The following is a 143,365-nucleotide window of genomic DNA, read 5'->3' as shown; positions in this document are numbered from 1 at the left end:
ACCAGAGTAGTCAAATTTAAATTGTTCCCTGCTTTAGGCCCTACCTCGCTGAGCTCTCCATCACACTCCTGCACACCCCAGCCTGCCCTCCCCGGGGGGATGTGGCTCGCCCACCGCAGGGACAGCGAGTCCCTGCTGCCTGATTCTCCTTTGCCGTCCCTGGGGAAGTCTCCTGCCTTGATCCCTACAAGCCTCTGCTTGGTGCTTTACTGGCCAAAATTCACTGGTCCTTCTTTTCACCCTCCCAGTGGCAGAGGGGCTGGTTCCCCACTGGCTCAGGGGTGAGCTCGCCTTGGAAATCAGCCGTTCTGGGAACTCCTCCTCTCCTGCCCCCAGAACATGCTCTCTCCCCTGTTGTCCGCTGCTGCCTGCCCCTGCCCAGCTCCAGCATTTGCCTCCTGAGCCAAGCCCTGCCCTCAGCACAGCCACAGCAGGTCACTGGCCAGGAGCTCCTGCTCACTAGCCCACCTTGCTCTCTATCTTATGCTCCTATAGAAGACAGCAAACGCTCCATTGCATCTGGCTTGACTACCAGGAGTGGCCACTATGGGCATGAAAACATACATCTCAAATGATTTAAATGACTTAAATAAACACGCTGCTGATAATGAGTACGTATCTTAACGAACCAGAGTCTTCAGGATGTGTATCAAAACCTTCTCAGTTTTGTCAGGCAGGGCGTGTGTTGGGCTGGCCCTCAGGAGGAGACCATGGATGTGGTGCCAACGCGCTGCCCAGTCCCTCACCAACACTCAGCAACCTCCATAACACCCTGGGACAGAGGGGATCGGGGATCGGCGTCACCCTCAGTCTGCACACAGGGTGGGTAAGTCAAGCAGCTTCTGGGATGGACTGAACACAAACCACTGCATTTGTGCCAGAGCTGGTAACGCTACCAGGTGTCCCCAGCCCCTCGCTGGAACCACGAGGCACCTTTCCTACCTAACCACTGTGCTCTGTGTGTGGGTGAAGGTGGAAGAATAACAGAAGACATTACATACCGGTCTCTCAGGTGACATAATTGATGAAATCCCCATGGGAATTTTGGCTCCAAAATTTCCTAAGGGGTGAAGCAGCACAATGAGTTTGGAGACTAGGGAGTAGAAATATTCATGCTTTACCAAGAACTTTTTGTCCCCTAAGTATCTCCCACTGGAGCAAAGGGACCAAACAGGTTACCTGAATAATTGCACCCACAAACTGTCTGGAGCACACAACACCTTTCTTTCTAGTTGCTAAAAACCCTATTTCCTACTGCCACCTTTGCCCCTCCTTCCCCAGAAAATTCATTTTAAGACACAGACATGGATTCTTGTGTCAAGAGAATGCAATGCTGCGTAACATCGTGATGAGATCCCCCCATGCCCACACCCAGCCAGCCCGCAGGCACAAACCTGGTCCCTTTGAGATCCACATCATGGTCCCTGCCTTCCCCGGGAATCCTTCATCCCGTCCTGCATTTGCAGCACCAGACCCCGAGTGCTCACAGAGGCACAGCGTGCAAATGAGTAATTTTACCACATTTTACTGTGGTCTCATCACACAGCCTGGGCCAACAGCAATGGCAACCCTCTTTACCTTTGTTGGTGATGTTCTTCACTGGAGGGTCTTTCTGCACAGGGCTCGACAAGGCACTCTCAGCTGCAGAAGGACTTAGTTTCCCTGTCTCCCAGGAGGTCGTGTTTCTCGGACTTGATAAGTAGTTGATGGGATGAGAGCAGTTCTGTAATGACAGGGAAGAGGTACAGGACAGTGAAAATTGCAACATAAGTCTTTGCTAGACCCAGGTCCAACTTTAAAGATCGATTTCATCTGCCCTGCAGCCCCTGGGACTTTGACTCCCATCCCACCCAGGTACAGCAGGCTGCTGCCTCATCAGGATAGATTATCTTTGGGTCTGTGCTGTCCAACAGGACTGCACAGAAGGGAGACAGCCTCTGCCATCTCTACATAAGACAAGAAAAATAAGACTTCTTTACAACATCATCTCCTCAAAGGAGTCCAAACGGACATGAATGGCCCTCCTCTGGTGGGTGCACAATGAACAAAGGGGACAGCAGGGTCTCCTTGCAACTTACTGTGAACGAGAGTGCTTTCTTCTTGTCCTTCATCCTCTGGATGGCATTCCTCACCTGGAGCAGAGCAAGGACATTAGAGGGGGCCACAGCAGCTCTAGCAGAGCAAGAGATCCTCCAGCAAGTCATGGAGAAAACGCAACCGCTGTCCCAGAAGCACAGTCGGGGCTATGCTGCCTGTTGCACCCACTACAACCCCAGCTACCCCCCAACTGCTAATAAACAGCCGCTGTGATGAGTGGCTGAGCCCCAGCCAGGGGCATCTCTTACCTCGCTGTTATAGATTGCATAGACCAGGAATATGTACAGGCCCTGAAAAGGAGAGAGCACAGGCAGGGTTAGGGATGTACGGCTGGTTTGTGCCACTTGGCATGGGAGGAAATGGGTTTGATGAGTCCTAGAATGGGTGAGGACCCGGGCTGAGGGGCAGGGGCACAGACGGTGGGCCAGGGACAGCTGGGCAGGAAGCACCTTCCTTAAAATGACACTTGAGACCAGGCTCCTCACAGAGAGTACAAAGGAGAGACAGTCCATGCCCCATTCCTCCTCCTTCTCCTCTTCCTGCATTTCATTTGGGGGGAGCAGGCGTCTCTCACTGGGTGCTCAGCTTACCAAAGCTCTCCTGTGCTCCTGTTCATTTGTGCGTGCAAAATCCCCCAGGAAACACCTCCTTCAGGCCTCAGAAACAGAAACCACCAGGAATTAATTTCCAGGGGAGCTGAGATCTGGGAAGCAGACCTCCCTTTCCACTGAGCATCGATCCCGGGGGGACTTTCAGCTGCCTCCCGCAGACCAAGTGCCACACATGATGCCAGGGACAGTCCCTCTGTCCCACGCAGTGACAGACCACAGCGTTAACAGGACCCTCTGACCCAAATCCAGTGGGGTACGGACCCAGGGGCTCTGCTCAGCCCCAACCCGGACAACCCTTCCTATGGGCCTGGAGGCCACAGCCTGGGGCTAATTACAGCTCCAGACCAACGATTTTGGCCTTAAGGCAGCCCTATCTGGTCCACCAGATTTATGTTATATCTGTGGGGTGTTTGTTATCGCAGCTAGATAAATCAGCCGCAGCAAGAAGAGTAATCCATCTTGTCTTCAATGAGCCTCGCTCTTCATCTGCGAGCTCTTGGCAGGCGTAATGGTAGCAGTACCCTGGCGCCGTGCCATGACCTGTCCTTCAGCCAGCAATGCTGGTCACTCCCCCAGACCAGATTTCTGGTCGGGCTGCCAAGGCAGGTCTTCCTTGAAGTAATCATTCTGGATGAGCGTGGGGAGAGGGGGGGGAGCCGCCTGGTCGGCTGGGAGGAGACCGAGGAAGGAGAGGAGGCCCAGCTGCAGCGGCGGGCGGAAGCGGAGATGCTGCTCTGGAGGAGCCCGTTCCTGCCTACCCTCCTGCCTGCGTGCCATCTTCTCCTGGCAGGGCCCCCAATGTCCTGGTCCCAGCCTCTCCCCACCCACGGCAGGGCAGGCGCTAGGTGGCCACAGGCGAGATTTCAGGAAGAATTTCTTTGCTGTGAGGGTGGTGAGAGCCTGGCCCAGGTTGCCCAGAGAAGCTGTGGCTGCCCCATCCCTGGAGGGGTTCAAGGCCAGGTTGGAGGGGGCTTGGAGCAACCTGGTGTGGTGGGAGGTGTCCCTGCCCAGGGCAGGGGGTGGCACTGGATGATCTTTAAGGTCCCTTCCAACCCAAACCATTCTATGATTCTATGATTGAGAGCACAGCATGTTCTGGGGCCCGCAGAGCAGGAAGGATGCTCCTGCCTGGTGTCCGTCTGTCCAGAAACCCCCCAGCCAGGAGCAGCACCATCTCCTGCTCCCCTCTCACCAGAGACAGCAAGTGGCTCTGTAAGTCCCTGCCCTGAGCCTCAGGACCATCCTTCCAGCTCTACAACTTCAAATGAAGCTGGTGGGTTCTACCTACACTGTTTCTTAACACCTCCACTCAGCACTGGGTGCTTGGCAGGGTGTCGGTGCTGCTCCCTCCGAAATCCTGAGCTGGAGGGAAGGTTCCTGCTCGCCAGCCTGTGGGGTGGCCACCGCAGCCACCGCCGCCACAGCACAGTCCATCACTCGGCTGAATTCCCGTGCTGCCTGGCTGGAGAAGGAGTTGTCATGTTTGGTGTCGACGCACAGAGTAACCTTGAAGACAGGCTTTGGTTTCCGCAGATAAACAGAAAGCAGTCAAACAAACAAACAAGCACTGCAGCAAAGCTTCCCTGCACAAGACTCGCGCATGAAGCAGCACGCTGGCCTCAAAGGAAATTCCAAGGTGATCCCTAAGACAGTCAGCAAAGGGGCTGAAATGGGACGGCTTTGTCCCTGCTTTCTCCCAACTCCACAGCTTCCCACCAGCATTCCTCCTCCGGGGTAACCTGCGAATTGACCTGAAGGTGGTAATGAAGGGACAGAGCCAAACAAGCACAGCATATTCATGGGCAAACCCTCGACTGTCCACACAACATCCACAGCTCCTCCTGAGCTTTAGGAGAAAGAAGAAAACCAAAAGCAGCAACAACTTAGAAAGCAAGGGAAGAAAATAAATCCTGATCCAGCAAACACCTCAGCTCCTGTCTCACCCAAGGTGGATGTTGTTGTGGTTTGTGAGAGGGAGTCTCAGGAGATGTATCATCCAGAGGACATATTTATTCATTTCAGGAGTTATTCCTTGTCTCTCAAAAAACCTATGTGCCCAGCATCCATGTTGCCACAGCCAGCATCCCACAGCCCCTCTGCTGGCACCAGCGATGAACGGAAGCCAAGTGGCCCACGGAGGACGTAGGCTGGGCTGGACATAGGCTCACCTCATGACAGCACCTGGAGTTCTCTTCTGTGCAATAACTTAAGCATAGCATGAGGAGGCAAGGAGAACTGATGCTATATTTAATTACAGTTAGGACAGGCCTCCTGCCACCCTTTGATATCCTTAATAGAGGAGATGTGGAGAGGCGTCCCTTGTCTGGCCTTGGAACATCCCCATCTGAGAGCCGACGGATGTGCGTGAGCAGCACCCGGCCGCTGGACCCACGCCAGCCACAGCCAGAACATCCCTGGAGCAACCACCCATCTCGTGCACGTGGTGATAACGCCCGCATTTCACCCTTGGAGAGCCAGGCCAATGCTACACTGAAACCCGCCAAGTGTGCCAGAGGGAAGCACTGTGAGCTCTGCTGCTCCTTAAGGGAAAGCTACAGCAGGAGACAATTTCTACTGAATCCAGAGGAAAAAAAAAGGGAGATGGGGGTGGAGAACTCTTTGGATCCCAGTGGTCTGGAGGGTAGTACTCAGTTGCTCTCTTGACTTGGATCCCCTGGAGTAGGATTTTTCCCCAGGCACTGGGCAAGGGACTCTGAAAACTCTGTGAATGCCCAGTGCAAAGGGACAGGAATGAGTGTGTGGGTACCCCCAGATGGCATCCTGGGGGTGTGGGCACCCCAGGCACTATTCTGGGGGTGTGGGTACCCCCAGGCACTATTCTGGGGGTGTGGGTATCCCCAGGTACTATCCTGGCACAGTCTGAGTCCCAGGGGCTGGGCTGAGCCCTTGCCTGTTCCCCCTGGCTGGGTCCCTGCCCCCAGGAGGTGCCTGCAGGGACCCCCACCACCCACCTTGGACTCTCCCCTCCTGCCATGGCAGCAGCAGTGCCGTTTGGTGCTTCTCTAGCTCCATCTACAGCTGCTTTCTCTCCAGGTCTGGAAAGCTTCTGCCAATAAGGGGGCTGACGCTTTGAATCGCAGGTGGCGAGCACATGTTCTGGGACTTTTTGTCACCATGTGTCCCTGAGTTTCAGATATCCCGAGGTCCTGGGAACAGTCCTACCTCACTGCAGAACTGAGTGCTCCTGGCTGCTGTGACAAATACAGTTTGCTTTGCTGTCTTAACCACATACAGGCTTGTTAAACTCTTTTGATGAAATCAGTAAACATAGAAGCAAATGTGAAGTATTGCTTTACACACCAGGGTCACTTTCTGCCCTATAGAGATCCCTATTAATACTAACAAATTAATAACATCACTGAAGTATGGTAGTCAACAGCCATGGCCCTGGAAGACACCAAGACAAGCAAATAATCTTAAAAATGTAGCCAACTAATGCTACCTGAAGAGGAACGAAGAGGCTGAAGGAGATGACAGGACTCACCCAAGGTCTTGGAAGTCAGAGCTAGAAACAGCACACACACTTCCAGCCTCCCTGTGCGAGGTTCTGATCATCAGCCCACAATCTGTCCCACCTAATGCTCCTGCACCCCACCAGATTCCAGTGCAGCTCTTAGCAGGCACTGGGAGCTGTGGCACCAGTAAGACACTCAAGACTGGTGCATCTAAAAGCCATTGGATGAACAAGGTCTCCAGGGCTGTATTTCATATCTGGGGAGCATGAACTCAGTTTCCTCAGACAAAACAGCACAGTGGCTTGGGAAGGCTTGGCTGGGCTTCAGAGCTGACAAATGTCCCCAGCTACTAGGACATGTAGAGTACATTGAAGCACAAGATACCACAGGTACTTGCTCGGCTGTGATGTGAGCATCCACCTGGCAGAGGACTCACCTGGAGAGAGTTCAGCACGATGAAGACATAGGCCCAAATGATGCTGAGGTGGACAAGGACCCCGCACACCCAGGTCAGCCCCAGCACAGGCAGCAGCACCAGGACGGGCTTGGCTGTGGCCCTGCCAGGAAGAAGAGCTCAGAGTCACCTGGGCACACTTCAAAGCCAAAACACTGTGCGCTGGCACCCACCTCCCAGCCACCAGTTCTCCACGGGGGTCCCTGTTGTGCCCCTCATCCCTGAACCCAGGGTGTCCTAGCAAACACCCTTCCTGGCTCTGCAAACCCTGCCCCAGGTCTCCCCGTGATCTGCCTGGGGCATCTGTGTTAGGTTATGGAGCACTGAGTGGATCTGCCCTGGAAAAACTCCAGGGGTTTAGGAACACCCCGGCCTCTATCTTGCAGAAGATGCTGGAGACAGCTCTCCTCCCCCAGCAAGTGCCTTTCAGACGATGTGTCCACCAAGAGGCACCCAAGATGGTAGCTACGGAACAAATTCCTTTGCAAACAAAATTAGTTAAGAGGGGGAAAACCAAACACTTCACCTCTCAGCCCGCCGTGTGCCAGCCCAGCTCTTCATTTATCGCTGAGAGTTAGCAAAAAGGGAGCTCTTTGACGTCATTAGCCATGAGAAAACAGCTATTTTCCCCCCAGTTGCTGCTACAAGGAGGGCTTTCAGTATTTGTTTTATTAGCATATAGATGTCACCCTGCCCTCCAGCAATACCCTATCTTCGTGCTTCTGTAAATTCGGGAAAATTTATTTATGATAGAGGGGAACAATGCGTGTCTAGCACAGGGGTATCCGGCGCCAGCTAACAACAATAAAGATTCACAGAGGATGATAAAGTAATGACTCAAGCAGCAGTTTTTTAGAGGTCTCTCTATATCGACTGATTACAGAAGTCTACACCACCTCTCCTTCCCATGTATGAAATCCCCACCAGCGATACTTTCCATCCACCAGTTCCCAAACTCATATAGAAAATCCTTTTTACTGCAGACAGCCCAAACCCCAGCACCCTCTACCGCTGGCATCCCGCTGAGAGGCACACACAAGTGCTGAGGATGGGACGGGTGGGGGAGAAATTCAGTTATGACCCCTTCAAACTGTGAAGAAAAGAGAAGCTGATTCTGCTTTGATTTCAGCAGACGCTGCCAAGGGTCTCCCATCCCAAAGTGGTGAGAATTAGGAGTGTGAGTGCAAACGTTGGAGTCCAGCAGCGGATTCCTCAGGCTGAAAGTGCTGGCTGGGCTTCTCAGCGGCACAGACATTACAGCAGACAGACTACCTTTGGGTGATACAGTTACTCTGGAGGAGAAAATCCTCTCTGCCCTGACTCCTCCAACTCATGGTCTTTCACTTTGCCAACACAAAGACTCTCAATTTAACAATAATTCCACCATCTCATACCCAGAGCAGCCAAGGCTGGGAAACCCCTTCCCTGCTCACCATATCTGAACTCCAATCTGGTTCCCCAGGCTGCTGTTGGGTGTCAGCATCTTTGATCTCCTGCGAGCACTGGACACAGTCACCATCACCACCCGGAACAGCACGAAGGTGTTCACCTGACAGAGGAGAGCCATCGGACCCAGTCACCTTCTGTTATCTCAGCTCCACCGGGGTGAGATTTTTCTGCCAGGAACTCAATAATTGAGTGTCAGAACTTGGGGAGAAACGTGTCACTCCTGAGAAAGCAGTGAGTAAAATACTCCATAGAGTTATCCACACAAGTGTGAAATCTATAAAACTTATCTCAAAACTTCTCCCACAGGATGTCTTCCCTGTTAAGTATAGACGCTTAACAGACCCCTTAAATATTGCATCTTTTTCTGCTACCATGTTGTCTAATGATACTGATACTACTTCAAGGACGTAGATGTTCCCATATTAAAACCAGGCCTTTAGCTAAGGCAACGTCACAGTCAACCTACACATTTATCTACATTCCTAACTTACCAGCCAATACAAGAACCGGTCAGCAAAATTTTCCTAAAGCACTCTTTTTCTCTAAAAAAAGCTGCTGTGGTTAAAGAGATTTATTTGTGTTGTGAAAGTCTATCTAAAGCATAACAAAGTGAGCGCCTCAGCTAGAGAGGTACTGACCCCCCGGACTCTGCAACGCTTTCCTAAAACCAGGCACGGAGGAATCCCACCTTCCCAGCAGGTTTTGGCACTTACTGCCAGGATGAAGAGAACGGGCCCAACAAAGGCCCAGATGACGTTGGTCTGAACGTTCAGCCAGCAATGGTTGTCTGCCACATACTTGTTAAAGGAAGTTGCGAGGGTCACACCCACGATAACGATGGGAAGGCCTGCGGAAAAAAAAAAAAAAGCACAAATTAAACCCCAGGAAAAGCAGAGATGACCCGTGCGGGTCAGCCACGCTCCAGACAATTGCTTCAAACCCCCCGTGACCAGACACGCTGCAGCGTGAGGCGGCTTAGCCTCTGAAACCCCACGAGCAACATCAATTTACTGTGGCTGAAATCTCTCCCAGCTCTACAAGACCAGATTTATACGCTGTCAACATCACCCTCTGAGGTATAAAGCATTCCAAGTCCTGAGTCCTGATCAAAGCAATTTACTCCTCGGATTGCTTCTTTAACGAAATGGACAATCATAGACATAAAACAATCCAAAATATTTGAACCAGTTGTCCGATGTCCAACTAGGCGTGTGTTTTGCAAGGAGCACTGACCTGAAGAGGCTCCTCTTTGATATGAAACTCGTGTTATTCAAATGAATTCTACGTCCCTAACAGGTGCACTCAGAATAAAGGGTGCTTAGTCTGGACCATATTTATATTTTGATCACTATCAGACTGTAGTAATGCTCTCCCAGAACAAGAACTTACCATAAACTTTCTTCTGCAGTTGTTTTTTTTTTGTATTGAACTCTTGGTTTTAGAAAAATAGCAGAAATGCTTTTTAGCTTACATTCTAGGACCAGCAATTTGACACATAAAGGTAAGAAAGCCTCTGCAGAGCAGTGGTACCCAACTCGCATACGGAAACAAACCAAGCATTCTGGAATCTCTTCTATTGAAACTTTTGCTAGAGAAAGAAATGGACACGTTTTTCTGAGTGCCCAGCGCAGAGGAGTCTGTAGATACCCCAGCCTGTCAGATAGTAGAACTTCATTCTCCTGTCTTCACTCATGTTGACGGCTACCACTTTGCTCCACAGCAGAAGCCCCTCTACCAGCATCCACGAAAAGGCTGCCATGAAGAAGAGATGAAGGAAGGCAGTGACTGTGAAACACAGCACCTGGAGAGATGAGAAATCACACCGTTTCAGGAGGAGGAGTCCTCTGGGAGCATGTCTGTGGTCAGGAGGAAGAGTGCAACCTCCAAATTATGCTGCAGAATGTGAAAAAACGTATTTAAACATCCACAAGCCCCAGGAAGAGTTCTTAAAATTGCAACACATGACTAGCCCAACTGTTGCAGCTCATTTCACCTGTGTGACCATCGCAAACCACAGAAGAGGGAACTGACAGCATCTTTTCCTGCAGTTCTTGGACTTCCCTTGCAGCTCTCTCATCTCAGAGCTGCCTGATCCAGCCCCGGGATGTGGAAGAGGACACAGAAGGGGACAGAACTGTATGTTGCTGTTTTATAACTACTTACATTTCCTGAATGATTTTTTTTGTCAGAAACAAACTGTCAGGAAAAAGAAGTGAATTTTCCTGACAGATTGCATGATGCATACGTGCATATCTCCAGAGACACAATTCTTTCCTAGATGCAAGTTACAAGTAATTAACAAAACATTAATAAAGGGGATTACACTGTTCTGTTTGCTGTGAAAATGATGCTGGAGCAGGCCTGGTCCAGCTGGCTGCATAGGACACTTTGTGGTGAGCTTACCTGGTTGTTCTTGGCCAATTCACTGAACATGAGCAGAGCTTCTGCGGCAGCTAATGCAAAGATGAGGTTCTTGTGCACGGTTGTTCGTTCACTCTTGGGGACACTGAGGATGGAGAGAGAAAGCCCTCAACTGCAGTCAAATCATAGAATCATAGAATGGTTTGGGTTGGAAGGGACCTTAAAGATCATCAAGTTCCACCCCCCTGCCATGGGCAGGGACACCTCCCACCAGAGCATGCTGCTCATGGGTGAAATGAAAGGGTGCGCGTGTCCTCCAGAGTCCTTGCTGGGCTGTGCAGACCTGCCTGGGTGACCTGCCATCTCTCTGCTACTCGCTGCAGAGACGAGTCCAAAGAGGCAAAGGGCTGCCCTGCTGGGCAAGCACCTGGTGCTGGGGACATGCTTAGGCATGGCTTCGCAGACCCTGGCTAGTGCTCAAGGAACAGGCAACGAGGAAGAGAAGGTGGAGGAGGCACTGACGTGCTCACCAGGCAGACCTCTGTGCTTGCCAAGTGACACAGAAGGGTTGGCAACTGAAGAAATAGTCTTTGCTCCGTTTATTTTATAAAAATTAACTCCAGCAGAGCAGCTTTTGTGGTAAACATTATTGGTCATTGATAAAAGTCTTCCCAGGGACACTCAGGTGTGTGCACAGCTCATACAAGCACCTCCACAGAAACAGCCAGCACGGGCCCCCCTCCCAAGCCAACGGCAACCGCTCCCCTCCCTCCCCCTGCTACCGACCACCAGTGCAGCCCCCACCCCTCCCCACACACCTGCATCACCCCACACTGGCAAAGGATACCTCATCTGGATACTTGTTCTAAAGCAAAATATCAAACAAAAAATACAGAGAAGGCTATGAGTGTCTGGACTTTTCTTACCCAACTGCCAAGAATAAAATGAAGGTAACTATCAAGGCACAGAAGGAAACTCCGCATCCAATAAAAGTCAGGGTCTGCAGTGTGAGCTCCTCCTTGGCGGTCCTCTGCAACCATGAAACAACAGAAGACGCAAGCCCCCCGCAGATTAACCACAGACTGCTGGCAGTTTTTGGCCCCCACCCCCCAGAGTGGAAGAGAAAGGCTCCTCGCTGACCTGCATCTCGTACACCTGCAGCAGGACAGCAAAATTCGTGGTGTGGTTGCAAAAACAGGCAGTGGAGTCCAGAAGAGATGTCACCACAGAGCAGCCGGCTGTGGACCACATCCCACCAGCATCTGGGCTAAGATGCAGCAAAAAAACCCAGAGAAAACACATGGAAATTACCATCCACTTCAACAGAAAGCCAAGGCGTTAAGGGAATTCCATTCTCCCAGAAGAAGCAAAGTTGAAAGGAGGTAGAAGAGGATATCAGAGACAGGTCTTCACCTGGACTTCCCTTTGGCTCACCCTGTGTCTCAGCAGATTTGCTGAGATCAAGGGAAGATCAAACTCGGAGCAGGGCTAATGGAACTGTCTGTGCAGTAACCAGCTGCTTCCGAAAACACCCTCTTCCTACCTTCCCCAAACCAATCCATGCCTGTTACAAGACTGGGACTCTAAGGAGTTTTTTTGCACTTGAATGACTTAATTACTGATCCATAATATATCACAATCTCATGGTCTCACTGCAGTGACATTCAGCAAAAACACATCTCAATGCCAAGCAGTATTTATGAGGCTGGGAGTCCTGCATGTCTGTTGGGCTATATATCTCAGACCAACCCTTCTTTGTTGCAGGCAACAATCATAATTAACTAGGGCTTTCCATTTCAGTTGTACATACGTCATTAAAGGTCACTTGCTTGTGAGTGACTTTTCCAAAGGAAATCTTCCCAGGAGAGTGCTCTATTCCAGCAGATAGAGGATGCCAGCGTGCAAAGCAGGCAAAGAATTACAGATCCCTGCCCTTACCATTACATTTATATTGTTGTGTTTGGTTTTCCAGTGGAAATAAAAGCTCATAAATCTAGGAGGGACCCAAATTGAAACAAGGCACCTGAGGCTGAAGTTCCAGAAGGCACAGATGGGCCCCAGCAGCTTATTGGGCAGGTCCTGCAGGCAGAGAGGGAGAAGAAGAGATTACACAGCCATGCAGGTACTGGACGTGGACTGATGCAGTTCACTCACTCGGCTGCAACAAGGTCTGTCAGCACAGGACAAACACCTCCCCGTGGAAACAGGAGTCGAGGTGAGAGACCTGGGCATGGGACTCCCCTAAGTCCAGGAGCTCTGGGGGTCCTTGGGCCAAGGCCGGGCACACCCTCGGGGTCAGGCTGCACGATGCTGCTGGGGAGCACAGCCCCGGCTGGGGGTACCTGGACGCGGTGCTGCAGGCGGTAGCGCACGGACGTGCTGATCTCCTGGTAGTCACTGAGCAGAGCAGAGGAGATGATAGCAGTGCCCACCGTGGTGCTCAGGTACCTGCCAGGGAAAGCACGCTGCTCGCAGGCATGGGAACCACAAGAAAACAGGATCTCACGTTATACAAGACTGCTGGAGAGATCCAGAGCCGCTTCTGGAGTGCTTCAGTGCCACCAGCAAAGGCACAGGGCAGAAAGCACCCCAGATTAGCTGGCAAATAGAAAACACCACCACTCCCTGCCATGACCACAGCGGGTGACGGTACAGAGGAGGCACTGGAGCATCCTAAGTGGCTGGCAGCTGAGCAGCGGCAATGGCCGAGCCAAAGGCCCAGAGAAGGAGCGGTGTGTGCCGGGATGTGTGAGCTGCCATCCCCACCTAGTGTTCAGAGCTCCCCGGGAGCAGGACTCTGCCTTCCACCCCACTCTGACAGCCCCCATCCATGGAGGCACCCTGGCTCCTGCAGCTTCTGCCCCAGCCAGAGGGGACCCTGCAGCAGCCCCCAGGCTCTGTCCCCATCCTGTCCTAGGTACCCTCAGGAGAAGGAGAGGCAGGCAAAAGAGTCACCACGGTGCACCAAGGCACAGGGGCACACACCACACAGGGCCTCTGCCTCCACAAAGCACTGCCCCCGGAGCCCCCTCCCGTGGTCCGGTCTCCACATGCATGTTGGAGAAAGCAGGGACAAGGACAAATGGGGTGGGATGAAGCAGGGTGGAGGTGACCCCAAAACAGAGGCACCGAGATACTCAACACAGACTTGGAAATGAATTCTCCTGTGGTGCTAAGAGGGCAACCCAAGGGTGCAGGGGGGGGTCTGTTTCACTTACTTCTGTCCTCCGTCGGAGGCAGCCACGTCCTGGAAGACAGTGCTGCTGCCGGCACCGGAGAGGCAGCGCTGCAGGGAGCTGTAGCCGAACCACATGTTTTTCACCATGACTCTGCGGAGACCTGGGCAGAGAGAGCGTTGTGGGATGGGATGCGAGCACCCAGGGCAGCTCTGAGCAGCCCCTGCTCCAGCACTGCGGCCCTCATCTGGGGCTGTGACACTTGGGGTCCAGGGCACCCCCAGCTCCAAGCTGGGCCTGTAGAGAGGCTGTAGATAATCTCTCCCCCACAGCCCATCTCCCTTTCACCACGGGCATCTCCTCCCCACACTTCTTCAAATCGCATGTGTGCAGGGTAATGAGTTCCTGCCGTTAAGGAAGGTGCCACAGAAATGCCCTGGGGGGACCCAGGGAAGCACAGGCGTCATAACCCACCTCTGGCTTTCAGTCTTTGCATTTCTTCTGCAGGAACTTCAATGAGGTCATGCCTGCCTTTCTCAGGGCTCCGGACCAGGTACGCCTCGCTACTCAGCTCCTGCCCGCTCATGTCCAGCTTCCTGACCTCCATCCCTGTGGAAGAGGTAAAATCAGGTACTGAACCAGGGTTCAGCCTTCCTCCAGAGCTTCTGCTACCAGAAGGTAGCAGCAGAGTACCACAAGGACATCAGAACCCCAGCCAAGACCCACAGCAGCAGCAGCAGACAGATCCCTTTCAGCGCAAACCATGTCCGTCTGGGCTCAGTCTGTCTCCTGCGCCCAAAGGTTTCTTACAATCCTCTTACAACCCACAGTGTGAGAGATGTCTGCCACACTGTGACACTTCTGCACAAAGGGAACGGGGAGAAGGCCATAGGGTTAGCAAGAGATGAGCCCGAGGAGGAGAGGTGCCAGGAGTGGACTTGGACTGGGACGTAGATAGGATGGCTGAGCTGGGTCCCAGTTAGATGCCCTCCCCAAGCTCTGCTAGTGCCACTCACCAACATTCCCATGCTGGATCGTGATCTTTGTCCTCCCTGCGGTCAGCAGTGGAGCTAAGTGTGACACCATCCTGTCACAGAGCTCAACAAGAGCCATGGGCCCTCTGATAACCTGCAAAAACAGAGAGAGCAAAGGAAATCAGCACCTGCACCACCGGCTCATGCTGCCCACAGCTCACAAGTTTTCTTAAATGCTTGGTCCTTGGCAGAAAAAAAGGGAAGTTGGGACTCAAGGCTTTTGCTTTGCTTTTCTTTGATTTCTTCAATAAAGGATGTTCCCAGTTCCTTCAGCAACAAAGACAAGACTGGCAATGAGGGACACTTGCTGGTCTTTATACAAAGTCATCAAAACAGCACGAAAATAAATAACTAAATAAGCTTCTGGAGAAAAGGTAGATTTTTTAGACCTGATTCCTGACCTTTGGAAAGCTGTAGAACAACCACGCTCTCTTCCTGGAAGAGGTTTCACCCAGAAATAGACTCTGCTGCTGGAAGGGCAGTGGGTGACTGGTCCTATTACTCAAGGTCCTGCACGTGTTGGGCAGCACAAGTGCCACCCAAAATCAAAGCCTTTCTCCTTCAGCAGATACATCTGCTGCACCAGCTACACTGGGCCAGAGCTGGTTCTATGCCACTATCGAGAAGCTGTGAGTAATTGTGGCCACGGAGACCCAAGCAACTCCAAGCGATGAGGTAAACCGAACTATTCAGCATCCTTTCATCTCTGGAGGTCCCTGGCTTGGTTCCTGGAGCACTGGCCAGGCCAGACACTGTCACACATCTCCCAGAGACAAGTGGAGAGTGCAGACCATACAACAGACACAAAAGACCCACGTGAGAAGGGAAGATGCTAATGGAGAAACGGGGGCGGGATGATGGAAATCCCTCACACAAAGCCTGGCGGTGTTTTGAACAGCGTGGGGGCTAATGACAGATAGCTCCTTGGCAGCCCACCCACGGAAAATACAACAAACCATAAAGTGAAGGGCATTGCCCTGCCAGAGACAGCAGGACGTGGGAGCAAAGAATCCACAAAGCACCGCAAATCTGCAAACTGTGTGTAGCCCTGTAAATCCAGGCTGACAGAGAGGAGAAGCTTGAAGAGAGCTGAGACAACCACTGGAGGGGCTTGCAAGGAAGGCACCATTCGCCTGCACTTGTTTGCAGAAGAACTTGTTTGCACCTCCAACAACTGAGGCGACAGTAAGGTAGCTGGCCCTTATTTGTGCTGGCAAAGAGGCTCCATGCCCATGCTTGCAGCAGTTTCACAACCTCCAGAAAACGGCCAGAAAGGCTAGATGTGACCATGCAAGCCCAGGTCCCCAGCCTGTGGTCATACAGCAGGCCAAGGAGCTGCACACACAAGATGAACAGATGTGGCACACAGCAGCCAGACAGCTGGTGACACCGTTACCTGGCTGACTGAGGACCATGTTTCAATATTCTGCTCTTCCAAGATTAACTCGGTCACTTCCATGTAATACTGGCCCAACTGCTCCAACATCTCCAGATCCTCTCCCTCCTGGACTTCCACATCAGAAACTTGCTTTAGTAACTGAAGCACCGCAAGGAGGTCAGATGACTCCAGCACAGGTGTCTCTGCTTTCCTCAGAACAGTTGTCAAGACATCAAGAGCACCAAGCGCAACAGAGAGGTTCATGTCTTGGACATCACTTGTGAAGACGTTCTCAGGAATCTGCCACGGAAAAGATGTTTTAGTTCAGTGCAGAGCCCTGATTCTGCCTGATCATCAGCTATGCCTTGGCAATAGCCTGCATGTCCTCACTGGTGTGAGGACACTTCCTTGGCCAACCAGTGATATCTTAGGGAAAAGAGATCTGCCTTGACATTTTGAACTCTCTTGTCCAGCCTCGACCTCAGTGAGATGAGTCAACCCGAAGCAACACTTTGCTTGTTTGATCACAGCACAAGTTATAGCTGTATTGGTCACACTCTCCAACAGCAGCCCAGAAAAGGCCACAGGCATAACTGCTGGCAAAGTGACCTCAAACACCAGTAGGTGCCAGCAAGTCCACCCCAGCAGCTCCTGCTGCTTCTGCTGGGGCTGCAGGACTCACCACAGTCCTCTCTGCAAGCGTGTTCACACGGCCAACAAGTGAATGGCTGGATTCCAGCTGAGCTTTCTTCAGTTGCCAGTATGCATCTGAGAATAAAACACAAGCATAACTATTGCGTGGTGTATAGCAGCGTGGTAAACACATGCCGTGTTCAAAGCCTGGGGAGCAGTCCTCAGATGGTGGGTAAGTTTGTAGGACAGCCAGGGCAAGGAGGTGTAACAGCTGTATTTTATTCCTAGTACAAGATCCCATCTGGAGAGACAGTCTGACACTTCTTTTCTGTCTCCTCCCCATGCCACCCTGCCCAACGAGTCTGGAGATGCCTGGACTGGAGGCATTCTACAGCATTGCATCCAGAAGCCATGTAACATGTACAACCACTGCTCAACCAGAGAATAGCAAAATAACCTGTCAGAGTGCATGCAACTGAAGCAAAGTCACAGTTACAGCAGGTTTTGCAAGCAATCTCTTCAGAGCAGACATGAGGCTTCCCCAACACTGGCCATCATCCTAGCTAGGACCTCCAGGAGTGAATGCCGTGGAAGTAATGAATAAATAAAGAACAGATGCTGTACCCTTTCTGTAGCGACAGATAAAAGGCAAAGACTGCAAACAAGATGCGTAACTGAATCCACTGCTGCCAACTTCAAAAACTCGGCATTCCTCGACAGGCCCTGTGGAAACACACACAAACAGAAGGCCCAGGTCCCCCAGAGACACGCCATCCCCCTCAGGCATCACGTTCCCTGCGAGCAATCCACAAACCGCCATGAAGACAAAAACTGTGGACTGCTCCTTCCGCAGCCTCAGGGACAGAGCAGAGCAGGGACGGGCTCAGAAACTGGTCCCGACCCACCCGGTAAATCCTCTCCAGAAGGGACTCGGCAAAGGCGGCAGTGCCAGGTCCCGAGTTCGTGATTTATCAGTAATAAATTATCCCAGGGCATCCGAAAAGCTGTCTGTGCCAGGGTCACTGCAGAGGTCTTCCATGGCCAAGGGGTTAGTGATGTGCCTTTAAGTACCACTTGTAAACTGCCCAGCCTGGCTCTGAATGTGCTTCTGCTTTCCTTCCCAAAGCAGAAGCATCATTCTACAAACTGCATCAAATTCCCTCTCTAAGGATGGGACTGGTTTCTTGTCCACGTTCCCCACGTTCTGACCCCCTCGCTCCAAGGGAAGAGCCGAAGCACCGAATGAGACCTACCTGGGCAAAGGAACTGCGCGGTCACCTCCTGAACGGTGCTTTCAACCTCCAGAGCGTTTGAGCTCCACCCAAACACAAGGTCTTGCTCCACCACCCAGCACGACCGAACCTTCTCAATCTGCTCTGCGCCCAGGACTTTCTGCCAGATGTGCAAGTCGGTGATGTTCCCGCTGAAGGACTCTTTCTCCCTGAAGGTGCCCCCCAGGGAATCTTGATCCTGCCCGATTATGAAAGTCCCCTGGCTGTAGATGGCCTGGGGGGCGGACGGCCCCACGGCACACAAGCCACTGGCAGATGCCCTCCTTTTGCCATCGGCGTAGATGGCCCAGGTCCCGTTTTCCTGCTGCCAGGTCACGCAGAAGTGATGCCACTGCCCATCAGCACGGAACACGGGCAGGTATGGGGAATGGTGCCCGTGGACTATGAGGGCAAATCGAACAAAGCCTTCCTCGTCAACAAAGCCTCGGAGCTGGAACTCATTAATAAAAGCTGGCACAGCATAGGAGAAGATGGTAGCAATCTCCTGGGTCCTGGTGTCCCACTGGAGGTGGGCACAAGCTGTAACAGCAGGCAGTGCTGGGAAGTCAGAGAGCACCTTTACGTATTTTGTGTCTGTTTTGTCTCCAAATACCAGGACTGGTACAATGTGGTCCCCTAGAAGGAGAAATTTCAGACAGAATAAATGAAGAAGCAAGGGCCAAAGCCTGTTCATCTTCCACTGGGAAGAAACCATCATTTCCATTTGCCTCCCGCTCAAGCTAAGAACTCATGGACCCTGCAGGCAAGGACATCCTGTAAGGATGCAGCAAGGCTTCTGCTTCCTCCCTCCCTGGAGGGAATCAGGGAGGCAGGCAAGCTGAGACTGCGCCATTTCAGCAAGTGTAATTTCCAGAAACTGTTTTCGAGCAAATAGGATTGCAAACAATGAATATGGGAGGAACAGCATGTTCCCAGGTATCCCATGCTATAGCAACCAAGAACATAGCCAAATAAAACCTGAGGCATCTGCCATGCGGTGCCTTGCTGCTGGGGAACACCTGCTCTCCTGGTCCTGTCTCCAATGCCATGGCTCTGCAGGACTCACAGGTCACAAAGGGCCGGGCTGACCAGAGCCAGACCTGCTCTGCAGGAGATGGTACAGGAGGACAGAGCAGAGGAGCCCCTCTGCAACTCCCATCTGTTGCAATGCATTAAAAAACCTTACCAGTGCCCAGCTGATGTGCTGGGATCACTGTTGGTCATGCTGCCAGTCTCCGCTTGTGACTAGAGGTCCAACTTTTTCAGTCAGATTAATTTTTCAGGATGAAAAAGCTCCAGCAGTGAACACATCTCCAACAGTCCAAGTCCACTTATACTCACGTCTCCACTTTGGTTTGCGCAGGACACCGTCCCTTTCGTTTAGCCAGACAGAACCTCTGATGTGGTGGGTCTGCAGCAGTTTGCTAAAGGAACCTCGCTCACTGTCTCGGGGCTCGAAGAGCAGCTGAGCAAAGCGCTGTTCACAGGATCTGTCTGCGTGCCACCAGTCCAAAGCAGTGGCCACATATTCATACATGTGCCTCGAGGTCTCAATGGTGACAGGAGCAAAACCTGGAGAAAGACAGACACTGTGTGGAGAAACAGAAAGCCTCTCCAACCCACCTCCGTGCCACGGACACCCAGGGTCAGTCTCCTGCCGCATCCCCCAGCAGTTACAAATACTGCCTGGTGCAATTTGCAAGCACAAAATCATCTGTTTTGTTCGCAGATACAGCAGCACAAAGACCAGCAGTACTTACCTGACTTCAGACAACAATTTCACACTTAGCCAAGCAAATACTTAGCTATGCAAATATAATTTCAAGCACAAAACAGGGTATCAGAAAAAGTTTCTTTACCTTTCTTTTTGCCACCGGACAGAAATTTTCTTTGTGTGTTGTTTCTCTGTGCTGAATACTGCTTGTAAAAACATACAGACGTACTGATAAAAATACTAACCTTTAGAAGTCTGATTCTTGGCAAGGGCTGCAAAGGCAAAGAGACTCCTGGACAGGCTACCGACCTGTTGGGGAGGATGTTTTGTAACATTCATATAAAGCATTACCATTATCTCAAATACTCAAATTATAAAAATTACTGTAAAAACTCACCAGAAAGCTGAAGAACCAAGAATCACGTCTCAAGTCTCTCCTAAACATGCTGACCAGCTGGAAAGCTTTCACCCTTTGCTAGAATAAACAGAACATTACTAGAGATGCATTGCAGAGACAGAAGCGCTCTGCAGAAAGCCAGTTCTCAGACAGAAAGCCAGTTCTCTGCTTTCCTCAGAAAGTCTTGAATCAAAAAAAGAGAAAAGGACTCTATCTGAAATACCTGTCCTGGGTACTATCCTGTCAAAATAATTCTCAGTTCTTCTTAAAGAACTCAAGGTCTCAGTTTAACATTTGTTTCCAGGATACAGAATAATTTATCATAAAACATATACAGATGTGCAATATTAATAGGCAGGTTGGCAGAGCCTCTTTATCTGCATTAACTAAACAAAAAAGCCATTATAAATTGCACTGTTAAACAGTTAAGTGGCTTTTCCCATTTCTTTCAAAGCCCACAGGAACACAGTACCAGAGCAGATCCTGCAGACCAGTAAATCCAGCCCCATGAGCAGTGTCCAAACACACAGCTCAGCACCACGGGGCCGTGACAGAGAGTGCCCAACGTCAGGACGCTGCAGTGAGCGCCCGTCGCAGCACCTCTGCTCCGCCGGAGGGGAAGCCTGGGTGCGCCACCCTATAAAATCCAGTAAAGTCGGAGAAAAGGGTATGTAAAGATAGAAACACGGAAACTGGCAGTGCGATCTCCAGTGCAAACAAGACCAGAAGCTGTCTCTCGGCACTGACACCGCCAGCCGTGAGTAATCTCTCTGCTCTCGATGGGGCTCTCCTGTGTGCACAGCAAAAGCACACACTCGAGCACTTTGCTGCTAAGTGACTAAGGAGATGGGTTCTGAAGCCCAGCCTCTCAACGTGTTCTCAAATAGTCTTCCAAAGTTCAGCAGCGACTTTATAACCACGGAACATCGCTCCAAGCCCTGGGGAGCTGCATGTTTGGCCCTGCGCTCATCTGATGGGCGAGCAATGGGAGCCAGGGACGGCTGCCCGCAGAGCCTGGCACCGTGCTGGCAGATGGGCACCCCCAACCTTCCGCTCCCCCCCAGAGCTGCAGCCCCCGGTCGTCACTTCTCCATGGAAGCCCCCGAAGATGCTGCCACAGGACACCCGGAGACGGTCCTGGCAGAACAAACAGGGCGGCGGGGGAGTTGTGCCGGGAGGAAGGGTCTCGCAGCACTTGGGGAGCCCGGGGAAGGAGGGTACCTCCAGCGCAGCCGCCGGGGGGACAAGTCTGAGAGCCGGGCGGGCAACGGGAGCCGGCTGGGCGACCCCGACGGCCCCGACGGACAGCGGGCTACCGCGCCGCTCCGGGGGGCTACCGCGCTTCGCTCCGCGCCCCGCACCGCTCCGCACCCCGCAGCCGCCCGGCAGCACCCGCAGCCGCCTCGCCTCCTCCGTGCCGGGCTCCTCGCCCCTCGCAGCCCCGCTCCGCTCGGCTCCGCAGGGCTCCGCGGCTCCCCCGGCCCGTACAGGGGCGCTGCCGTCCCCCGCCCCGGGCCCGCCTGGCCGCCCCCGCGGGCGCGGAGGGGCCGAACTGGGCGGTGCGAAGGGGCGGCGGGACCGGGGCCGAGCGGGCGGTGCCTGGACCGGCGACACCGAGTCCCCGGGGCAGTGCTGGGCTCGGGCACCCCCATTCCGCACCCCCCTCCCGCATCCCCATCCCGGCCTGCATCCCCCTCCCGCACTCCCCTCCCGCACCCCCATCCCACACTCCCGTCCCGCACCCCCATCCCCATCCCAGCCCGGCTCCACCCGTGCACTCCGTTCCTGACACCCTCGCCCCCGCTAACAGCAAAGCACTCACGATCTTCCCTGCTCCACAACCTCACAGCTCACAGCGCGGGGAATATTCTTCCCAATCACTTCTCCATGGAAGTCCCCGATAAAGCTTCCCAGGAAATCTGGCACATGGTCTTGGCAGAGAAATCAGGCGGTGGGGGAGTTGCTGGGGCTCCTCACAGTAGCAAGAGTCTAAAGTCTGCGTGCTCAGGAGCGCAGGTGAAGGTCAGCTCTGGAGGAGATGTCCAGGAGGACAAAAAAAAGCCCCAGGTGATACAGCGAGCAGGGACGGGGCTGAAAGGCAGAGTCAAACTGGACGGAGCTCTGCAGGGCACCTCCAGCGTGTCCCTTGCGGGATTTCCTCACCAGTGGCTTCAGCGTTCTGGCATTTCCTCATGCCCAGGCCCACGGCAGCCCCAGGGAGGACGTGAAGGCTGGAGGGCCCAGGCCACCTCCATGGGCCGGCAGCGCTCCCCACCTCACAGGGCAGAGCAGCTCTTCTGGTTAATGCCCACTGAATTTTGCTACAGCAACAGGCACACAGTTCCCACTCCTCCCCTCCAAGTGAATGCTTGACTCACACCATGGATTCACGGGCAACTGGCTTTTGTTCTTCAGGGTCTTCGTCCGGGAATGAAGGCAATTATCACATCCCAGTGCCTCTGCTCGCTGCAATAAATCTCTCACAGAAGAATGGACCTTGGAGGCAGCTGCCCCCGGCTGCTTAGTCACCGCTGCCCGTTGGGAAACAGCCTGGCACTCACCGACAGCGTGGCACAGAGCGCCAAAGGCTCTGGCAGCACCGGGAGAGGGCTCTGCAACTCGCTATGGTTTGGCCAAAACTGGGTCCTGCTTCCCTTGGTGATGGAGGGAGCAAAGACTATGAGGCAAAACCCAAATTTACACCAAAGGCCTTCAGAGGAAAAGTTCAAAGTGTTTTTCAAACTTACAGCTGGATTAAGTTTAATAAAAGTTACGTGTTCCCTAGCAGATAGTAAACTATTTTCTTTATGCCTGTGTCTTGGACAGAATTAACCACCTTTTGCAACAGCACTAAGTGCAGTTTTCTGATAGCATTAGAAACAGAATCCAGCCCACAGCCTACGGCATCACTCCTCTTTTCTATAGCCAAACAAATAAACCATCCTCTGTGCACATGCAGAGAGGTGAAGGAAAGTTTCCCGTGCTCATTGAATGCTGCCTGAGTTTCTAACCTCACCTACACCAGTTCTTTGAATGTAAATGTGAGCTAACTTCCATAATCGCACACTGGACTTTCAAATAAGACTTGATGCTTTGCCTGGCACCAGGGATGGCTCTGGACTCTCTGACAAGAACACATCACCAGTGTTTCAAAGGAAAGGTCACAGCCAGCAAGCGGAAACTAAAAATTGGCACTTCATTTTCCTTTTGCCTAAAATCACACCTAAAAGCCCCCAGAGTGCAGGCTGCAGGGCTGCTGAGCAAGTCCAGAAAGCTGGATGCAGCACTGGGCCTGCTGGATGCTTCCTTTGGACCTCCCAGCTCTCCGGAAGGCTTCCTGCGGCCACACACGGGCACTGCCATCTGCTCCTCGCCATGGCAGCAGAGTCATCGCCACCAGTGTGGGTAATTCATGGTTGTATCGGCACTAACTCCCACAAAGCAAATATTCCAGCCAGTCAGCTGTCTCCTTAAGGCAACTGCAGCTCCTGAGGTCAGCCTCTGTTCATATATCTCAAAATAAATTAGAAATAGCAGAGTTCTTAGAGTTAAGAGGTGTCCATCAAGTGCAAGAAGACCTTGGCAAGCAGACATATGACCTTGGGATGGTTAGATGGTAAAATCCCAACGCACTTTTAATGCCTGTAAATCTCTCTAATAAGCAGCTGAGCAAAGGGCAAATTGTGTTGCACAGTTTGGGTGATGCTGTCACTCTGGGTTAGCTTTTTTTTTAAATAGGTTGCTATTTTGTTTACATGCAGTCAATTTAAAAAATCAGCTCAGGTGCATTTTAAGAAGTGTTATCCTTACCAGTTCGTAAACCCCGATCTGCCACCCTCGAGGCACATCTTTCACACAACCCTTGGAAGAGCTTCCCAGCACATGGGCTAGCAACATGTTAATCTTTATAAATCAAATATTTGCCAAGTGGAGTAGAAAGCCATGTGTCTAAGGAAGATGCATCGAAACATGGAACAAAGCGCTGTGTGTGTCAGAGATCACTAGGTCGTGTTGCAAGCCTGTCCCTTGCAGAGTTATCTTTCAAAATAACATTTCCCTAGCCCAGCTGTAGATGTTGTTCTACTCCAGCATTTGTTTTTTTCCCACTTTTTACAGCACAAAACTGACCCTCTCTCTAACCCAGCTCCTCCTCATGGAGTTTAATGTCACCCAGACTTCGTTTGAATTAGATTTGGTTCTGAGCAGAGACAGGGCTTGCCAAGTGTTGACTTAGGAGACAGTGGGAGACGAGAACAGACATTTCTCTGCTAAAGCTCCTCTCCTTTTTCCTTCCCACCCCCCTGAGATTCCTGTGTGTGAAGAGAAATGGGAGCCTGCTGTCCCACAAACTCCCTCTGGCTGAAAGGCTGCTGGCTCCTGCTCCTGCAGGACCTCCAGGTCAGCTATCCCAAAAGAAGATTCATCAGTGTTCAGGAAGCAATTAACACCGCATTGCAGTGATTCGGTCATGGCACAACATCCCGCTGTCCCAGCCGACAGGGAGGTGTCAGTCCAGGACATCCCATGTCTGTCACCCCAGGCAAGCTGTTAACTCAGGCTGTCACTCTCACATGGACCGAGCTATCGGAAGGAGCAGTGCCTGGAAAAGTCTGGACGACGCTTCCACTTCCCCTGGACAAAGCCCCAGCATCACCACCGAACCTCCGTGCACACACTGCCCAGAAGACTGAGCTGTAGCAACCGCTGACCGGCCAAGCCAGCCACAGCAGTCACGGAGGGCAGGATTCGCTCTTTGGACTTTGGATCGTGGATGCAGTTTCACATCCACAGCTCTGCAGGAGAGGGACAGGAGGACACGTGTTCAACCTAATTCTTCAGGCTTCCAAACAAGCGTCCTTATTCCGCACGCTAAAGGTCTGCGCGGATTTGCTTTTATGGCCAGACACCTGCATGTTTGGCAATCCCATTATTTGTCTAGTTCTCTCAATTTCCTCTCCCCTCTCCTTTCAAGCCTGTCACATCAGGCTTGACCAAACTTCCCGATGCTACGAGCTTCTCATCAAGAGCCTGGTAGGTGAGGGATATGTCCCCCAGGAAGCTGAGGGGAGAGGGCACAAGTTCACAGGCAGGAAGAGCAATACTTGCCCAAGGGGACAGAGTGACCCGAGCACGTAGGTCTCAGGAGCTTGTCTGTACCAGCCCACCTCCTCCACAGCAAAATGCACAATTCACCCTGCAGCCCTCACCCCCCCGTGCCCCCGTCAGCAGCATCGTGGCCTGTCTTCAGCTCACCCATCACACCTCACTGCCCACAAAGAGGAACCTGTGCCAGTCAGTGCCCCTGTCTCCTCTCCTTTGGGCACCCCCGAAAATACAGCACGGGATCCATCGCTGAAGACCCACAGCAGACACTGCTTCGTGGCATGTGGCAATCAGAAGTCATACACCTGATAGCAAGGAAAAGATTTTCCTAAATAACCTCGGTGGCTTCCCTGATGACTGCGAGTTGGGAGAACTCCTGCATCAGCAGAAAAAAAAGTTGGAGACTTGCTGACCAAATTGGTTTTTGAATAGCGGGCTCCACAAGGGCTGAGGGGGTCAGCTGCTTCCCCTCCAGTCCGGTACTGGTCAGACGGACCGGCTGAGGTACTGGTGCTGCTGCGTTGCGTTCAGGGCCTTTGTAGGGTTGGTAATTCAGGAGACTTTTAAACATTCAGAGTGCCAAGTGTGGAGTATTGCCCAGGGCTTAGGGTTTGCATTAATTGGGTAAAAAATCTATTCCACAGATGCTGGTACTTAGCCCTAGCCCTGGTGACAAGATGGGGAACCCCACTTGGTGCTTATTTCCTATGATACACCACTGACAGCTACAGGACATCTCCGCTGAGAGTCTTTCCTCCACAACCCCAGGCTTATATTTCCAAGGCCAATGATCCTATTCCAGTGCTATTTTGCTTTCTAGACCTGTTTGTAGAGTTAGATTTAACCAGAGTTTTATTTTGTTGTTTTTGTTTCTTAAACGCCCCGAAGTCTCAGTGAGGTTTGTTCCAACAATCTCTTGCCGACATGCCAGGCTTAATCTCTCTCTTCCAGGCCCTTCTTATTGTCTGGGATGAAAGGACAAGACAGAGCCTCCTCTGCTAATTGCCAGCTTTATGTTTCCCAATGACAGGTGTATTGTCTGGAGGAACAGACCCAATTGTGTCCCTGCGCAGTAGGGCATCAGCTGCTGGTATTAGAGAGCCTTTCAGGGGAGCTTGGGCATGGCTGGTTATTTAGTGCCATCATTTAGAACAAATCTGTGTAGCCTAGAAACTTTTAATAGAAAAAATAGGACCTGCCTTTATTATTCATCATTGTTGTGTTGGTTTTTTTTTCTCAAGCTACTAACTACTCCTAAATCTCCCATCCTCCTACCAGCAAGACAGGGCTTTTGGTTCTTATCCTCTTTGAAACACTAAATCTCTCTGATATCCTTTCTTCCATAGGTTTCTAATAAAGGGGTTTTGCTGGTTTAACCAGATGCCCACTGTGGACCTACTTTAACCTGTAATCACACCAAAAAGTTTGCGAACTGTTATTCCTGTGCAGTGCGTGGTGAAGCGATGGGGCTAGTCGACATGCTCGGATTCACAAACATCAAGGAGAGATGGTTTATATCCTCCGGAGATCCTGAGTAACAGCTCCGAGGCAGGGAGCTCGCTTCGGGGGACTGTGGCTCTGCGCCTGCTTTGTCAGGTAAAAAGAGGGGCTCTGGTGCTCAGGCGGAGTGAGGAAAGGCAGCAGCAGCAAAAGAGCTCCTGAGAGATGGGAAGATTACGTACAAGAGCAGTATTAGACCCAGATTGCATCTGTCTCTCCCATTTTTCACATTAAAGGGTAAAGCTTTCCATACGCGGCTGTTGCACAACAGCAGAGCCCCAGCCCGTGCTGCGGCACCGGGCGACCAGGAACGCAACAGACCATTAAGCAGATGGCCCACGTTCTCGCTGCAGGAGCCTGGCAATGCAGAAACCATCTCTGCACGGGATTTATTCACGTCAGCCACAAGACAGAAGGGAGGGTCTACAAACAACCGGCATAAGCAGTTCCACATCGACTTACAGGAATGCAGATGTGGAGGAGGGAGTGTGCTGTGTCTGGCTGAGCCCCGCGTGTCTCCGTAGTGTCGGAGCCGTGTTTTGGTCAGACCAGCACAGGCAGCTGCAAGAGGTTTTCCCCTTCTTTCTGCTCTCTCCCACGCTGTGCAACATCAATACACGCATCCAACAACCAGGGCTGGCAGACGCGAGCCTACACACAGGAGCACACCAGGTTACCAACACCTATTTTGGGAAGATTAACCTGTCTTAATAACGGCTGTACCTCTGCAGTCGTGTTCAGTCAACTCAAAGGCATATTCACAGTCCAGATGGAGACTCCCCACTTCACACCCCTTGTAATGACATGCAGCAGCATCTCAGAGAGTGGCACAGAGACCTCTTCATACCTGAAACTCTCTTCCTCCTCTTCCAACTCATGTAGTTTTGCCAGCTTGTTCTGCCAGAACCTAAATAAAGCTGAAAACTTATTCCAATGCTACTAACAGAAGGACTTTTGCAATTGTCAACAGAACACCAGAAATTCAGGCACTTCTCCTAAACAGTATTGACAAGTGATAGACAGTAGCATAATGATTTGAGTATCATAATGCTAGAAAATAGTGTAAGACCAGCACCGGACTTTCTCGAGTTTCTAGCATCCTATAGCATTTAGCTGAAAGCAAGCAAAGGGCTCCCTGGGTTCTTCATTTGTCCCCCTCTATTTCTGATGTCTACTCCTCTGCCAGCTCCTTTTTACCATTCAGAAAATGGCTCTTTCAGAAACTCTTGGGAACTTGCTTCACATTTCAGTGCATCATCCCCTTGAGTGCAACACTTGCCTGCTCCCGGCTTCAACCTCTTCTTTCAGTTTTCAAAGTACTGAAGACACCCTCTTGGACTCAGGCCAACTCTCTTTTTCCTGTAATGAGTTTAAACACCTCAAATACATCTCCTGCTTTTGGAAGCTACAGTTGCACAACAGAGAAGATCCCTGAGAGATCACCTTCTGTCCTGACCCGGGCAAGCACTCCCTCAATTAGCTTTGTTTTAGCCACAGGTTAGTAAAGTTTTAGTCTATCTAGTTCTGATCTTGTCAGAATTGTATTTAAATTCTTCTGACAGATTCTTGGCCTGCAGTGTGTTAACAGATCGTTGTTGAGGCAAGATGTTTGAAATTAGAGTGGTTTTGAACAGGAGAGACACATGGTGCATTTATTCTCCAGATCAGTGATTATCTCTCTGCCTGGCTCCTCTCCTAACACAAGTTCACCTTGGGACGTTACAGGAGTTGCTGGTTAGTTTGGGAAACGGTGGCTCTGTTTGTTGGAACATGCAGAGGACACAGCCGTGACCAGGGTTCAGACACTGCTGCAAGGTGTGCTTTCAGCTTCTGCACAATGTGCATTGCCTGTGGCCACCATGAAAACCAGTCCCACAGAGGTTGGATGGTCAGGATCCCAGTATGTTCTCCTGGGAGCTCTGCAGGCAAAGGGTGAGCACAGGGCCATCAGCCATGCAGCTCCCTGGGCTTGGGGCCGCAGAGATACCCATGTGGCTACTCAGCATGAGAAAGCATTTCTTACATTTCTCTAATTTACTGTCATTTCACACACACGTGTGCAGGGTGATTTGTCACTTTTCATTTCGAAGGGTTGTAGGCACTGGTCCCACAGCCACAAGCTACTGGGCACCACACTCCCACCAGCGCTACACTGGGATCCTTGCTGACTTTACCCCACAGTGCTGCAGGCTTCAGACTGTCTCAGGGTGTGCAGCTGTTGGGTGGGCTGTCGCTTGGGGGGCTGTCCGGCTGTCCTTTGGAAACCTTCACCAACCAGGTGCCACGTTACTCCACCAGAGAGTGATGGAATAATGGAAACCCTCTGTCCATCACTCCAACCCACTGCATAAACCCAGTCCTGTCTCTACAGGATCCAAAGCCTCATCTGCCAAGACTTTATTTTTTGCTTTTTACTTTCCCTTATTCTAGAGAGCAAAAAATTGACTGATGATTTACACTTGTTACCCTGAAGAATCAGCACGTTTGTCTTTCATGCTGCAAGAGCAGGTGCAAGCTTCATAGAGTAAAATTGTACTGAAGATGATTTTGTTAAACGTTCCAAGTTATCCAATGTCTCCTTAAACAAGGTCCAAGAATTTAAGATGTCATTTGGCACTCGCGCACAAAGAAAGTGCAGAACACAAAACTGGGAAAGCAGGCAGGGTATGAACGCAGACACGAAAATACCTGGGAGTTGATGCCTTACGTACACACACATACTGTACAGACCCAGGCTTCAGCCTGAATGCCCACCTGTTGAGAAAAAACACTAGCATTCCTTGTATCCCAAGTAAGTTTAAAAAAAACCATGCCTGGAGTGCTATTTAACTTCCCTGTCAGATGTCTTGTAGGATGATAAACCTGGGTTGCAGCTTTGTTAAGGCTAGAAACAGACTTCAGGACTTCTTTAAAAAACAGAGAGGAAAGTTTGCATTCTTCAGGCTTCAGCACCGTTCATCACACCAGGAGAAGGTGAGCCCTGGCAGTAGGTACCCCCAGACTCTCAAAGAAGCTATTTCAGACACTGCAGATAAAATTCCTCATGCAAAACAGAAACTGCAGAACAGACTGTGTCTGCCAGGAGACCATGCAAGCACTCCTTTGTATATTGCCCCCGAACCTTAAAAATTCATTTAACTTGACACTCTTTTCCCCACTGTGTTTTCTTCTAATACTTTTACACTTACCGAGCTCTTCAGAACTGGACCATCACGTTATGTCTTGTCCAACCTAGTAGAGTGGCTACCCAACGACAGCGGTTATGCCTCGTGACGCCACCCATTACCCCGTCCTCTGCTCAGAGCAGCAGGGCAGCGTCAGGGCTCAGCGCTCCTGCTAACACCCACACTTGAGGACTCTGAAGGACTGCAGAAAACATAAAGACGACATCTGTGTATCCAGTGGATACGCCCAGACGCAAAGGTGTGAAAAGGCCATGTAAGATGTTCAGAAAACATCTTACCCTTAAGACCATCAGTTATATCTACAGAAGTGGGACTGGAAATAAACAGCCTATGAAGTTGAGAGAGAGAAATTGTGTGAAAGAGGGAGCATTTGTGTGAATCTCAGCTGGCCATTACCCAGCAATAGATGGAGCTAGTGGTGCACTAAGGTGGCTTTGAACTAAGGCAGAGATGTACCTGCACATCTGCAAAAGGGCCAGCCGCGTACCTGGGAGGATAGGAAAAGACACTATATTACTAGAAGGTAAAACAATAATTGTAGGACATCTGCTTAGTTGTCAAGGACCAAGAGGGAAATAAAGCTGTTGTCCCCTCCAGCTAAAACCTGCTGTTCCTTTTTCCCCAGACTCCCAACCACCAACTGCTCTACAGTTTGTATGCCAATCCAATTTTGACACCGATAATTCACCCCAGAGACTGTTTATTTTAACTTTATCAAGTGAAGAGAAAAACAACTGTGTTAGAATGAAAAAAAAAAAAAAAAAAAGAGCATCTGGCAGCAGGATATTCTTTTTCCTAGACAGCTTCCCAGCCTAACTGGTGTACAAGAAAAATGGGATTTTAGTTACTCAGGGGTCGAAAGAAGGGGGAGAAGAGAGTGCAGAGTGCAGGTTCCCTGTGCACTCATCTTAAAGATGGTCTTTCGTGGTCTGTTGGAACCAACGCTCTCAGAACATTGTGCTCCAGCTCAAACCAGGCAGCCAAAGTTCATCTGGGCCCCACAGGACACAGCCGCGATGAATCTGCACCCAGGACATTGTCCTGTGCCAAAGAGATGACCTCTGGAGCTCCACCAGCCCAGTAACGTATCCCCAGGAGCCCCCAGGCTGGGATGGAGCAACAAGGCTTCCTGGTGGCTAACAGAAACCAAAGGGCACTGAGGAAACCAGTCACCTCCGCTCCTCGCCTGAACCCGCTGCTGGTGGGTTTTGCTGCAAGACTGGCACAGGCAAGAAAAAGGCTGGGTTTTGGTTTCCTTCCCTGTGGCTGTTTTTGTTCCCTCCCATTGGCAAGCGTTTTTGAGCACTGGAGGGAAAAGCAAACGTCGCACAATAGCTTTGCCCAACCACCCCACTTCTGTTTGCACACTTTCATCTGAGCAGCACAGTGGTGGAGAACGTGTTTCTAACTAATTAGGAGGGACACCGCAGACATGTAGATTCATCGCAGACACATGGGACCCTGGTTTCATTTGTCGGCCATCTGCTAATCAGGTTCTGTTCAGAGGGAGCCTGCACGGCACCCGACTCACTCCTGATGCAAGAGCCATCACTGCTCCTGGAGGGAAACACCAGCTCCTCTCGGCAACGTGGCCGTGGCGAGGGGCGAGCACGAGCTGCCTCCAGGAGGAAGACACTTGCACTTGGTAAAATACTTGGAGAAAGTTTCCTTTAGGCAAGAAGCCAAAGCACTACTTGCATTCTTGTGTTTTTCTTGAAGAGAGAGGGCCTCATAATTAGCATTCGCTGTTTGGAACAAGTAACAATTTATTATTATTTTTTTTTTTAATCAACAAGATTTTTCATTTCAGGTGTTTATACATCTAGAAAGCAGATTAAATGTGTGATAGACTTTGGAAAAATCTAACTACACATCCGCATTGCTTTAAAATGCGCCCTTTCTTGAGAAGTTGCCGCAAGTTCTTTTCTCGACAGAAATATTAGGCCATTCCATTTAACATGTCAGTAAGTTGAAGGAAAAGTTAAAATGGTTACCCAGAAAATACTAAATTAATTTTACTGACCTCCTTGACTCACAGCAGGACTTCCCCGACAAATTTTGAAAAGGGGCATTTATCTTTTTTCTTTCACAATATAACAATTGCATTAACAGCACACCAATTGCAGGTTTGCATTTTCTCACACAAAGGTCTTTTTAAGATCTAAACATAAACGTTTGTGACTTTTTTCCCCTTTTTCATCCTTCATCCATCCTTTCATTTTCTTTGAAAGTCTCAAAGCTCTTCACAAAACTCGTTAGAGATGCCCTGCAGCCCAGTAAAAGCAGTATTACTGTCATTTTAAATATGGTAAAGCAAAGGCAAAGGAAGGAATAACAGAGAGCCCCAGTTTACAGACAAAAGTAGGGTCAGAGCCTGGACAAGCACCTCGGCCGTTCCCACCCTGCCCTGCTCCGGCCAGTCCCGTCCCCAGGGACTAACGGCACCCTCCGGCCTGCGATCCCTGGAGCCCAACCCGCAGCGGCAGGAGCAGAGGGTAGAACGGGGCAAGGCGGCTCGTTCACTGCTACAGGACAGACATACACCGACAACAGGCAAGCGGAGCTCTATCTGTGCAGGCCCCGCTCCTTTGGGCAGCACCGGCCGCCCGGGGCTCGGCCACCTCCGTCCCCGCACCGGGACCCACCTCCCCCGGCGAACGTGCCACCGGCCGTGGCTTCTCCTCTAAACTCTGTGCGTTCCACACCCCAGTGACACCCGCGCCCCGCACACGGTGCCTGCTGCCCCCCGCATCTCCTGGAAAGGAGAAGATTTTGTCCAAAGCTGCCCGTGACCACACGCCAACAGGCCCCAGGCACAAAGGGCTGATGCAGGCACAACCCAGTGCAGAACCGAAGCCAGGCGCATCCTCCGCTGGGATGCCCGAGCCCCCAGTACCCCGGGCCGGTAATCCCAGAGCCTTCCTGCCCTTCCCCGACGCCGCCCTGGGCCCGACGCCGCCGCCATTTCACGGCCCGCGGGCAGGCAGAGGTGGGCCCGGCCCAGGCCCCGCCCCGGGGCGCGCACCGGCGGCTGACCCGGAAGCACTCGTCAGGCGTCGTCCGTCCCCGCAGGAGCGGTAAGATGGCGGCGGTCTCCGTGCTGCAGGCGCCGAGCGGCGGCTTCAGCTTCGACAACTGTGCTCGGTGAGGCGCGGGCGGGACGCCGGGGCTAGGCCCGGGAGACAGCGGGCGGCGGGGGCCGCGGCCGGGGGGAGATCCCCGCCCTCGGGGGGCGGCCCCCGCCTGGCTTCACTTCTCGCCCTGTGTTGCAGGAACTCCCTCCTGGAGGCCGAACTCGTCCAGAAGGGCCAGCGGCTGCCCGCCCCCCGCAAGACCGGCACTACTATCGCCGGCATCATCTACAAGGTGAGGTGGGCGCCGGGCGCGTCCCCCGGGTGTTGGGTGGCGGGGAGGAGGCCGGGCCGGGCCGAGCGGGCCGCCCCTCCGCCGCCGGGCAGGCCTGGGCCATGGCCGCCCCTCGCCCCTCAATGGGGGCCGGGAAAGGCCGCTCGGCCCCGCGGGCACCGCTTCGGGAAGCGGCGGCCCAGCGCCCGTCGCGGCGGAGGTTCCGCGGTGCTGAGTCACGGTCGGCGGCCCCGGCCTGTGCGGAGCCGGGCTGCTGCGGGCCCACTCCCCGAGCTGCCCCGGGGCTGTGCTGCCGGTGTCGCCGTCGGTGCCAAGAAGGGCCCCTTTGGACATCGAGGCTCTGGGAATAATTCTCTCTTTCTGTAGGATGGCGTAGTCCTCGGAGCAGATACAAGAGCAACTGAGGGAATGGTTGTTGCTGACAAGAACTGTTCAAAAATACACTTCATTTCCCCTAATATCTAGTAAGTATTTTAAATGTTTATGGTGTAATATTATTGGTTATAGTATTGGGGATTTTAGCCGTGTCATTTCGTAACAGCAAATATTAAGGTGTATCTTAAAATAATAATTTATTAGCAAGGCCTGAGGATTTTGGGTATCTGAAAATATTGACTGTATGAGAACCTTGGTTCTCCACCTTTACAATGAGAAAATTTCTGCTTGTTGGATAAAGCATAGAGTTATGCCTCTTCCCTATTTTCCTCTCCTTTGCCTAACTTGCTCGTAATATTTTTTAGTTGTTGTGGTGCGGGAACAGCTGCAGATACTGAAATGACAACTCAGCTGATTTCTTCCAATCTGGAGCTCCATTCACTGTCTACTGGACGACTTCCAAGAGTCGTCACAGCTAATCAAATGCTAAAGCAAATGCTTTTCAGGTAACTGAACGGATTTCTTATTTATTAACAATGCTGTTAAAACCCCCAGAGAAGTCTCAAGCTCCCTGTGGTGGGGTGTCGTTCCTCAGCCTGCTTAACTTTCATAGCAAGGCTTAAGGAGAGATTTAATAATTGTTCTATTGCTTCATAGACTTTTGAGTTGAGATGGAAGAGAAGTGAGGCCTGTGGTGTTTTACAGAATCGATACTATAGTTGTACTGTGTTGCCAGTGTTAAAGTGGCAAAAATAGGACAATAGTTAAAGAAACTGTTGATCGCACACATGAAAACTGTTGTGTATCTCTGTGGCGAGATGGCTGGACCAGTAATAATCTTGTAATGTGCAAGCTTGTAAAATAGAGAATTTCGTGTGACTTGTAATAGAATCACTACCTCAAAATACATTTTATTTTCAAAGAATAAAACGTTTAACTATTTGAAGCCCACAGCTGTTAATACAGAACGGTTGTCCAGTGCTTGTTTGTTCCGCTTGATGCTGAAATATACCATATTTTAGTAAATTTCTTAATTTAAACTGTTGCTCACAGATAGTAAGATTGGTCTTTCCATTACAGAGATGTACCTGGTGTAAACATGGACAAATTCTCAAATGTCTCATTGTGTTAAGAACCGCAGCTTTGTTGTGGACTGTCAGATTCAGGTATAACCCTTGCTCCTAGGTATCAAGGCTATATTGGTGCTGCCCTGGTTTTGGGGGGAGTGGATGTCACAGGACCTCACCTTTACTGCATTTATCCCCATGGATCGACTGACAAACTGCCCTACGTTACCATGGGTGAGTGACACGAGTGACACTCCCTTAGTATTGGAACAAACTGGTGAAAAGGGTGAACGTTTCAAATTATTATTTAAAGTGTTGGTACTTAAATTCCATTGTTTGCTGGGATCTGTATGGACCTCAGACTTCAAAGATCAAGTTGTACCCGTATTTGTAAGGCAGGTGCCCTGTTTTGTTTTGTAATAGCAGTAATTGGGACTGTATGTACATGCGGTTCTGCGTACATCTCGTTCAGTTTCAAATTAGCGAGTGTGGTAATATTGATAGCTGAAACCACAGATTTTACAAAAGCAATGTTCAGGATATATTATAAAATACGATCTTGGTAAACATATTTGCTGGGTTTTTTTTGAACTATAAAGAACATGGGATAATGTGGAAATAAGTATTTTGTGGTAGCAGAATGCAAATCATAGGCAGCTTCTGGGGGGTCTCTTTAAAAAGCAGAAACACTGCTCCATTACTTCCCGGTTCTACAGAAGGAGATGAAGAATACCTACAGGAGAGAATTAAACTTTTGAACTCCTCAGTGCTGCTTTGCAGCAGTAATTTCAAGTTGTGAAATGGCTCTTGAGCATAAACCCATTTACCTGTGATCTTACTAAACAACCCAATTAGAGGCCTCTTATGGGCTCTTGTGAGTATATTCAGGAAGACACTGTTACAGAATACAAAATCTTCATTCATCTCTAATCTTCATTTGTGAATTTAACGCATCATTTCTTCTATGTATTCTAACTATTCTTTGTCCGCATCCTCTCACTAAAATTGTTTCTTTAGAGATCTTGTTCTGTTTCTTAATTATTGAGGGATTCTTGGAGAGTCCCCATGGTAACAATCCTGAAGAAATAAGCTGTAATAAGCTTTGCGACTTGCAGGAGAGCCTCAGTGATCACCATCATTCTTGTAGTTTTTTTTGAGAAGGGAAATAACACATACATTGTTGAAAGGAAGGACACACACATCTTGAAACATTACAGAACTTGTCCAGTCTTTGGCAAAACTACTCTTCTCAATAGTAGTCTAGAGCTTGTTTGATTAGTTCTGAGTTCTTGTGTAATCTATAGCCAGTAGTCTGGGAGTAAAGGGTAAAAAATGGTAGGAGATTAAACTAGTGCCTTCTGAACTGCTAATAATCCTGCGCAGTTTCATCTGTGGCTTGTGGCTTTTAAGGTTAATGCCCTACTGAGATTATCATATATCTGGAAAAAGTAAAATTCCAGACGTAACCAGGGTTGCAAATATTTTTGCTCTCTGATCACTCAAGAAGACACTGTATCATTTCAGGGTTGTGTTTCATTTTGAAGACTTGGATGATTTTAAATGAAAGCTTGGTTTTGGTAGAGCTATGGAAGTGTAACGTAGAGCCCAAATAAATATATTGGGAAAGAAAATTAATCTGAAAATGAAATGTGTCAGATTAGTAAATCGGATTCAGCCTATGTCTGGTGCAGCTTTTATGCTGACTGTGATGGGGAAAATATAACTTTAATTTTAGTTAATCTGTTTCTGTGCATGGTTGGCATCTCTAGATAAAACACCTACTTACTATATTCTTGGAAATGTTAAAGGTTTTTCTTTTGCTCCTGGATTTTTGCACTACTGAAACTGCAGCAGTTATACTGTAATGGTCTGGTTAACTGTAAGGAGAAGGCGATTAACTTGCAGAAATTCTGCAGAGGTGGTATTGGACCAATAGATGGTGCCATTGCCTCAGGAACTGGCAAATTACTTGCTTGGCAAGTAAAATCCGTGTAACAGTCATGTGATGTCATTGTTTAGCCTTTGATATATGACGAAAGTAAATGCCTGATTCTTATAATTGCCTTATACCCAATGTTGTAGTTAACTGTAAAACTCTGACTCCGTGCTGACAGCTGTTAGTAGTTGATTGCCCGAGTAAAGTCACAGTTTCCCTTACGTACAGGGTTACTTTCCTGCCTGTGTTTTAAAAGCTTTAAAATACGGAATTTCTGAAAATCCTGGCCACTCCCCTTTCCCTCGACAAAAATAACACAGTAGCAGAGTAAGTTGGAACAAGTAGGAAGTAGAATATCAATGCATTAAGTTCATTGTAGTTTAAACTTGGATTTGCTGTGGGCTGTACCAGGTCTGGGACTGGTGATGACATGTGACATGTCTGTGCTGTAAGACAAAGCCCTTCTCAGCATCACTGTCCTTTACCTTTCTGCACCTGGTCCGCTCACACTTCCTCCAGTGACTAGGATGTATTTTAGTAAGATTTGCTTATGCATACAAATGAAAGATAGAACCTAAGACAGCAGAAAAGGTACCAAAGGTCAATTCAGAGATAGTAGTTGGAATTTTATTTTGATCTTATTTAGACTAAGATATTGTTTGGTTTTTGTTGTCTGGTTTTGTGTTTGGTTGGTTGGGTTTTTTTCCCCACGTGTTCTAAAGGCAGTTCATTAAATCAGGGTATATATTTTTGGGCAGTTAATTTATGGAAATTCAGTATTAAATAGGAAAGGTGGTTGAGGTGCTGGGGTTTTGTTTGCTTTAATGTGCTGGAGTGTGTTTTTCATTTAGCTGGAGTGTGTTTGTGGATGGACAGAGTGGTATCCTCCCTTGTAAGGGAGATTTAAAAGATCCTCAGTGCTTACTCAGGAGTGAAAACATCAAATTAAACTGTTTATGCTGACAAAGGACAAAATTGGATTTCAGCAAACGATGCAAGATTGTCTGATTGCTTGGCTTGTCTAGGAAAGCTTCTGGCCAAGACTTATAATGAAATGCATGCATAAAATTAAAGCACTTGAAGTCTGTAGTTCAGCTTTCAGAAGCAGTAAGTGTGTTCCAGTAGTCCCCGGTGGCTGAGGCGAGTCCCCTGGTACCGGTGTTGCTTCATATTCATAAATCAGCTCTTCGTGCACTGGCAGCGCCGTCCTGCAGAGCCAGCAGTACCACTGCTGAGGCTCAGCCCCTCCGCCAGCAACCGGGCTGAAAAATGATCCCAATCGATGGGGCTGCGGAGATCTCCCGAATTCTTACCTAGAGTGAACAGCAAATTGAATAACAATGAGAGCGTGTGAATAACGGCCCTGTCAGAGAGCCCTGACACTGATGGATGGGCAAGTGCTAAATGTTGCTCTCTCAAGGCTCTGCGCATCCTCTCCCGTGGCAGGCGGAGGTAGCAAACAGGTCCTTGGGTGATGAAAATAGACTGTGCTTAGCAGTAAGAAGTTGTCTTCAGTGAATGTTCCGCTAAAAAGATCCAGTTTATTTGTTTTAGAAAAGTTATCGCAGTTGCAAAACATGGTGGAAATCATTGTTGGTTGGATTTTTTGCCGTGTATCGATAATTATCTTTTACTTTAAATCAATACTGAAGTGGTACAAATGCTTAAGTAAAGACTAAATGGGATTTTTAAAGTGAGTTTATTACAGTTGAGTCCAGAAAATTTTTGAATAACTTAGTTGTGAAAACTTATGAAATGACCAATGTTTCTTAAAGAAGAAAAAAAAAAAAATTTTCTTGTGGTCCCATAGCTGCCTTGGTTCATGCTAATTATCAGACTGAAAGCATTTGCCTCGGAATACAGGTTTGCATCTCAGTTTCTGTAGTTCTTTACAATTATTTGGCAATCAATATTTTTATATATTTAGATGTGAGGTTAATACTTCCTGGATATTTGTTTCTAAAGCATAGCTTACTGAAAATGTATGCAAACTAAATCCTTTGGATTTTATATGGCATTTTTTTTCTCAATGATTGTTCCCAAGGTTGTTGAAGTGTAACCATTCACAGCAGTTAGTGGTTTTTAAAAATCTAGCTGAAAAGGTTTTTTTCTGAATGTTATAGAGTACAACTACATGATGACTTTACCAGTTATACTTTGTTTTAATTACCCTGGTTGCCCTCATGCAGAACAGTTGTGAACTTCCAACATCTAAAAACAAAAATCTAACAAAGAAAATTTCCTATTTCTGCATTGATTGTGTGTTGTTAAGGTTTCAAAGAAAAGTTATCTGAGATAAGTATCTCATTTGGTGTGACTTTGAATCTGAGCTCAGTTCAAGACACTAGTTAATGACACATCTTAATAATCACAGCTTTCCTGAATGTTTTAATAGATTAGAGGTTGAACTGCTGCATCTTAGCAATATTGAATCCTAACTGCTAGTGACTTAAATCAGTTATTGTCCGTATGAGGTGGGAACATCTATCCCTAATTAATGGATGGTGTTTTGCAATGTTTTGGATTTTATCTTTCTCCAGACATTATATCTGGGAGTTGTTAGGTTTGTTTCTACATAAAGGCAAAGTGTGCTTGTTAAAAATGAGTTATTGGTGGGCATTGAATACAGGGACAAGAGAACAGCTGTTTCCCCACACACAACCAAGTTCTCCCTAGACCCTTAATATCTAAGTTTTCTGTGCTTTTATAGGTACTGCAATAAGAAAACCATACTTCCATTGTTTACTTAAGTTCCCAGGCTTTATTGCCGGCTTTCCTGTTCCAATGCATCGCTTTCACAACTCAGTTGAACTGCTTGGAACATTGTGGGGTTTGTGGATCCTCTGTGGAATTTAACAAGTAGAGGGAAGTGGGTGTAACTGGGTTGTGAAGTTCGCAACGGGGCTCAGGAGCAACTGCCCACTCCTGGTTTTCTGCATTTCTGCATGGCCAAGTGACGGCTGTCAGTCCCCCAGCGGTGCAAACAGGGGATTGGTGGGTTTTCTTAGTCAATGTGCTACAGGTGAATATATGTACATCATTAGTTTATTTCAAAATAGTTCATGTTGCTGTTGTCAAACAGCAGATGATTTGTTTTGATGCAGGAACTCAGAAATATACATCTATTTATGTTTCTAAAAACACAGTGTTTACATCTGGTGCTATTAAGAGTAAGGAATTTTCATTGTGCTATTTAAGGTTCAGGAATCTGTTCTTTCAGAGAATGCTAAGCTTATAAAACTTACCTTTAGGATTTATAAGCAGTAGAGAAAAAAACCTCTGAGTTTAGTAAGCTTTTCCAGCTTTACTTCCTCTTCTGTTAGAACCTCCTTGGGATTGTGGTTTTTAGATGTAAATGTCTACGTGTGAATCTTAATTTATTTAAACCTACAACAACTCTCTGAAAACATATATTACAGGACTGTCTGCATTTATTTATTTATTTGAAGTTGATACTAAATTTCACATTTATTTGCACCTTGGTAATATAGCGAGATAAATAATTAACAGTACCATTCTTTATGCAAAAAGGATTTCATGTAATGTAAGGTTCCCTCCCTTTTTCCTTTTTCTTCTTCTACGTATGACGAGTTCTTGCCCATAGCTTCTCTTGGGAGCTTCCTTCAGAAAGGAGCTGGAGGAATGAATCCAGTCGAAGCCACGTATGAGCTTTTCGCAATATTTGTGTCATTGATAACTTTTATTTGTCAGTAGAAGTTTTAAGAAATTAAGACTACTTTTTATTAGTTAGTAGCTTTATTACCTTGCATACTTTCATTCTTGCACATTTTTTAGTCTTTATACTCTAACTTTTTTCAAAGAACCCTTATCCAAGGTTAGGATTGTTTCCTAGTTTTGAGGCTTCCCGTTCTGCTTATGGTAGGCCTTTATTTGCGTGTGGTAAGAACATGGTCTTTGTTTGAGACCATATCTCAGATTTTTTTTACCCTCTCATTAGAAATGTTCCTTTGTCATTCCACAAGAAGAATTATTTTATGGTTCAAGTCCTGTATTTGTTTTGGAACACACCTTATTTTGACCTTGTTTGAAGGATCAGTAAAATTCCTTTTATTTGTGATTTCTTCTGTGATATCAGTGGTTCATTTCTGCTATTAGTTGCTTAAAAATCTTCTTTATTCCCAGTTTCAGCATTTAAAAAATGGAGTCATGTATTGCTCCAAGGTGTAAATGAATAGTCATTGCCTGTAATACAAGTACACACTTAGAGTGTCTTACTGCTTTTAGATGTGATGTATTTGGTACTGTAAAGGTAATGATCCTCAACCATAGCAATATTCTCTAACAGGAATATCTGTCATATTCATTGGGATTACCATGTTCATTGATTTGTGTCTGTAAATCTGCTGTTTCTACCCTTTAAATTTGATCTATAATTGGACCTCCTTAAATGGTTCAGATAAGGTAGTCTGTATTTTCTCAACAGTGTCACTGTCAGCTTCTCTTTTTTCATTATACATTCAGCAGACTTGATAAAATCAGCAGGACACCTCATTTGAAACTGTTTAATCGCTGCCTTTTTCTTCCACTAAACCATTGAGGTGGTCAAGCGATATACACAAATCATTTTAAATAGAAAATATGGCTTTCTCTGTGACCCAGCTAAACAGATAGCAGTATGCAAAACAAGTTAAAAAGTAATAAATGCCAAAAAATCTTCTAATTGGAATAAAAAATTGCAGGTAACTTTATTCACTCCCCAAAAGTAGCACGCTCTGAAATATGATTAGGGCCACAGACAGGCATCTTCCTGAAGATTCACTCTTTCTGAACAAAGCCAGTTTACAGTTTTAAATAGTATCATACTGCTTTTCGTATTAATTTACGGAAAGCACATTTATAACACCTGCAGTTACAGCGCTTTGGGTAGAGATGGCTTCTGTTCCATCACTACACTCGCACTGCATCCTTTAAGAGAAGTAACGTTAAACTCATGTTTTCTTATCTGTCATTTTGCCTATTCAGCTGTTATTGTTCAATGTAAAAATAATGGCACAAAGTAAATGCATAATAAACTGTTTTAAAGTAGACGTGGGAGATACCCCGATGGCAGCAGCCGGCTACCCTGTTCCCATTGCTGGTTCACCCATCCCTATGTGTAAAGGTGACTGTGCCAGGGCAGCTCGTTAAAGCAATCTAGTCATTCCAGGTGTCTTGGTATGAAGTGACATACCCTCTAATGTGCCCAGGCACAAAGTGGGACAGGAGAAATGGAGGGGTAGGAATTACAAACTGTGGCATCCAGTTAACTCTTTTTCTAACCTCATTTTTATATCTTGGTGTTCAAAATAGTAAGAAAAATGCAGTCAGAACCAAGTCTGTGACAAGTCTGTGTACACTAGCTGTAAATTTAGGATTAAATTAGGTGCTGGACTTAAAGAGGGTGGACCCTCCAGAGTGTAGAATAAGCTAAGGTAGACTTGGCTAAATAAGTGTCCTAATTTTGTTACTGTAGGTTCTGGATCATTAGCAGCTATGGCAGTATTTGAAGATAAATACAAACAGGACATGGAGGTAAGAGATTTTTTTTTTTTTTTTTTTTTTTAAAGCTCAGTGTTTCTTCCCTCAATAATTCTCATGATTGTAAGAATTTCAGAGGTTTGAAGCTTTAAAAAAGTCTTCTCTAGTTTCCCTGCACTTAAAATGTACTAATGTCAGCTTACTGCAAAGCTGTAGAAGTTGATGAGTAAAATAAATTTAAAGAAATACAGTTTCTTGCGAGTTTATATGTGGAAAACTTGTGTGATTTGAATGTAGGTGAAAGCTTTAAAAACATAGAACTTACTGATTATAGTTGACTTTACGCAAGGGCTGGTAAATTCCCCAGTCACTGTTGCTGGTTTTCCCTCAGTCGGTCCTTCTCTCAACCTTGAAAAGAGGATGCTCAATTGTAAAAGCAACGAAAAAATGCTCAAGTAGCGTATGAAACCAGTTAGATTTGTGGTTGATTGGGCAGGGTCAGAACTAGTAACTGCGCTTTTATTTTTAATATCTACTTAAAAGCTGATTATCAGAAGACTTACAAGGTTGTGGGTTGTTTGTGTTTTGCTGGTGATCTTGATAAAAATTGGAAACTGTTCATTATAGAGAATCATTCAGAAGAGCTAAAAGCTGGAGTGTCATGATTAAGATCAGCATGAGTTATTCAGTTATTGTTAATGACTGTGTGCAGTACACTATTTTTGTATTAGCTGTAGTATTTCCTTGCCCTTAGTTACACCATGTTCAGTGCCTGCTAAACTAAACAGTGAAAAACCCAGTTATCTGCAGACAAGACTATTGATGAAAACAAACCCAAAACAATTAAAAGGCTTTCTGTGACCAGATTTTGTAAAATGCCTCAGTAATGTCAAGCCCTCTTTTAAACCATATTAATCTCTTCAGACTTCCTGTGGGTGCTTCTTCTCATTCCAATTGATTAATAATTTCACAGTAAAGAAAAACCTGAGTATTGAACACAAAATCGAAAATGGAATCCATTAAAAATGACTTGTAACACTAACAGTTGCAATCACTGCAGCCTAAAATGCAGATACAACAAGTCTTACAGCTATTTACTATAACGTAGAAAAGGATAAAGTTGATTTACTTCAGAAAAGATGTTCGGGTGTTCCTTATCTTTACAATGCAGCTGCTGTGGGTCATTTCCTCCCCTTCAAATGTTGAGGTGACTGCAGTATATTTTCAGGTGATGATTCCATAAGTCCACTGAGTTCTCTCTCAAACCTGTTAATTAAATTTAAATTTTAAAGTGATGTGTCATACCCTGTTACATCTCGTGAAGAAATGTGACATGCAATACCAGTTGATTTAAAAAAAACCCAAACAACTGATTTCAAGAAATTTTCCAGTAGTTAAACTGCTTAAGAGTTAGTAATAGAGAGTCTTCCAGTTATTCCTGGAACTGGCTCCTTTTCGGTCAGTACATATGAAGTAGTTGTAGCTGTGCAAAATGATGCAAATGCAGTAAAAGTAGGATTCCTGTGTTGCTGCAATGTTTTGGGCAATGCCTGAAGACACTGGACTTCTGGCCTCTAGGATATTTAAAAATGCCATCACAAATACTGGAATATTTTTAATGGGCACTCAAGTTTCTTCCGCAAGCAGCGTTACTCTAGATGACTGGGAGAAGGAACCATGAGATAGAGGTTCTCTACTTTTTCTTCTCCCCTCCTGCTGCTGTAAGAATGACAGTCTCTCTCTCCAGCCTCTCGCGTGACCGTGCACTTGGCACGTGTGCAATTCGTGCTGAAAACATGGACTGCAAATCCCTGGAATCAACAGCTACAGTGTAATAGTCCACTCTCAAAGATACAAATGTCAGAGCGCTGTGCTGTAAAACTAAAAATTTCATCTTATTCTCAGCTAGTTTTCAAGCTTGTATTTTAAGTCGTTCTTTGTGTAAGAGCAACCAAAAAAGGCACCAGAAATTGGTAAATCTCCAACTTTTCCTATTTAGAAAGGTCATCCTAATTAAATTGTCTTCATACACAACCATAAATGGCAGCAGATATTCACTGTTATAACAAGCGTGTAAAAACGCAGACTACCAATTTGTTGAAATAGATATTTAGATCCTTGAGGCCTGCATGCACCTTAACCTTCCTTTGTTTTTACTAGATATTCTGTTACCTAATCACAATTTAATAACTGTATTAACTAAACCAGCAAAGTTTTAGGTGACAAAGCTCAACTGTACTCTTAAACACTTCTTCACACCCTGTTATGGCTGCCAGCTTAAGATATTTACCTTTTGAGTCAGATGTGGGCTGTTTTTTCCCCAGTAAAGTAACAAAATAATAAATTATATTTCTAGTGAAATTAAAACAAATTACATCTGAAGTACCCTATGTATATTTTACATAAAATTTGCTATGAAATGGCAATGATGATAAACTTGAAATTCCCAGAGATTAATTTAATAAAATGGGTAGGAGATTAATATTTTTCTATCAGGATCAATACTGCTTTCTTTTGCACTAATTGTCAGAATATCTTGCTAGGGCTACTGGAGGGTAGTGGTGTGCTTCAAGACCATCACATCACAGAAAAATGATTCAAAGGCAAACTGTCCTGCACCCTCTGGTATCGACTTGCAAATTAGCATCTGGAATGTAATTAAACAAGCTTAATGAAAGTAGCAGCTGAATACTACTGGAAAAGACAATCAGCTTTTTTGCCTCTGATATATATTCTGTACTATTGAAGCTGATCACCAAACGCATCATGTGAGCACAGTTAAAAAAATTAGCATTTATTTGAAGAATAGGAACTGTTTTTCATTCTGTTATGCTTTTGGCATGCACTGGTGTCCCAGGAGAGCCATGCCACAGCAGATAGTGCACAATATTTATAAATCCATGACAGGCAATAATAGCAACTTGAAAAATTCTTTTGCTAGAATTTCAAGTTGAGAGCTGCCAAAAGCTGAGAGGATCAAATCTGCAGTGGCAGCTGCTGTGCCCTACAGTTAGAATTGTAGACTTTGAAGATGCTCAAGTTAAAAAAAAAAAAAAAATAGAAAAAGAAGACTGCAGGCTTAGCCAATTTTTGCAGGTTTCTAGAGCCCTGGCTCTCTGCCTTTTGAAGATGAGTTGCTGAAGCTTCTCCCACTGCCTGAGGCGTGCTAACACCAGCAGGATGTGTTTTTTTCCATAGACTTAGTGTGTCTTCAGATTTAAGTAGCACATGCTTTATCAATGCCAGCTGTGATGGTCCTTTCCCTGGTTGCAGTGCCGGGAGATGATCTTTACCCAACATCCTTCAGAGAAACTGCGCAGATAGATGGTGACGTACACAAGTGCCACTTCTGCAGCCTGATTTATGGAGGCATGTTTCATTATGAAGCAAGTGCTGGCCTCTAGAGGAACCATTATAGATTGCTGAAGATGTGAACACTTTCAGCCCTGAAGGCCTGTAGATGCTTCAAAAATGTAATGCCAAGCACCTAACTACTGTGGAACAATATTAATCTGTCATGTGGGCAGCTATAGATCTACTTAAAAAAACATAAGTGGAAGAACAGCACATCTAATAGAGTGTTTTGAGCTTAGATCTTCCATTGCAGCCAATTTTTCTTTCAATAGAGTTTCAATCGAGTAGCCACATGGTTTTAAAACCTTACAGTGGGATTTTGCAAATGCATTCATGCCTTCTGGTGTTAAACAATGGTAAAGAAATACTCTGAGTCAGTGGGTATGGAACCATCATGATCTGGGGAAAAAAGTGTGTACAGTATTAAATTCTGGGTATACCTCTACTGTGTTGGTTGAATTTCTAGGGTGATTAGGGGGATATTATATATTTTATTCTGCTATTTGACTTCTGTTGTTTGAAAAGCAGAAGCTTTTTGTCTGCAGAAGAATTACTTGATGTACAGTGAGGCTATGTTGTAGCCGTCTGATAAGAGCTTCATGTTTAAGCAAGGGAACGGGCTGCTTGTAACTTCCTATCTTTTCTGTATTTCATCAAAACAGCCAGGTTCAATAAAAAGAGGATCCAGAAGAAAGAGAATCGGTAGAAGCCACAGAAAGCAGAACTATTGCAGGGAAAGGGAAATAAATCTTTGTGTAATGAGTTCAGGGGCACAGAATAGGTGGAAAAAATGGAAGCAGGTAGTCTGGCAGATATTTAATAATTATTGCTAAAATAGATCACCCCAAAAATGTGGGATTATAGTTACAGTCATTCTATCATTTTTTTAAGCGTGGTAGGAAATCAAGTGATACTGAATGAAAACAGAAAGACTGGAAGGGTAGGAGCAGATTAAAAACAGAAGGGGGGCTGTTCTGACTGCACTCCCCCTCTGCAGCCACTGTGCCTTCCAGAAACTGTGTCTGGCTCCTGCCAGAGACTTGCCCTCCTTCGCCTATGGCCAGGTTTGCTTTTGTCATCATTCTGCAGTGATCACTTTTGCCAACTTGTTTGGTTTTAACAAAGGGGAGCGATCGTGTAGGCAGATTGGGGTAATTCTCTGTAAAAGGAGGAATGCCGGGCGGATGGGAGGAGTTGGGGGTACCTTTTCCAGTGAATACTTGCAGCTGCCAGAGTAGATGTGTTCACAATGAAATTCTAGGAAAGCAGAGGACTGGAAGTTGCAAAATGTGTAGACTCAGGCTCTTCTGGTCCCCAGTTCTGTTTCTGACTTTGCCACTGATTTTTGAGGTACTTTGAGCAGCCCCGTAACCCCAGAGTGAAGAAGCCGAGGCACAAAGAATGGCTTCCTCCAGGTGCTGGGTGTGCAGGGACAGTCTGTGCTGTGTCAAAGTGGTCTAAACACAACTTTCAGTGTGTACCTCTTCTATCACTAAAGAATGCATCAGACATACTACAAAAATATTATAAAAACATGTCACTTTCTTCCATTCTTAAACAGCTGAGATACAGATCACTCAAATGTTTCTGTGCTCGTATTTCCTACTGTCCCTCAATATGGTGGTATTATTTTTGTTTATTAACTACTGACAATAATACCATGCTATTTTCAGCAACTGTCAAAACTCTCTAATCTTCAACAATAGTTGTCTCATCAGTCTTATTTAGCCTGCATGTGTGTGATTCGAGGCTCAAGAGCGATGACAAGCTGCATATGAATTCTGTATTCATTAGTGATGGTGATCAAAATGCCCGTGTCCCCGCCGCGGGGCTCAGGTGCGGGAGGCTGCGGCTGATCCCACCAGCTGACACCGGCAGCGTTAATGACGCCGTGGGAAGGTGGCCACTTGCTGGGAGGTTTGGCGGCGGCTCGCGGGCGGCAGACAATGGAGATGGGCCGGACTATGGGAGTTAGGCTGGAGAGCCCGCTCGAGGTACTTGAACCCCCGTTGGTGTCAAACACGGAGATTAAGTAAATTGGGGGGGGAGAACCTGACTCCATGAACAAAAATAAGTACTTGGTGCTCTGTCTATCTGTTTATTTCATTATCCAGTGACAGTAACTGAGACAGTGGCATATCTTCACTGCCTTTTCTGACAGAGCTCATGGCGATACAGATTTCCTGCTTTCCTTACAGACCTGCATTGTTGTCTCCTTCAGAGATGTGAATTTCCATGGGTAGATATCAGGGGTTTAGTGCAGTCATCCAGAAAATAAAGGCTTATCATGCTGTTTCTTATTTTTAGATGAAATTAAAGTTACTCGATGGTAACCTGGTTTCTGCTTGACACATTGGACAGGGAGCACTGTTCTCATCTCTCACGGAATTGTGCCTTGGATTGATTTCCTTTGCGGAACTAATGTTAAACAGGAAATATGAGGCTGATTTAAAATGTGCTGGGTAGACGTGCTCTGGAAGGGCTAGGACTACCCAAGACGTGTTTTGAGGAGTGCTCTCTGAATATATCAAAGCCCAATTTCTGTGCAGAGATCAGGTGGGAAAACAGTATCAGTCTGAGTTGCCCGCGATACTCAGTAGCACCTTCTTCTAGTTTTCTGTTTACAGACTGTATTGAGGGAAATAAATTTTACCTTCATTTAAATTGGGCCTTGCTGCATGACAAAGAGCAACAATTTCTTCACCTTTATGAAAGTAACACTTAAACTTTGTATGTAATAATGTAGACAAGTTGGTTGGAAGTAGGGCTCTGTGTTAAGAGATCATTTCCCTGTACAGAGTAGATGTAGGACAGGTCATTATTTTTGATGCATTTCGCAGGAGCAGGTGTTGCAGTTTAAATTGTTTCGGTTTGTATATCTCCCGTAACTGCAGAACACAGGCAAAACACACTGGGAAATATTTCACATGGCCCAGAGCCCCGAGGGCTGTGGAGGCAGAGGGCGATTCCTGCCGGAGCAGGGAATGGAAGGAGTGGAGGGTGGGAGCCGGGCTGGGCTCCCTCCCAGCCAATAAGCGTTATGGAGCCTTTTGGTGTATTAGGAAGAAAAAATTACCGGAGGCCCCAGGACTTCTTTTTTCAAATAAAATGTTGACCTTCATTCCCTCCCATCCTTTTTTTCAGAGATAAAGTAACACATGAACAGGGATCTGCTTTATATGAAGCCAGAGGTGTTAGTGCTGGATATTAATTTTTTGATATGCAGTAATAATATACCACAACTTTAATTGTCATCTTTTGCATGGTTTCCATATCTGGGTACTTGCTGGTTCAGTTCGTTACTGTTCGGCAATGCAGCTGTACAGAGAATCCAGGATATCACACTGTCGGTAGAACGTGCAGCCGGGCAGGATTTACAGCTCTGCTACTGTTGACCGAGTTCTTTTTATTTTGAGAATCAGTTCCCTAATAAAACGTGAACTTCACCCAGACATAATAATAGATGGATTAAATGAATTTTCATATTCATTCCTAGTTCTGAGTATGGGAGTAGTGTTAAAAGAAATCCCATAGTTGTGAGAGGAGCTTGTAATTTAATTCTGTACCATTGGAAATATGTATTGTACTAATCTTCATGTAAGGAATGACATATAGGAACTAATGTTATTGAATAGTAGTTCCGGATCATATAAGTTTCTTGCCTTGGCAGGTAATTTGGCATAAATTGTTAATGTAAATCCAGGTTAGTGGGGAAGACGTTATTTTACTAAAAAAGATAAACTGCTGATTAATTCAGTATAGAACTCAATTACAAATTGAAAGTGTCTCTGCGGGACGCCAGTACCCTAAAGACAGCAGATGTTGAATTGATACTCCAGCATATTTCACACTGGTATGAAATATTAACATGGTTTATTATACTTGTGTGGTGTACAATATCAGAGAGGGGGAGGTGGGGATGAGTCTGGGCTTGCAGGCGTCGACCAGCCCAACAGGAAAAAACTGTAATCACTGAGAATAATAATTAGGGACTAAGGTGCATTTTATTTGGAAAGTTCTTAGTAGAAAACAGTTAGAAAAATAAACATTAACTAACATTTATTCACAACAAAACTGACATCAAATGCAGTAAAGAATTACCTGATCTATGGTTCTATGATCTATTAATGAACGAATGTGGGTACATTTGTGTAAAAACTCGAATTGCTGAGTTTTAACAAGACCCACCAGGTCAGTGCTCTGCTCTCATTTCTTTTTGCATGATTTCCTGCCCTTGCCATATTTGTGCTGAAGATTGCTACTTCCTAACAAAACCGGTTTTTCTGTGGGTTTTTTTTTGTGTAAAGTCAGCAGCACATTAACCCCGATGTGTTCATAATTCAGGGATTTAAGGAAGTTGGGGTTTCTCTTTCCCTGCCCTGTGCGGGTGGGGGCAGCACAGCTGGGCTCTGTGTCCTTGGCATGTGAGAAGGTGGTGGGTGAGGAAGGGAGCAGGGGCACAGGGGCGCCAGGCAGAAGGGGAATGTGCCTAACAGAAACTGCCCCGGGCTCTTTTTCCCTTCCTTTCCAATAGAAGTCCAGCTTTGAAAGCTTGCAGGAACATTAGAATTTAGACCAACGTATTTCAAGTTACCATTCCAAACAGAAGGCATGTTCCACAGTGTTTGGACAGAATGTATTCTGGAGAGAAAATTCTGATCATATTTAATAGTCCTTGAGTCCTCAACGCTGTTTGTTGTGCAAATATTGAGTCACTCACTTGCCTTCCTGCAAGTGAATGAAAGTAATGTTTCAGAACTTGGAGCACTTCAGTTTCTTGTTAAAGGTGGCTGTGGAAACTGAACTGGAAAATAACACGATACATGTTGCCTTGATTTAAAATAACTTAGCTGTTTAACACACAAAGTAATAGAGTTGTTATTTCACTTCTCCCCCCTTGCTTTTGCTTTAGAAACTACTAAATTTCTGTTTATCTTAGTCTTTAACAGATGTTCAGTAAAACTAAATAAACTTGCATGTAATATTTGAAGACATGTTTTCCTCTAGATTTTAGTTTTTTCTCTAGAGCATACATGGTTCCAAAATAGGTTATGGTTGAAGTTCAGCAGAACGGAGGCGATGCCATCCCTATAGCCAGACAGGGCACAGGTTTAGTCCTAGATACCTTTAGATATCTTCATTTTTCCATCACATGCTGAGAATATTCTGGTAACTTGTGCCCATTCTTCCTTATGCACAAACGGGTGGTTGTTCCCAGGACCCGTCTCTGTGTTTCACTGCTCCCTGGCTCCCAGACACTGCTCATCTTACAGATTTGGGGGTTTTTTTCATAACCTTTGGTGTGATCGGTGCTTTAATTCTTTCTACTTGCAACTTCTATCTTGTAAATATTTCTTTGTGCTGTGGGCATTTGACATGTCAGTTTAATCCTGTTGTCTGTGATTTGGAATCCTGATCTTACACATCCACCACATGTATCTATTTTAATGGGCTGGTTTGCATTGTTTGGGCTGTTAAATCTCAGCATTCTGCCTCTAACTTCCACTGTGACTTTTTAGAGCCCAAACAAAAGACGGTGGAGGAAGAAGGGTGAGGGGGAGAGCTAGAAAGACTTGACTACTTCTAAGTTTCATTCACCTGATCAAAGATGAAAGAAAAACAAACTATTTCGAATGTAGCATAGGTCTATTTAAAAAAAAAAAAAAGTAATTATGAGGCAAGGTGTGTCATTCATCTGCTTCTGAGGCACTACTCAAAATGCATGGTTTTTTTGGTTAAACCTGAGTGTGCCAGCGCCTTTGGAGCTTCAAAAGGTGGCCAAACCAAATTAATTCTCACTAATGGAGTCTTTCAGCCTCCCCTTACAAGAAAAACCCAAAGTACTTTGCTTCTCAGTTTTGTTCTCCCTTTGGTCGTAGCCAGCAGATTCCAGCCTTGCTTCCAGTTACATATGGATCTCCACCACGGCTTCTGTCAACAGCAGACTGGTTCCTCCTCTCGCATGCTGGAGTCTGCTGATTACTCTTCCAAAGTCTAATTGTGCTTCTTTCCTTCAAGAGGTATCACTTCCCAAGCTCCAAATTCCCATCACTCCTTTATAGATTTATTTTTTTATCATTGTCCTTCCTGAAGCTTCTGATTTATTTTTTTTCCCTCCCCTTCTCTTCCCACGTGAGTCATATGGATTCTTACTTTAAGTAGGATCAACTCTTACATTTTATAATTTGAAGAAATTTCATTCTGCTGTAAAAGGCAGGTGTGATAAGTATTTAATTTTTTTTTTACAAAAATTGTTACCAACATATTCATTCTCTTACTAACATTCATTGTGCACCTCAAATTCTTGCTGAGACGTACTGTTGGGTGCTGCACTGTGTGTCCCAGCTCTGACAGCACACTGGTGACCTGCAAAGGGATTCATTTCAGCTCGGTAAGAATTTTTAAAAAAGTAAATTCTTCTACAGTTTTTAAATTTGGAAAAGGCATTTCCTGTTTAACTTCCTTGTGAAGTTACAAAATGCTGAGGAAATAATATTCGCAAAGCCATTCCAGCTGCTGCCTTTACTGCTGGAGGCATAATGATAAACTTGTTTAAAAGCTATTAGTAAAGGTAATATTAATATGATGTAGAAACATCCACATCTCCTGTAGGGAAGTCTCTCTTCTTTTTTCCTTCAGTAGCATTTGAAATCTGAAAATCGCTTAAGTGAGAAGAGAAACTTGATTGAAGTCATACACAAGAGTGATGTGTAAAAAAGTTCCTCATTGGTGCTGTTTGGGACTGGCGCCGAGGCGGCTGTGGAGAGGTAATCTATCAGTTCTTGAGGGTCTACAAAATGCAACTCTCCAGATAACAGGTTTAAAGTAAAGATTTAATACAGGCTCCATCTACTCTGATGTTGCAGTGACAGTTTAAAACTCATTCTCTAAATCTCAGCAGACTTTATAGCTAGCAGTGGGCCCATATAAAGCTTAATGGCATTACTGCACATAAATCATCTTTTAAAGATGCTACCAGTAGCGCCAATATTAAATGCAGACAATTGTCTGTGTTATAAATAATTTATCAAACACCATTTCAGATTAGCCTTCCATGCTGAGTTATTTATTTTAGCCTTTACTGTACTATTCCTAAGACACATTTTGAAAGATCCATTACTGGTCACTTTAATGAACTTGGGGGTCTGTTTCCTCCCCTCCCGCACCGCGGTACAGCTGTGGTGACCATTACACGGCTGAGCTGGACCTCTTTGCGCCTTTTACAAGTGCTGCCCATTTGTCATGTAGCGGTAAATGGAGTTGCACATTGGAGTCGTGGGACACATTGTGAGCCGCGGTGATGGAGACAGACAGATAGTGCCATAAAGCGCTGCCTGTCACCGTGCCCCGCGTTACACTACATCACCCCAGCCCTAATCTCATTTAAGGAGCAGCGTGGACCCCAGAGGATGATATTCCCAGTTAGCTTGGTCTTTGCAACCATAAAGTAGGAAGTGCTCCTCTTATATACTCTGAACTTTTAGGGTTTTTTAAGATTAATTATTAGAGTGACTCATTTGTGGCCCTGCACTTAAAACTGTGTCAGCACTTTCCCTGCCAACCCCCTATTTCTGGGTGTAAAATAGCGGCGCTCGCTACAACTCAGTGTGCAGGGTCTGACAAGGAATGGTGTGGGGTTTCTTCTTGTGACTATTCTGGTTATCTTTCTAAATGATGAAAAGGGGAGGAGCAATAAACACAGCACTGAAGCAGGGTTTTCTAAAATTAAAATTATTCCAGGTTCATGAACCAGGCTGCACTGTACCAGAGGAATGAGCCCAGCTTTAGACTTCCTCAGTGCTGTGGGTGCCTCGGTGCAGTTACAGCTGAGCTTCACTGGAGGGTTTTAGAACTATTTTGATAACAGTAGGTTGACAGAGTACTCATTAAAAAGTAAAAAAAACAACTTTCGATTAAAGGTGTAACATGATTCTGCAAGTTTACACTGTTGTCTAAAAAATACTAAGAAGGGAACAAAGCCCCAACAATTTCCTTTAGTTTTTCAAAGCTGTGGTGTTTTTCTTATACTAACAGCTCACATAATAGCTTAAAGTTACTCTGGTGTTACTACTGATTAATTTTTAAAACATATCTACACATACTTTTGTCTTTTAGTATGTGTTATAGTGCTAGAATACTCTCAGTGTGCAACTAATCAGTGAAAGGTGGTTTCTATCAGTTGACTGAGGAAATCCTTGCTCATTGGGGTTTTGTGCCGACCGCACTGAAGGAACGGTGGCTGTTTTGGTCCACTCACCTTGGTAGACAGTATCATTCAGTGTTCTGCTTTTTGTTTCTTTTTAAAAAAGAGTAATGCTAATAAAATTGGGAGTGAAATAAGAATTTAGGCAATTTCTATAGTTTACTGAAAAAGTGCCCCCCTCCTGGTCAGCACCTTAATGAAGCTGTTAGAGCAGGAATACTGTTATTAATGAGTTCTTTTCTGGAGGCCATGGGAGAATGCGGAGTATGCGCCGGGAGCAGACGGGGTTGTAGCTGATCTAATTTTGGGGTCCTCTTCAGGGGCACTTGGACACTGGGGCTTGTGCAGCTGCTCCCAGTCAGACCTTCTGGGAGCTGCTGGGGCTCTTGGCATCCTTATTTCCACGTGGCAAGAAAGGCTGTTTTGCCACGCTTCTTCATGCTCAGCATCTTCAGTGACAGCACAGAACCAGGGATTTCCTGGCCGGGGCAGATGGTTTCTAGCACCGGGTCTGATGGGGGGTTCTCCGTAAGCTGCCCTGGAAATAAAGCCGAGCCTCCCTGGGATCTGTAGAGGGAGCCAGCGCAGCTCGAACCGCCTGTACTGGGGAGGAGGTTATCGGGCTCCAAAACTTGCATTTCTGATGCCTCCACATCAACACCATTCACGGATTTTGTTGGGGGAGTGAAGATGATTAGATCTGTTGTGGTGTTTTAATGGAGAGTTTGATAAATTTGAAATGTTTCCTCGTGAAAGACTCATCTGCGTGTTATTTGTCTTTGAGCTGTACTTTCAGGCAGCTTCTAACCAGGACATTTCTCAGTTCCAGGCCAGATGCCCATTGCAGCAGCAGCAGCTCTGTGTGGGCCCTTCTAACAGAAAGTAGCTCTACAAAGCCTGTACGAAAGCAAACATTGGAGCTTTTGCAGGAGAATGCATGGTTTCAGAAGCCATAGAAATAGCGAGCTTTATTTCCTGTTCTAGTTTTGCCGCAAAGACAATTCTATTAGTTGTCCCAAGTAATTTAGAAATATACATGTTTTTAAAATATATATAAATACAGTAAATGAACTATATTAAATATATATTTTACTTTAGCTACCTATGGAATTTCTGCAGTGTACAGCAGAAAAGAAACTGTAGCAAATTTTCCGTTTTTGCATTTAAATGGTAAGAACTTAATTCCAAATGGCAGTATTTTGACAGAGGTACCTTGTTTGAGCAGTGCTTTCAGCAGGTTTCTGTCAATATTCTGCACTTGTGTTCAGGACTGGAGTTAGAGCTGTAGCCCGCTCCCCTTCAGCACAGAGCAAGGCTGCTTTGCGAGACAGTTGTTGTTACAATGAGCTGAATAATTTTTGCAAACCCAGCTCTGTTACAAAATTATAGAAATCATTTTGGTCCTACAGGGGCTGATTAAATAGTCCCTGCCCAGGGAAGTCGTGTCACTGAACTGGTGTGACTCTCTCATTTGTATGCGACAGGTACACAGAGGGCACCGCAGGGACCGTGTAATGCACACGCGCACAAAAGCCTGGAAGATAAAAACTGTAAAATTTGTTTTCTCCATTCATTAAGACGGAAATCTTAATAATTTCTCCGACTGTCGTCACTGAGTCTGATCTGTCCTGAGGGGGGTGGCTCGTGCCCAGGACAAAAGGCTGTCCCTGCCACTGGTCCCGCTGTTGAGCCGACTCTTGTTAACGCTCTGCGGTGATTAAAGAGGTGCTGGGATCTCATTTATTGTTCCGAGAGCTCACAGCTTCCACTCACCCATGGACAAACATTTCTGTGAAATGCCAACGCTGTGCAGTGACAGCTTTTTTAACTTTTCCAGGAAGAGGAAGCCAAGCAGCTTGTGAGAGACGCCATCGCAGCTGGCATATACAATGACCTGGGCTCTGGCAGCAACATCGATATCTGTGTCATCAGCAAGAACAAGCTGGATTTCATCCGTCCATACGATGTGGCCAACAGAAAGGGGGACAGGTTAGTATTCCTGAGGCTGTGCACTATCCGTGCTCTTCCAGCAATTCCTGTTTTCTGTAATGCTAAGTTTTGTCAGAGTAATGTCTAGAGCTGTGTATTGAATTTCCACTAAACAAGAAAACAAAATGAGTGACTGTATCTGCAGCTGAACAGAGGCTGCCAGTGGCACCTACAGATGTGTGATGGAAACAAATGACTTTCTTACCTGCCACCGCTTTTCCGTGCCAGGAGACTGTTCCTGAGTTTCAGGCCATTTGAGGAAGTTACAAAGTTTTGTGTTTGTGACTGAGCAGAGACTTGGGTTTCCTTTGCCGTCAGGCAGCAGCACAGCCGTGTCCTGCTGCGTTCTGGCTGAGTTTTTGTGGGGTCACTGCCCTCCCTGCGGTGCTGCCCCGTCTCAGCACGGGGATTTGAAAGGCCGTACGGGGCAGCAGGCCCCTCACGAGCCGCTGTGTGCGGCCTCGCTGCAGGACAAACCCGAGAGAAAAACGCCACAGCTCCAGCCCCTGACTACGAGGGTGTATTTTATCCTATTTCTGGAGGCCCTTTCTAGCCAGCGGCCGGGAAACACGCCCTGTGCAAGGCTTGTAAGACAACACAGCCATTGATTTGACCACTACAGTTCCCTCAAAATTGTCCAGAAATACACTGTACTGTGGTAAAAGGACAGTTTACACTTAATAACTGAATACAGTAGTGATAAGATTATTTTATTTTTTTTTTTACTGGGACTAAACTTGAGTCCCATTTCCTGCATAAACAAACTAAAAAATGCTTGTAAGCATTTGTGGTTTCCTAACCAAATCGTCTCAACCACTTCCACTATGTAGAAACTTATGTGGTGTTTTTTCCCTCTAGCTCCCTCCTTTGGGAAAACACCCCGGACAGACAGATTTCAGTGCAGCCCCCCCCATTTTACTGCTCTCAGCGTTCATTTCCATAAAGCACCTGGGGGTGACACTCAGTCCTTCACAGAGGGGATGATATTCTGTCACTTGTAATTATGAACTTTTCTATCACAATTCAAGGGTGGAACTCTTTGGAAACAGGGTTACATTTAAGTATGTGTTGTGTGATCTTGTCACACTGGCACTGGTCAGGACACAGAGGGGATGAAATCTAAAGTGAGAAAATCTGTGTGTTACAGGAGCTGGAAAATCTTCTGCACACTCAGGTGTGTTGCTCGGTGAAATACGTTGCCTAATCTGGGAAATTACAGCCCAGGGCAGCTCAAGGATTTCACAATATGTACTTTTGTGTTACATATAACAAGTTGTACAACTTTTCCATCTGCTGCCAAAATAGTAGAGCTTAAAGACATTGCTTTTTTCCTTCTTTCTAAGGCAGACACTATGGCCAAAGCCACAAAGAATTGCCCTGCTCCAGTTAAAGGGCTTTTGGGCTTCTCACTGTACAGCTCCATAAGCACCGCCCTCATCCTGCGCAGACACCTCTAGGGCTGGAGAAGAGCTGTTATTGCTCACTTTAAGTGAGATTTTGGATTCTGCTGTGTAAATGGGAGAAAAGGGTGACAATGCCTTTGGTCAGACGCAGTTAAGATTTCAGAAACGTGGCTTCACTACAGGCAGGCTGTTAAATGTTAGCTAATTTTTAGCACAGAAACCCAAAGCTAACAGACTGGTAAAATTGTTCTAGAGTTGCAAAAAATAAATAAACTGCTTGTTGTTTGAGTGAGGGCACACAGCAAGAATGTCCAATGCTCTAACGAGATCCCATTTATTGCTTTAAGGTGGCCTTACAGTTACTTGGTAATTTATTTTTTTTAAAGATGGTGTGGTTCCTGAAAATGGTTAGTTGAGGTGACGCTGTATCAGTTATCGCAATCACTTCAGAGTCTGCAGTTAGCACAGTGCCTTTACTTTGGCCTTTTAGAAACTTAGTTTTGGAAACTTACAGAGAAAGCTGGTTTGTTCTGACATTTTAAAGGAGAGCTTTCCCACACAGTGCTGCTTTCCAGCTTAATGGTCACCTGTTTCTTCAACAGGTTTGGGAGATACAAGTGTGAAAAAGGAACTACGGCTGTTCTCACAGAGCATGTAGCTCTCCTGGATATCGAGGTGGTGGATGAAACTGTACAAACCATGGACACGTCCTGAACCCCCAGCTGCAGCCCTCCTGTGGCGCTGGAGCCAGTGCTGGTTTGTTCAGGAGCCTCCAGCGTCGAGAGAAACACGCGGCCGATCCAGAATAAAGAGGGTTCTGACCATTCTCTTAATTGGTGTTTTACCTGGTGCTGGTTTCTGCTGCTGCTTTTCCTTTCTCACACTGTTGAAAACCTGAGGCTCGTGCAGAACAGAACCTGGCGTCTTCTCCATTCGGTGTTGGGGGCTCTTTACCCCCCCAGACCCATCCGACCACGGGAAGGAGCTCCCGGGGCACGGACACCACCTACAACAGCCGGGTTGTTACCTCACTCTAGAACAAAACCGTGAGGGGAAAACTGTCCTGCGTAAGCCCCATGGGACAGGGTTTAATTTAACATCATGTTCTTCTATTGATGGAAACCTACCAGACAGTGAGCAGGGGTGGTTCCGAACGGCTGACCAGGACCTGCAGCAGACTCCTACTGCCATTATTGCAGGGAAATAATACTGTTATCGTGACAGGGAAGAGTTGTTCTTCCCTGTTTTTTGTAGATAGTGACAGGCTGGGGCGTAGCTCCACCCTCCCACCACTGATACACACATTTCCATTTCTAAATTACATCACTGAAAGCAGCAGAATTCAAAGTCTCATTACTTGCCTGACTTTTTCTGCAAGCTTCCACTTGAACCTTTTTTGTCCTAAAATCCTCAGCTTGTACTATTTGAGATAAACTGATTTCAAACTGTTTCAAACCACATAATCAATAGTAAACAACACAACCACCCCAAAAACCCCAAGGAAAGCCACGTGGGACTCCACCTGCAGAATTATTTTCTCATTTGAGTCAAAAGGTGAGGTGTATGACATCACCTCCGCTCGGCTGCAAGAGGTTAATTAATTGGCACCAGGCCCCAGCCCCGGCATCTGCAACAAACACCCACAAAACCAGCTGTGGAGCTGCCCCAAGGTGGAGGCTAAAGACACTCGGGCATAGTTTTCCAGGAGGAGAACTGATGTAGCTCACGGCTGTTCGTCCATTTTCCGACAGCTGTAAGGAACAGTTTCACACACGTTTTAGGCATGTTTTCAGTGCTTTCTTTTTTTTTTTTTTTTTCCTCACTTTTTCCTTTATACTGACATTTCTTTTTTTTTGTTTGTTTTTTTTTTCAAAACAAAGGTGTTTATTTTGTAAATCATTTTTTTATTTATCTAAAAATGCACAATTGCAAAAAAATTACCTTTTTGAAATACATTTACTTATAAGCACTAATAAGTTTTATGTAGCAAGAAAGCAACCAGACTTCTCGAGACACTCAAGGTTGGGCTGAGCCTCCCTGGAAGCCGGAGCTCCTGTTCCGTGTCACAGCGGGAGGCACAGCACAACCTGCCCCCCGCCCCCAGACGTGTAGCTGCCACCACGGCTTAAAGGAAAGCTGCAGTGAGAAGGTGACAGTCCTCGGTCTCACACCCAATGATCGCTGAAGGAGCTGGGTATAAATTAAAACACGTTCACGTGGGAGCGGGGAAGCAGTCTGGTGCCTCCGCGACGTTCTCGTGGGGATTGGAATTTCCCCCAATCGCCCGAGAGCAGCAGCTCAACCTTCTGCGGAGAAAACTCAGTGAAATGGCACCTTGCGTTAACGGTACCAACATCAGTCACAGCAATTAATAGCTTTTCTTTGCTAAACTATATAAATATTTTGAAATTTGACGGGAAGTCATTGAAGAAGGCACTGCAGTTTTCCTTTAAGTAGAGCAAATTAGGTTAAAAAAAAAAATCTCCACTAAAAGCATATATATGTATGTAACCCTCTAACCCTAATCTTATTTCCAAAAAATTAAGGATTGTATGTTCTTCTTAAGAAAAAAAACAAAACAAAACAAAAAACCCCAGGCACAGGCTGCATTTGAACTGTCACACACAAATCTACATTTCGGGCCGAGCCCCCGGCCCCGGAACAGGCCCCGGAAATGGAAACACTTGAACGTGAATCCACGTTTGTTCCTAAAGCAGTGAAGATTTTCCATCGCCAGTAAAGAAACAAATCATTGATTCAATGAATGAATTTAGTTGGTTGAAAATTTTCATGCAGTTAAAGACGATGACTCCTTCAGATCAGGTTGAGATTTTATAAAAATTCACATTTTGTAAATGAGCTTTCACAGTTCGACAGACGGGGCTGATCCTCATGTAGAACAAGATACACAAAGCATTTTACTTCTTTTTAAAAAAAATTTCAAAGTGTTTTAAAACACTGCTTTGCCGGAGTGTTACCTGTAGTACCTGATGTACCACTGAACGTGTAAGAGCATCTGCACCAACCTCTCGTTGGCTTCGCTAAACACCGGTCTGTAACAAGACCCTGTCGGCTAAAGGGACTCCTGCCGAATGGGAAAATACACTTAGAAATGATTTGCAGAAGCAGGGCTTGGTTTGGGGGTGGTTTTCCCCAGGTACACGCTCACCTCAGCTCACTGGCCGTAGCCGAGGTAAGAAGAGAAATGCATCAGCAAAATACTCAATCTAAATTTTCAATTAAAAAAAAAAAAAAAAAAAAAAGAAATCTTGAAACAAATGTGCTTCCCACCCCCCACCCCTCCCCGGTTCCTAAGTCTGAAGAGGAGGGAATTAAAACAAACACATAAATGGCTGCTTTAAAATACACGAAGTAAAAACTGAATTTGCTATTAACCATTTGCAGAAGAGGCAAAGTAGCAGTTATACAAATTACACAAAATCTACTGTAATTCTTACATTAGTATAAAGTGATTTCACTGAAGGAATTATTTCAATATTTCACATTACAGTTAAGATAGAAGGGGTGTGTCAAACGCTCCGCCCCCCACTGCTATCATCTAGCCTAGATTACACACGACAGTTTTAAGAAAGGACCCTTAAATGATCTACATCTGTAACATGTTATTGGCCTTAAAAAAAAAAAAAAAAAAAAATCACTTGCAAATACCTCACAGAATCCTCACGTTAAAGCACGACCACCTTGTAAGAGTCCTTGTCAAATAACCTGCAGAAATAATGGAGCATCCATTGAGTGCTCAACCCTCTCCCTGGTGGGACTGGGCACCAGGCGCTTTCAGCTGAGAAATCAGATTCAAGTAAGACTGGGCTGTGCTGGCTCCGCGGCGCCGCGGCCGCTCATGTGCTGGAGGTCCAGACGTGCATCTGTTTCGCTATTTGGTGCACGTAACCGATGTCGGGCCTTTGATCGGGGTCGGGGTATATGCACATGCTGACCAGCTCCCGCAGCTGAAAGAGAGGAAAACAGGCACTGAAACGTGAACCAAAGCGCCGAGTTCTTACTGGGAAAGGCTACGGGAATGTTTGTCCCACCCCTGGAGCCCCAGACAGGAGCTGGGAACCCCTCGTACGCAGACGTTCCGGGGCAGACTGCAGGCACACCTCCCTCCCTCTGGTCCGTGTCCTCCCCACCCTCCAAAAGGGCCAGGAAGAACCTTTTCCACCAAAACTCCAGCACTGGAGATTTAAAAAATCTTCCACAAACCCCAGTGGATTTTACATCGCCATTTACAACACGCTGGTAGCACAAACTGACCTCAGGGCTCCCTGCTCTCAACAGAGAGCGCAGCCACCACCTTTGCTCCGGGAGTTTCAAAGCTTTTTTTTTTTTAATGAAAAAAAAAAATAATAGTTTTTTCCTGGGGGATTTTTGATTCACTTCAGAGAACCAGAGCACAGATGACCAGTACCATCAGACGACCAGCAGCTCGTGGTCATGAGCAGGATGGAGATGAAGGAAGGAAAAAGGAGATCCCCCCCCAGCAATCTGAGGGAGCTGACGGACTGGGATGGATTTGCCAGTGAAAATAGACCCTGAGGAAAGGGGCCAGTAGAAGGAGGGGTTTAAAACCTCTCTGTTTACTCTCCTGTGTGACAACTGCACTTCCCTCCCCACACCAGGCCCTGGTAAGAAGCCGGTTCAAGGTTTTTAACTTGTGTATCTTAAATACTGGAGCAGAGCTGTCAGACACCAGCGTTTCCTAAAAACCTTTGTGGAGAAGAGAGACTGGTCATTGATTATGTTTAATAAATAAAATGCAGAAAGGCTGAAGTCTCCCCACCTCCCAACCCTCTTTATTGTGCACATGAAAGATTGTAGCTTTTAATTATACAGACACTGAAAGCTGCTGGTACCCCCGAGGCACCGGGAGAAACAGCCTTGAGCCTCTGATCTTCTCACATCCTCCCAGTAGCCACAGTGCCAATTATTTTAATGGTAATTAAAAGCATGACCATAGAGCTATCGAGCACACGGCCGCAGCTGCTTTACTGAGGGCACCCGATGAGGTTTCAGCTCGGGATGGAGCGAGGGCCCGACACGGGAATGGAGCCCTGACCAGACAGGATCACCATAAAACGCCCACAAACAAATGAAAATGCTTCTAAAGCTCCGACCAGAGTCTGTGCCATCGGTACAATTTGTGTAACCAGCAGCTGTGCCCCCACATAAACACAGCGCCCAAACACAGCCCGGGGAGTCCTGCCCTCTGGGAACGACCAGGACCCTTCCCCACCATCTCCACGGAACCGGTGACCGGGCCTTGACGAGCGCCGCCAACCACTACCTCCAATTAGCAGCAAATTTGCTCCGGATATAGAAAACTAATCCTGGCTGGAGTCCTGGCTCCTCCTCCTGCTACAAGCAGCACACCAGTCCCTCGCGGGAGGGTTTGGACTGGTTGGCCACAAACAGTTACAAAGAGGAGCATCACTGAAGGGAAACACCATGAAAGCAGCCGTTCTTCAATAAACGCTCTGCCTTGTTCATCTAAAACGCTGCAACTACATCATTCCTGGGATCTGCAGTCAGCCTGCAGCCGATGTTTGCTCTGAGACTGCGTTACGGAGGTGAAGGAAGGACGTGCCGATGGCTCCGGAGCATCACCACAGACTCCGGCAGCGTGGCAGGGCCTGGGCCTCCCCCCTGCCCTCGGCCTCGGGGTGTAAAGGCTTCACCCCGCAGCAGCGACAGTGTTACAGTGGCTGTAGAGACTCTGCCCTTTCAATCTAAAAATGAGAAAAACACGTTTGTCCAGCCGGAGACAACCACCCCCCACCGGCCACGGGAGGAACAAATCCTTTCCGGTGCGACGCTGCTGCAGCAGCTGCCTCTGTGGCTGATCCTGCCGGGAGGCACCAGCACACCTTCCCCTTTGCCTACCCACTCCAAAAGCACCCGAAAATCCAACCTTTACAAGTATGTACTAAACCAAATATTGTTTGTGGAGGACTCATGTTCTAATATTCACAACATCGAAGCTCTTTGCGGCGTCAGTCAGCGGCAGCAGCCGATGCCGCGGGATGAGCTGCAGCCACGGGCACAGCCCGGGCTCTGTCACGCGTCCTGTTAATAGCGCACGAACACCATCTGGAGCCGACTTCTCTGGGACCTGGCGCCTTTGAGCTTTAAACCATCCTTCTCACCCCAGACCGTATCACCACACTACACACACTCCTTAGCACTGCCAGAGGGAAGCAAACAGACAGTAATTGTAAAGACAGGAAACACATCTGTCAACTTACACTAATTCCTGCTGCCAGCAGGCATATCCTGAGATGCTACAACAGCACGGAAACGTGAATGCACAGAGCCGGGACGCGCTGCTACGGCAGCTCGGGGAAAGAAAAAAAATTGGAAAAAATCCACGTTTCCAGAACAGTTCTCAAATAACCTTTTGCATGAGTTAGTAAGTAAAAAAAACTAAGTAGAATGGAAAACGTGTGGTGCAGGGTCCCCCTTGGGGTGGAGACCAGACCGTCTGCTGCAGCCACGTAGGGTATTTCCCCTGCATCCCGCCTCTTGCTCCTCAGAACTCTGAGGGAGAACAAAAGAAAAACCCCAAAGGATACAGTGAACATTTAAAATTACATTAGCCATTTCCTTGCAAATAGAAGGCAACTGTAACTGCATGAGGAGGGAATGAAAAACAGCTGGTTTGTCTAGGTAAGGGAAAAAAATAAAAAAAAAAACACTCAAAAGGCCCTGAACAAACCCAACACTCATGTCTGCAGCTGAAGTGAAACATCGCCGAGTAAGCATGCACTGATAATTTTTTTCATATACTCCGGTTCAGCTACTGCTCTCCATCCCCTGCCTTCATCTGCACAAAATCCAGGGTTTAGAAAGCCCCGTACGGCTGCTGTATAGATGCTTATTGCATCAAACCGTTCATTGCTGGGATTTGCCAGCATCAGAGACTTCCAGTTTCAAAATATTCCCCACATTAAGAAATCTTTTTTTTGTGTCTTAATTCAGCTTGGCCATTTTCAGACATCACAACGAGAGCTTCCTCAGCCAGCCCTGAAGGTACTCACGCGCTCTGGCCATCTCCTGTTCTGCTTTGCCCATGAGGCGCTTCTCCTCCTGGGCTCCCTCTCCCCTGTGGGGGAAAGAACTTCACGGCAGCCCCCACAGCACCCCCTGCCAAAACGCTCCCAATTTACCTTTTCAGAATAATGTTCAGCTGGAAGAGGTGGGTAGTCACATTGCTCTATTTTTTGGCAGAGAGAAAACAGGTTCATTTTATCTCCATAGAAAGGGCTCTGAAGAGCTGCCATCTGGAGAGAAAAAACAGAAACCAGTTCAGAAATGCAAAGGATCTGATCCCCCAGTACCGCTCAGCGCCCCGTCCCCGGTGAAGCTGCAGCAGAGCCCGTCATGTCCTCGGCAGACCCAGACCCCGTCCCGGCTCCCCCTGTGCCCACCGCACCCCCCTGTGCCCACCGCACCCCGCCGCTGGGCAGCCCCGAGCCCGGCAAAGCCCCTACGTTTCCCCATCGCTGCGATTCTTCCTGCCCAAAACACCTCAGAGGTGGGCCCTGGGTGTACACAGGCAATTCCACAGGTACACAGAACGTACCTGTTTCCCGAAACCAAGAAATAGGATGCTCAGGCTGCTGGGCAACCACTTAGAAACCAACTGGCTTAAAGACGACTGTGAAAGACTCTCATAAATGTGATCATCTCTTTAAAAAGTAGCAGCTCTTCTGTCTTTGATAATGTGTTGTGGTTTCAATCTTCCTCGGTTACGATCATTTTCAGAACAACCAGTTCGTTTGCTCTCTGTGACTAGGAAATTTTTAATAGACTGCTACAAGGAATAAATTGATTATTTTGGGACATTTGGCTACCTAGAATATGAAGAATCCCGTGTGAACAATGTACTTCAGTCTTTAAAAAAAAGCAAAACCACCTCAAAACAAACATCCTCTCCTCTGGAAATCTGCTATTTAGGAAAGAGTATCCCAGACAGATCTGGGAACCAAACTGCTGAAACTCTTCCTAATTGATCTGGTCTTTTTCCTCTTTCAATTCCGTTTCATCTCCAATGGCGACAGATGTGGGAGAAGGGGCTGTTCACACGCAGCAAGGAGAGCACAAGGAAGGCTCTGGGTGGGGAAGGATTCCTTCCAGGGCACACGGAGACTCCTCACAGAGATGTGTTTATGTTATACTTAAGTTTCAGGAAGGAAACTGCATCTTTGTGTGTGGAAAACCATTTACGCTGCAAGTTCTCTACCAGCAGATCCAAACAAAGACCGAACGCGAGCCCCAGAAAAACAGCCGCAGCAACACGGGCATTTTTGTCCTTAGAGAACGGGGCTGGTCGTGTCCGTCAGAGGCAGCCGGGCTGCGCTCAGCGCCTCCCCTCTTGCCTTCCCACACCGGCACCAAGCCCAGCGGGGCCACCTGTGGCCACCCTGGATTAGTCCAAGGTGTTACTCACGTGCCACCGGTCAGAGGCGGCCCCGCGATACCTCCTTCTAACGAAGCACCACTGGATAATTGTGGGCATTATCCGCTCTGGTCAGATCTTTACAAACCATTTTGCTACGAGCCGCATCAAATCGGGCAGGCTCTCATACCGAGGCCAGCTGAAGTTGATGCTTCTCACTACGGCTTTAATAGGGGGTTATTTGATGATTATTAGTCTTTTCCTCATTACCATGCGCTGCGAAAGCCATCTGAAGAACGCTGTCTTGTTGCTGACACACACAGCAAGCTCCCAGCAGAATTAAAAAGAGTCAATACTAGATCCTCCACTCTATTATCCTGCAGTTAGGAATCAAGATTGATGGAGTATTAGTGTTCTGGTGACAGACGAGCAGTTTTGATTAGGGCAGGGTTTGGGAACGCTGTGTTGGGGCTGGATTTCCAGCAGCAACGTGGCCCGGCGTGAACACCGCGACCTGCCCCCCCGGGTTCCGCAGGGGGTGTCTGACCCACACTGCATTGCCATCAACACACAGCCAAGCGCTCAGCAATGCAGGACACAGCAAGATAAACTATCCTTGCCTTAAATCATAAATATAAAAATTATATTTAAAAATATCTTTAAGGTAATTTAAAATTATGTTTCTTCCTTGCTTATTTGCAAGAGACGTTGGTTACTCTGAAATTAGTGGGAACACCTCAGCTGCAGGGGGTCACCCTGCACAAAACAGCCCTGCAGAGGCAAGAAACCCTCTGCAATGAGTCCTGAGCCGTTACAAGAAGTAATAAAATATATTCTGGCCAAATCTCCAAGGTTATCTCCTCATGTACCACCAGAATAAAATGTTTCTCAGGAAGCTCTTCCAGAGGGATTTCTCAGATATCCAGAGAGGCACCAGGAACAGGCACATTCCCACCTCGCCGGGGCTTCCCCACTGCCCCCACCAGCATCGCCCAGCTCTTCCTCATCACCCCGAGGCTGAAGAGTCGCCCGACTGGTGCGGGAACCAGCCCCGAGGCCGGGGGAGAGCCTGACAGCCCCGTCCTCCTGCTCTTTGGGAAGCTTTTGAAGGCAAAAGGTGAAGTTGTATCACTGTAACTTCGTTACTGTCGTAACAGTAACAAGCAAATCAGCGGGGAAAAGAAATTACAGACTCCAATTAGAGACTCTAATCCCCAATTAGAGATTGATAGCAAACTGCTCTCAATCAGTTAAAACAAAACTGGAGAGCCCAGCATGCAGAATGGTTCCAAGAACAACATTAATGGGCGCATTAGGGAAGGCACAGAAGGCGACCAAAGGTTAAAAAAGGTCTCTGAGATTTCAATACAAACATCAATAACGCCAGTAAGGCTGAAAGGGATTTTTCAATTCCCATTAACTTTTCTCACCAAGTCTAGTTAAGCGGTCATGGGAAAAAGAGGAAGAAAAGGAAGCTCCGTGGGGTTTTGGGTGGTAAATACAGGGAACTGCAATGGAAAGAGAGCGCGCAGACGTCCTGACACAACGCCGGCTCCGCGGGGCCGCGACCACGGGCGCTCCCAACATCTCCCTAACAACAGTTTGTGATGCCACCTTGGGGCTTGCTCCTGACATTTTGATTAGAGCAATTACTGCAGGACAGCCAGATCTCCATTTAAAATGACCACCATGCAGTATGACTGGTTAAAAAATACATATACAGGAATCACTGTTAGTGTTTAAATTGATCGTCTTGCCAGCACTGCTAAAGTCATTGCTTGTAGCTATATTCTGGGAATTAACAACTTATTTCTATCCCCTCCAAGTGATCTTACTGACAGATATCTACAGGAAGTGAGGGATGAAGACAGTTACTACTTATATTGATAAGATTTAATAAAAATCACTGTATGATTATCAATGTCAAAGTTAAGTGGTGCTATGTGGCATCACATCCCAAACCCCTCAATGTTCCCTAAGTGGATTCCAGTGGACACGCGTGTCTCTGAAGGCAATTTGTACATTAAATCTCTCTGCAGCTTATCTACACAATCTAGCTGGAGAAATATCAGAAGTGACTCATAACCAAACAAACATCGCTTCCTTACTTTTAAGCCAAATGGAAAAACATTCTTGTTACAAGAAATTAGAGAAGATAAAATACAGTTCCTTCAATGACATATGAATTTGATTTTTAATTTTCCAAATTCTAGGAAGTTTAAAAAGTCAAGTAGCTGTTTATCTACTGAACACAAAATTGGTAACTGTCCAGCCCTCCTCGGAATCTGCAAGATCTCACAGCTCCTGTTCACCAAGTTAAGGCTTACCTACGTAGGAAGTAAATTTAAAAGCGCTTCACATGCCAGATCTTTCACATGTTACTATAGTACTGCTACTCCTACCAGAGAATTATGTTTAGTGTGCAATTAAGTCAGCTTCTTGAAATACAAGGATTACCAAGACTACTATGCCATAAGGGGACCATATTGCCTGCAACAAAAACATATCTTAGCACAACGCTAAATATTTCTCTCTGCATAAATCTGGAATCCCATCTCCAGCAGAGCTCAGCCTGGGGATGACTCAGAGCCTGACGGAGAAGCTTCACGCTGCAGCAGCAAACGAGGAGCGTGTCCAACTTGGGTGACTCTGACTGTTACTGACAGACTTGGCAAGTGCAACGCACCTCGGCAGGGCCAGAGCCCTGGACTCAGCAGAGCCTTTGACTGAGATTCCTCCTTAGGCCCAACACATGAGTGTACCTGGAATTGTTCAGCATCATGAGTTATTGGGAGCTCAGGCTTCCTTCCCCCTGTTCCCACAGAAGAGTCTCCAAATACCTTTTCAAGCCCCACCAGCGGACCCAGATACAGCTACGCTGTATTATTCCAGTTTTCAGTTCTCATTAGAAGCATTACAACCAAAACCATCCTTTATGAAAAAATACCAGCTTTTTAATGGTATTTTCCTGCTGCCTCAGGAATTATTGAAGTCTCTTCAATTCTTTCACTAGAGATAATGAGAATTTGAGGACAGACACAAAGCCACTCGATATAAGATCACAATTTTCCAAATATTTTTGATCAAGTAGTTAGTTCAGTGTCTCATGCTCTTTCTCTCCCTCCTATCCCATGGAATGGTCTAGTTGGGGGTGTCCCTGCTGACTGCGGGGAGGTCGGACTAGATGACCTTTGGAGGTCCCTTCCGGCCTGGACCAATCTATGAATCTATGAATGTTAACAATAAGAGTGATACGACCACATTGGGCTCCAGCGCCTCCAAAGTGGATGGTCCCTTTAGCAGATCTATTTGCTCTGATACCTGTAAGGCCAACGCTGGGATGTGACACCGCTCATGGTGACTTACAGGGCATTTATACCAGACACCGAGATAAATCTCTTTCCTTAATGAAACTCTATGCTGTGCCAAGCGTAGAGGACAGGCTGTCTGAGGCACTGTGGAGACACGGTCCTTCCATGGACACCAGTACGAGTATAAAAAGAATGGACAGTGGTGAGATTTTTTCTCCCCAAGAGCATTTTTTGCACCCCACTCAAGTCCACGGCTGTATCTAGATTAATCAACAGGCTGAAGTACGTGGTTAACTGTAGTAGTTTTCACATCTGCTGTGCTCACAAAATAAACTACATTTCTGCTTATTCTCCAATTCCACGTGGTTACGAGAAGTTTTAGCAAGAAGCAAAATGTCATCAGTTCACATAATTTATTATCCAAAGAGGAATGTGAGCAATATTCTTATTACTAAATATCCCAGGGATTTTTAATTCTCTGGACTGGGAAAAAAGCTTTCTAAATGTTGACGTGCACTTTCACATGAATGCAAAGATGCACACCTCTAAAAAAAGATCAGAATTAGATTATAAATGAGTAAAAGACTGTTCAATAGCGTTTGATCCCTGCTAAAAATGAAATCACAAAACTCAAACTACTGTTATAAAGTCATAGCAGTTATTATAAAAATGTATGTAAAAGCTTTTAGGAAGAAGTTGCACACTGTGGGGTTCACACAAAGCGTGCCTGCTCTGTGTCTTCTAGCCAAATGCCCAGACAAGGTACAAATAGAAAAAATTCCAGCTATGGGCTAATAGAGTTAGAGAAACTGATTTCATACTACATAAAAACTCTATTCTCCTTTATTGAAAGCTCCCAAAATTAAAATATTCCAATTTAACAATTTAACAAACCAGTAGTTTACATTCAAATAAATTTGCTATTTTTGAAACAAATGCAGTATTCAGGAGAAACTATGAATATGCTCCCCGAATAACAGCGCTGCTCGCAGCAGGAAGAACGAAGGCAGGAAGCTGCTTGTGTGCGTCTGTCCTCAGCATCTCTGTCACTCACTGAATTAAGTACTGTGCTGTGTGGCACAACCCCTTTGCTGTTCACACTTAAAAAGCACATGATGAGCACAAAGAGAGTTATCTTTTCATAAGGTTTCTCAACAATTAAGCTAAAGTAATTCTGACCAACTCAGTTCCTGGACCGTATTGTGTGGTTAAAACAAACCTGGGGAAAAAAAGTTAGAAGATACTTGCCTCATACAGTAAACAGCCCAAAGACCAGATATCAGATTTAAAGTTATAGCCGTTTTCGTGTATTCTTTCTGGGGACATATAGTATGGCGTTCCCACTGCAAAACACAAACAAACAAACGAGGAGTTATTGTCTTAAAAAGTGACTGTGTTAACCTGTATTATAGAGAAGTCTGACTTCATTAAAGGAGTAGGTTTAGCACGAATAACTAATTGGAAAAGATTGGCACAAAAATTCGGAAGCAACTCATGGTTTCCAAGGTGTAGAACCAAATATATCACCACATACAGAGCTCGAGGACTGGTGAACGCTACTGAAAGTATCTTCTGTATTTTTGAAATTTGAGGAACATTTTCTTCCCCTTCCAGTCTTCCAAGTGCCTTCAGAGTGTCATGTCAGATGGACAGAGCCGTCGTAAGGACCATCCTCCTTTGGTTCACTCAACAGCACTGACACTGCAAGAACATTCTCCTGCCACACGTGGCACCAGCAGCGTGACAGCACGGCTCCAGGGACAACGGGGAATCTGCTCCTTTTCACGAGTTCAGGAGAACATTTACTGCCACAGAGACATGGAAGTAACAAGCCCAGCACTCGACAGGTATTCAAAAACTTTCTGGAAGAACTAAGATAATCATTCTAAACTTTAAAACGCTGCTCCAACTTGCAGTCACCTCAGAAGCCGTGGGATTTCCATCATGTACTTCCACAAGTCTGTATTTTATCAAAAGAAATTTACTCCAGCATTTTGGACAGAAGTTACAGGAAATTATTAATAAATTCCTTACCTCAAAAAGGTTCTTTTTTAAATCCTAAATAAGTTTCAGTCATGGTACTGAAAATACAAGACATCCTGGCAGTCTCAACTACATCAAATAATCCTCAGATACATCATTTATTAAAACATCCAAGGACTTTATATGCTCTCTTTTCTCCTGCTTCCCCGTCCCCTGTCAATTTTTTTTTTTTTTTTTTTTTTGCTTTTGGCATTCCAGTGTATCCTACTCCTAATTAAAGACCTTTCCTCACAAGATGGCAAATGTTTAATTTGCCTGTACCATTCAGTTTACAATTTCTCCATTTGAAATGCTGACTGCAGACAGCTGGAAGGCTAATAAGCAGCTGAAGGATGGGGTTAGAGGTGTGGGGAAGAACAGCCACCACCTTTCCCCAGCGTTCCTAAAAAGGGGGTCACACACAGAAGGAAACAAATGAGTTCTGGGGCAGAAACAACAGCCTCCGGAAAGGCAAAAATCACCCCCTGCCGAGGGCAGAGATGCCAGCACAAAGCCTCTGCCAGCAGTGCGATACCTGAGCAAAATCACTTTGGGGTCCCTGGAGCTTGGACCACACTGTGCCGAGTATTCATGTGAGTCCGGCCTGAACCGCATTCCCCTCTCGTCCTGAAAACCCAGCCACTGGCCGGGATCCCTTTGATACGGGCACCGTGCAAGGCTTGGCCTCGCAGGACAAAAAGCTGTTTACAGCCCCAAAGAATTCACAAGGCACAGAGGAACAGCCAGACGTGGGGCAGCACCTGAGGAGTCAGAGAACACTCGTTCTCGGTACATCAGCAGCATAACAGAAGCTGGAAATTGGGAGAAATACAAAAATCTTCTCTTAGGTCACTTAGTCGAAACAAAGAGCATTGATGTGAAATTAGTACTGCTAATGCCAGCATGCAATTATCCTACTGCTATTCAGAAATGTAGCACATAATGTGAAATTAATCCTATGGCACCGGTGAGAAAAGTAAGACGTTACAGGAATACATACATAAAACTCCACTTAGCAAAACAGAACAAGTGACCAAGAAAGGGGAGCACTGCCCTGACGCTCATTTACTTGGTCCCCCAGGACTTTCAGTAATCAGCTGCCCTGTATGATAAACTCAGCTTGTGCTTCCAGGCCATTCAAATTAGAAATTACTTCACTTTCAACGTGAAGAGTACCCTAATGAGAAATTACGTTTTTGCAAATTTTATACAAACTGCAACACAAGAAAAATAGCACATGGAGATTATTATATTTCTGTGCTCAGCAATGTCATAGCCAGCCTAGGAGCGTGCCAAACCCACACCGTCCCAGATCCGGCCGGCGTGAATTGCCAGTGAAAGGCCTCTATGTATGGATGAGACCAGAGTGCCCTTAATAGTTAATAATTTTTAACAGATTGTACAGAGTAACTTCCCAGAACACCAAGAGCAGGACAGAAGTCGTTCAAAAGAGCCCAACAAGGCTTTCCGTGGATCTCTCCCACGTGCACGCAAGGGACAGCACAGCTCTCCCAGAAATTCCCATACATTTGCCAGATTTCTGAACAAGAACTGACGTGGTTGGAACAGCACTGATTCATTTTCCTGCTTAAAAACATGCAGCTGCAGAAGAAACGGTGATTCATTATGTGAAGTTCTCTTGAAGAGGGCTCGGAAGTCCCCACCGAGCACCAGCGTGGGCAGGGGTGGCCGGCAGCACCCAGCTGGCAGGAGGGAGCACCAAGATCATTCCCACTCCTGCTCCCCAAAGTCTTCGTGCTTCAGAGCGCTGGTGCCAGGGGCAGCCTCTGACCGTGGCTGTTCTTGTGACCAGTTATTCCGGGTCACCGCGTGACAAGCTCAGAGCAAATAATAACGTGTGGGCTCTAAAGTTATGGCCTTGCCTTCCACGTTAGCAGGGGTCTGCTTGGTAGGCTAAAATTGTCGTTTCAGATAATGCCTTAAAACGACCTTCGATCAAAGCAGAATGACAGGGTTTATAGTACGGATGAGTGCGTTATAGCCCATATTTGATTTCCTGTGCATTAGTCTGTTCCATTATATTAATGGGTCTGTGGAGCAGTCCACGCCTGAGCTGATTTTATGAAGTCTACCTTGCACATTTACCTATCATTACTGTAGTGTTGTCAGCAAATGTACGAACAAGCAGGTCTCTGCGTTTCAAAACTGATGCATTAATTTTTAAATAACTGTCATGATAAAAGACTGACAAGCCCAATTCTCTTTATGGCCTGTCCAACATTACGTGGGAATCTCCTGTAATGAGCATCTTCTAGAAAACCGCACAAGGCTTCCAGTGCAATCAGTCAGTGCTCCCCATTGCATCACATTAGTCAATTTGACAAGAATAGTCTAATCGGAGACTATTAATCAGAAACTTTCTTTGGCATTTGCCCCGCTGAAAATACAAAATATTGTTCAGATTTAATATTAATCACCGGCTGGTGGAGTAATGCCTTTAAAGTCACAAAGGTCGCAAAACGGTAGAGAGGATTATGACTAAGGAAGCATCTTCCCATTCTCTTCCTGAAAGTTGAAGCCCTTTGCTCGACACCAGCCTCCTTCAGCGACACCAGACGAACGTTTCCTCCCGCTCTCCCAGCGCTGCCCGTGAGCACAGCCACAACAGGGGCCAGAGCAGCCCTGGGACATCGGCATCACCTGAGGTAGGGAAATGCTAATTGTTCCCAGTTAGATTAAGAGCAGAGTCTCATTTCACCAGGAAAACACACAGCAAAGTTATTCCAGAAATAAAATTCAAATTCCTTTCCTCTCATCTGTAGTTTGAACCAAAACCCCCACCCGTGCAGCTACAGCACCCAGTGTGCGCAGGGGCTCCGAGCGGGATTCCCGCATCCACCACAGAAACCCCCCGGTGAAGAGCTACGATACTTCTGAACCCAGCAAGTCTTTCCCTGCACAGGGGAGATCGTGCTCACTCGTTTTAAAAACGTTTTCCAGCTTGAATCAGAGGAGTTTTGTTGTTGTGAAGGTGGCCGTGGCCGGGTTATCAGTACAGTCACACACAGGATCATTATTTTCTATACAGAGCTTCTCCCTGTGCAAATACAGCTCAGCCAGCGATCGATGCTTCCCGTGAAATTCATCCTCAGCCGCACACAGGCAGAAACAAGAGAGAATTTGATTCAGACTTTTAGGAGTCTCTATCAAGAGTCTCATTCACCGAATTTAATGTGCCACAGAGGAGTCTCTGGCAGCAGCAGACTCCCACAGCTTCACGCAGATCGTCATTACACTGAAATCAGTGCAGAATATTTCCAAATATTTTAATAGGCTCTGTACATTGGGTTTTTTTAAAATGCTATAAAAAGTAAGCATGTCCTGAAATTAATCAAACTCCATAGCCATATTTGGCTACAAAGTACAAGAAGAAGAAGTGATAAGGAAGGCTTTTATTGTTGCGCCTTCGCCAGCACCTTCCAGCTAATCTTTAATACTGAGCTGAGCAGCGTTTCTGAATCTATCACTTTTCTTTCTCACAGCAGGGAACAGAGTTCTGAATATGAAAGAACCTAACAAATTCTGACCTTTATTGTATCTTTACAGAGTATTCCCAGTTTCAAACCAAGAGATATCAGAGCGCAACGCGGGCCTCAAAGGGGTAATACTGATTAAAGCATTCCTTCGTTCCAGAGATGTTCCACTCCTGTCAAAACAAACTTTGCAATGTTTTGAAATACTTGTGATTTTTGAAACATGCTCATTAGAAATGAAAAAGGCAAAGAACTACGTTCAAAAACCTGAGATGCCATCCATGAGTAACAAAAAACCACCCAGTTTTTAAAATAATAATAATTTCCAGAACTATTAGCTTAGCTTTTAGATGTAAGACACACTATTGCATGTTCCATGAAAATACATACAGCTGAGACAAATATTTTAGTATGTTTTAATAATATCTGGTGGTGGAAACACAGTGGGGAAGCAATCCTACTTCAAAATTAGAGTCCACAACTCTCACCTGCCTCATCTCTCCAGACACGCTTGTAGGTTACACAGAAAATTTTACAGCATTATTTAAAAAGGGTTTAGTTCATCAGTATCTGCTTCCAAAAAGAAGGCTGAGGTCTCTTCCCAGAAGGAGAATTTGGGAATTAGCTCAACTTTGGGGAATTAGCTTAAGTAAAACAGTGGTCAAAGGCACTAAAATACACATTAAATCCCTTCAAATCTCACTATGAGGTACCCACTAATTGTTTCAATGGGGAAAAAAAGAAAAAAAAAATTGACTTATTCTTACAAAAGAAAATAAGTATTTTGTGCACAATATTGCAGCTGTTTTTACAAGACCTGTTGCTCTAACTCTCTGGTTTTTCATTTGCATTTAATTACATACAACCCCTACCAAAGTCTTCATAGGCTTTTTTTTTTGTTTTGGTTTAGGGTTTTTTGTTTGTTTGTTGTTTTTTTTTTTCCCTGACAGGTCGGTATTGCAATATACCTGCAGTAATTCTGCAGCAACCTTTGCTTCCACAAATCCTGTACTACAGGCACAGACCAAAAGGCCAAAATGTCTCAAAACGCACAGAATATTGGCTGTTGAAATTTTAAACAGATTTCTCGCGTCCATTTTTTCTTAACAAATCCTGCCTACCAGCCCCTTGAAGTACCAGGATTTTGTTTCAGATGGCAAATTGGCTTGACAAGCAAAAGGAAAAAGGGGGAGAAAGAAAAAAAGACAAACAATCCATTTAGAAAAGAGCTCTTCTCCCAACTGCAGTTCCTCCCCGCTCACCCTCGCAGCCGACAGGACACCCCAAGGAACGTGTGACATCCCACGTACTCCAGTCCAGGGCTGTTTGCATGTTCTAAACTGGGAATCTCTGGCTTACACGCATCCCCCAAAAGGAAATCTGCTCCAAGTTTGTTCTTGTCCAAGAATAAATAATAAATCATCTGCTCCAAAACAAGAGTATTTTTTGTAAAATTGTTTGTGTTTTTTTTTCTCTTCTCTTTTTTTTCTGCAAAATGTAAAGCCAATCAGAACCTTTGGATATTGCCAAATTTATTTGGCTAAAAATGGGCATTATACCAGCTCACAACAAAGTTATCCATTTTAATATTAGTTGAAATTTTCTATATTTATTACAGCTCCTAGCAAAACAAAATCTACCAGCTTACTGCTAAGTTTTCCAAAGTCTATGCAGTTTTCAAACATGCTCTGCTATTTATAATTTTTGTCTTATAACTAATTAGGTTTTATAACAAAGTTAACGACTTGAACTTTCTAAGAAGCGTATCAGAATAGCCTTAACTGAGCAGATAAACCTCTGGATTCCCACCTCAGAGATCAACAAACTTTATAATGGACACGATCAATAAAAACAGACAAAAAAGTGCTCCTAGCCCTACTGAATCTTGAATGAAAGAGGTGACACCTGGAAGCACGTCACACACCAGTACCCTAAAATCCACCCAAACTGCGTGGCGTCACACCCCCGAACTCCAGCAACCAGGTGTCATTTCATTATTACTGAGTGCAAAGCCCTGGGTTAAGGACAGTCATTTTCTGAGGCAAAACAGCCCATCAAACAGGTATGATATGGCTCCTCTGGGGAAAAAAATAACCATACAAATGAAAGAAAGAAAAAAAAAAAAAAGAAAGACTATGAATGTAGTAAAATGCTTGCGTTATAAACTATAAAAGACCAGGCTGTAAAAGTTTTTCAAGAAAATAGTAAAAAAAAAAAATTAGAAAAATAAAAAAAAAAGGAAGAAGCATTCCTCCTCACTTCCCGCTGAATTGCCCCTGCCGTTCCCTCCTACGGCCCCAGTAAAATGAAGTTTCTGTGATATCTGAGACCATCTCCTTTAAACTAAAGCCTGGAGCTTCTGCTACAGTGAAGCTTAAATTAGGGAAGGAAGGACAGGAAGCCACCGTGTTGTAATAAGTAGTAAAATTCACCTTAGCTACACTCATTACCTTTAAACCATGGGAGTTTTCTGGAAAAGCTTGTGCCTGAAGCGCTCTCCCCAGTGGAAAAGTTCTCTCGCAAGGGAAACGGGCAGAGAAGGTGCTGCCCGGGGAACCCTCCAGCCCCCAGTGGGTTCCTGGTGTTTATCGCTTGTCCCACAACACCGCTGCCTTCCCCAACAGAGTTTTGTTACTTGGTGAGACAGGAGGTGCCCACGTTTCCCCTCTCTGCCCGTGGAGGTTTTTCCTTGCCCCTCGCTTGCCCGCTGCCCCTGCGATGCTCCCGCCTGGCCGTGCCGCCGGTCAGGCATCCTGCCGTCGCTCCGAGCAAGGCGCTCGCCTGCATCTCGCGAGCTGTGTATGGGCAAATCTTTCATTTTTCTTTCATTACCCCGGCATGTACTGTCACTTAATTTTTATGTATGCAATCCTTCCTGACAAATATGATCTGCTGCCTGGTAATTCGTCTGACGTTCATTCTGTTCCTTGCTCTAATTACAGCTCCCATTCCTGACAAGGCAGTGGCCGCGCTGCCGCAGCCCGGTGGTACACCTGTCAGACGGGTCGTGGTACTGCCTAATGCCCTTTTATGCCAGTCTGATGCTAGCAAATACAAAGAAAGAAAAAAAAAAAAATTAGATGAATATATTTGCATAAGCCGCACGTTCAATTCATGGGTCAGCAGCCAGAGAAATGACGGTTCAGGGCGGTTGCCGGGGCAACGCGGCTACGGGAAGTGCCCGGCATCGCAGCCTGGGTACCACGCTCCGGTTTGCAGGGTGTTCATCACTCACAGCTACTTAAACAAATGTCTTAATTAAACCAAAACCAAGATCAGTAGAATTCCTGCTGCTACAAAACCTATGTGTCTGGCAAATTGCCAAAAAAAAAAAGGGCGGGGGGGGTAAGCTTCAAGTCTGTATCTTTGTATCTTTTTGGATTGCAAAAATGTTCTTTTTTACTTGGCTACAAGAACCAGTGGACACAGTGGTGTGCCCATCCCTCCCACAGCACAACACCCCGTCTCCTGTATCCCTCACTGCCACTCCTTTAGCGTTTTGCACCTTATTCACCTGTTTCCAGGACGCTGTTGACTTGAGGAAGTGCAAGGTTCACGCAGAAGAGGCTTAACTCTTCCTGCACGAGCTTTCTCCATTAAGAGAGAGCAACCCTGGTAAAGGTCACAAGCTTGGCTTACGTGTGCAGCCAGCTTCCGAGCCCCAATTTATTCTTATTAATATAATAAGTGCAGCAGTCAAACTAGATAAGATCACATAATTAGACATGAGCGTATTTTTGCCCATTCAGATGATGTGATTGTAACTTTCTGTGAAGAGGATTTATTTTAATCTATTAAGTACAGTGTGTGTATAACCTAGCACAGCTTTTGATGCAAAGGGAAATCTCCTAATATTTTATCAAAGTAAAACTGTAGAAATGCCTCATTTTTTTTTCATCACATATAAATTAAGGTATATCTTTTCCATTCTTGCGCACTGGGAAGCCCCAGGGTTGTTGGTGAGTATTATCAATTAAGTTTGTAGGCATATAACAATGCAGCAAGACACACTCAGTGGAGGAAACTGCACAAATATTGAAACAAACGTTGCATGATCCAAAAATCAACTGAGAGCTAAATGTAAAAGAGCTTAAATACTGCACTAAAAGCCAAAGTTCCTTCACTGCTGTAACACAGAAGTTCCTTTGTGACTCACAAAATTGAGACCCATTAATAAAAATGGAAAAATCAGCCACCTCTCAAGAGTTACAGACACAATTATGAAGTACTTTATACTGTAAGACTTAAAGAATGAACGGTATATACTGTATACTTTCTTATAGCATTGTAATTAACACTCATGGTAAAAATGAGGGAGAGTATTTAAAATACACATCATAGAAAACATCATACGCATCTACCGAATCACGCTTCCGTCATAGCAGGAGGACAGACATTGCTTTTGAGCATCCCAGCTGACAGCTGTCCCAGCACCATCTTACCTAAGGAATGTGCTGCAGTGGTTTTAGAACTAAAAAAGCGGCCTAATCCAAGATCTCCCAGCTTCACCACCCCCGTGGCTGTTATAAACACGTTGGCTGGTTTTATGTCTGCAAGAAGAAAAAGGTAAAAGGTCAAAGCCACAAAAGGTTATTTGGTTCTAATACTGCAATAGAAACATCGCCTGGAGCGCTCTCTGTACAAAAGAGGTTCGAGCAGCACCGTGTCGCTTTATAGCTTTGATAGGCTCAATCCTCCAAGACTTCAAGCTCTGCACATACACACAAATCAGAGTGTACTTCCCAGTGCACAAGAAACACCAATGAGGGAAAATGTAGGAAACAGCACAACAGCACAGAGAGAACCTCTTTAACGGATGGAAATCAAAGGAATAAGTCTGCTCCTCTTTGGAAATGGCCGCTTTCTACAGGAAACTGTTCTGCCCACCATGGTCCCCTCACACCAAAGGCAAACTACTGTCCCCTATATCCATAAATCCTGGGCTCTGTACAGCCCAGTTTGTTCATGGAGTGCAAAAATTCCCCAAGCAGTCAGGTCAAGATTGAGTTACTGAGGCTCTTTCCTCACATTAAAGCAGAGTAAATGTGTGAGGCTCCAAATTTCAGCCAGCAATTACAGACCTAATTCAGGTACAACTGATAAACTGCATCAGGGGATGTATAAAGGAGCAAAAATGACATAAATAGTGAAGAATTCACTACTTTGAAGGATAAAGGAAATAACAAGCAGCAGAGCTTGGTATTGGTGCCGTTTGGGACATTTGCATTTCCTGGGTCAATTCCATCACAAAGCATTTCATTTATGCTGAAAGAAGCAACATAATTTTTGGATAGAGCTCAGAGTTATGAAAAGTTCTAAGACAAGAGATTCAAAAATAATTAATGAAACTGAAGAACAGGTTATGTGAGCGTGAGACTATTTGCATTAATATTTCAGAGAAGCTCGCAAGACCGAAAAACTCTTCTAAACTCTCTAAGGTCACAGCTAACATAATGAAGACTATTTCTTGGAGTTCACTGGATCCAGTAGTCTCAGCATTTTACTTCTGACACTTTTCTAATGGCAAGTTTGACACTTCTACTTAATATCAGTGTCTGGAATACAAAGCAGCTCATCTTCCTAATACCACACTCACCTCGGACTGAATCCTTTAACAATGAGGCAGTGAGACAGAAGGAGAGATCCATCTTGTGAGCTCCAGCCTCTCTAAACATGCATTGGCTGAACATCAGCATAATTGTTTTTGAATGTAGGCGCTTACTAATTGGAACATTATATTATTATTCAGTGAAAAGAGACTGAATTAATGTTACCTCTGTGCATCACCCTGCGGGAGTGCATGTGTTCAACTGCACTGCATAACTGCACAAAATATTTCCACACCGTCCTTTCTGGGATTAACCGTTTCTGCTTTTTAAAATACTGTGGGAGAAAATAAATAAAAGATCAGTGAAAAAGCAACATATTTGACTCATTCCTGGACTCGTGTTACTCAGCTGCAGGTTGCTCGTGTCTTCCACATCTGCAGCAGCACGAATTTTCCTCTGATTAGCTTTTAACTCCTTCTCTCTGCATGTAAACTTCAGTGCAGTTCACTAATTAACAACTATTATGAAAAATACGCTTAAATAGGTTTGACATTTTTGAATGGACACCAATTATAATTAGCATTAATCTCCTTAATTACCTTGCAAAACATATTTAGTGCCTCAAAACAACAAATGTCTCAAATATTTTGCCTTAAGTAGCAAAAGATCATTAAAAAAAACAATCTTGTAAACACTCATTATTGTACAGTCTATTAACAACACGGTAATCTGCTTCCCCCTTTTAAAAGCTGGCCAGAGCATCGACAAAGTGCTCATGTTTCTCCTGTGATCAGGTAGAATAATACATTCTATTTCATGCATAATAGGAATACTGAATTAACTGAACCATCTCTGGTGAGACGGGAAGACACCACTGATCAGGAGACACAGATCTGGAAAAAGAGCACTTTGTGTGCCTTTACGCAGCGCCAAGCAGGGCCCAGTCTGGAGTCAAGACTCTGGGCGCTAAAGGCTCTCTAGAGCAATCATGAGTGTAACGCAGAGGATAGAAGGAGCGCAGCCTGGTGAGGGCTCTCTGCAACACTGAACTCTTCTTCCCGAGAAACTTCCTACAGGAATAAATAACCAGCTGCACATTTCAGTGAAAGCTGAATATTATATATCTAAACCCACTCTTTTTCCATTTCAGAAACGCACAACAGCATCACACACCAAGCGTGTCCGCCTCCTCCTCGGCATCCCAAAATTGTGCTTCTTCCGATTATTGGTCCCTGACTTCCCATTGCTTCCTCCTGTGCTCCTACCGAGCCAGTGCTTCATCTGGAGCATTAACAAAATACACTTACAATACACTTCCAGAGGTTTAAGATTTATCCTCATCCTCTGATATACAAGGTGTCGCTGGATAACGACTGCCTCGGAAAGGCTGTACATTCTCCAGCAGGCGACAACTGCCTTTCCTTTGCATCGTACCCTCGAGAATTTCCAGCAGCAGCATGTGAGAGCAGGAAAAAAGGAGGGGAATTGCTTGTTGCCCCTTTCTGCATCTTGTGCTTTTTCCTCTCAGTAGAGCCATCTGATGTCCGTTGTCACGTTTTATATTTTATGTGAAATGCTGTTACTGGTTCGTGTTTGACTCGAGTAATGGCAAATTTTCCTTTGCAGATCAGCTGCGAAGGGGCACGACCGTGCAATTCCCCAGGCAGCAAATCTGACAGATTGCAACAGTTTCAAACCAAAACTTGATAGAGAGCACAGAGGAATTACAGAGGGTGAGGGATGAAGTGTTATATACACGATAAAATTATTTAATTCTCATTAAAGTATTTAAGAGTGGATATGCAAGACCACAAGTGATAATTTTCTAAATGTCATGTCCAATAAGACTCGCCTGACATTTACAAGAGAGTCCCAGCTCTCCAGCGGGTTATCCCGCAGCACTCCCTTACAGCAGCTTTACAATTCCTCATAAATAATGCAGGCACCAGGGGCGTGACAAAGACAGGCCCTAGTTTTATCGCTCTCGCACCTTCGGAGTGTTGTTACCGCTGTTCCTACCGCCTCGTCGAAACCGAAAATCCTCACATAAGCTCAGATTCCCGAGGGACGGGTGAGGTGGGGGGTGGCAGAGGGGCAGGCAGGCAAGCTCCACTTCGGCAGTTAAAGCTATATTTAGGAGGAGACTTCAGTTCCCTCTTGGTTTTAGGCTTTGTTTTTTTTCCTCTATTAAAAAAAATGGAATTTCAAGATTTGCACCAATGGAAAAGCATCGTTTCTATGACCTTGAAAAACACTGGTGCATCTTCTTCCTGCCTGCAATAAACACGTGGGGAAACAGAGCAGAGTGGGGAGCACCGGCAGAAAAAAGTTACACAAGTTACAGGGCTGTTCAAGTTGTCAACCTAAGAGTCTACAAATCACGTTTTGGAAAAATGTAACTGCTATTTATAATGACATAAACAATAATTTTAAAAAGTTAGGTAGCCAACCCTGACAGATAAATGAACATATTTATCAGTAGGGAACATTTTAAACTAAAAACTGTAGATGACAAAAAACTGCAACTACTCTGTATGATGATATCTCACAATTGTGTAGGTTAAACTTTTTATAAGCTAAAATTTCAAAATCAAGGAAAACACTTGCAGAGCCCAGGACGATCACAGCCCTTACTCCTGCTCTCACAGTCCTCATGGGTTTTTTTCCCATCTTTAAGCGCAACTACAGAAAGCCTGAGACAAACTGCAAGTTTCCCAGGATCTGTTGGGAAAAGGGTAAAACATGCAAGAAGCCCCAAGAAAACAACGAGAAGTACAGAGGGGCTGTGCTCCACAGAAGGATGAGCTCTGTCCCCAGAGCCCAGTCCCACCAGCGGCAACTGTGGGATGTGACTGGTTTTGGTGCGAGTCCCTGCGTGCTTGAGGTGGTGGCACCAGCACATGTGGCTTCGGTGACCACCGGCTCATCCCTGGGGCTCGGGGCAGACCCGGCCATCGCTCCTGCTACTGAGTGGCTGCCAAGCGAGGCCGTGTCTGGAATTTTGGGGCTCTCTGACTGCCCGTGCCCAGCGCCCATCCTGTGAGATGGAGCAGATTTTCATGGATACTGTAAATTTAGCCGCTGACTATGGACTGAATGGAGAACTTGTTTGACAGCCTTTGGCCTAGTGCCTCATAGCTCTGCTGGCAAAGAAAACAAATCTGTTAATAAGATATTTTAACTGTGACAACAAGGAGGAGAACTTTCCAAACATTCATTTATGATAATTACAGAATAATGATGGTAAAAAAACAGGTAAAACATGGAGAGAAGGTTGAGAGTGCTAACAAACATGATATAACACATCTGTTCTCACAAGGGATGTATGTCTAAAGATTAACATGTCAAAGAAAATATAAAAGCAGGTGGTAACAGCTTAACTAAAGCTGGTTTGCAGCAATACAAGTATTCCTAAGAGCAACATAAGAGAAGAACAAGTACTTGAAACATTTTCTCAAACCCAAATCCCCACTGCAAAGAAAGTCAATACACTTTCTTGAATGTCTTCAGAGTGGCAGACAGGCTGCGCGAATAGCGAGTCTAACAATAATTAAATGTCCCCATCAATCACAGACGGATACATCAACCTTGCAAATAACACACACATCCCACCAAATCAGAGGCTCACTCCCTTCCGAAGCGGCGACCAGCAGCAAGTGCCATAGCCTGGCGTATTTAAAATGCCACCAGACACTTAGGTTTAGGCTCTGGCAGCACCCTGAGGGTGTGCAAAACCGCGAGGGGGGAACAGAAGTGCTTCTCGCACGGCCGTGCTTACCCCCACCGCCGGCGTCTCTGCCTAACCTGGAGCGTTTGTGGCCCCTCTAGAGCTGACACGTGCTCACCTTAATCATCTGAGAGAGATCACCAGCGTCGGCCAGTTCCAGGACAATGTTAAGTTCATTGTCTTCAATAAAGGAATCCAAATACTTAATGATATTGGGGTGGTTCAGTTGCTGCAGAGACAGGGAATGCAAGAAGAAAATTCGTAACGCTGTAGTAATGACAACTCCAAGACGCAATACCTGAACCGGTTCTGTAATCATTACACAAAACAGTTCATAACAGGTGCAACTACAAACTCTGCTCTGGGTTATTACAGACACAAATCCTGTAAGAAATGTCATTTATTGCAAGCACAGCATGATAAAATTGCCTTGAGTAAAGAGCAATTCAGCCCAAAATAGGGTGAAACTGCTTTAAAGTATTTTCTTCCAATAGAAAAGGCTATGTCTTGAAAGAAACTTTGTTAAGCAATAACTGTTCTTTTTCCCCCGTTAAACAAACAAAACCCCAACCGTTGATTACGGTACTCCCCGAGATCTCTTTGCCTCTTAGAATAAAAACAGAATTCAATCAAAACTTTGATGGAGGAAAATAATGCACAAGTTGCATATGTCAGTTTACTTTTCTAATTATTTATGCTTACATCTTCACTAATTACTTTTTTCATTTCAGTAGTTTCTTCTTATATTCACAACTGGTATTTTAACATTTTATGTCCGAATTCTTCAAGTGGAAAGCTGTAATGCTTAGAAGATAATGTAGTACCTAGATCTCTCTATTCACTCTCTCTTGCTCATTTTGCATTAGATTATCTTTCTCTTTTGCTCTTAGAAATGCAGTAAATTTAGAAACTTCTAAAGTGAGCATTTCATCTACTGAAGAACTGTGACTCAACCTGTCTGTGCCAGGGGTTACAAAGCCAAAGGAAACCCCATTATGATCCATCACACTAATCACCCCTCTCGGCACACAACATCAAACTACGACAACTGGAACCAGGAAGGAAGACTGCACTCTTCTGGCCAGGCGTAACAGAACCCGACTTACTTGGACCCAAGCACTGCTCAGCTGATATAAAAATCTGAAATTTATTTTTGAGAGAGAGTGTGGACACACTGTTTACTGATGGTTTGTATTGATCTCAAGAAACTCATCAGATATAAAGAGGGACATTTGGTCTATTACAATGAAGTTGTATAGAATTAAAAGCAAACAAGCGAAGCGCCCACGGCACCAGGAGAACTTCTGCGGGAGTTCTTTTGAGGAGCAGATCTCAGAGGCCTCCCGCGGCAGCCGCAGAGCTGAGCCCAGGGTGAGCGCTCCAGCCGGAGCCCTACAGACCCCTCTCTGCTGGAAGGGTCATTCATACCGCAGGCTGCCTGCAACCGTGCTGCGGTGTGAATGCAGATGTATATGTTTTTCCTACAAATTATGTCACTGACCTTTGAACTTGGTTTTCCCAGGAGAGCCAGGGAGACCACTCTGGATAAGCCAAACTTCCATTCCCCCCTCTCCCTTTTTGTCAATCCTATTTTAAAGAAATATATTGACTCCAGGGTTATTTTTAAAACTATCTTGTCCGCGGCACGGCAAAGACCATCTCAAATGTCTTTCGTCAGAAGGAAAGTATATTCATCCTCACAAATCCTTAAATGCACAAACACTTTGTCTTGGGTTAATGACATCTCCTGTTTCTTTAATGCATCCTAAAAGTTTGGCAGTGGTTAACGCCTGATGTGTATGCACAGCAGCACCGCCGGCGAGAAGCACGCAGAAGGGTAAGGCCCCTCTAAATGAGCGAGCGTGGGTCCTGATTACAGCCATATTATTGAGCTGCTTTACCTAAACCTTTTAGCCAGAATTACACTGAAAGTAATATACAATTTTGTCTGGCTTCTATTAAATTTTGAATAATTATAATTCATTTAGAACTCAACAAAAACCCCTTTGTTTCCATGGTCACACAGAAGTTTGATCTGATCAAAAAACCCAAAGTATTATTCTGACAGGGATGGACCACAGCAAGTCTGTGCAACTCCTTCACAAATTCCTCAATTTCAACTTTCATTGTTTTTTATTTATTATCTGCTGATCTTCTCAGAAGCTGAGCTACGCGCATCCTGGATAAAATTCAATGGATCTTGTTGCCTTGGACTTGAAAACTAGTAGCTATTTGAAGGAAGTGAACTACAGCCAATATTGAGAATTCTATCTCCTTTGCATCTGGAATACAACAGGATCCATCACACTGACTTTTTAACATACTCAGACTTCAGCTTTCTTGGATGGTGCTACACAACTGTCCAAGCAGGAAGATTTGCTGACATCCAACAATAAATAGTAATTAAAATCCCAGCAGCGTAGCATTTTGCATAATAAACAGCATATTAAGATGTTTCTGTACAAACATTCAACAACTCCTGCTCCTCCCTTCATCCCAACTAAATGAATTCATTAGACCGTTTCCTAGGCTTCTATAAAATATTGTGCAAAACAATCCAATTCTACCAACCCTATTTGGCTGAATGTATCATACTTGCTTTCACAACTCTGCCACTCCAGTAATCCCAGTTTGGTAACTGGTGAGCTTCACACTAGATGACCAGTTGCCTCTGGTTGCCCCCCACAGGTGGATGGAACCTTCTACACTCTCCTCTCACGGTGGGTATTTTATTGCCATTTTCCTCTAATAAATTTGCACATTCTGCTCTGAATAAATCCTTCCATAACCAGAGTTCAAGACAAAACTGCTTAGATTACCTAGAACCCAAAAATATCACAAATTCTCTTTCCGAATGTTGATGTTGGCACTGTTTTTCACCGTAACTGTTAAGCAACTGGATCCTGTTCTCACAAACTGCCTTCTTCACATTTGTCCTGTACGCCTTCGCTACAGTCTAGCTTGGCCTACAAATGCACGAATATAAACCAACAATTTATATAGAGATACCTAAGATTATATTTACAAAATGAATTAATACTTTAAAATTGAAATTTGACTAGCTAAACACAATTTTAACCTTCTACAATCTGTTGCATTTACTCAAAACAGGTACTTAAAGTGCAATGCATATGTATTCTCTACCAACATTTGGAAAGAAATTACTGAGATGGGAAAAAATCGCTAGTTGGTTTAATCACTTAAAAACCCTCTCTGGTTTCAGAGCCTTTATCTAAACTACCATTTTTCACATGCGGTTTGTATTCATATACACACACCACCCGCACATGCAAATCTGTTTTCCCATTTAGCTGGTTCATTAGTTAGTTTATTTTAAAGTGACAAACACATCAAAACACATAAAGGGCAGAACTTACACCCCCTCTGAAAGAAGAGTACTTGGGGGGGGGGGGGGGTTGTGCAGAAAGATTTTTAATAGATTCCTTAGACTATAGGCAGAAAATGCAATGAAATTAAGCTTTAAGACAAAACTCTTGCATCACGTAGGCATTCTAGCTCGCAAAAGAAAGTACGATCTATGAAGTTCAGCGTGCTACAGAAACTCTATTTGCCACAAAAGGCGAATGACTGTTGCCAACCTGAAAACAATTTTTTTCTCAAAACAAAAACCAGAGAAAGTCACTGCAAAACTCCTTACCTTCAAGAGGTCAATTTCTTTAATGCAATCTTGCCTAGCCTTGGCATCCATCATTTCAAAAATCTTCAAAGACAAAACCACAGAAGATGCAAATGAAACAACAAAAAAGAATTTTATATTCTAACAAGAAATTGGTCTTTCCTCCCCCAATCCGTATAGCCTCTACCATAATGAGTATACACACAACCCCAGATCAAAGAAAGATCAATGTTTTCTTTATTTTGAAACCACTAAAGGGCTAGCGATAGGGTAAAATTAATTTTAGAACCTGTAGGCAATATTCTAAGCAGCATGAAAAATAAAGATACTAGTTTGTGAATTTGTTATCTTGATTTTCAAAACATAGTTAGTCACTATTAATTTCACATGATAAATAAAAGATAAAATGTTTACTTTTTTTAAACAGAGATATAGCTTCCACTGATTTCTCTGTAATAATTAACAATAATATTGAGCATTAATATTAATTCTGTAATAATCAGAGTAAGTCACTAAAAATAAGAGTTTAAAGAATCTGTTGAAGGATTAAAGGCAAATTTCTTCAAACAAACTGCTGTTCTGAACACTGCAGAATACTTTAAGCCCAGTTTCAGCTCTATCCTGCATGCGTGGAAGTTTTTCACAAATTCTTCTAAAACTCTCTCAGCAAACACAGGCGTTTCCCCTTTCCCACCCCTGCGTCCTCCCAACGCACCGTGTCGAGGTGCAGCCCCCGAGCTGTGACTGTGGCCACAAGGGCCTTGCTCGTTCACGCACTTCAATAATAATTTAGTGAAGCCTTTCTAGAAAGGACTAAGTGAAATTAAAAATAAACATGAAATTGCAGTACTGCTTTGAACTTAAATGCTCACCTGAACTTTCTTTAATGCCACAGGTTTTCTATCCAGAAGACAAGTTGCTTTGTAAACTTCGCTGAATTGTCCTCGTCCGATCTTTTTCTCTATTTGAAAATCTGCCAACGTGCAGCGATACGGGTACGACGTTAAATGCCTCTGTTCAAGTCAAAAGAAATTAAATCAATGAAGGAAAAAAAGTGATGCAAACCCGTGAACTTGCATTCCCAACCTGTCCTTCTCTAGGACTGCAGACTAGTGGTTTCTGTGACTAATCCTATTCAGAGGACAAACTCCTCGCAGTAAGGATTGCCCAGCAAGACAGACAGAGGAATTTGGTGTTGGTTTGGCGCACGATGGACAGGTGGTGTGGCTTCTCTGTGTCCCCTTCAGCCAGTGCCACACCAGAGCAGTCGCAGCACAGAGGCGCAGCACACAGCCACACACCCCCCCAACGGCAGAGAATCGGGTAAAAACAGTAACCAAAGCATAAAACTAGCAATAGCTACCAAAAACATACCGAACAGAGCTAGGGTCGTCAAATCTGCACAACCTCTTGCTCTGATTTCTGATGGTCAAGAATTGAATCTAGGCTGACCAGTCTATAGATAATTCTGACCATAAATGCATTAACTCCTAGTAAATGTATTAGTAACACGGGCTGAATTAAGTTAAATGACTTTTTAAAAAAGGAAATAAAGCCTTGCCTTCCGCGTAAGTAACTAATTAGTCCCAAACTCCTGTCTCCCCTGTTATACACCCTCTCATCAACTCTGCCTGCTCCTGTCACTTGGGAGATGCTGGTGCTGGTTCTGAGCAGTCCCAGGTAAATCCCCAGCCTGGCAGGTCGACGCAGAGTAACGAGGATTACGGACTCCACGGACCAGGAACTGCTCCCTAGAGCCATTCTAGTGGCTAACACGACCGCTAACCAGTGTTTAAAAAAGGAATTATGAAAATTAATTACTTAAAGTTGCCATGCATGGCCAAGTAGAATGTTTTTAAGCTTCAGCATCCTCAGCCGTTCCACAGTTCCCATCGAAACCCACCAAACCCCAATTCAACAAGTATATAACCATTGTTGGGGAGAGGAGGGGCTGCCCAGGGATGCAGCCATTGCTTCCAGCCGCATCTTTAGCGACTGATCCCAGCACAAGGTTTCAGGGGGAGCAGGCCAGGAGGGGTGGGGGTTTTACCCTGACTATTGCTACCTCTGCCCTTTCCCAACAGAGTGGGGGGGCTGCAAGCACCATTTAAAATGCAGATAAAGCTTCCAGCCCAGCATCTTTTGCCAGCCCTGCACGCAAGACTGTGTGAGGAACTCTTACAGTGTGTTATTTATTTTGATGAGTAAATAAGTTTGGACTTCTTTTCTCTGCAACAGAAATAAAAACGACTACTATCAACAGGCAATAAAAAGTATCAATCAGACATTGGAAAAAGCTTCCAGATTTCAAGCTGCCTGTGCAACTCTGAACTACAATCACAGTTATTTGGCAGAGGTTTTGTAAACAAAGTTGTAAAATTCAATGTTTTTAAGAAAACTCACCAGTAAAGTGCCCTAAATAGTAATTTCTGACCCACAAACTGCACCAATCAACCAAGACAAGCTATCCTGAAAACTGTCACATTAAAGCATCTTTATCCCAACAAATGAAGGAGAAATCCCCACACGGAAAGCTACTCTACTGCAGGCACACTCAAGAAAAACGGTACCATTTTATAAATGCTGATGATACAGAGATGCAGATATTAACCACAGACCAGACAGTGCAGAGAATATCAGGGATTTTCACTGTCACCTTCCCCCTCATCTCTCTGGCAGGGAAAGGCTGTGAGTTGTTGGAGCTCATCCTGTACTTCCACCAAAAGCGGAGATGGTTATGAGCTCCAGAGAAGATGAAAATGCAAAACCATGATGTCCAGCCAATGCCCGCTAATTCAAGTAGGCACATAACTGGAAATTTAACTCCAGGCCATCATGATCATCAGCTTTCTCACTTTAAGTTCCCTAAAAGAGCAAGCCTGCTCCTTTCCAGATGAAACAACGCTTCAAGTAATTATTTTTGAAATGCCAAGGCCACAGGTAAGTTTTTCCATCTATCACCACTAGCATTTAAATATCCTGATACGATGAGAAATGGTTTTCATTTCTCTGGGCTAAAGATGACACAAAAATTTTAATTCATGACCTACACCAATAAGGCGGCTGCGTTAGAACTTGCAGCTACTCACGAAGTCAAGTCACACAGAGATAGGAAGCTAATTTCATCAAGTGTTTCCTATAACCAGTTCAGGGAGTATTTCCCTTTCAGGATGACTTTTGTCTCCCCACGCTCTGGAAGAAGCCCCGTCACCCACCCCCTGCGCAGCCTCCATCGCCCACAGCCAAAGCCTGTGCCAGCACACACAGGAGGGTCACTCTCGGGACCTGTGCTGTGCCTCAAGTTACACTGTGTCTGCAAACGGAAATAAATATTTAAATAAATAAATGCAATTTATTTTAAATAAATAATATTTATTATTTACATTTATTTATATAAAAATAAATAATACTTATTTATTTAAATCAATAAAAATTAAAATTAAGATTCAGGATTCGTTTCTCTAAGTTTTGCAGTGCACACTATACAATAAAACAGGAGAATCCTTTCACCCATGAGGAAAAACGTAGCCTATGGGTCATCAGGTAAATAGTAGAATGTTAGGATAACACTGCTTTACTATTTACATACATTCCCCTTTACATTACTAAATTACCAACAAAGTCAGACAACACGGGATGAAACCAGACAAACAAATATTCAAAGTAACCAGCCCCTGCAGCTTCCTCAGTTTGAATCGGTTGCAATCCCTGATGAACAGCAACACTCCTCAGTGCACACACAGTGACACAGGAACACTCATCTCATGCCGGGGAGTGCTGACAAAACCCTAGTTTATGTGTATTTTTTGTGTGACAAAATCACCAGCAGAAAGTCTGAACACAACTATTTGTCCAACTTGGCAGGTAACTAACCAGGAACATCCCCATTTCCTGACTTTTTTACATATGAGCTACTAAGCAAATCAGTTGGGCTGTGCAGTCACATCGCTCTCCCCAGCCAAAACAAAGGTGTCAGTATATAAAATTACAAAACACTTCTTCCTAATAAAAACTTGAGTGGAATCAAAGCATTCCCTTAACCATGCATGTGCCTCCTGAGCCATGCTCTTCTTGAGCACTAAGAAAGTTTGAGTAAAAGCTTTTCCAACTTGGGGTTAACATTCACAAGAGAGGCAGCAGTTTTAACGAGATTTTATGAAGCAACTACCACAAAACTTTCTTTTTAAGGAAGAAATCCACGCTGCGATCAAGGATGGTATCCGTTTGCCCTTCACAAATTATTAAATTGCGAGTTTAAACCAAGAGTGTTTAGGTGTAAATTAGTATTTTTAAGCATGTGCCAAGAAATATCTAGCAACTTCTTAACTTGAAAACATAAATAAACGTTAGGCGAGTGACAGGGGGTGGGGGGGTGTGTGTGTGTGTGTGTCCCCACCACTCTCACAGGGTGAACACAGACCCTGCTCGCCGCGCTGGAGCAAACACTGGGTGATGGCTGGACACCTCGGCTGATATGTTCTGGCATCCTCCAGGACTACAGCTGCACATTTACATATGCAATGACCTAGATTTGCATTTGCTATCACAACCTATCAGACCTAATTAAAGTAATGGACCTTTCACAGAGGCTGGGAGATGTTTGATTACAGTATAAACCAGAGAGCGTGCTCGGGTTAGACCAGCCCATACAGAGAGCTCCCCATTGACTACGGCAGCCCATTGCCCCTGTGTCTGCTTAAAATTAACCGTCTCGTGTGATTAAAGGTAAGCAGGTAACTCTTCTAAATACTGTTGCAAGGCACATTTAAAATAGCTAAGAAATATCTGCCTCCTCAGAATACCATCCTTTGCATACATTTCACTTCTCTCATGACTTTTCACCAGGGGAACTCTGTTTTTTCCAAGTCCTTCCACATTTAACCACTATGATCTTTCATAAAGCTGTCAAAGAACCAAGACCTATTCTTTCAAATTAACCATGCTCGTTATTTCTGCAAATCTCAGAGTTTTCACATACAGATACAAATTGTGTGTAAAATGAGATACCACCATCATCTTCAAACCTGTTCACCGAAAATAGATGTTCTCATTTTCAGGACAGATTCAGGCTCAGTGCAGGGTTCGGGTCTGCATGAACACAGTAAAACCAAGCCACTGTCTCTGCAGAACAGGTTTCAAGGTCAGTGATGGAGCTTAGAATCATAGAATGGTTAGAGTTGGAAGGGACCTTAAAGATCATCGAGTTCCAACCCCCCTGCCCTGGGCAGGGACACCTCCCACCAGACCAGGTTGCTCAAAGCCCCATCCAGCCTGGACTTGAATTAAAAAAAAAAAAATAAAAAAAAAAAATAAAAAAAAAAAATAAAAAAAAAAAATTAACAAAAGGGAGAAAAACCCACCCAACCAACCAAAACTCCCTCCAAGCACTGGACCCAAAAGACACCATGAAATAAGCCGTTTGCACACTGCTGTTCCCGGGGCAGCTGTAGGAAGGGGACAGTCCGGGAAGAGCTAGTTTTGAGACAAAGGCTGTTCTCTTTATCCACACAATGAAGTCTCATTCTTCTACTACTCCATTAATAAAGCCAAATAATAAAGTCAATTAATTCCTCATTCAAATAAAGAGGCTATTCATTTTTAAGAAGGAATGCAGAGATTATTCCAAGAACAAGCTATTCTGGACAGTATCTCTGGAGCACATGCTCTCATTTCCATGTAATCGTTGATGCGAGAGCAAAAATTTCAAAGCTGGCGAAAGTCTGCAACGACAGCCCTCGTCCCAACACTTCAGGGAGAAGTTTGCCAGGACTTTCAGCCTCAAATTTTGAGGCGTTACGAGACTTTCTGCAAAAGAGAATTAGTGAGTTTTTGTAATACTAAAAAAAATTCCAATGAAATAAAAACTTCAGTTATATTATCTTACACACACCGGCTAGATACGCTGCAAGGATGAGAAGCTTAAAAGATTAACAGGATGTAGTTGTACAGCTCAGAATTTGTATTTTGGGATAAGGAAGAATAAGAAAGAACTGTTCTGTAGAAAGACTTTCAATCTCCAGAAGAACATCTGGCCAATAAATTTACCTCTTTGTAATTATTTAAGAGCTGAGGAAAACCTAAACAGTTCTGAGAAAAGTGTCCAAGCCGCCTTTCCCGCAGCCGATAACCTGACGTTTCAGGCCAAGGAGATACTGAGAGACTGAAGACAAAAATATCTGTAAAATACTAGCAGGCTGCAGAGCAATACCTGTACGACTACTTCCCCCAGAGGCACGGAAAAAAATAGGCCTGAATGAGCTGAAAAAAAGGGAGCATTCACTGCTAATTGCACAATATATAAACCCAGAGTGCTAATGTTAATTAATAATAAAGTCAGTTGTTTTACTGCTGTCTGATTGGCACGTGGAAAACCAGCACTAGTCATCAGCCTGCACAAATGGCTACAAGGTTTAGATTATTTGTAATCAACCTAAAAATTGTTAAAGATTGGTTAACTAACAGTTAAAAAGGCAGACGCTACAATCTTTAGATGCCAATAAAAGCATCTTTCCTGTAGAGCCATGAAATGAAATATTCTTTAGAAGAGTAAAAACATACTCGCCCAATTAATTTTCTGAAATCTCATTAAAAAATTTAGCCCGACTAAGTCATACACTTCTGACCTGAATTTTAATTATCTTTATGCTGGATATAAGGGTTTTTTTCTGATATTTGCAACGCATCATTAATTTTAAAGAAATGGTTTCCTTGCTTCTAAAGTGCATACTTCATCTGAGTGACATTTACCGTAAACTAATTTCACCTTTAGAAGACATCTGTGATAGTAGATGGGGAAGCTTCAGCCCCTCCAGTTGAACACGTCCACATTATAAGCAATGATTTACTATCAACATCAGTGTTTCAAACCTCTTTATGATGTCCCAAATTATACACCCATCTCCATTCAATAATGCCTACCTGAAATGAATTTTGCATACTTTGAGGCTGAAATTCCAGTGTGAGTTTATGAGAACACGTTAGAGCAGATTGATTAAAAAAAGAACTTCTAAGCTCATAAGAGATGAGAAAAAACTTTTAAAATATGGATTAGCCTTCAAACAGGTAGCCAAGTAATTATTGAAGAATACATCAGGTTTTTCAATTTGCAGCTTCAAACCCAGACTACACAGCCATCATAGAATATCCTTAACCTGACCTCTTGCCTAGAACTTAAAGTTTGCTGAAGGACTTGGCTTGAATTTCAAAGTTTTAACATCCCTATCAGCAGATATTTGTACTACCCTGTGACGAGGAAAGAGAGAAATACCAGCTTGAAAATAGTAGACCAAGGCAATATTTACAAATAAATTAATATTAACACAGAAACAATCTAAGTGTTTCAGAAACCACAAATTGAAGAGCCTTCACCGCTGGGTGACCAGTTCAAATCTACCTCCAATTCATGGACCAAAATGACACCACCATGAACAGCTCTGCTGCCCAGCTGTGTGAGTATATAAAAGGGTTGTTTAAAAGTGAGTTATTATATTTATTTAGTATGAAAACTAAGTCCAAAATTATAGCTCTATATTTTTATATCACTGATTTGCTCCTAAATAACTTATACTGCTAATTGCTATAAACACTAAGTAATGTAGGGACTTAAATAATTGACACCCTCACTCAGGAACATCACTAGAAAATGTTCTGCCTCTTGCTGATGAACTTCATCAGGGTAATGCTGGGCAGGTAAGGGAGCCCCAGGCTAAATCCATGGTTTTATTGGGCCTTTTTATATTTATATATTAACTTACTCTAGAAAACTTCTAAATATGAAGCATTATTCAAGAGTATCATGTGATTACTAAACTATAGTAGCTAAAGAAAAGTCTGATACACTTACTCATAGCTCTACACTAACTAGTTACAGAATAGAAATAACACCTCTGTCAGAACTAAATAAAAAAAAAAGAGGGGGGAAGCTTTAAGAAGCAGCATAATTATAGGAAGAGTTTCTACTAGAGGAGCACGTTGTTGCTCTGGTCTCTTCGGGGGTGACACAGTGGTTCTGAACGAAAGGGCTATTCCATCCGAACCCCCTCCTCATCCAAGACTCTAAAAGCTCAAGTTCTGTTTTCTTCTCCTTAAGCTTTTACCCCTCCCATTCATGACATTTCTTGTAAGACAAATTTAGTCAATTTTTCCTTCCCACACCTCTCTCTCTTCCACAAGCTATTATATAGCACGTCTGCATTAGTTATATCTTCAGAAGAAATAAATAATGTAATTTTGGATTCTTCCAGGTAATAGGTACCAGAAAATTGAAAGTGATATATAATTATGTTCCCGCAAAACGGAAAATCAGAAATTTGTAATAAGCAATCATATCATGCCATCAAGGTAAGGCAGCCTGCCCTCTAAATAGCACTATTTTTGTTAATTTCTAAACCAAGTTTGCTGAGGAGATGTGGTTTGTTTTGTTTGTTGGTGGGGGTTTTTTTCCCAATTCTCTGGTACTGTATATTTCTGTTATTCAGCTTTTTTAAAACTTTATTTTAACAGCAAAGCCAAAGAAAGTCTTTCTGCAATCCTAATTCCAAACCGGATCATTCTCAGAACAGTTAATACACTCAGAGATCTCCATTAACACAACGTGGATATTAAGGGAGCAGAGGGGAGGTTTCACTGAACAATGACCATACAGCAAAATGAGCCCACTCAGCATCAGCGTAACAGCAGAACATAGATTATTAGCTACTAATTACACTTAACTATGTCATTACAAATTCTAACATGTGCTCCAAGATGCCATGAATGTATCTGCTGCACAGGAACACTTCCTAATCTTGTTCATGAAATAATTACAGGGGCTCTATCCTGCCAAATGAGGCAGTAATTAACCCTAATTGCTCAAAATGCAACTGGCTAATTCTAGGAGATTAATCAAGGGGATTCAATTATTATTAAATGACTTAATATGACAAATTGCTGCATTAGGAGAGGGGGGCTTCGCTCCGTACAAGGTTCCTTTCCCAGCAGTGCTGTGTAAGACACAGACATCCTCGTACCCTGTGTGGAGGCAACTTCCTGCTTTCCCAAATCCTGCGCTGGGTTTGGTCCAGCCTCCCCAATGCCCTCCTCTTCTTCAGGGAGCCAGGTCTCCACCGGACGGCACCTTTGAGTGACAAATGACACCCACAGCCCCCTCCCCAAGCTGCAATAATCCTCCTCCTGACAGCTTTTCCATGATGCTTTTTGTTTACTCCTTAGAACACATCTAGGTAAGACTTAATTGCTCTGATAAACAGGCAAAGAGTCTAAAAAAGGCAAGTAGCCAGAATTCACAGGATACAAGTGTCATGATTACAGTGAAGGTATCACCATGACTTTGAACACAGGGCTAACCACAGTTTTAGCCCACTTCTGCAGAAAGGCAGGAAGAGAGAGAGGAGCCGCTATAACAAAACTGATAAGAGTACAGACAAAATAGATCGTGGGAGAGATTCCAAAGGCTCAGGAAATGAAGTCAGGGAGCCTGCAGTTTCACGTACGAAGAACTTTTTCTTGTATTTGGTAATCACCTCTTCAGCATTTATTATTAAACTATAAAAGAGATAAAATACATTTATTCACTTACACAATCAACTGCTTTTCTTTGGCCTTTTCTTCAAAGAATCAAAGAGAAGAGAAAGCCAACACAGTATGTGTTTTTATAAGATGATTTTAAAATACTTGCTTTAAGCAAAATTCAAACTATTTCCTTTTTCTCTTATTATCATCAAAAAACTCAAGTCAAGAAACTGGCTGGTTGGCAGAATCCCAAACTGGATATACCCTAAAACTGTTATAACTGCCCTATAAACAAAAAAAGGGGGGAAAAGGCTAAATGCTAAGAAATCTATAGATCTTTATAAATGGAAAAAAACCACAGGAGGAGAAAGATCAGAGAGACATACGGACTTACCTGAGGATCATGCTGGTATTCCTGCCCCGGCAGCTTGCAGAGAGGGTTGTTCTGGTCCCCTAGATGATGCGGGTGGTTATGCTGCCCTTCCATGGTATCATACCAAACTCTGCCTCTCAGTGCTGTGGGGATTAAAGAGGGGAGAGAAGTCTCATCACTGTCACTGTCCACCCATCACTGTCCCGACAGCAAGAAACTCTTCCCAGGGGTGTGCCTACACATGGTTGCACATCAAGACAGCAAGAACCAATTCCTCCCCGTTCTTGACTCATCCACACAATTCCTAAAGAAACCAACCCCTTTTCTCCCACCAGCTCCAGGAGCTCCCTCAGCTGGTGACCCAATGGACCAGGACAAGCTGAACCAAGGCAGCAACAGGTCAAAGCTGCCCTCACTCTCCCAAGATTGCAGAAGAAAAATACCAGTGTCATAAATATTACTGGTGTCATTTCATAATAAGCAAAATAGCAGTTTGTTTGGCCAGCGGTACGTTACCTACAAAAGATGCTGCTTTTGTCAACTGTAAGAGCAGCCAGTGTGACCTCCCCTGGAACTAGAAGATACCCTATGATATCAGACACTGCTTGAACAATTCAAGAAATGTTTCCAAGAAAGCACCTTTCCAGCAGTAAAACAAAAATGGCAAGAAGTCCCACCAGCCAGTTGTAGCTTTCTTTGACCAGAGACAACCTAAAACTCTAGCTTTAGTCACACTCTTTCTTCCCTACCCCAAATTAAAAGTGTTGGTGCAGGTTGGTAAGCCACAGGAAGCAGTAGCTAGAAACCATATCAGATTCCAGGAGATCAAAGTATTATTCTAGGAACAAACTAACACGGGACAATTCCACAAATGAATTTGTTTCAGTTTTACCCACAGCAATTACTAAGCACAGTTGTCCAGCAGAATTTCCTACAAAATTACAGAAATTAAAAGGATGCGGTGCTGGAGAAGAGAATCTAGCAAAAGTCATCAGATCCAGTGCTTACTGCAAGGACACAAAAATAAATTCCCCATCACTGTCTGCAACGATCCTTCATTTTCATTCTAAAATTACTCTTCACCCCATAGAGACCAATTCACTCTCCCCTCCCTTTTTGGGGGGGGCAGGAAGAATTCATTTGTGAAGTTCTGAGTCACAACACAAAACAAAATTTAACCTTCATTTATGCTGGTAGCACAACTGGTGAAGGGCTGTGAAATCCAGCACCTTGAACTTGTACACACCACATCTTGGGTCTACCTTGAATCAAATTATTTCACAGCCATGACAAGATTAGTTTTATTCTGAGCAGTATTGTGAAACCAAGCAAAAGCCTGTGGGTAACAGGAAGGAAGAAGAGACGCAAGTACTTAGGTGAGAGGGCTCCAAAAAGAGGTTATAATTAACCATGACACAAACCAGTTTGAAGCAATCCGAAGTGTAGGAGTCAAGTTTCCATTTTTTAGAACTAAATTTAAAAAAAAGGATAGAAAATTAAAAAGTGAAATTCCCCCAATGTTTGAATGAGGAAAAGGAACTTATTTCCCGAACTGGATGTACCAGACCTGTCATTATTTAAGCAAGTTGCTGGACATTTGAAAACGCCTCCCAAGTCCAAGGGGCAGCTGTATGGGCATGACCGCTCTCCACTGCTCATCGCCACCGAGCAGAAATACCGTGTTCCTCCCAGTGTGTGTGTGTGTGTGCAAGCGCCATGCCTGGGCACCAGGACATGCCACCCACCCTGCCCAGGACCTGGTGGTGACACCGGGCCACCCTGCGTGGCTGCTCACCCAGCCCCTGCCATGTCTGGGCCAGCACCAGGCTGTCATCTGAAATGACAGTCTGCTCACCTTCAAACACTGTCCCATGAGGCTGTAAAGAGCTGCCCATCAGGCAGCTGAGACATTCCCGGTGCCGGAACAGCACTGTGATCCCAGATTAACTAATCCTCCTCCGACAGAGCTCTGCACAGGGCTCAGGAACGCTGTAGTAAACAGTGACAGGGGCAGCCATGGGCTTTTGGCTGGAAGCCCTCCAGATCCATCTTCTGTTTACATACGCACAAGAGAACAGGCATATACATATTTTCTAGTCCTTCTAGGAAACAAAAACCCATTGGTGTCACCGTGTCTGAGCCTGACTTGAGGACAAATCCTGGCAATTTTATCAGCTCTTCAGTGGACACTTTCGGAGTGGATCCTGGTGCTCCTCGCTCCACACCAGTTCTGGGGCCAGGCTCCGGCCCCCAGCAAAGCCAGTCCTCAGGATGCATTCACAGCACATACAGAACACGCACAATAAACACATCAACGTCCCTTCCTCATGAAGGGCTGTATGCAGGTTTTGGGGGCTTATTTAATAATGTTATTTATAGTTAGTTATTCATTATTCACACATGCTCTAGGTAATACATTATTTAGAGCCACATTTTTGCTGTCCTTAGCAGCAAGTAGAGGCGTTCGGTGACAAGGGAAGATTTAGTGACCAACACAAGCATTTGCAGAAACTTGTTTCAAGAGTTTTGGCAAGTATTCACTCAGTGAAAGAGCACAACCTGACCTCATTAGTGTATTAATAGTGCATGCCTGGCACTTGGGCAATGACTAAGTCTTAATTTAAAATACAAAGGTATTTTAAATATTTGGGGGAGTGGAGGAGAAAACACGATGCAGGAGGATTTCTGTAGCAAGTTGTGCTTGGTTCCTTCAACAGTTGTCAGTGAAATACGCCCTTAGCTCCAGCAGATCTTTCCCAACTCCAGCTACTGTAACACGGGCACACTCAGTATCGGGGAGAAAACCGAGAAAAGGCTCTTGTTTCTTAAGCAAATGAACATTCACTCCAACAAACACTCAGTAGAGAAGAATAGTGAGAGCTGGAGAACCTGCTGCATCTACACAAGCTAACACATGGATTGCTCTCAATAAGATTTTTTTTCAAGGTCGGCACTATGAAACTCCAGTGGGAGAAGGATCATCACTATGAGCGTGAAGAAGTTTGAATTTAACATTCCTTCAGTACCAGGCATCTGTAAGTTTACTAGTAACCAGGTGAATACTTAACAAATGAAAATATTTCTCTTAATATCAACATTAAACTGTCACGCGAAATTTCTACTTTACTGCCCAAACTATCTTAATTATTTTATTGTCCATGATTTGAAGAAAGGCTGTTTACTGAAAGGGAGAACGTAACACACGTTCCTTCTCTCCTCAGTCCAGAAGCACAGAGAAAACACCGCTGGGGACTGCAGGCTTCCGCCAGCCTCGCTTCTCCCCACTTATCTCCAAAGGAATTCAGAAATTTCACATTTACAGCCTCGAGATAAAAGGCATGTCCAGGCAGTGTCATGTGCAGTATCTGTAGTCTAACACAGATCCAACACCGTATCTACTGCATCCGCCTTCGGAAAGGACGAAAGCTCAAAAAGAGAAAAGGGAGTTATTTCTGAATGCGAGAACCTGAGTCCCCTGATCATACACAGATCTGGGAGATTCCTAAGAGACCCGTACTTCCCAGCTGCCATAAGGAAACTCGGGGCACAATTACTCACCGTGAGGGGTTAGAAAAGGGAAAGGCAAAGAAAAGCTTGGAACAGCCTCACTGCCACAAGCGGGGACGGGAATGGATCAGGCGGAAATTTGGGTTTGGTCCCTGTTTGTTTAAGGCACTACAGCTGGAAGCAAAGGCAGGAGTAAGAGCAAAATATCAGCTTTGAAAAGAGATAGGGCAGAACTCACATGACACCGGCTCCGAGCCGCTGACACCTACGGGACAGCGTGTCCCCACTCCAGGCTGTCCCCTCGGCTATTCTGGGCTCCGGCAAGCGCTGGTTGGAGGTGGAGAAGGAAGGGGGATCCCCGGGAAGGGGCTCCACGGAGCATCCTCAAATAGCAGCCAACACCACAAAGGCACTTCGTTATGTCAGAAAAGGTACGCAGACTGCACAGAATTGTAATTCTACATAATTCTATGGAGTTTTTGAGATTCTCTCTTTTAAAAAGTCTAACTACAGAACCAATATTGCAATTATATTTTCAAACATGAAAAAGTTGAGCAGAGAACATGACAGTGTCTGATACAACTGCCTAAAGCTTCCACCCCCATTCCAGATACGTGCACTCTCCTGAGGAAGTGACCGTGTTTTGAGCTACATTTTACTAATCCTAAAGTTAGTTTGGGTATTAGCTGCAATATGTTCAATAGTTATTTTAGACTACTGAAGAAAACCATAAACACATAAGAAATGTTTAAATCTGTTGAGCCACCCCTTACTCCCTCACTCCATTCAGGGTACACACTCTGTGCATTAAGTTACCTCATGGAATCCAACTAAACCCTTCTTTGTAATTAACATATGCATTTGAATGACATGTGGCACACCAAAGCCATACCTTCATTCCTTTGAAAAGGAACCATCTTCTCAAAGTTACTTGAGCGAGTTACAACCTCCCACCTCACTCCGGCTGCGCGGGTTGGGATGGGAGCCGTTTCTACAAACGGCATCCGGGAATGGTAACCACACCGCAGCCAAAGGGCTGAACTATAGAACATTTCAGCTCAGTTAAAGCATGTAATGCCTCGTTAACTGACAGTGATATTAATAGGTAATGAATTTTCCGTTAATAATTTTTTTAAGTAGCAATCTTAAATGCAAGACTTAATTCACCAACATCTAGAACCAGCGGTCACCATGTCTAAGCCAAAGCTGTATCTCCCCGTCTAATTCAGCCTTTGACCTGCATGAGAAGTGGGAGAAAATAAATCTACACTCCAGATTCGGTCTCACTTCCTTATTATTAAATGGGGGGAACAAGGTGACAGTTGCAAACAAATGATGATTTTTTCTTAAATCTATTTAAACAGCCAAAGACAATAGGAGGAAATAAGACAAGAGGTCTTGATATAAACTCCCTTAACATTGGCACGTTTTTACTTTACATTGTTCCAGCTCTGCACTTTTACTTCTCAAGCGACAGGGCTTTTTATTCCTGCTTCCAAATTTCCTACAAAGCTTTGCAGTGTCAAACATTTTCAGATTGGGTCTTGACCATGACAGTAAATTAAAACACTTTTAAATTGCATGAAGCATCACGTAACTTTCCAGAGAGTGGATAAAAGAACAGGATCATCATCTGTAAAAGGCATTTCAAGAACAACCTAACATCTTTCTGGAATTACTGCAAATACTCAAGTATCTCATACACATAAGTCCCCAATAACATATATGCCCCAAAAACGCACATACACAAAAGGAAAGACTGCACACAGTTCATAAAATCCCTTGCAGCATTTTTCAGCTTTTGAAGACAGACTTCCACCCTATTTTAATCAAAACTGATGCATTTACCTCTGCCTCCAGAAAAGTAAATATCTGCTTTGGGAACTACGCACTAAAAAAGAAAACAAATGATAGCAGCTGGGTTCCGGTCCTGGGGAGGAGAAGGGGTAAGCGGAGCAGATGACCGTGTTTGTCCCTAGGGGGAAATGAAGCGCAGGGAGGGACATTTCACAAAAGCTCTACTGATGCAGCATTATGTGGGATGCCCACGTGGGATGAGCAGATTACTCTCTCAAACTACAACTCAATGTAGGTTTGTCTGTCACCATGTACCCTCCACTCCATGGGAGAATAATGCAAAAAGGAGAAACACAAAATGTATGTCCAACTATGCTAAAACACCTAAAAAGGAAAGGGCCCCATCTATGCAGTACCGTAAGTGACTGACATCACAGTCTCCAAGCATCCTGCCACTTACTGTCACCCTCCTGCAGCACGGTTATTGCTGCACACACTGGCAGGATTCACAGGTAACCTGGAGCTTTCACAAAGCAAGAGAAAATAAAAACGCTTTTGTGCATCCCCCTCCCCTACCGTGTCCCGGGTTGTAACTCCTCTTTGGGTACTTCACTGTCCCTACACCCCATCCCGTCCCTCTGAGGCCCGAATCAGTAGGAAGCAAAACACAACCCAAACCCCCATCGGAGCCCGTGGTACTTCACGGGTACCCAACAGGTGGAATCCTCACAGCAGAACGGCCCAGGGCACCTGGTAGCAAAGGCCAAGATCATTAGTTAGGAGACTCTCATTAAGGAGCAGAACCTGATCAGCATCTTCGCATTCAGTCACACACAGCCGCTGCCCCGGGTGCAGCTCCTCTCTGCAGCAGCCCGCTGGAACAGCTGTGACCAGTCTAACCAGCATCGCCATGTGGCTCTGGTGCCTCCAACTCAACTACAGGCCAAATTGTTTGCTCCCAGATGTATAATCGATGTGATGAGACCCTCCACCTCTGAAGCAGACAGCAAGCAGCGCTCCGAGTGCTCAGCATTAGAGCCGTTTTCTGCACCAACACTCTTCGCCTTCCTGCAGACCCCCCCGCTGCCCCCCGCGCTGCCAAACCGGGGGACATGGCACGGGGTGGAACTGCCAGAGCACCTTTTCCTGTGACACTTACTGGAGACTTCAGTGAACAGCTCTGTAAAGGCAGAACGAGCCACGGCAATTCCAGCTTTCCCCAGTATTCTGCAGAAGAAACCAGCAGTTTTCCGCTCTTGCACCATTTCCTACTGTAAACGCCATCAACTCCGTCTCCAGGAATCCCGGTGTTCCTGGCTGTGAAGCGGGGGCAGCTGTGCCCTTCCTGGAAACGTTACGGGGCTTTTTGTACCTCTGACCTGCTCCAATGCCCTCAAATACCACATGAGATATATATATACACACACTTTTCCACTCAGTTACTGTATCCCTCTCACATCCTCGCGCCATACGGGGACTGTGGGGGGAGGCTCTGTTTGGGTCCCTTGTGTAAAACAAAACAAAAAGGCAAGTCTTATATAGTTCCAGAAACCCACAAGTTGTTTAAACACAGACAAGTACATTACTTAAACTACTGCACAAAAGTCCATCTTTTCACATATAAAAAGAATGGAGATTAACAGTGAATGAGACCCGGGCTCTCCCACCCCCCGGGCCATCAGCAGCCCCCACCGCAGGCTCCCCACAGACAGGAGACAGGCAAACTATTTTACAAAATAAACACAACCACATCAGTAACATCTTCTTCCTCTCTGCTGCCCAATAATATTCTTCCTCTTGCTTGCTCATAAAATAAATCTGTCAGGTTACTATATGAGATTACCTATATATTTAAATGATGATCTTGGCTTATGATTACATTATCGCTGTGGTTGAGGGTACGTGCTGTGGGGAAGACAGTCCAATCCTGGGAGAGTATTATTTTCGAGTGACTTTTATTGTCCATTATCTTACACCATTTCTGTCACGGCTATGATGCCTGGTAGGAATAGTTCACCACAGAAATATCTTTGTCGTTAGTATTCTCATTGCAATTTAGTCAGATCAACCTTTAAATCTCATCCATCATACTGAAGAGCTTTGGCAAAGCAAGCACAGTAATATATGCTTCCATGCAAAACCTAATTACAGGCTAGGTTAAAAAGCCTACCCCGTTCCTTCTGCAGTGCAAGGTGACAGGAAATCCTGAGCATCCCTTGGTTTCTCACTCTCCCTTTTTGCTGGTGAAGTGCGTAACCCGTTCATTACAGCAGACTGATTCTGTCTGGCACATGACAAACTTACTTGAACCCAACAATTAAACTTCTGACAGCGTTTCCAAAAGCAGAGAGTATTTACTGTAAATGCTTGACAATTTTTTCCTCTCTGCTCATCCCTCTCAACAGTCACCTTATGATGACTGGAAATTACCATAAGCAAATAGCAGTCTAACATCCAAAAAACCCCTCATGTTAACGTGAAATACACACCTGCCAACACTGAAAAAAAAATATGAATATGAATGTTAAAGGAAACAACATGAGGAATGCCACTGAAACGCACGAGGCGGGAGAGACCGCTGCAGGAGCGGAGTTAAACACTACAGCTCAGTTGGGAAGAGCCGGCTGGGAAGGCAGAGGGGGGGATACGGGGGGACAGGGCTGAGCCCGGCCCCCCCTGTCCCACCAGCGGCTCCAGGCTGCAACCGGGGAATTCAAGCCAGAATGATGAACAGAGTATGGATATGTCACCAGTAAATAGTTTCAAAAATCGAGGCTTAGCATTAAAATTAAACTGTATCTACAGATACACACACATAAATGTAACACAGGATGAGTTATTTACACCTGCAAAGCCCAAGAAAGCATAAAATATATGGAAACGTGATTAAGCTCTTAAAAACAATATATTCAGATCGCTCAGTTACACAACTTTGTTAGATTTAGTAACGCCATCCACGACCAAAGTGCTAATATATTATCTAATATAACTTTTTCTCATCCTCATTGACATAAACTCTAAAGGACAAATGAAAACAAGCAGAAATCAGCTTTCCCAGCCTTTAATCAGGGAAGCTTTGAAGGGCAGACCCTGGATCTAGTACTGCAAGGAATAAAAACATCAGTCACCAAGTACAGACGACAGTTGTGTTTCAAAGTAAACTTTTCTTTATCAGTGTTTTTAGGTTCTAAGGACCCTAGCTGTGTTTTTTAACTCAACCATTATTTGAATTTCATTTAACAGATGGATATTTTTGAAACTGTACCTGCAATTTATAAACCCCTTAAAAGGATGAGGATGTTTGTAGCAAACTGAGCACTGAGCAGAAAAATGGTGTTTTAATCTCACCTTCCATTTTACGAGCGTTGGAATTACCCTGAAAGCAGGTTCAGATGGGTTTGTGTAAAGACTGTGCAAACTAGATTTTCCACAGCCAGTGCTGGAGCAACGGCTTCTCAGAGACCCCAAATCCACCTGAGAATGTTCCAGTAAAATGGCTGAAAAGCCCTAGAGCTTTTTCATACTATGTCAACAACTGATATTCATTAAACAAATGCTGCGACAGAAACTGTAATTCACTGTTCCATACCTAGAAGCAAAATGACATTAAGTCAACTATTTAAAGCTATTTGGAGCCATCTCACTGTAGATGTCAATAAAACAAATGCTTCCTGCCAATAATTATCTGTGTCAAACATCCCCCTCTCTCAAATCACTCTCTACATCCAGCTCAGGTCCATATTCCCATTTTAAGCAAGTAAGATCATCATCCCAAATACTCTCTATTCTCGTCTGGGGACAAATCTAGTAAAATGAGTTGAAAATAGCAAGGTCTGACACAGCATTCTCCCCTCCCCAACCGTATTACAATGTCTGAAGATGCTACTTGAGTTTCCACGATACTTTTGACAGACCATTTCGTATGCCCGTTGCTTGCATCCATTCTCACCACCAACCAGGAAAGTAGTTAGTTTACTTCTAATTTTAGTTTAAAAAGGTTTAATTTGAGTTAACGGTTGGGGTTGATTGGGGTTTTTTTCCCTTATGTTGTAGTATCAGCTCCCTAGATCTTGGTCCCAAATCAAAAGACATAATTGTTTAAGTCTTTTGAATATGCTTTAGATGCAATGTAGCTCCCTCCATCCATCCACTCCAAGGGATGCTTTCACACAGCTCCTATTAACCAGGCCCAGGACCAGCGCCAGGAGCACTCGGTGATTTATAGTTATGACTAAGTCATCAATGAGATAAGGCAAATGTTCTTTTTCACCAGCCTAACTGGACTATTCCTACACTTCATTTCACTGCACAGAATTTCCTAGCACAACATCACATGTAAATATTTACATACAATGTTTGTCTAAGATGCAGGAAAAAAACAAATACATATTCACGTCCAAAATTGAGGATGGACAGTCGTCAGCGGCATTTAAAGTGACAACAGTTCCTCTGAAGAGAGATAACACTGTAAACACAGGACAGCAACAGCAGGTTGCATTTTTCCCCAACTAGTTTTCACTTACGTATGTTTCAGATAAAGAAAGCCAACATACCTTAATTTACATTCTTCTAGTTGTAATTTTGTGCCTTCCAAAAGTATTCACTATATGCATTTTTATAACCTTTGAAACATTAGAGAGAGACCTCTCAGGCCACTACTGGTGCTAGTGAAACACATGTTAAAAATAAACACATACTAAATCTACCTGGAATTTTACTGTATTGCTTACTAAGCATGCAACAACATGCTCACCTTTTAATTTATAATGCAATAAAGCTTTCAAGCCTGAAGCCAAATTATTTAAGAACATTTCTGTTATCCTTCTCAGAATTCATTCATTTCTGATGAAGGAAAGATTAAATATAGGTTGGAAATATATTCATAACGTATATGTTCACAGAAACTGCCAGACATTTGCACATCATTAAATCATAACTGAAGTAAGTAACATCACAGAGAGCTCTGAAACGCGCACTGTCTGTACCAGTAATGTCAGCATCGTTACCGCGCTGGCTCTACAGTCTCCCCTCCGCATCCGGGGAACAACCCCCTGTTTGCACAGAAGTAAGCAAACTGACTGTACCACCAGCGCGTTGACAACCTACATGTGCAATACAAACAATCGATCGACATCTGAAGAGCCCTTGTAAAAAAGAAGAGCCAAAAATCAAGTAGTCGGGAAAACTGATCGTACCCAACCTGTGGCGAAAATATCCAATTTATGTCAATCGCTAAAATAAGTTTCTACCACACACAACTAAGAATCCAAACTACTTCCACAGCTAGTTCCCATCAAGACACCGTTAGTAACTGGTCATCTCAAACAGGAGCTCAAGCAAACAGATCATCTGATGTCACTAAGACAAAAACAGAAGTAACATCCAAAGTAAAAAAAAAAATTTAAATAAGCTCTGCTGCTCCAGCCCCAAAACCCCAGTGTGGGAACTGTTCAGCCTGCTCTGTTCTCAGAAAGCTTCACAGACATACGACCTTAAATCCTAACAAAGGTTTCTATAAATACATATATACATATGTGATTAGAAACACCACCGCTTAGCACTGATAAATACCTTTTACTTAGCACACTTCCAAACACTTGACAAATATTAAGCAAACCTCACAAAGATAGTTTTGAAATATCACTGTAATTTCCCAAATGTTTAAGGGAAGCTCAGGCAGACCAAAGTAAGAGAGCGAGCCCATGTCAGCTGGGCTCAGAGTCCCCGAGGCTGCTGCAAGCACTCTGCTCAGGCAGTTTCTCTCTAGAGCCACGATTCTGAGTCTTTAATAGCCAACAAATCTGTCTCCAATCCAGCGAAAAGGAATGGAGGAAGATACAGATACATGTTCACCCAACCTCAAAAATCAGAACAGCAGCTTGAAGCATTTACATGTCTCATAATCAGAAGTAAGAGGAAATGATGCCGAGAATTACGCAGCCCAGCCAATCTACAGACTCATGTGACTCAAATCCAAAGGCAACTTCAAAGCCACCTCATAAACCCTACGCAAAACCTCCAAGAGCCAGATGCCAGCATTGCAGGAAGAGCTTTCCCAGCATCTGGATCCTGCAGCTAACAGCCAAACGGAAGCAGAAACTCTTCCCCCTGTAAAAAGATTTAACGTTTTTCTACTTACAAAAATAAATAGCTACATTAGAAATATGTTTGTATTTTTTCCGCCTCAAAATATGCTAAATAAGACTGTATTATCAATATTGCTACAAGGTGTCTTATCTACACTAAATAGAACAGTCAGCTTCCCTGCACCTTCCTGAGTATCTGGAACTAATGGCACCAGTTTCCCAAAAATTAATGCAGCTCTTCAGTTCATAGCCCCCTTTCTGTATCACTGTGTGTCCCACAGCCCCATCTCCCTTCCCGCAGGGGCACAGCTTTCCCTAAAGAACAAGATACATTCACCAGTGCCTTGCAGATCAAGGCTACAGGTTAAAACAAAAAAGATCTGTTCTTTATAAAGTCTGCATAGCTACTTTTATTACTTATTTTGATGACAGATAGGGTTAATGAAGTTCTTGCAGAGAACTCTCCCTTTCCTGGGCTAAATGCCCAAATTCTTTCAGGATTCACAAGACTTGTCTATTTAAATTGGGTCCAATTTTTTTTTTCTCCTACAGAAAGGCCTGCACAGAATGTTCTGAAAAGAAACTGAGAATTAACCTTTCAAGAAAATTACAACTAAATGTGCAAGCTCTGTATAAAAGACAAGTCACATTCCACACTATATTTTGCCCTCTATGTAACAATTTTCTATTATTCTAATAAGCTTCAATGTCGAAGTATAAACTCGGTAGTATCAGATTATTAAAAACCCTAAGTTTACTTATGCAAACAAAAGTCTTCTCTCCTGCTCACCCTGCCTTTCCTTCCCAACCTCCCCTGGCTGCCAGAGCACCGCATTGAGCTCAGATTAATACTGTGCTCTTAGAACAGAAACTCACCTATTTGAGGGGGCTACAAAAATTACACTTTACTTACCAAGAAAACAGCTCCACAGTTTCATTTCTAGTTTCTTGCCTGAAAAATCTCGGCTACGTTCCACAAGGTGCCTTTCAGGCATTCCGGGCTCCACAGAGTGATACACTGATCCCAGGCTGAGGAGTTTCTCCCCAAAACAGGTACAAGAAATGGGCAGAGTGGGGAAGACTTGCCCTGCCCTGGTCTTTCCCTCCCCCTAAAACTGAGGTCCGTCGCACAGTTGTTCTGCAGATACTACACAGTCCTTCAGGTAATAATAAAAAAAGCACTTTTGTCAGACAGCATGAAACCAAAGAATTAATAGGCGTTTGCAAAGGCCTTTATGTTATGTCTCCAAAATGCAGCATCTGTTCTATCTACCACCAGATACCTCCCCATCGGCCACGAGGACAAGCACTAGGGTTAAAGTGCTAATGCAATTAAAGGAAAGAAATAAAAAAGTCCAGCTGAGGCACAGAATGCAATTTAGCTTTCAGCAATACACAAACTAAGTAAAATGTAATTTTACAACCATCTCAAATTACCTGTTTCTAAGAGTAATTATGCAGAACACAGCTGAAAATATCTACCATGGACCAGTTCATCAGCATTCAAAGACAACTGTTTACCGTCAGATACTTGCACAAACACAAAGGTTTGCTTCTGAAAAGAAACACAAATATTTACAGTATTTCAAAATAAGCTACAATATGCTTTAGTAATGTCATTGCAAATTACGTTGACACCTTATTAATACCTGTGAATAACACACTACTACTCATCAATAGAAATAATTTTTCTAGTCCAGCAAACCCCAGGCGCAGCTCTCCCCGACCAGCACCAAGCAACGCAGCAAAGCAAGTGCGAAAGCAGAAAAATAAAAATTAAAAGAGCAGTGACAGCAAATGATCAAATTGACCTGATGTAAAATAAACCAGCTTAAAGAGCTAGTACAAAAATACAGATGAGCAGCGATGTAGCACTTTATTTGGAAATAACATGAATTGTTGTATTAAGTGTCCAGATTTGGCTGGAGTCAAAGATGGGGACAAAAGACACCTGTCCCGACTCCACACTCTGCTTTGCTCTAACCCCTGGACAGTATCACAAAATAAACACGGATCCCCACAGTGATGTCAGCAGGGATTTAGAGACATTTGGAAAGCAAGAGGAGTGTGTGGGCAAGGTTTCCATAAAAACAACAAAGCCATTCGGTAGCACACATTCCTGTGAGCGGACAGAGCTCCCACGCTGCAGCCAAGAGCTGCAGAACAACTTGCTTTAAAAGAGTAAATGTGTAAAAAAGGGGAATGCACGGAAGAAAAAGAAGATATTTAAATAAACAGAAAATATTCATTAATGAATTTGTAACATCTAGCAGTTGGTTGACAGATGTGGACTATTTCAGGTCAGACCAAGGCAAGAGAGAGGTGAACCCCAAGTCCCCGACGTGTGACCCCTCGGTGGAGGGAGGCAGGGGCAGGATCTCACCACCCAGTTTGAGAGGTCAAACCCAACCTTTAAAAGCTGGGAGGTGGCAAGGAAAGGTGCTTCGGGACAGCAGCGAGTGTCCCGGCTCTGCTGCCCCGTGACTCATCCCTGACAAGTTTACAGTCCAAACCAAGCCAAAGGCAGACTAGTAAAATGATAGGCTACGGAAGAACATAACTGCACACGCTCTCAGCAAAGCGTACAGCCATGTCCTTCCAAGCACCAGAATTTCACACTGTGGTAACAGCATGAAGGAAAAACTATGGACAACAGCAACTGAGTCCAGAGGGGAACTAATGCCACATACTGGATGCATGAACAAAAGCTACCCTGGCTATTACTGCTGCCCAATGACTGAAGAGGAGATAGAAATTTAAATATGGTCCTATATAACAAATTAGAGACAGTCTCCAAAGGGAAACTACATTCCTCATATCATCTAACCGAGTTTATCAAACTCATTAGTGCCATCCATGTCATCAAAAAAATGAGCAGGCTGGCACTCAGCCGTCCCCAATTTCAGATGAACAATAGGAAAGACAACACGTGACTTCAGCAGTGTCTGATAAGGCTCGTGATGAATGATTCATTTCAAACTTTACTTCCTTTGGACCACCACATGCGAACAGGGTGTTTAACAACACGCACAACACTCATCTCCTGCCAACCCAGGCTTCGCTTTCACTTACACTTCTAGTGACCAACTCCTCCCCCAGCAGCCCGAGGAAGCCACTGCCACCTTCCCTTGCCAGTCCCACCAGCTCCGAGATAAAGCTGACAAAGGGCAGGAAGGCACCTCAGAGACCCGTGCCATGGCCACGCTGTGCGGCAGAGAAACACCAGCACAAAGCTCCCCCACAGATGCCTTTAGGGAAATGTAAAGCCAGGTCCTCCAAAAGGTGTGCCTGGATGTGCAGGAGATGAGGAGAAGGTGCTCCGAGCAGTGCTGAAATATTCGTTTTCATTGTCTTGTTATTGACGGAATGAATGATGCCGAGGCAAGAAACATTTGACCTCCCTATTCTGAAAATAAAGTTCTTGTTTCCTTCATTACCCCTTGACATTTTTCTAATCCATAAGTAAACAGAATATTGAAGGGGTTTATGGAAAAAAAAAAAAAACCCACACCAAAAAAACAGGAACACCAGTGTGATGTGCTCACAAAAGAACCAATTCCAAGAAAAACCTGGCTGAATCTTTGAAAACAATACACAGTTCACTGAGAGCTACAATCTACAGTACGTTGTACCAAAAATACTACAAGGTCTGTTTGTCCGTGAGAGTGAATCATTGCTTACCACTGAGAAGAAAGAAAAGCGCAACCAGAACACGGGTTCCTTTGGGGATTTATTAGATCCTCAAAAAGCCATTGTAGATGCTGAAACCTGCTTTTGCAGGAGAAGCTTCATCTTGAAAATATACAACAGAGAAGTGTAAGAGAAGAAAAGCCGGTAGATTACCCTTCAGCATTCACGGAGGAGACTTCGGCACTAGACTATTTGGCGTCTCTGCCCTTACCCACCTCGGCCTTTCCAGAAAATCTCCTGCCATTCTACTGTTTCCAAGAGCTGGTGGCCTCATGAGCAATGCTGGATGCTCCCCAAACCCAGGGTTTCCAAGTCACCAGTGATTTTCCTGCCTACACGCCCCTCTCTCCCAGCCCACAGCTCCAAACTTACTCTCAACGGGTGAGACACTATGGAAAAAGCCCCTTCGCTACACAAGGATCAGCACCATCAGGTCTCACTGCTCTGGTAACACTGACGGTAGCAAAAGCAGCAAAGGGAAAGGCAATTTCAAGAAGAAAAACTCCAGTGCCGGGAGATGACTTTATTCTCTCTTTCCATAGGCCAAGCGAAACCCCACAGAGCCCGAGCAGATTTTCACTTTAACACGGACACCTACAGCGAGAACATAAAATCAAGTCCACCATTCCTCCCTGCTGCAGAGCCAGACCCTCCCCGAGAGAGCCCTGTGCTCGCAACACAGCAAGATGTTTGGCTTGCAGTAATCAGTTTCATCAATAGACAATCAAAAATATTTAAACACTATTTGCAATTTTGACTTAAGCAGCTGCAACTTGATTAACAGCCTTTTCTTCAGAGAGAACTGCTGCAAGTTTTCCCTCTCCCTGCATTAGTGATGAAGCACAAAAGCTAAAATAAGTCATCACAGTCACTTCAAAGTACAAACCAGGGAGAGTAAAAGAAATCCCAATAAGTAAGTCACGGAGTAAGTTATTGCATTCCTTAATATACAAAGAACTAAGAGCAAACACAGGTAAAGAGCTGTACCCAACAGTGTTTACCCTTGGATGGTAAAGTTCTTACAACTGACATAATGTTATAAATTGAGTAATTGACCCGCAAGGAAGTAAGGAGCTCAACAGAGTTAAAAATTACCCTATAAATACCATAAAGATTAACAGATTTGTAATACCCACCCAAGAAGCACTTACTCTAAGTAGAATGATTATGAAAACACAGCAAGAATATTTACTACATAGCACTGAGTTCAGTATATACAGACTGCCACAAAAGGCAGCGCTGGTTCTTAATATAGTGACAGCTGAAAGTCACCACTTAGATTTCCCAACTGATTAAAGGGTAGCATAGACACACACAGTTGGGACTTATTTGCTTCTTTGGAATACATTCTTATATTTTTAAAACCCTTTTCAAGGTTGTTTATGGGTTTCTTTTGTTCTAGTTTAACGTTTTTGAGACTTGGGTTTTGCACAACTCCAACAGAAGAGCTAATGAAATACCGACAGCAGGGAAGAAGGAAAGCACAACTTGAATGAAAGAGGAGGGAATTGTTGTGTCCATGGTATCTATTCCACCCCAAGTCCCTACTCTTGAAGGAAAGGAACCTTAAAATACCTACAGCTTTTCTCCTCATCTCCTCATCATAATGACACACATATGCCCCAAGAACCAGAACCCACCACAAACTCTCCAAGGACAGGCTGGACATTCGGAGTGTTCCTGCACAAGAAACAAAATGTTCCAACAGGGAGAAAACCCACTCCTTTTCCGGATGGCAGAGACAAGTGTCCACAAGGACAGGACAGAGACTTAAACTGAAATTCCTGAAAAGAATCGTATTCAGTTCTGTGAAGTTGCAATCCATCCTGTAGGTCAACATTCCCCAATTATTGTACCATCAGCAGCAATTTTGATCTCCAACTCCACAGTTTAAAAATCACCAGGTTAAGAAAAAAGTTACTCTCACACGTAAAGGAGAGTCGGCTCTAGGGAAAGAAGAGAAATTGGAACTTTTATTACCCTGCGCCACTTAAGCCAGAGGCTGCCTCCGCAGCGAGTGCTCCCGAGCAGTGAGGAGGGACGGGAGAGCTCGGGCTGTGCCACCTCCCAGCACACCGGGCTCTCAGCGGGAGCAATCCCAACTATCCAGCACCCGCTTCTCCTGTCAGCATGGACTTAAAGCTCTGCTTCACGCACGCCATGGCTTTTCAACAGGCTGGTGGATACTTCCCGCCTCATAGCAAGTGGGCTTCTCAAAGACCAAACGACAAAAGTAACCAGAGAGCAGGATCTGTCACCGAGCTCCGCGAAATGAGAGACTTGCAAATCCTCCCCAGGGTGTGGAGCGGCACCTGCTCCGTCAGCGCGCTGGGCGCGGGGTCACAGCCCTTATCAGTTCAGTTTTTGACCCCTGAAATACCAGCGCAGTAGGTGAGGCCACCATGATTCACTTGGATGCAGCGCACGGAGGAGCGGGATGGGGACAGTGTTCCCCAAAGGGACAGCACAACCCCTCCTGGGGAATCCCACTCAGATCAAATCCTGGAGGATGTTTCAGGCCCAAAAGGTGGGATGCTGCGATGAAAGGGGACACTGAGAGAGCCTCAGGAAGGTCCCTCAGCTGTCTCCGGGCAAGGCTGACATGCCGATCCAGGGACGCACCAGCCGGGCTGTTGACAGCCATTCATTTTGTAAATAGCTGTGGCAGAGCAAGACGTTATCACTCCCTCCTCAACGGGGAATCTCTGCCTTTCTTCAGCATTGCCACACTGGGGTTTATTACCCCCGATTCCTCCCTAGGTTGGTTTCTAAGAGGTTTAACTCACCGAACCAGCACCGCCTGAGATGTGCCAGGGAGCACTCCCACATGCGGCATGAGATCGGGAGCCATCTCTTCCCCCAAACCGGAAGGCTCTTTTCCAAAGGGGCTTTCTAGAACAGCCTCAACAGCCTCTCCACGCTTGGAAAAACAACATTTCAACACAATTTCTCAACATTATATTGAGATAAATCAGTCCGGAGGTGCAGCCACAGTTTAAGGACACAGTGAATGAAACACACACTGCACCTGCCAGCACCCAAGGGAGAAATCAGAATAGCTTCAGAATGAAAACTGGTTGAAAACCGCTTGACCAGAACCAGTCAATACTTTGATAAAATGGCAAAATAAATTGCCTTCCTAAAAAGCAAATGCAATGATGTGTCAGGGTTGGTGGCCGGGGTCTGTCCAAAGGCAGGGGGTGGCTTGGCACCTACGCGGAGTCATCACATGAAGAGCATACAAAGTTTGGAGTCCGGAGCTGGAGACCTAACCTACTCAAAGGAAATAAACACAGAAACTTTAAGAAGTGCCATGGGATTGTACTATAACTGCTAATAGTCCAGAAAAAAAAAAAAAAAAAAAAAAAGAGTGAGGAAACGACAATACAGGAAAAAGCTTTATGCCAGCAGCAGCAACTTTTTAATTTAAAAAGAACAATCTTACCATCTTCTGCTTTTTGCCATCAGACATGTCATAACTATTTTAATAAGTTTTATAATTGCCAGGGTGTACTAGCTCATAGAACAATAAAACAGCATACCCAGTTTACAATCTAAAACTAAGTTCATGCAGTTCTGTGCACAAACTCCATTTCTGCCATCTTGAGATCTTCGCAGAAAACGCCCAACTCTAACAAAAGTCACTGCATCTCTCACACCTGCTCTTTTTCAGACTTCATTGAACTTGGACTCTATTAAAAATGCAAATTTGCTACGTGCTTCCTTGACAGTTTCCAATCTACCTGATTTTGTTGGGGGAAACAGTACAAGAACAGGGCAGAAATATCACCTTACCTTCTGAAACACAGCAGAGTCCAAAGAAGCAATTAAGAAACTACCTGCAAGTCTTTTTTTTTTGTCTTTTTTTTTTTTTTTAATGTAATAAATAATGCATTCTGCCTGCCAAACAAGCATTTGTGAGGTTTCAAGAATGCTTTGGAGTATGAAATTCCTAGAGTCTCATTCACTTACACCATTTGGTTTCAAATAGATACAGTCTGCTGTCAGTTCACTTAAATGTGTAACAGGAAACTCAAATTTGACTAAAAGGTTGTATTACATTACTACTGGTTTTATATGGAAACCTTTTTAGAAGTAAGAAGCTAAGGGGAAGTTTTTTTTCCCCTCTCCCATCTGCGACAGACAGCTGTTCACTGCCTGGAATCTATGATAGCAGACACTTAAAGTAGCACCATGCTGAAGTAAACACTTCAGAAATTTAATTTCTTTAATTGTACTGACACTATAAAATTATTTGCAATTTATCGCATCGTGCCATGTGATAGCTGTATCATACAACTAAACACTGGAAGCTAAATACACTGGTTTAGTTGAGTAATTTTTTTTTCTGAAATATTTTAAAATGTTAAAAAACAATCTAAGAAACTTCTCCGACATGTACAGCAATGGCCCTTAGGGCAAGTCCAGATGTTTAAATACTTAGCACAGGTTAGAACTTGAAGTAACCTTGATCCAATTCAATATACATATGAAAAATAAGCCAAGATAGAAAAAGACCTATCTACCCATAAAAAGATTTGACAGCTTTACAGACTTCTGCATTCAAACCCACTATTAAAAATAACTCCCTGTGGCTTTCTGTTTTAAAACAAAATTTAGCTTACCAGCTCTAGAACTGCCCACTTTGTCACACACTTACGCAGAACCTCGCTTCTCCCTGTCCTACATTTTGGCCAACTAAAGACATCAGCTTCCAATCTGGCTTTAAAAAACCCCAACGCACACACACCCCCTCAAACCTGGAAGAAATTTTTAAATGAGTATTTTATACAGCTTAATTTTCTGTGTAATTTAGACACAGTGCAGCAATTTCAGCTTGTTGGGGAAAAACACTAAAACACTATGATTTTAAAGCCAGTTTTAAACCTAGATTTTGCATGCAAATTTTTTGGCTTTTCTTTTTTTTTTTTTTTCTTCAAAAAGAAAAATATTGTCTGGGCCAACATTACCTCTTCTTCTAACTACTAGATGCTATTTTTTTTTTTCTTTCTTTTATTTTTAGAGACACAGCTCTACATTCCATGAAACATGGAATTCAGAAGTGGAAGAGCCCTGTTCCATCGCACCCAACGTGCTCTGCAGCCGAGAGACTCCCGCTCCCACAACAGCATCCGGCCAGAAGGGTCCAGCCAGAAGGGTCCACATCCCCCTCCCTCCGCTGCAGCGGTCCCTCCGTCCCTCGGTGGGACAGTGTCCCTCCAGAAAAAGGTAAGGACACAGCCAGGGAAAACACAAATTGCCCTTTCAGTAGCCACAAAGAGCGAGTGAAGTGGTTCAACTCTTGTTTTGCCTTTTTCTTTTTTGGTTCCCTAGTTTTACAGCAATTTACCCAGCTGAGCCGAGTCCCCAACACTCAGGATGCCAGCCCTGGCGCAGGGGAACACGAGGGACACCACCCGGTTTGGTGGCCCGAGCTGTTTGATGCCGGGACTCTGCGTGACGCTGAGACATACCAAACCCTCCCCGTTCTGTTATCCTCAGCTTCCAGATAAACCGTACTTATCTTCCCGGACTCTCAGAGACCTACTGATGAAAAAGCACCAGGAACTTGCTGAGTACTTGTACTAAAAGTTCTACACAGCGAAGGGCGAGTGCAATAAACACAGCATGAACAGCACTTCGTAACAGAAGAAACTATTTTCGAGGCCTCTGTCCGTTTTAGACAACCTTTAACTTCTACATGATTTTAGACTGGCCTTTTCGCCCAGTCCACAGCGCGTGGCAGGGCCACCCGCGAGCTGCCTCTGCTGCCATGCCTGTCCCGTAGCCAGGAACACCACGGGTCACCGTTTTCTTGCCAAAAGCCACATTTTCAGGGTCTTCAGTGGTATCGAGGCAATCGTGAGCTATATTTCAACTGCAACAACATTTAGTGTTTGCTTTCAATATTGCAAGAATGTATCCAGTATAAATGCAAGAAAAACAGAGACATCTGTCACAATTTCCTACAAACAACCCGGTCAAGCACGGGGATAGGTGTACACTGAATTAGTCACCATCATTCCCATAAAAGGTAAAACAGACTGGTTAAGTGAGTTTACAGGACAAATGCAGGAGTGTGTGTCACAGGTAGAAAGGCTGTTCCTTAACCATAACTCTGTGCTCACACCATGTAGGGCACCTGTCACGGCCACCATCCATCTAGACGAGTGTCGAATTGTACTAACACTGAGGAAGCTGCAACTGAAAACACTTCCATTCAATGGCAAAGATGAGCCCAACTTCAAAAATGAGGTTCCATGTACTTATTTTTCTCATTTGTTGGAGATCACCATAAGCAACCTCTTCTATAAGAGGTTGCTTATATGTTATGTTATATGCTTATGCTTATAGAACATATGCTTATGTTCTATAAGAACAGCCAAGAACAGCAAATTAGAATGACAAAAACTAGAACACAAGTTGGGCTGTCAACCCCACCTTCTACAAGGACTGTACCCCGACTGGGCTTTCATTTAGGACAGAGCAATGACCCAGAGGTCATACTGATGCCCGCTTTCATCATTCCCTTTCTGAAATCTTCCTCTGCTCCTCCAGCAACACACCGTCAATTTTCTTGCTTTAAATTCAGAATGAATACATTTGATTTCAACCCCCTGCCCCACTTGTTGGCTGCTCCAGTTCCCACGGCCCAGTCTGTGCTGCCATGCTGTTCGGTGTGTGCACAGTTTCCATAGCCCTGAGATTAAATACATCTGGCACCACATAAAGTAGGAAAAGATGTTAAAGTACTTCTACTAATTCGTCTTCTACACATCTCAACCATGTGTTCTGCAGGTGAGCAGGAGGTGGACTGGTTGGTAACTACCCCCATTTTACAGATAAGAAAGAAGACGTAGAGGAGGAGAAAAACCCACCCAGGTATTGCAGGCTCCTATCCCCATATAAAAAAAAACAAACTTATTTTTAAACCAATCATTAATAGATCGTTCAGTATACAAAAAAACTCATTAAATCCATTGAAAGGGGCCTTCAGACCAAGAGGTAGGTCTGAATAAAGCCAAAAAACCATGCTGTAAGATAAATCTCAGAATCTCCCACTATTTTCTCCAGTACGGGCTCGATTATTATGGGAAATGAGAAAAGCCAGCCACAGAAAGGCTCAATATTTTAATGTACATTTAAGTACTATATATATTGATCTAAAACTTTTTGGGTAGGAACACAGAAGGTAAGTACTACCAAAAAAAAAAAAAAAAAAAAAATTCTGTTTCCCAGTGTGGACTTAGAGTCCAAGTTACTGATCCTCACCCGCTTCTCTCCCAGCAAAACAGATACTGAAGAATTTGCAGAGGCATATTAAAACTTGTAGTCAAATTACACATCCAGCCTCTCTTGTAAAACACATATTTGTCAAGAAACAGAATTCCAGAGGAAGGAGGGGAAACAAAACAAGCAGAAGTGTTTTATATGTCGCAGGTGTTAAGAAACCAAAAAGTTGATTTTGTTCTGACAATTCCTTTGGGGTGACAGCAGTCACTCACACTCCCTCTAGAGATCTCACTTCCCACAGAAGACGTTCTTTTTCCACCATACTAAAAGTTCCTCCCAGCCCCCATTTTTTTTAGGTCTCTGAAGCACAGAGCCATAGGAAACAGGGGCAGCCACACTCCTATCTCAAAGAAGTTCCTTTTTCTTTTTCTGTTGTTGCTCAAAAGAACATGACTGTCACAAAAAATGTCGACGGGAAAAAAAAAAAAACAAACCGGTGGAAAGAGTTTGAGTCAATGTCAAGAGATGTCTCAAAACGCAGACACTGTAGAAATGCTGCAGAAGTTAAGCGGTTGCTTACAACGATTCACAAAAAATGAACTTTTGAAGGAGACACAGGAATGACAGCAAGGCAGTCATAATGTGTCAGGAACTTGCATCACTGGACTTGTAATTGCTACAATATTTCCTATCAAGCTACTTACACTGCAATAATGCCACAGGCAACCACCATCGGCAGGAACACCCCGTGTGTGCGAACAGACAGACAAACAGATGGAGCTCAGAAAGCCACCATTATTCTGAACACGCACAAATCACACTTTGGAGGGAACAACATGTTGGGGGAAAAAATGGTGTTTCATAGTTCAGCTCTAACATGTGCTCTCTCAAAAGCCGTGTGGCGATCCCCAAAGCGCGGGGTTTAGCTCGGGGTTCCCATCGGCTGAGCACCCCGGGATCAGGTTCGCCCCTCTCCCCGGAGGGGGCGGGGGGGGGAGGCCCCGGAGCCGCAGCCCCAGGAGAGCAGGAGGGAGCAGCCGGGGGGTCTCCGCCCAGCGCCCGGGGTCTCTCCGCCAGCCCGGAGCTCCCGGAGCCTCACCGGGGGAGAAGTTACGGAAGAGCCCGGGGGGGGGGTGGCTGGTGGGGAGCGACCCTTGGAGGGGACACCCGGGGCGCTCCTGCGGCCCCGCATGTGCGCTTGGCGGCACTACTGCTTTTAATGTAAAAAAATCCCCAAACCCTCCAAAAAGACTCGGCGACACCAAACCACACCAACACTCGCATTTTTATAACAGTTCAAACTTTGCCCAAATCGATACGCTGCCAGACGCCACCTCCCCGGCAGGAGCCGATGACGACCCGCCGGCTCTCGCCGCTTCGGTGACATTCCCCTTCGCGTCCCCCCTGCTGCCGGGGCACGTGCCGGCCGCGGGGCCGGGGGCGCGGCGGCTCCGCCGGACCGAAGGCCACGAGGCCCGGACCCCGCGCGGGGACGCCCGCCCGCCCCTCGGCGGCCCCGGCATCGCGCCCGCACGCCCCCCCCCCCCCACCTCGCTCGACCTACGGCCCGGACCGGCCGGGGCTGCCCGGGGGGGGGGGGGGGAACGGCGGAGGCGCGGCAGCACCGCCTAAGGGGCCCGCGGCGGGCACACCCCCGGCGCGGCCCGTCCGCGGCCGCGGGACCCCCGTCGTGCTCACCTGCGGCCGGCGAGGCGGCGGAGAAGCGCCGGTGCCCGTCCGGGAGGAGCCCCGGCCCCCGCGGCCCCGCGGCGAAGGGAGGAAGGAGCGAGCGAGCGGCGGCCGCGTCCCGCAGACAACTTCGCCGCGCGCCCCCGCCGCCCGCGCACGCGCCGCCCGCCGCCGCTCGGGCGCGCGCCCCGCCGGCTGCCACGCAGGCCGGGCGGGCCGGGAGCGCGCGGCGGGCGGGGCGGTGCCGCGCGGCGCTCTGCCCACCTGCCCGCGCGGCGGCGGCGCGGGGCCGGTCCCCGGGGAATGGGGGGGGTGGACGGGACCGGGAAGGGAGGGGGTTTCCGCGTCCCGCGGTGCGTCAGCGCCCGAGCCCGGCGGCCCCGGGGGAGCTGAGCGCGAGCGGAGCCCTCCCCCCCCCCCCCGTCGCCGCCTTTCCGCCCCCGGAAAACGACGGTTTCCCCGCGGCGCGGGCGTCGGAAGAAATGCCCGCCGCTCCCCCCGCCCGGAAAACCGGCGCGGCGGCTGCTTGCGGGGTTTCCCGTCCCGGGATTTGCCCTTTCCGCCGCCGGCGGGGCGAGCCTCGGGGCGGTTGCGCAACGGCGGAGCTGCCGCCGCCTCCGCCGCTCTGCTGCCGGCGGCGCTCCCCGGGCCGCCCGGCTCGGTGCCCGGGTCCCGGCTCGGTGCCGCGCGGCCCTCCCGGCTCGGTGCCCGGGTCCCGGCTCGCCCGTGGAGCGGGAGCGTTTCGCGGCCACGCGGCTACGGCCAAGCACAGACGCGGTTTTGCCGGAATTGGGGCCTAAACGGGTCCGGCCCTGAAATGGAGCGTTTCAGGTGGAAAATCCCTCATTCCCAAATCGCTGTGCTTTGCAGATGGAGACGAGCGTTGGCGCTCGGTGCGTTTTAAGTTGAATTTGAACTTGAAATTCAACAGGATCTTTTACAAGTGAACAAAAACCAGAAAGTGAACTTCACGATAAATAAAACTGAAACTAGCAAGTCTCATCGAATGGTCTGAACCGGGCGAAAGGCGCAGGGTAGCAGCATCGCTGGTGAGAGATGCCATTGCCCGTGTTCTGTCAGCTTTCGTACTCCAGGGCCCAGCTCCATCGGACGGTGTTTGCTGGTTGGACTGGGAAACTCCTGGTGCCATCACAGCAGACAGTGCCGGTGCCAGCAGGACTTCGAGCCGCTCGGCAAATGAAACAAGCCATGCGAGCAAAAGCACCTTTTGCCACTATAACTTCATTTCTACTCAGCCCTTTTCCAGTTCAAAATAACACTTTTTTTTAAAAAAAAAAAACATCAATCCTGCACGGAGGACAGGCTGAACTGCTGGGGCAGTGAGTGTGGAGCCCATGGGGATGCACCAGGATGGGGAGGCAGGGCTGAGGGAGGGAGTTCATGTCAGCTCCAGGCTCCTGGAGCGAAACCACGCGGTTCCTCGGGATGAGACCGGTGGTTTCGTTCCCTTTCTCCTGTGCCTAAGCCTTCATGGGCTTCCGAATCCTTCCGGTTGGCTCTCCAGAGAGACAGTCAGGCACCGTGACACCCTTCCCACCAGCAGTGGGTGTTTGTCGTTTCCCTTCCCCTGGGAGCAGCAGGGAAAGGCCCCGTTGTGTGTTCTGTGGGTTACGTTCCCGGGAAAGGCCTGCAGCCCGCCCGGAGGGCAGCGCTCGGCTGCTGCATCTCCTCTCTCGACTGACTGTGTCACCCACACCTACACCCGTGAGGGGGAACCTGCCACCCAAGGCAGTTTGGGTCAAATAAGTCACTTTTTCCAGCAGGCTTCACTCACGTAGTTTAAGCTCCAAAGTAAGTCTCTGTTTTGCAGAACCTGAAAAATCCATGCAGGCCGTTGCTCAGCTGGCGTCGTTTCTCCTTCCAAACTCCTACTTTTAGGCAAACGTTCTTGCTAAAGCGGTGCCACCTCAGGCACCCAGAGAGATGAGGAACTGCAGCAAATGTTTGCGGGACATTCGGGTGGATTTGTAAGATTTGAACAGTTTCTTCTGGAAATGTCACTAGGTTTTGTTTTTGTTGTAAAGTTGTTTACACAAAGCTAATATAAATTCAGTGCATTCAGTTTGGGTGAATATAAACATGATCCTTCCAGGGGCTCAAGTCGCCGATACGTCTCACATTTAAGATACTGTGGAACTAGATTCTCTCTCCCTGAGCGTTTCTGATGGCGCAGAGAGTTTTCTCTCAGGGGTACAGATGCCTGCACAGCTCTGCGATGCTTCTCACTAGAGATGGAGCAATAGACACAACAGATGGAAACTAAGAGGCCACCTGGTTTTAAAGCAAATCATATCATCAATCTATCAGTACAAAATCTGAAACATGGGAAACTGCTTAGAGAAACAAAATGAATTCAATTTTTTTTCTTCAAACTCAATTTTCCCAAGGTCTGTTGATGTGCCATTGGCAAAAATGCATTTCTTTCTCTTAAAAAGAGTGTCAGTGGATTGAGGTCTAAGAACTTAAGTGTTTTACATCAAAATGACGACAAAAAAAAAAAGATCTTTTGTTACGCTGCCGTAAGTTACCGTCTTTCTATTCAGAAAAGCTGCTTTTGAGAATCTGCTACATTCTTGTGCACAGCTTCGAGATCCAGGTTTTCCATTGCTAAATTAGACAGACCAGACAGAATTACTTTAGATTATCAACAGCAATTCAGTTAGGAAAGAAAATTAAATTTCCTCAATTAAGTCTTGACAGAAATAGACTTTCTTTCGTAATCTATGCTACAGTCCTGTGTGAAATTCTCTTTTAAACAACCCCCAAAGTGAGAACTTTCAGAAGATGGTTACTTTGCTTCTTCCTTGTGTCGGTGCCTGTGAGAACAGCCAGGCCCTGGCCTGGCTCTCCCGGCGGTGCCACCTCCCCGGCGCAGCGACACCTCCCTGTGAACACGGTGCTCCGTGCCCAGGGCAAAGTGGGGCTTTATGTCCCCAGCTGGAGTCTCCTGAAGTGTAAGAAGTGTATTTTGAACACATCCATTTAAGTGCAGGTCGCTCCATTCAATCAGTTTAATTGTTTGACACAGTTCAAGGAGGGGCTGATGTACATTTCAATCCACAATATTTAAAATGCCACTGATACACCTGCCAAAAGGAGCTCTTAGGAGCTAGCGAAAGCCTGAAGATCAGCCTGGAAGGAATGGAGGACTACATAAAGAAAAGTATTTCAAATAACTTAAATTTTAACCTAAAATAAGAGGATACGGTCTTTTATGCCTCTAAAGCTTTTATGGCTAATACTCGCATGGTTGCAGAGCAACCACCACCTCCTCATTATTTACAGCCCAAATGTTTTAGTACTGACCCATGGCTAGTGAGGCCACTTCATTTTCATTGTCCCAGGAGAAGCAAGTACAGCAAGTAAGCACATAGCATCAGCAGGGACTGAGAAAATTAAACAAGAAAATGTCTGTATTACTTGCGGGTATGAAGATTCCCAGTAACAAGTCTGTTTTGGGAAAACTAGAATGATCTTGACCCAAATCTTTAAGGATTTTAAATCACCATACAGTCAATTTGATTGATTTACTTTATTCTAAGTGCTAAATGCAACTGTCACTGTATCTTTCATCCTCAGTCCATTATCGATAAAATCCTGGCCTTACTGACTTAATATATGCCTATTGACTTATTTGTTGTTTTCCATTCTTAATAGCATACACTGAAGAGACGCTGCTAGAAGTTATTTTCCGGGAAAAAAACCCCCACCCAAACCCCAACCCCAGCCTTCTTCCTCAAATGCAAATGACAGAGTTTGAAGAGCGTCAGTTTTCCCGCAGTAGCTGGAGAAGCCAGGCTGTGAACGTCTCTTTCCACAGCCGGAGCTGCAGCGTCTCCTCCACACCCCCTGCACGCGGGCTGACTTCCACAGCGTGTCTGCAGCCTGCACGCTCGCTTCTCAGATTTCTGTAAGGTTCGAGTCCCAGAGGAAGCATTAATGCTAAAGGAATGCACACCAGTGTGGAACTAGTCTAAAAGTCAGAACAAAATCTCTCCAACAGATTGCTCAGAGAAACACCTCTTTTTTACCATATTTAAGATCTGTAGATTGATCTCATGAGCATTTGTGCAGCAGTTTAGTCTCAAACTGATAAGGGTGCTGCAAAAAGAGAGAAATGGAATCAAAGGAGATTAAAAAGCGCTGGTCTTCAGGAAGATAAGGCAACCTAGAGCTGCCACGTGATCCAGCGAACGCTCCAGCTCCGCTGCCTGCAGATCTCATCAGGGAACCAGATGTGACCAGTGGCAGAATATCCTTCACAGCGTGAGATCTGGAGTATGTGATTGCCATCCAGGAAAGGGGAGATGGGAAAGTATGATGGAGAAAACGTCCTTTTTTTATAGAGTTTAATTGCTTAGAAGAAAGACACGTTTTCTTTTAAAGAAGAAGGGATGCTAGAAAGCAGGCCCAGGAAGGTGTCTGGAGGAAGGAGCCAAGGGATTTTTCACATGGACAGAAAATCTAACACTGCTTCCTCTTTTCTGGTGATTGTCTATTTTCAATGATTAAGTGGCAGCAGACAGTTCTCATTCATTTCTTTGGTCTGTTGAAAACAGGGCAGGGCGGTCCAGAAAAAATAGAAGAGGCCTGTTGTCCTGTACTAGCAGGGCAGGAATTGGTGAGTTTTCATTCATGAATTTGCTCATTCTCCCGTGCGGAGAGGACAGCAGGGGAAAGGTGTTTTGCCCCAGCAGAGCCCCTCCACGTAGCTATGGGGCAGAGGGAACACCTCAGTGTCAGCCAGCGCACGCTCTCCTTGTCACATCCCAGCTGCCTGTAGGGCTGTCCCTGTGGAACTGCCAGGTGGTACCTGCCACCACCCCAACTGCAAAGAGAGCTCATGGCACAAGCTCCATGTTGCCAAGCATGGGCTGTGGGATGGCTCTTTCTGTTGCTTTTGTGGAAGGGCAAGTAGAAGATTGAGTTCTTCAGGCGCCCAGGCTTGTGGTCACTGCTTATTCTGGGGAGAAAGAGTGGAGGAGGAAGTTTGCTGTGTAGAGCTGGAGCTGGGACAGCAAGCGAGCTGTGTGTTCCTGCACCCACCCTCACTGTGCTCTTGAGACAGAAGGAGTTGTGGATGCCTTCTCTCAGCCCCTAGCAAAGGATGTGGAGATGAAGCCTGTGCCCTTGAATTTGTATTTGAAGAAAGAGCAGAGAAGTAGCGCAGGGAGCAGAGGGCCGGGGTGAGGCCCCCAGCAGCCTGTGTTGCCAAGCAGATGGGCTGCCGTGTTCTCAATCAACTGCAGTTTTTAAGGTCATGCCTAGATAATGAGCATCACAGCACTCAAGCCTACAGATCATGAATATATGGATGAATATTGACTCATGCATTTTTCTTACTGCAGCTCCCTTCATGTAACTTCCCCTCTGCTCCAAAGCCAGCATATCCTCCCTCGTGGTATCTCTGCAGACCCTGCACCACCCTCTGCCCACTCACAACTCCCCAGCTTTTCTGGCAGCTCAGCTCTTGACAGCATGTGGTCACTGTGATCTCCCCTGCAGCCAGCATCTCCCATGGTCCTCTTTTGGGAACTTCATCATATGGAAGGAGAAAGCAGATCCGACAAATAATGCCAAGCAGTAAAAGGTTTCCTTGAGTTAGATTTCAAATAAAAGGTCACACAAAAAGGTAATCCCCAGCTGCAGCACCTGCTCCTTAAAGTCCTTCATCAGCACTAGAAGGTTGTAGCTACTGGTGAAACACAGGTGTGGCTGCCTTTGATGATACAGCAGGACCCCAGCAACAGGCTGAACAACCAGGAGTCCCGCTGTACTATGAGAAACAGTCTGGGGGTCAAAGGAGAAGCAAATATCTAAACTTCACATCACTGCACACAGCCCAGCTTGTCACTGCTGCTGCCACCCCCCTGAGATACTCCAACAACAGGGCAGAGAGAAGGAGGGCAGTGGTGGGAAGGAACCCAAAGAGGAGACCTGAACTGTGTCCTGCACCATTGCTGCAGGCGGTGGCCAGACCCAGAGTGGCTCCACACAATATGGAGAAGGAGTCCCACAGACGTCTCAGGGTCACAAATCTGAAACAGGCTGTGTGGCACAGAGCAGAGGGAGACAGAGGCATGTCGCTTCCATTCTTTCTCCGATACGTCCCATGGTGTGCTATCTATGTTCTTTTCTTAATCATCTTGTTGGCAGAAGCGTCTGTACTAAGTGAGCAGGAATCTAAGGCCTGCTTTGAGAAGCAAGACTGGCCACACCACATATGGAGCAATAAAAATCAGAAGCAGCACTATTCTGTTGCTGTCTGAGCTCTCAGCTGCATGCCACACTACTTGTGTTACTGCTTACACTGCCATTTGCGCTGGAGTTTGAAGCACCTTCGTTCAAACGAGTTGCCTCCCTCTTGCTTCTCTGGGAGGGGTTTGGATGTGGCTGCCTGGGCTGGAGCCCCAGAGCCCACCGACACACGGGCAGGGTGCGTAACTGGAGAGCTGGGGCTCAGGTGTGAACTCAAACCATATGTTAAGCTGATAGTAAAGGTTTACCATTCTAACCCCTTCGTTATTGTGTTAGCAAAGGCACAAGCTTTACTCCTCCGTCTCCCCTATTTTCTTAATGAACTGTCTTAAGTTGGCCCCTGTTTCTGTAGCGTCTCTGGTCATTAGTGAGACTCAAATGCCTTCCCTTACTCAGCCATGCTGGAATTCTCTCCTTTTTTTTTGCAGAGATGTTCTTTCTTACAGTTCTATGAGTGAATTTCTTGCAAAAGAAAAATGAAGAAAAGAAAACAGGAGGAAGGGAAGGGAAGGGAAGGGAAGGGAAGGGAAGGGAAGGGAAGGGAAGGGAAGGGAAGGGAAGGGAAGGGAAGGGAAGGGAAGGGAAGGGAAGGGAAGGGAAGGGAAGGGAAGGGAAGGGAAGGGAAGGGAAGGGAAGGGAAGGGAGGGGGAGGGGGAGGGGAGAGGAGAGGAGAGGAGAGGAGAGGAGAGGAGAGGAGAGGAGAGGAGAGGAGAGGAGAGGAGAGGAGAGGAGAGGAGAGGAGAGGAGAGGAGAGGAGAGGAGAGGAGAGAAAAGAGAAGAGAAGAGAAGAGAAGAGAAGAGAAGAGAAGAGAAGAGAAGAGAAGAGAAGAGAAGAGAAGAGAAGAGAAGAGAGAAGAGCAATTGAAGCCAGATTGAGCAGCTCTGGCTTTAACAGTCATAGGCCCTTCCCCTGTTTTCCCTGACATTCCTCCTGGTGACCCCTTCCAAGTGTTCTGGGCAAGTTTCGCAGGAATGCAGAGTTACGCTCGGTCTCCGTGAGCACGGCCTGTTATTCAAAGGGAGCTGGCAGAGCTTTCCAGCTTTCACAGCCAGATGTTACAAGTGTGACCCTGCCAGAAGCTGCATCCACGCACCTTCCCATGCTCAGCCCCCTTTCATGGAGGATAGTTTCTGAAGAATCTGCTCTGGGTAATACTTTTGTGATTTGTTCTCTTTTTCACTTCTAAGATCTGTTCATAGCACCAACGCTATATAATTTCCCAGATAAAGAAAGTGGGATGAATTTTGCCATAAACTTCAGTGGGAGCAGGACAGATTAGCAACATTGTAGGGCTTCTGGGTCCTACTCATAAGTCAGGACCCAAACTGTGCTTGGTGTTGTGCAAAAAATACAGGACAAAATAAGATTCTTGCCCAGAGAAAGCTTGCAGGTATGTTTTACATTTCAGACTAACCATATGGATACACAGAGACAAAAGAATGCAAATGAAAAATGAGGCAATATTGGTTAGCATAACACACAGGGACCATACAGTATCAACAGCTCTTCTCTCATTGTTTCTTCCTCTTTTCCATATATTCCTCTAGCTTATTAACAGTTATGGTGATGCATATACCAAGATGCGCAGCCAGGATCCAGTTCTTTAGAAGTGCAGCAATATATCACTACATGCTGAATGACAGCACTACAATTTTACGATTATAACTTCGTGTCCCATGTGATGTACGCTTACAGCAGGTCTAAACAGTCATGATCAGTCTTATCCAACCTCCTTTCTCTTTTACTGCTTTTCTTAGTTTTGAACTAAACTATAAATTCTGTGGCACAAAAGCACAAAAACTTTGTCCATTGTAGTAGCACATGGGATTTCTGACCATGGTTACACCCTCTAAGAGCTACTGCACTACAAACACTTAACATACATCTTAGAACTAATGACTTGTCACTTCATTTAATTTATCAAGATGTCAAATGGAGATTATAGTTTACCTCTAAATGAGCAGAGGTGGAGGTGGAAATCATGACGTTTAAATTTAATACCATTTTATGATCCCAGGAAACATGACAAATTTAACCTTTAAAGTAGTATTTTGAAAGGAAGTTAAAGTAATTGCATAGCATAGTTCTTAATGTTAAAGTGTTTTCTGTCCCTCCAGTAAAAGGTGCTGCAGAAATGCAGAGAATTATGTTTATTTATTAATAATCTCACAAAGAAATTTTCATGATCGCCACTGGGGACTGTCTGACAGGTGACACAGGCGACCTCCTGCCAGGAGTGACATCTCTCCCCTACAATTTACATTCTCTAAATGATTTGCGATCAAATTACTTACAGCACAGATTAGTTTATCCCCCTGCTATCCACCCTCACAGCACCATATTCAACTGTTTGTTCCATAGGGCCATAAAAATAATAATATGGAAAGTCAGTGCCTCTGCTTCCAGGGTATTCCAACATGGAAACAGCACATTGGCCAGGAGATCAATTCCTGCACTCATTTTCTCAGGCACTGGGATTTGCGTCTCGGGGAGATGCAGGTCATTGGCTTGAAAAGAGCATTCTGAGTTCACATTTTGATTGCACAACCAGATAAACAAACGAAGTGTCCCAATTAGAGGGAAGAAAATAATCAGCCTGCGGTTTGGTGGTACAGGAACTGAGCAGACTAAGGAACAAACAGATCTGGAACAGTCAAAGGACAAATCCCAGACATTTATTGGATGTTAGGGAGACTGTAACCATCAGTGGCAGGGAAATGGTTAAGAGAATATATTAAAGGTGCAAAGGGTCTCCCGACCTCTGCCACTGTCAGTTTTGTCAATGGGCCTACAGATGCCAGTGGAATAATTATGGCCTATATTTAGATTATGGATGCATCGGGCAGGGTGAAGGTTGAACATGGGGAACATGGTTGTTTGCAGTTCATTAGCGATAGGAGCAGCTCAGGGTGGGAGGAGGGCACTGAACTGGATTCATCCCACCTGGAGTGCTTGTGCTGAGCTGCATAATGTCAGCGAAAGGGATCCGATTATATGTGGAAACAAAAGCAATAAACAACGGCGTTCAGACTGTCACACCCAGCGAGCCGAAGAAAGGAAGGAAGGAAAGAGAGGAGAAAGCAAGACCAGCCTCTGGCTCCCAGCCACGCTGCTCCTCTACCAAAGAATGCAACGGCTGCTGAGAAACTGGCGGGGGGGGGAATGCAGAAGGTCCGATGAGAGCCCTGTGCATGTGATTTTTGGTGTGGTGTTTGCATGCGTGTGTGTAAGACAGAAGACTCACGAGGTACATAAAAAGTTGTCTCTAGCTGTATCCCGTGCCCACGGTACAAACCCGTGTGTCTGGGAGTGCTGGAAGCTGAGGTGTGTGGCCAGGGGGACACACAGCAATAAGACACAGAAGGGCTGCACAAGCAGGAGCTGGAGTTCAGGGAGATGGCACGGCTAGTGAGCTCAAAAACGTGCACTGTGCAATGCCTGGACAGGAAAACAGCGAGGCTGTCGCTAAGAAATAATCTCAGGTGCCTGTTGTGCTAAGGCCTCTAGATAAAAACATCACTGACACAAAGTAAAGGATGTAGAAAATAAAGTGGCAATGCAAAAAGGATGGCCGTGGCTCATCGCGATGTGAGCAGTCCTTCTCCATAGCCACTATTCACTTGTCAATGATGAGGCAAAGCAGGGGAGCTAATATCACAAATACAGCTCAGGCTAGAAGATGGTGAATTTTCCTTTAGCTAACTACTGGACCTCAAAACCAGAAGGAAGCAGAGCCCCAAATGAATTAAAGCCCAGAGCACTCACTGGAGAGCACGCTGTTGGTTATTTAGGGAAGAGGAACCTGCGTGCTGTGTGTTCTGCATTTCCTCCGCTGTTCTTGGAGTTCCTTTTTGACTTGGAAAGCAACCCTTAAAACCTTGTGCTGAAATTTTCCCAAGTTTAAAGTCACCCCTATTAATCCAAGCCATGGCATCAAGGTCGGTTGTGAAACACTGGGGTTTTATTGTTCTGGTCCTTTATTCCCATCGCTGTTTTGTTTTTGTCAAGGTCCTAGGTCTTTCTAAAAGAGAAAGCCAGCAAACAAGGAATGCTGTGTTGAAAAGTAAAAAATTCCAGCTCAAATCTAAAGCATGTTCTCTTTAGGGGAAAGAAAAGAGAGAGGCCATGAGATCAACATGGTTTTGTGGCATGTAACACCACTGCCTATGGCCATGCCAACACGGGAAGTCTCCTTGGTGGTGCTGCTACACAGGTGTTCAGCTAGTGATCTGTTGACACAGCTATTAGTAAATAGCAAGTCAGGTAAAGAAGAGGTTGTAGAGAATGTTAAATGGATTAGCATCAGATTATTTCTTCAATGCAGACTGAAAATGACTGACAGTTTCCCATCATACCGACTACGCAGGGCCCCAGTCAAATGGCTGGCAAAGTTTCTTCACTCAGAGACACTGGGGATAATGAATTCAGAAGGTTCTGAACAGCTGCTTTTCATGGATCATTTAGAATTTGTGAGGCAAATATGAAAAATCCATGTTAAATGCCCTCAACTAATTGAGTGGAGTACAGTGGATACAAAAGAATAGATCGCTGACCTTGGTAAAAACAGCACAAAAGCCTTAATCTGCCCAAAGAGACCAAGAAGGCAACCGAGGAGTAGAAGAGAACAGAAGCCTGAATACTCTCGCTCAGGTTCCTAATTCTGCTTGCCAAGAGATAAATACAAGACTTTCCTTTTGGGAATACGCAACAGCCCCTAACTCTCTTCTTTACAAACCACAGCAATGGGGAAAGAGGTGGGTGGGAACTGGGATTCTGCTAATTTGCCAGTGTCAAACTTGACAATTCAAGGCAAAATTTGACACTGGGGGAGAAGAGAGAACAGTTAAGGGTATCTTTTAGGAAAGGTGGGGAGATGTTTTTTAATCTCTTAGAAGGCACAAGATGGAAGGAGAAGAAAGGCAGGGATGGGTGGGAGCGGGGCGGGTGGGAAGCAGGACTCCTTGGACCACTGGGGTTGCAACACTGATGCTCACATGCAAGTGAGAGGTGGAAGATGCAACACCGGCAAAACTGAAAACAAAGAGTAACTGTGGCCTTCCAGGCTGACGTGGCAGAGCTGTTCACCTTGGAAAAACAAGGAGTTCATATTGCAAATCCCTAACATTTTTCCTTAGCTAGGTGCATGCTCCAAAGGTATTAGTTGTTAACCATCAGCTGCCTGGATGAGGGGCTGTTATTGCTGAGCAGGCTGGGAAGATAAGACACTGCTCTCCCAAGGCTCCCTGTATGGAAAACAGCAGCAAGGTCCAGCAAGCCAGCAAGTCTCCCCAGTTGTAGTTTTCTAAAATTGGAACGTCACGTCCGCTGGGCTGCACATACCAGCTCTGGTCCTGTCAGCTGTTCCTCACTTTATCATCATGTTCCTTCGAGGGAGACCAGAGAACTGCTCTCTTGCTGCTACAGGCACCGCCACACCTTTCCCAGGTTGTGTCTGTGAGGAGCAGCAAAAGAGAAACACTGGAAACAGTAGAGGCCAATCTATTATTTATACCCAGCTGCTCCCTTTGGGCCTGAACAAGCAAAAAGCTCGCTTTAAAGGCTTATAATTCTTGGTCAGATTCCAAGAGAGACAAAGGGATGTTGTAAAAAGAGTTTCATATGAGCTTGGTAAAACACTCCTAGGGAAGAGGCAGCAGGTTTCCTTTGTGTGGGAAGGCGGGAGGTAGGTGATTTTGTTTAAATTTACATTCACAATGAAGGATTTTCCTATATGTGTTTCAAAGGCACTCATTCAAATTTACATTTCTTTGAGCAGTTTTCTGCATTTGTAGGGTTTCGGTGCCATTTCTAAAGCAGCAGCCCCGTTTCATGCCCTCTTGAGTCTGTATCACTCAGGAAGTTAGAAGTGCTGACTCAGCTCCCCGGAGAGCCCGCGAAGCATCTCTGTCCGCACGGTTTGCAGTTCTCGGTTGCGAATAACCACAGAACAAAAATGTTTTGGTGCCCCTGGTTCAAATGCTGGGCAGATACGGGGCTTTCTTTTAAACAGGAAGAAAACAGGGAGGTACCACAGTGGTGCCATTGTTGTCAGAAGTAAGAGCAAAGACAACCAAAGCGTCCAAGTATCGGGAAGAAAGCAGGGTCGCAATCAGGTGCGGTGCTAGAGGCCTGGGGAAACACTTGAAATGTGCTTTTGCTCCACTAGTTTCAGCTGAGTTTCAAATGCCCAGAAAGGATCTGGAAGGTTGCCAAGACAACAGGGTTTTGAAAGCTGCAATGTTCAGGTTTGGGTGGGGATGAGGAACGTGCTCAAGTTATTCTGCAGTATCTGGAGTCACAAGCCAGCAAGAGAGTACACGCGGCCGGCAATGCCCAGCAGGAACTGACACAGCCCTCACAAAGTCCCATTATTCCTTTTACTCAGCACAAACCACATGTTTTTCATTAGGTCCAAATTGTAAAAGAAAATATATACATATTAAACAAAAATACCAGAGTTGTGTGAATGTGCGTTTGGCAGTTTGCATTCAGGTTACAAATACTCACACTGTGTATTTTAGAAAAAAGCTGTTTTACAAGGTTGTGATCCGCAGTCAAATAATGCGAGACATGCCATATTCCCAGACATGATTTCGGCCCACATGTCCTCAAAAAGCAAATAAACAAAACCAAGTAAACTAAATGATCCTGCACTTCAACAGCTTGGTTGGTTTGGGTAGATTAGTGCCTCGGAACAAAGGGGTTTATGGATCAGAGCCCTCTTCAGTTTTCTGAATGTTTTAAGCCTGGTTTCCTAAGGACGCAAGACTTCAGCATTCACACCGTCCATCTGTCATCCCCCCCACCTCCTCCACCCCCTATCTTTTTGACTCACTGGCCAATTTTAAATAATTTTATGTAGTTTGGCAGGCAGCTGAAGGAGGCTCCAACACAGGTTTCAGTTTGACAAAGTTTATGAAAAATCAGTGGACTAGAAAGTGATCAAATGAGTGTCCTTGCTGAGGAAACAGCCCGACAGCCACCCCTGCCCGTCCTGCTGGCCACCGGGAAGGCACAGTCCCGTGCTCCCTCCAGCCCGGGAACAAGGGGGGCTGCTGTGGCCCAGCAGGGGCTGTGTCACATGCACACCTCAATGCACTTGTCACAGTAACTGCAGCTCACACCACTGGGATTGGGACGTAAAATCCTGCTGCCCCTTTCTACAAGCACGTTGCTCCCTGGCATTGTGCATGGCCCTGGATCTCACTGTTGAGAAATCCGCAAGAACAAGCAGTAACTGTTCGGCAGCAATATAAGTTAAGGTGGTGTTTACGCCATAAAAGTATGCTGTGCTGGTGAAACATGTATGGAAGGAAGCAGTATCTGAGAAGGGATTGTTTTATGAGGGGCTGACTTTAAAATGACTCATTTAGCACAGAGCAGTAATTGTGACTTTATTAAAAATCACCATGTTCTGAAGTGAACTCCTTGGCTCTGCTACACGTCCTGCCAACTCCGACTTCATCAGAAAATAGGCCTTGCTGAATTCCCAGGGAAAATTTCTGGAGTGGGTCCCAACTCCGTCTCCCTCCCCGGGGACGTTGCTGGCACCCCGTCTGCTGCCCGTTTCCTGCGTGCGCGGCGGGGCCGGAGCCTGATCCTGCCTGGTGCAGATCACCCCTTCTGCTGCTTTGTAACAGCTTCCTGTCGTTATTTTTGTTCCTCCACATTCATTAGGTACATGTTGTGCAGTGCTCAAAATGTTCCTAATTTTAAATTAAGCAGAAATGCTCACTTGAGATAAAAATCAGTGTTTTCACAAAAGATTTGCAAACTGCAGCCCTTTACCAGCCTCTGCCAGCGGAGCAGGTACCAACAACTGCTGCACACTCAGGGGCAGGATGTTTCATAGAAAAGAGCACATAACCCAGGAACAGCAAGTGTGGGAAAAACAGGACTTCTTGTATTTAAGTTTCCACAGCCTTTAAGAGGATCCAACAAATTCAGATATAAAACAGATTGCTTCATACTTTAAGTGTACGGACTTTACATGGCCAATTTAAAACTCTGCATCAAACTGCTTTCTGCTCTCCCTTCCCCTGAAAACAGGTTTTGGGGATGGAAATACTGATCTAAACTAAATCCCAGGAGCCTGACAATCCTTCTGCAGAACTTCCCTGAGACCCTGGGCCATTGCCAGCTTTAAGCGATGGAAAGGAAGACTGCCAGGTCACAGGGCATGCCACAGATGGGATTTGACTTCTAAGCAGTCATTTAATTTAGGCCTGGAACAAGATTTATGGGAGTGAAATCACAGAGAAAGAAAAAGATACAGGGCTGGGGGGGAAGAGGCAGGTAGATGTGAATTCACACGAGCCAAACTCCATCTGAAGGGTGTAGAATATTCCTGTGAAGCTCCTGGTTTCCATCTCTGTTTTACGGATGGGGAAACTAATGCTTCAAGTAAAAAAATCCATGTTAGCAGAGTGAATAATAGCAGAGGGAAGAATAAGGACATACAAGTCCTGCTGGCCAGCTTTACGGTCTAACCCTCCTCCTTCTCCACACGCTCCCTCTGCAGGGAGGATGGGGTGAAAAGGCAGAAATTTTATGCGTGTATTATTTTCTGCTTGTACCAAACAAGGCGCATCCATAACTGGAGATTTGAAATTGAGTTGCTCTTGTGGACACATTCGGCAGGAGATGTCCAGCCAGCAGCTGCAGAGAAGCTCCCCCAGCACGATCCCTTCTTGCCTGTGGTCCCAAGGCAAACGAGGCCCCAGCACAGCGAGAGGCACAGGTATTTCAGTCACGTTCCCTGGAACAGTTTCACCAGCTACCTCTAAGGCAGCTTTTGTGGCTCCTACTGTGCAGCACCTGGCCCAGAACCAAGCTGGTCCTCCTGAGCGCTTGTCATTTTTTGTCTTCCCTCTCCTCCCCTCTTAAACAACAACAACAAAAAGGGAAAAAAAGAAAACAAAACTGTTTCCCCACAGGCTGCAGACATAAGTGAGATGCAGGTGCAGACTGCACAAAGCTAATGAGTTCAAATCCCAGCTCCCCGCGCACCCTCATACAAGATGCCCAGCCCTTTGAAGAGTAAAAATGAAAAGAGAACAAGCACAAGTGTGTGCACCTGTAGGAGATGGGGGGCTGCTCCCTCCTCTGGCCGGCGGTGCAGGTGGACAGGACCCCGCTCCAGGATGCCACGCTCACTTCATGGCAATGCCTTTTCCTGAAGAGCTTAAAAGCACGACTTAAATATCAGCCTTTGTAGCGCTGGAGTGAAGCTGGTCATTAGTATCCCCATTTTATAAATGTAGAAACCAAGGTGCTGGGTAGAGCAGGGAACTTGTTTGTCCAGATGGTGCTGTTTGTCAGGGCAAAGACACAGGGTGGCTGTGCACACCCTGGTGTGCCCACCCCTTCCCCATCGGCTGTGGTCCTTGAGGTTTCAAAGCTCAGCCAAGGAACTCAGTTCCCTCCTTCTCTTTGTGGCAGTGACTGGCCACCGTGGCAAATTTAACATGGAGGGAGGAAATGAAAACTGCTCCTTTCCATTTTAGACTAGCAGGAGCCAGGTGAGACTCCAAATTAGGCCAGGTGTAGTGACGTGCCCCCAAATGTCCTGTGCACAGCACAGCTCACAGGTGCTTTCCAAACCAGGACCCACAAACCCCCCGCAACAGAGAAGCCCGAGTGACGAACAGCTGTGGATAGAGACAGACCAACACCTCCTCTTCTATCGCGCTTCAAATCATTGTGAAGTCCTGTACCTCACCCTGTCCCACAGGGAAACCACCTAATAGCAGCTTTGCTGAGGAGTCCTGGCAGTGATGGGTGTCTTAATCACCGCAAAGCTTTGAAAGTCAGTGGGAGGAGAAACGTGTTCCCACAGCTTTAGCCGGTGCTTTCCAGAATAGTCTCTTGCTCTTCTGCTGGCAGCTGAGGTTTCTGCTACTATTTTGCCTCTTTGCTACATACGAGAGAAGGGGAAGCTGCCTCCTATCCCTGCCCTCGACCAGCTGAGCTGCTGCTGAGCAGGTGGCAGGTGACAGCAGGGTGGGAGCTCCAAGAGGGGCCCCAAATCCTGTCCGCTTCCCCAGAAACTCAGCTCTTAACAGCCCTGGGGGTTGGGAGATCCAGTTACCCACTGGACAGATTCCCCTTGGCTGGTCTGCCCAGAAGGCAGGAGGAGGCTCCTTGCTGGGAGCAGCTGGTACTGGTGGAAATTAACCCCTTCACTTGCACCCCACTTCGTGTCGCACTCCACAGCTGGCTGGGCCCGTGGGGTCCCGCAGGCTGGGGGTCTCCGGGCGGCTGGGGGACTGGGGGGACCCCCACCGTGTGTCAGCCAAGCGGCGCTTCTCTGCAGCGTTCCTGCCAGCGCAGCTTTCCCCACCTTGGCTGCTTTGCCATGCGCTCACCAGGAAACCTTTCAGCTTCGCAGAGAGTTGCAAAGCACTTTCTGCCTCTGGTTATTAACCCACCTGCAGGGCTGCAAGGGGTGGCAGAAAACAGGACAGGAAGCCGGGGGTGTGCTTAGCCCCACTTCAGGCGGTCCCGAGCACATCCAGCCACAGCATCACAGCTGGTGACAAGGGGCTAAATCCATTCTCTGTGCAAACAAGTGTGACTCGCAGTCCAACCCCAAAAGCCACCCCGTGGGGTGTCAGTGCACAGAGCTCCGAGCTGAGACCAGCTGCCCGTGTCCTCGGGGAGCTGAGCTGGAGCTCTGGCCAATGCGCCTGATTTCCCTCTCATTTATTTCAGACTTTCAGCAAGGCATTTCCACAGCTACTCCCGATTTACACCAGTGGGAATAAGTGATGGTCCAGGCCCCTCCTCCCAGAAGCCTGGCTGTGGTTCCTCACATTTCTTCCTTGCAGAAAGCATCAAGAGTCCATTTTTTCCCTGTTAAATCATCTGATTTTTTTGGCTCCCCTTCCAATAGGAATTCTTTCTCTCTTTTGCATTAATTTTGCCCAGTTCCAGCACTGACCCATGTTTATGAAAGGGGCTTATGAGCTGTAATGTTAACTAGCCTCAGTTTGCTGATTCAGCAGCAGAATAAATAGGTAATTACACTCTGCCATATGTGTCTCTAATTCCAAATAGATGGTGTCCAAAAGGCGCTGTGCATTACCAGCGGATGACTGGAGTTGGGACTGTAAAAATGAGTAAATTGGTCCCCAAGGCCAGAAAAAGCTCTGTCAAATCCCACTGTTTATATCATACTGAGTGGCTGACTTGTGGTTATTTTGTAATTTAATACTGCTAAATGTCAACGGGAAATCCTTTCAACTACAGTTTGATACCTAGTGACAGAAAATCATTCAAGACTTAGACAAAGCAGCTAGCTCAGAGAGGTGCATTTTTTTCTTTTAATCTTTGCATAAAGAGTGATCTTGCAGCAGCTGCCCTGCCCTGGACAGGAGAGGGCAAACACGCTTCTACCCCCAAAGCTGTCCCCTTCCTATGCTGTGCCCGAGGCAGCGACCCTCAGCGTTGGGCAGGGCTGCCTGTACCTCTCTTTCCTAGAGCAGAGATGCTGGCGTTCCCTATGCCTCCCCAATCAATCCAGTTGGGCAAGTCTCTTTACTCCTTGTCCTGCACAGCCCAGTGTATGGGACCAAGTCTTTTGCTTACATATTTGTTTATAAGAAAACAGAAAACCCAGAATGGCCACATTCTACAAATGCTTCCTGTAAACAAATCCAAATACTCATGCACACGCAAAGGCTGCTCCAGCTAAACTGGGATATGAGCTGCAGAGATTGCAAGCGGCTTGTGACATGTCTCTTTCAAACGATGAACTCAATCTTGTACGCCGTGTTAGATAAATATGCCTAAACTCGCCCAAAGCAGCCTACTGCACCGCAGTCAAGATGCTGCCCTGCCCACCCAAAGAGCTCCTTGAAGAGCTGCTGGGGAGCCACCGAGATGGCAAATAGGAGTCATCTATTCTGGGGGTTTCTAGCTGCTGGTCACCTCCTCAGGCAGGGACAGTCATCCCCTTTTCCCTGGGGTCGGAGCATCGCAGTGGTGTATGTGGGAAGGAGGAAGAGGCTGCACTCAGAGCTGGCTGTGCCAGCCCCAGGAGACCTGCCGTCACCTCTGTACCTCAGCAGCAAATTGTGCCCAACACTTGCCATGGGACAGCACTGGCCTGTGACACACACGGCGGGGGGACACTGGCCACAGACCAGACCAGCCACGCAAGCGGGGAAGAGTTTTCTCTTCATGTGCAAACACAGAGCTCTGCTTGGGAGAAGTTTGGGCTATATCTGACCCACTCTTTGTGCCGGGCAGCAGCAGCCACGTTTCCCAGGGCTGCCATCCAAGCAGGGTCTATCGCACCTGATATTCTTTGCTCAGTCTGTCTCCAGCAGATCTCTCATCTCTAGGGGCTGAACAGAATAATTAGAGGTCTGAGAGCTGGACAAAGCCTGTCTGGTGGATGGCGTAATTTACAAATGCTCAGACCATCCACACTCCTAAGCCAAAGGGGAGGCTTAATTAGAGGCACAGGAGAAATTCATCTGGGAGAAAATTAGGGCCGAGAGAAGCCCCACCCCACCAGAGGCAGAAGGACGCCCTCAGTCCAGCCTGCCTACAGAGAATCCTCCTGCTGGCACGGGCCAGGGAGTGGGGCTTTGCTTGGAAGCAATGGGCAAGTGGCGGCCCTGTGCCTAAGAGCAAAAAAAGTACCGTTGTCCGCTCATTGACTCCGCTTCCTCCTGTGCTGGGAAGCCCTGACAAGACGCGCTGCAGTAGCTCAAGCATCTCTCCAGGGCGGCGTGGCCCGGCCTTATGTTGGCGATTGCCAGCTCAGGCTAATGGGGTCTGCGGGGAAGCTGTTTCACACTCAATTCTTCTGTTATACACCGTTAGCTGCAAAGTGGGGGGAGCTGCACAAGCTGCTCAGGCAATATGTCTGCACAGATCCCACAGGATCCTGTCTACTGCTCTTCAATGATCCCTTAGGATCCACTCTGCTTCCTCAGGTTTAGGCCAGTGGCTGCTAGAAAACAATGAACAGCTCAAACCTTTCTCTGCCAGGCTGGGGAAGAGCAGAGATGCACAGCAGGGGCTGCCTGGCTCCGCGTAGCATCAAGGCAACGGGCACCAATATAAATTCAGACAAGGCTGGAGACTGTACCGGAGTGTGAGCGGCTGGTGTCGCAGCTTCTGGGCCTCTGCCAGCACTTACAAGAAAGTACTTCAAAGGTTTTTTCCTTACAAACTCCCCCAAAATTTTGAGAAGCCCTGTGATTTAGGAGACAATAGTCTTCTCCCAGTGTCTCTTCTCCCAGTCTGGGGAACGGAGCTATTTTGTGGCAAAGGCAGCCAACGGCTGGGGCACAGAGTCCTAGATCTGCTCCAGTGATTTGCTCTGGGGCTTTAAGCAAATCCTTTTTGGCCCAGCTTCTTGCAGGCATCTGACAGAGACAGGAGCCAGTGTCTAAATGCATTCCTTCTCTCAGAGTTTTACTTTCCCCATTTGTAAGCTTGGTTCATACTCTCTCAGCCCTTCCCGGGATGGTGTTAGTCTTCATTAGTACATTTGGAGCATGCCAAGATCTGCAGATGAAAGAAATATGATAATGCAACAATACTGCATGATTATCTGTTGGACTTAGAGGCTCAGCCTTCACCCTGTATGCAGACTGGGCAGCTCCTGGCATCCCCAGAAACACCAGTTAAACAGCTGGAGCACTGAGGGGAAAGTCAGCAACATCCATATCAGAGCTGCGGAGGGGTGAGCAGCTGCCGTCCTTGACAGCCCCAGTATAACTTGAAATATTTCCATTTCTACAGGACTGTCAAATCCTAATTCCTACTACATGGGGCAGAGGCACCTGAATTCCCTCTCTAATTCTGCAGCACAGTTTGAGGAGAGGAAAATGCCCATCACACAGCAATCGCTGTCACCCCTGGAGCCCCAGAGGAGTTTCCCTCCCACCTGCAGCCTGCTGCCATGCTGGGCAGAGATGGGAAGTTTGTTTCCCTGTGGAGCCTGATCTGGCCCCTTGGCTTTTCTGATAAACAGCTCAAAGTAGGACTTACTCAAGGTAATTCAGAGCTGTTCTCCTACCCAACCCAGCACAACACAGAGGAAGTTGAGAGTGGGTCCCCTACTCTGATAAGTAGCCTGGATGCAGTCTTAGTGCTTTCTCGGATAATCCTTATCTTTTCCTCACAATGAAGCTAGGTCCTGTGTGGAGTTCATCCCTGCTATTACTTTCTAAATTCAGAAACTCAAGAACTGTGACCAGGAAAATAAAATCAATTCACTGGCACAGCTGAGCTGGAGTAAGCGCTGTGCTAGCCCAGTGTACAGAAGATGGAATCGTCTTTAGTGATGATTTGGGGTGCTACAGTATCACTTTGGCGTGCTAAGTACTGCCTCTCACAAACTTACTGTTGGAAAACACAGCTGTTTGTGGGGCTTTGGGGCACCTTGCAGGAGGGGTCAGTCTGGGAATGACAGTTGTTCCCCCTCAGACTGACTCCCACTCAAAAACCAGTAACTTCCCTGGCTGGCAAGGGATGAGTCAGACACTTCCACGGCAGGCCAGGCGTCAGGTTAGGACTGGCTCCGGCACAACCTGCCACCGGCTGCTGCTGCTGCTACCTGCAGCCAGAGAAGCACAGGAGAAGCGTGGGATGTCTCTAGCCACTAGGAATTACTATTCATGTGATCTTTCTTTCCCCATGGCCTCATTTGGCCTGAAACTCAAATTCCACAGCCCCCACACTGTGCTGCATCTTCACGCTTTGCTCTGCCCGAGGCCGCTGGGATGCGTGTTGCACACACACCACCTCCTGCCAGTGGAGATAAGGCTGGGGGAACTGAGATGTGATGTGGAGGGGAATTTCCTAGCCTGTAACAGTATCTCAGATTTCTACTTTTGAGATTAACATGGAGGGGAAAGTCTAGTTTGCACAATAGCCCCTGTAGCTGTCTCTGTACAGCAGGAACAGCTTCACTCCGATGTTCCCAAAGCCAAGTTAACTCCTGAACCGCTCGTCTCTGAAGCTCTCTACAGCAAGATCCAGCCCTCTGGGATGCTGAGGGGACCCCCATGAGACAGGAGCGTGTGGCTCCCCTGTGTCCTGAGAAATAACAGCTGAAGATACCCAGTCCTGGTTTGTTCAATGGGGTCTCTGGGTGGGCCATACCTCCTCAAGTGGGTCCTTCACACTGAGCGTGGCTAGAAAAGGGGGCTCTGGTGGGCAGGTGCAGAAGAACAGCTTTGACAGAGTGTGAGTGGCCAAGACAGTCATTTAGGAAAACCGTCCTGGCCAGGGAGGTAATGTGTCCCAACTCCAGCCCAGTGGGGCGGCAGGGACAGGGAGAGATGAACTCCTCAGACCTGCAGAGACAAACATGGAAACAGGGCTGCGTGTGCTGTTCACCCTGGGTAAATCGTGTGTCTGGGGGAGGAGGGCTCGGTGAGGGGCTGTCAGACATGTGGCTGTGCTTTGGCAGGCTAGATCTGCCCTGTCACCCCAGCCTGAAGTGACACCTGCCAAGCCCTTCCACTCCGGCTGGGAGAGATTAAAGGATGGAGTAGCTGGCGGTTAAGGCTCAGTTCATTAGAAAGAGTCCTGTTAATTGGGTATTAACTGGCCTCTGCTGGGGATCGAGGACACATGGGCTGGGAATAGAGGAGCTGCGGTGTGATGCTTGTCAGACATTTGAACTTTGGCAGGCTGGTGTAGCTGGCATGGGGAGGGCAGCCCAGTCCTCAGCTGGCATGTCAGGCCATGCCCCTTGGAGATTCACGGCTGCTATTGTCTTGGCCAGACTAATCCCTCTTACTGGGATGCTGATCTGGTTTTCCCTCCCCATCCCAGATTGTGTATCACACCTCTTGGGCTTTCCTCCGTTTAAAAATACATGTTTAGGGCTTAATCTGTGCTGCTCTAGGGCACAAAGACCAGGCTGGCCCTGAGATCACCTGACGTGAAGTCCTGAAACAAAGGCCTTAGGGCAGAGTCCTTATACTCTGGCACTAAAGTCTCAATTCCTGTCGCCTGGAAACATAACAGGATTGTCTCCGTTTAGTGGGATTATGTCTGAAAAA

General features: G+C 45.9%; 3 protein-coding genes across 3 annotated transcripts in view; 1 reads left to right on the top strand and 2 right to left on the bottom strand.

Moving 5' to 3' along the window:
* The window catches only part of ADGRD2 (adhesion G protein-coupled receptor D2), a 22,816-nt gene extending 2,717 nt beyond the window's left edge, over positions 1–20,099 (bottom strand). Inside the window, exons 1-23 of the mRNA XM_074161396.1 lie at positions 20,052–20,099; positions 19,900–19,963; positions 19,282–19,512; positions 17,923–18,576; positions 17,294–17,392; positions 16,719–16,804; positions 16,055–16,336; positions 14,641–14,752; positions 14,099–14,233; positions 13,667–13,787; positions 12,791–12,896; positions 12,472–12,527; positions 11,589–11,715; positions 11,375–11,478; positions 10,491–10,593; positions 9,735–9,888; positions 8,801–8,934; positions 8,072–8,187; positions 6,621–6,741; positions 2,346–2,387; positions 2,079–2,132; positions 1,579–1,723; positions 1,002–1,060 (exon numbers count right to left, since the gene is read on the bottom strand). Of these exons, the coding sequence (XP_074017497.1) occupies positions 1,002–1,060; positions 1,579–1,723; positions 2,079–2,132; positions 2,346–2,387; positions 6,621–6,741; positions 8,072–8,187; positions 8,801–8,934; positions 9,735–9,888; positions 10,491–10,593; positions 11,375–11,478; positions 11,589–11,715; positions 12,472–12,527; positions 12,791–12,896; positions 13,667–13,787; positions 14,099–14,233; positions 14,641–14,752; positions 16,055–16,336; positions 16,719–16,804; positions 17,294–17,392; positions 17,923–18,576; positions 19,282–19,512; positions 19,900–19,963; positions 20,052–20,099 (3,153 nt within the window). The remainder of the gene's footprint in view (positions 1–1,001; positions 1,061–1,578; positions 1,724–2,078; positions 2,133–2,345; positions 2,388–6,620; positions 6,742–8,071; positions 8,188–8,800; positions 8,935–9,734; positions 9,889–10,490; positions 10,594–11,374; positions 11,479–11,588; positions 11,716–12,471; positions 12,528–12,790; positions 12,897–13,666; positions 13,788–14,098; positions 14,234–14,640; positions 14,753–16,054; positions 16,337–16,718; positions 16,805–17,293; positions 17,393–17,922; positions 18,577–19,281; positions 19,513–19,899; positions 19,964–20,051) is intronic.
* Positions 20,100–32,896: 12,797 nt separating this feature from the next.
* On the top strand, positions 32,897–58,980 carry PSMB7 (proteasome 20S subunit beta 7). Its single transcript, XM_074161365.1, has 8 exons — positions 32,897–32,983; positions 33,112–33,205; positions 33,572–33,669; positions 33,946–34,086; positions 34,766–34,881; positions 42,057–42,115; positions 55,456–55,607; positions 57,613–58,980. Exons 1-8 carry the CDS (start codon positions 32,922–32,924, stop codon positions 57,722–57,724), a joined length of 834 nt encoding a protein of 277 aa, XP_074017466.1. The 5' UTR covers positions 32,897–32,921; the 3' UTR covers positions 57,725–58,980.
* NEK6 (NIMA related kinase 6) lies at positions 58,951–121,193 on the bottom strand. Its single transcript, XM_074161364.1, has 10 exons — positions 121,061–121,193; positions 97,071–97,192; positions 88,039–88,179; positions 87,188–87,250; positions 83,648–83,758; positions 80,028–80,136; positions 78,696–78,803; positions 69,986–70,080; positions 64,195–64,308; positions 58,951–60,978 (listed from the first exon to the last, which is right to left on the bottom strand). The coding sequence occupies exons 2-10, from the start codon at positions 97,161–97,163 to the stop codon at positions 60,868–60,870; spliced, it is 945 nt and encodes a 314-aa protein (XP_074017465.1). The 5' UTR covers positions 97,164–97,192; positions 121,061–121,193; the 3' UTR covers positions 58,951–60,867.
* Positions 121,194–143,365: the final 22,172 nt, after the last annotated feature.

This window comes from Numenius arquata, chromosome 19 (assembly GCF_964106895.1).
Source record: "Numenius arquata chromosome 19, bNumArq3.hap1.1, whole genome shotgun sequence".
In the NCBI taxonomy this organism is placed as follows: domain Eukaryota; kingdom Metazoa; phylum Chordata; class Aves; order Charadriiformes; family Scolopacidae; genus Numenius; species Numenius arquata.
The sequence above is the reverse complement of the archived record's forward strand: the minus strand, read 5'-3'. Positions and strand labels throughout refer to the sequence as shown.

What these genes read in the sequence shown, in the direction of transcription:
- PSMB7 (XM_074161365.1), top strand. Translation starts at nt 32,922, where the DNA reads ATGGCGGCGGTCTCCGTGCTGCAGGCGCCGAGCGGCGGCTTCAGCTTC. An exon ending in AATACAAACAGGACATGGAG is followed by an intron (nt 42,116 to 55,455) that starts GTAAGAGATTTT and finishes TAACTTTTCCAG; the next exon opens with GAAGAGGAAGCCAAGCAGCT. An exon ending in GCCAACAGAAAGGGGGACAG is followed by an intron (nt 55,608 to 57,612) that starts GTTAGTATTCCT and finishes TTTCTTCAACAG; the next exon opens with GTTTGGGAGATACAAGTGTG.
- NEK6 (XM_074161364.1), bottom strand. Translation starts at nt 97,163, where the DNA reads ATGGAAGGGCAGCATAACCACCCGCATCATCTAGGGGACCAGAACAAC. An exon ending in TGGGCTGTTTACTGTATGAG is followed by an intron (nt 64,309 to 69,985) that starts GCAAGTATCTTC and finishes TTTTCTCTCCAG; the next exon opens with ATGGCAGCTCTTCAGAGCCC. An exon ending in CTGAACATTATTCTGAAAAG is followed by an intron (nt 60,979 to 64,194) that starts GTAAATTGGGAG and finishes CCTCTCTTTCAG; the next exon opens with CTGCGGGAGCTGGTCAGCAT.